Source organism: Oncorhynchus mykiss, chromosome 11 (assembly GCF_057628025.1).
Source record: "Oncorhynchus mykiss isolate SJ-2025 chromosome 11, ASM5762802v1, whole genome shotgun sequence".
NCBI classification, from domain to species: domain Eukaryota; kingdom Metazoa; phylum Chordata; class Actinopteri; order Salmoniformes; family Salmonidae; genus Oncorhynchus; species Oncorhynchus mykiss.
Window position 1 is genome coordinate 17454115 of NC_143032.1, and position 144179 is coordinate 17598293.

A 144179-nucleotide genomic window follows, 5' to 3' on the forward strand; every position below is an offset into this window, starting at 1 on the left:
TTTATTTTTTATTAATGGGAATAAGAAATGTTACATCTCACAATCTCCCCTCTCCCTCTCTCTCTAGAGATCTCAGTCTCCAACCTCCTCTCCCAGCTCTTCTCCTCCCTCTATCTCTCCGTCTTGCGTCCCTCTCCAGAGGGGTTGGAGGTCAGCCTGGTCCAGGGGCAAGGGGGTACCCCCTCCTGCCTGCCCTACCCAGCCCAGGACACCCTATCCCGGGCTCTGGAGAAGGTCTACCTGGGTGATAGCCTCACCCTCCAGGCATATGTAGGAGCTGGAATCAGGGTGCAGTTCCACTGGAGATTCATCAGTGATAATGAAAAGGAAGAGGAAGAGGAGGGGAAGAGGAGGGATGTAAAGATAGACTGCCTTCCTGATTCTGATTGTCTGAGCAGCACTGTGGTGAGAGATTTACACCACATCTGACTTGGGCTTTTCTAGGGGTCAAAACTTTTCGTTCACTGTTATGATATCATGACAATTGGACTCTATTCCGTATTTTCAGAGCCAACTGTTTCAAACTGAGGGGATTCACACTGTCAAGGTCAATGCTTCCAATAAATATGGCTGGACTGAGAAAACCATCCATATTGTGAGTAGTCTGCCACTGTAAGCACTAACTTATAAACAGTCTGTTAACATTTTACAGGTGGATTGAGTAACACATTCAGTTTGATAGCTCTACCTGATTTCTTCAGACTCCACTTGTAATAGGGGTGCTCTTTCTCTGTGTACAGGCGGTGGTGAGGCGTGTTGTGTGTAATTTGACTCTGGAGAGTCGGTCTGGGTACCATCTGGCTGCTGGTCAGAACATTTCTGTGGACCTGCAGCTCTACACCACGCAGAGACAGAGCCTAATGCTCAACCTCACACTGACCTACCAGGGAAAACACAGCGTCAACCAAGACCATGTCCACAACCTCAACCAAACCTTCAATCATGACGATGCTGACCATGAAAACAATCAAAACCATGACCAAACAGAAGATCACAACCTCAATCAAAACCAAACCTACAGTCATGAACTTGACCACTTCTACAACTTTACCCTAGCGCTTGAACTCAACCACAACCAAACCCATGGTCATGACAATGACGATCACACCATGTCCCTCCAATTCACCCACACCCTCTCCCTGTCCTCCTACCCCCAGCTCTCTAGCCCCCTGCACCTCTGCTCCTCCTATGGCCAGACCAGCTGCCACCTCCAGTTCCACCTGCACTACCCCCTCCCCTCCACCGTGGGACAGTATACCCTATCAGCCACAGTCTTCTCCCTCTCTGATTCTGCTGTGCCGCTACTCTCCGCCTGTCTCCCTTGCCCCCTGGTGGTGTACGACCGCATACGCACCCTCTGGCCGGCTGGAACGTGGAGCGCTGTGGTTCCGTCACGGTCAGAACTCAACCTCACGGTCACCAGCCAGGCTGACCACATGGGTTCTAAGGTGCTTTGGACAGTTGCTAGGGGCAACACTACTGTGCTCAACAGGATCACTGAGGGCTGGACCGTGACCATGACATTCTCGATCGCAGGGACCTATCTGGTCACGGTCAAAGCCTTCAACCCAATCAGCTGGGTTGGCTTCCACACACACTTCCTGGTCCAAGATCCAGTCGGAGAATTTTTGTTGAACATTCCAAGAGTAGTCACGGTCAACTGTCCGACCGCAGCGTTGTTCACCATCACAACAGGGTCGAACATGTCTGTGGTGGTGTTAACGAACACATCCGTGCTGTACCAGAACAACAGCTACACAGCAGGGGAGGAGGTGACCGTGGGTTTGTTGTTTGACTGTACTGGGACCACTGAGGTTAAGGTCAGAGCTGAGAACCTAGTCTCCTCTAAGAACAGGTCCGTGAACGTGTGTGTTCAGCTGGTCAGAAAGTGGTCACACACGGTCACCATGGATATAACTCTACCACCTGTCACCTGGCCGAGCCTAGCCCTCAGTACCAAGGTAAATGGTAAGGAAAAATGTAATTCTCAAGTACTTTACTCTGATTCACGATAATATGTCTATGTTTGTGCGAATGTTTAAAGCTTTTCAACTGTTTTAAGATGGTGTGCCTGAACAGAAGGACACTGCCAAGACTTGGGCAGAGTAACATTAGAAATTGCCAAGACTGGGGCAGAGTAACATTAGAAACTGCTAAGACTGGGGCAGAGTAACATTAGAAACTGCCAAGACTGGGGCAGAGTAACATTAGAAACTGCCAAGACTTGGGCAGAGTAACATTAGAAACTGCTAAGACTGGGGCAGAGTAACATTAGAAACTGCTAAGGCTGGGGCAGAGTAACATTAGAAACTGCTAAGCCTTGGGCATAGTAACATTAGAAACTGCCAAGACTGGGGCAGAGTAACATTAGAAACTGCCAAGACTGGGGCAGAGTAACATTAGAAACTGCTAAGACTGGGGCATAGTAACATTAGAAACTGCCAAGACTGGGGCAGAGTAACATTAGAAACTGCCAAGACTGGGGCAGCGTAACATTAGAAACTGCCAAGACCTGGGCAGAGTAACATTAGAAACTGCTAAGACTGGGGCAGAGTAACATTAGAAACTGCCAAGACTGGGGCAGAGTAACATTAGAGACTGCCAAGACTGGGGCAGAGTAACATTAGAAACTGCCAAGACTGGGGCAGAGTAACATTAGAAACTGCTAATACTTGGGCAGAGTTACATTAGAAACTGCCATGACTGGGGCAGAGTAACATTAGAAACTGCTAATACTTGGGCAGAGTTACATTAGAAACTGCCATGACTGGGGCAGAGTAACATTAGAAACTGCCATGACTGGGGCAGAGTAACATTAGAAACTGCCAAGACTGGGGCAGAGTAACATTAGAAACTGTCAAGACTGGGGCAGAGTTACATTATACACTGCCATGACTGGGGCAGAGTAACATTAGAAACTGCCAAGACTGGGGCAGAGTAACATTAGAAACTGCTAAGCCTGGGGCAGAGTAACATTAGAAATTGCCAAGACTGGGGCAGAGTAACATTAGAAACTGCTAAGACTGGGGCAGAGTAACATTAGAAACTGCCAAGACTGGGGCAGAGTAACATTAGAAACTGCCAAGACTTGGGCAGAGTAACATTAGAAACTGCTAAGACTGGGGCAGAGTAACATTAGAAACTGCTAAGGCTGGGGCAGAGTAACATTAGAAACTGCTAAGCCTTGGGCATAGTAACATTAGAAACTGCCAAGACTGGGGCAGAGTAACATTAGAAACTGCCAAGACTGGGGCAGAGTAACATTAGAAACTGCTAAGACTGGGGCATAGTAACATTAGAAACTGCCAAGACTGGGGCAGAGTAACATTAGAAACTGCCAAGACTGGGGCAGCGTAACATTAGAAACTGCCAAGACTTGGGCAGAGTAACATTAGAAACTGCTAAGACTGGGGCAGAGTAACATTAGAAACTGCCAAGACTGGGGCAGAGTAACATTAGAGACTGCCAAGACTGGGGCAGAGTAACATTAGAAACTGCCAAGACTGGGGCAGAGTAACATTAGAAACTGCTAATACTTGGGCAGAGTTACATTAGAAACTGCCATGACTGGGGCAGAGTAACATTAGAAACTGCTAATACTTGGGCAGAGTTACATTAGAAACTGCCATGACTGGGGCAGAGTAACATTAGAAACTGCCATGACTGGGGCAGAGTAACATTAGAAACTGCCAAGACTGGGGCAGAGTAACATTAGAAACTGTCAAGACTGGGGCAGAGTTACATTATACACTGCCATGACTGGGGCAGAGTAACATTAGAAACTGCCAAGACTGGGGCAGAGTAACATTAGAAACTGCCAAGACTGGGGCAGAGTAACATTAGAAACTGCCAAGACTGGGGCAGAGTAACATTAGAAACTGCTAAGGCTGGGGCAGAGTAACATTAAAAAGTTCCTTACCTGGCTTTCCCCCTCCAATAATTCCTGCATTCTTGATTGCTGTTACTAAACCTGTATTTCAACATCAGAATTGTATAAGGTTTTAGTGGAATTCCTCTCAAGCACATCTGATAATCTGATCCTCGCTCCTTCTCACTACATGGAGAAACTACAGGGGACGGAAGCCAAGGGATTTTTACTACCCTGTCCTCTCTAACATGGTCATCTAGTAACTACCCTGTCCTCTCTAACATGGTCATCTAGTAACTACCCTGTCTTCCCTAACATGGTCATCTAGTAACTACCCTGTCCTCTCTAACATGGTCATCTAGTAACTATCCTGTCCTCTCTAACATGGCCATCTAGTAACTACCCTGTCCTCTCTAACATGGTCATCTAGTAACTACCCTGTCCTCTCTAACATGGTCATCTAGTAACTACCCTGTCCTCTCTAACATGGTCATCTAGTAACTACCCTCTAGCTGACTTTTACTTCCTCTAAATCAGGAGCTTTGATTTTAGCACATGAGGTAACCACGGAGGAGCCAATTGGTGACGTCCTCTTAGTGTTGGCCACACCTGCCGTGATCCGATTAGCTGACTTCATCAACGCAACAGCTTTAGTAGTCAGAGGCGGGGCCATGGTGTTTGAGTGGCAGGTGTCTCTCCCAGAATTCACCACTCACAGTCACACAGACAGGTAAGTCTATCCCCTGAAGATATTTACTGTCACAGTATTTACTGTCACAGAAAGTCGTTTTTTTTTACCTTGTTTTCTCCCTACTGTTTCTCTCTCTGTTTGGTTTTATGTTTTCCCTTTTCTGTCTGTCTGTCTGTATTTCTCTCTCTCTCTCTCTCTCTCGCTCCACACCACTCCCTCAATCTCTTCATCATCCGTCCATCTCTCCCTCTGTCCTAGGAACACCAGTGTGAGCTCCCTTCATCTCCAGGCAGTTGTTCCAGGGATGTATAACATTACCGTGACAACCTACTGTCCCCTGGGCCACACCTCAGTCAGCCGACACCTAGAGGTCAGGGTTCATGGCCCCGTGGGTCAAGTTCAGGTCCAGTACCCATTTGGGTCGGATAGGGCAGCGCTCCACCTGCAGGCTGTTGGGACCTACGCCACGTCCCTCCTCCTGTTCAGAGGACACTCCTTCTCCCACAGCGCCCATTTTGTTTTTGACTTCGGAGACGGGTTGCCAACTTCATATGTGAACGGTGTCTCTCATTCGCTGGGAAAGACTGCATCCACCTATCACCAGTTCACTAAAGGTAAACAAGTAATTATGTTTGCAAATGGAAATAAAAATAAAAACAATACCTTACATTCTCCTGAAATTCGGCATGAAGACATTTTGGACACAAAGTAATAGTTGATATTTGTCTAACTGTTGAATCTTTATTGCATTCCCAGAGGGAGTGTTCCAGATCAGAGTGTGGGCCTATAATGAGTTCTACAGAAGTATGGCTACGGAACGTGTGTTCTATGTAGAGAAGGTTCCAGCGGGTCTAGACCTCTCTGCACACTCAAGTGTGATTCATAAGAACCAGGTGGTTCTCTTTGAGGCTCTGTTAGAACAGGGAACTAACATCTCATACACCTGGAGTATGGGAGACCAGACCACCTATGTCAATGCAGGTATAAACCAGGCTTGGATGTGATAACAGGTTCTCATACTTACAGACCAGACTAAATGGATTATGGAAAATACTGAATAACATCACAATTCATCCATTTCCAAATCTGTCTCAAATCAGTTTAGAGTCTATGTGTGAATATAATTCTGAATGCTTTATCTGTGTGTGTGAATATAATTCTTTGTGCTTTATCTGTGTGTGTGTGTGTGTCTCCAGGTGCTGTAGTGTCCCACGTGTTCCTGTCTGTGGGTGCGTTTGAGGTGTGTGTGTTGGCTGAGAACAAAGTCGGGAGTGTGAGCCACTGTGTCCCCGTCTCTGTGCTGCACCGGATGCAATGTGCGTATGACATATGACGTCCTATCTATGTCAGAAACAGGTAGTGTACGTTCTGAAATCATTCATTCATGAAATGTAATATTTATTTCCCGTACGTCATTTGTCTTTCCCAGCTGTGAGTATCCACACAGAGAAACAGGCGTATGCCACAAACACTGATATAACATTCCGGGCCCGGACAGAAGAACCGGACCCTGTGGAATTCCTCTGGCACTTTGGAGATTCCCGACCCCTTCGGACCACGTCACGCTCCTTAAAAAAGACATACCACACACCTGACAGGTTCTCACTCATCTCTTTGATGAACACAATTAATCAGTAATTAGTCATAATCAGTAGGCACATGGTCACACACATGTTTGATATTTCCTGAACAAATACACCCTATAGAGTTGTCAGGTTTACAAATCTAGTCGACTCCTTCCTGTGCTCCCAGGTACAGTGTGGTGGTGGTAGCCTCCAACGGGCTGAGCTCCTTCACCTCCGAGGTGCATCCTGTCCTGGTCCAGAGAGCTGTGCGTCCTAACAGATTGCTCCTCCAGCCGTCTGTGGTTCTGAACCACACCGCCAGCTTCACCTGTAGGGTCAACTCTGGAACCAACCTTTCCTACTCCTGGAGCTTTGGAGACGGAACCTCCAGGACGGGAGGGAACACAGAACAGCATGTATTCCACAGGTCAGATGGAACCTTCTAGAAACGTATATTAAAGGTGCAGTCTATAATTGTCCTACCCAATCAATGGTGTTGCTCCTGCACTTGATTGTGAACTGATTGCAGTCTTGGTGAATGTGACAGAGGGTGACATAACATGGCAAAGTATGTGACTGTTCCCCATGCAGGACAGGAGAGTTCACGGTTGAGGTGACCGTGTCTAACCTGGTCAGCTCTGCCTCCCTGACCGCACAGATGTTTGTGGTCGACCGCCCCTGTAATCCTCCAGCTGTTAAAAACATGGGACCGCTCAAGATACAGGTAAGAGTGTTACTGAGAGACTGAAGGTTTGGACCTGTTGGCATAAGGATTTGGACTGACAGACACAGGGTCATATTCAGACTGACCCAATATTCCCACTCCTCTCCTCTCCAGGCACGGAGGTATGAGCCAGTGGGTCTGGGGGTGACGTATGAGGCAGAGGTCCAGTGTGATGTGTTCCAGGGTCTGGAGTACAACTGGTCTCTGTATAACTCTACAGGCCTGCCTGTACCTCTACCTCCTGTTCACACAGACAGACAGAGCATCACCCTACCCAGCCACTTCCTACACTATGGTATCTACACCGCTATAGCCAAGGTGAGTGGAGTCAAAACAGATTCTGTTTTTCTGTAATACTATATGTTGTCAATATGTATGTTGCTAGCCCTTTTCATTGAAAACCTGGCAAAATAGTATAGTTTTTATAATTATGTTATCATAACGTTGTCCTGTGGTTGTGTGTAGGTCCAGATCGTTGGCAGTGTGGTGTACAGTAATTACAGTGTATGTGTGGAGGTGGTGCCCAGTCCTCTGGTCTCCTTCATCCATGGAGGCACCAACATGTTCCTCAGCAGCAGAAACAGCAGCATTATCTCCCTAAACGGACAACTCTCCTATGACCCCGACTACCCCATGAACCACCTCAGGTAACTACAGCAGTAACACTGGCTGTCAGTCTGTCAGTAGCCTACAAAAGCCTACATACACACCCGTTCTCCAGGAGAAAGTTTGGCCAGCCCTATTGCTTTTAGAGGTTGTTTTGGGATTGGCCATTTAATGAAACGGACCCTTTCTACTGTTACTAAATCCCTCCCCCTTACAGCTATAGCTGGACCTGTAAGCCAATCAGTGCCATCGACAGCTCGTGTTTCGACCAACATGTGCCCACCTCCTTCTCTGTGATCGTGTTTCCAGTGGGGTTCCTGAAACGGGACTTTGACCAGTTCAGGTTCATGCTCACGGTCCAGAGTGGAGAACGCTCATCTACAGCTGACACCTTCATCACGGTCACACCCAGCCTGCTCAGGTGGGGAACACTTTGATGTTACTTTACTTTTTGTACACTCCCCTCCATATGTATTTGGACAGTGAAGTGCTTAGCTAGCATTTTAGATTTGAGATATAATGTTTGTCAGGAGGTGGCGGTACAGAATGTCAGCTTTTATTTGAGGGTGTTTTCATACATATCTGTTTTAATGTTTATCAATGAAAGAACTTCATGTATCTCATCAATTTATTGATTTCACTGATGCACACTGATAATCCATCTCTCTTCTCTTCTCTCCTCTCTTTCTCTCTTTCTCTCTTTCTCTCACTCTGTCTTCTCTCTCACTGTCTTCTCTCTCTCTCTCTCTCTCTCTGTCGCTCTAATTCAAATTCAAATTCAGATTGCTTTACTGGCATGAAATACAATTTGTAGATATTGCCAAAGCAGTATAGTGGTACAGCATTTCAGTAAATACAGTACAATGCAATAAGGATAATGAAATACAATTCATTTCAGTAGTAATAATAATACTAGTACATCTAATCATGTATACAGATACAACACCACAGCTGTTGTATTGTGTAATCTTCTGGTTCCACTATGTATTACCAGTAAGTTATATACAATGTAAATAGTTCAGCGAGTGGTGCAGAGATCTAAGGCACACTGCATCTCAGTGCTAGAGGCGTCACTACAGACCCTGAATCGATTCCAAGCTGTATCACAACCAGCTGATTGGGGGTCCCATAGGGTGGCGCACAATTGGCCCAGTGTCGTTAGGGTTTGGCCGGGGTAGGCCGTCATTGTAAATAACATTTTTTTCTTAACTGACTTGTCTAGTTAAAAAAAGGTCTCTCTATAGCAATCAGTAATATTTGCTGTTTCTCCCTCAACCAGAATAATTCCAAGTTTCATGTCATTAATAAATGCACAGAAGATGGGAATTGATTGAGATATTTTCTTTAAAAATATGATCTTATTTGGGAGTATTTCTCACAGTAGAGGAAAAGTGCATCTCTGTCTCTACCTCCCCTGTCGTGCAGTGACCACATAGACACTCCCCTTTAGGTAGCCATGTATTTTTGTGTTTCCCTTTTTCTGTAGCCAATTGGTGGTCGCTGGGCCTATATTTGGTCAGGATCTGTCTCTGTTTTGGATCTCTGACAGAGTACAGATATTCTGCCAATTTGTATTCTATTTTGAGAGCCAAATAGCAATTTAGTTTAGTCTGTACCAATTTTTCAAATAGGAGGTTTTCATTTCTGTAGCAACTTGATTGATTTCCCTGTGTGTTGAAGAATAGGGTTGTTTAGTGTTTTTAACAGATGACATAGGGGACTCTCTTCAGGGTTCAGCTCTTGGGTTTCAAGTGCTTTGAACTGTAAGGATGTTTTGTGGCTTATATTCAAATGGGGCCAAAATGTTAGTGTTATTTTCTACAGATTTACAATTAAGTTCCGCTCTGCATGCATTATTTGGTGCTTTCTTTTGGATATTACGGATAATCCTGCAGAATTCCGTATGTAGATTTTCTATTGGGTTTTTCTCCCAGTAAAATGCTTTGCAGGAATTTTCACCAAATCCACTGGCGGCACACATTTTTTATCCCAGGTAGTTGTACCGTTGGGCATGTTCAACCATGGTATTTCTTAATTTGGAGGAGTGTCTGCTGCTCTGATTCCTGGTCTTTTTCTGGAAAATCACGACTAGTTTTCTGAATGTTGATTGCCCAGTTGATGTTGTATTCCTAAAGAATGTGAAGTTGTTCCTGTAGACCTTGACCTTGACAGTAGGACAAAGTTACTTGCGTTGAGCTGGAATCTGACCTCTTCATCTTTGACGGTGTCCTGCAGATCGATATATATATATATATATATATATATATATATATATATATATATATATATATATATATATATACATACATACATACATACATACATACATACATATACCGCACCTATATATATCTATATATATACACACACCGCACCTATATATATGTATACATACAAACACCGCACCTATATATATATACATATATATATATATATATATACACATACACCGCACATATATATATATATATACATATATATATATATATATATATACACATATACCGCACCTATATATATCTATATATACATACACCGCACCTATATATATCTATATATACATACACCGCACCTATATATATATACATATATATATATATACACATATACCGCACCTATATATATCTATATATACATACACCGCACCTATATATATCTATATATACATACACCGTACCTATATATATATACATATATATATATATATACACATATACCGCACCCATATATATCTATATATACATACACCGCACCTATATATATCTATATATACATACACCGCACCTATATATATATACATATATATATATATATATATATATATATATATATATATATATATATATATATATATATATACACATATACCGCACCTATATATATATATACATACACCGCACCTATATATATATATATACATATATATATATATATATATATACACATATACCGCACCTATATATATCTATATATACATACACCGCACCTATATATATATATATATATATATATATATATATATATATATATATATATAGGTGCGGTGTATGTGTGTGTATACCCTTTTTGATCTGGCTCAGTGAGTCCCTGTCCTGTTTTATGTTTTAATGATAGCCTGAAGGACGTTGAGTATCTATATCACCATGACACCATGTTTCTGGAAGTATTATTATGTCTTGACCTTCTCCCTCTCTCTGTCTCTCTCTCTCTCTCTAGGAGAGTGTCAGTGTATTGTTACCAGTGCCAGGGGGACGTAGTGAACTGGGACCAGTCGTTCTCAGTCAGAGCAGTGTGTGACAGCTGTGGCCCCTCCCCCAGAACTATCAGCTACACCTGGACTCTCTACCTGGTCGACTCCTCCAGTAAGGTGGACACAGACGGTAAGACATAGATCCCTCACCGTACAGACTACAGCAGGATAGGTCTGTAGACCGTCCTTCTGATGTGTAGATCCAGCTAAGTGTATAATAAGAACTCGAAAGGCTTGAATTCCAAATGAATGGGAGTGACACAGGCTCTACACTACTCCTATACAGTAGAGTGTATCTGTGTGTAATAATGTGGTGAGAGGGATGAGTGGGGTGTTATAGTGTGTGTATGTTAACCTCTGTGTCCTCTCTTTCAAGTCCCCTTCTGCCACAGTGTGGATCTGAGTATTCCCTCCAACATCATTAGTGGCCCTACCTTTCCCCTGCCTCCAGCCCTGACTCTCACCCCTCCATCATCACCCCCGCACACACCCTCAACCACAGCCAGCGTGATGTCCTCATCCACAGAGATATCCTCAAATATGACATCAATCCCAGCCAGCTTGGTGACCGGTCTGATGTCATCAAACGTGACCAGCCATACTGAGATACAAACTACGACCCCCACAACTCCCGACCCAGTCCCCCTGCCTCCCTTCCCCCTCTCTTCTCCATCACCTGGTGGTCGCCCCCGGAAACAGAGGTCACAGGGTTCAGTAGAACTTCAGAAAATCAATAGCGCAGCTGGGAACAACCAAACACCAAACTACAGCCCTCCATTTCTCTCTTTACCAAACCACAGTGTTTTGGCCAACCCTTCACCAAACTCCTCCCCCGAGCCCATCTCTGCTCCAATCAGCTTCACTCCTGATACACCTGAGCCAGGTAAGGGTTAAGAGTCACACAATAAAACATATTATCTTCTGCCGACTGCTTTTCTTTGATAGGTTTCGTAGCTCTGAAATATGTTGGTGTAAATTTTAAAGTTTATTTTATTTCAGACTTGGGAGGGTTTGACCCCGGTGGGCCCCCTTACCTCATCTCAGAGTACCCTGTAGTTACCTTAGACGATGGCAGCATCCTTTACTCTGCCCCCCTTGGCCAGAGTGACATCATCGAGGAATTCCCCATCGATCCTGATTTTCCCAATGACTACGACTTCCCTTTCCCCGTCCTGGAGAGTGGAGATGTGAGTGGACGTCCTGGTAAGGAAGATAAAGGGAATAAATGAATAGATGGAGGGATATATTTACGTTTTTACACTTCTCTTAGTTCAGTCCTCTTTGTGTTGCAGTTGAGGGCTCCTTTCCTGGACAGTCAGTCAGTGGTGGAGTGTTAGGACCCTTCCCCGGATCAGGTCAGTTAAGAGTTACTGGTATTATTGACACACAGTAGATTAAAGTAGCAAACCATTTTACACCCACAACTAAGGGACATTGAAAAGTCCTAGATGAAACATGTTGCTTTTTTGTTTCAGATCCCTCCACAGCAGAGACAAGCTGGGACCCCAATGGAACACTAGAACCATCAGGCAATCAGACAGGCACATATAACTTCACTGGTAATCGAATCAAATGTATTTATAAAGCCCTTCTTACATCAGCTGATATCTCAAAGTGATATACAGAAACCCAGCCTAAAACCCCAAACAGCAAGCAATGCAGGTGTAGAAGCACAGTGGCTAGGAAAAACTCCCTAGAAAGCCCAGAACCTAGGAAGAAACCTAGAGAGGAACCAGGCTATGAGGGGTGGCCAGTCCTCTACTGGCTGTGCCGGGTGGAGATTATAACAGAACATGGCCAAGATGTTCAAATGTTCATAGATGACCAGCAGGGTCAAATAATAATAATCACAGTGGTTGTCGAGGGTGCAACAGCTCAGCACCTCAGGAGTAAATGTATCTGTAAATGTCAGTTGGCTTTTCATAGCCGATCATTCAGAGTATCTCTACCGCTCCTGCTGTCTCTAGAGAGTTGAAAACAGCAGGTCCGGGACAGGTAGCACGTTCGGTGAACAGGTCAGGGTTCCATAGCCGCAGGCAGAACAGTTGAAACTGGAGCAGCAGCACAGCCAGGTGGACTGGGGACAGCAAGGAGTCATCAGGCCAGGTAGTCCTGAGGCATGGTCCTAGGGCTCAGTACCTCCGAGAGAGAGAAAGAAAGAAAGAAAGAAAGAAAGAAAGAAAGAAAGAAAGAAAGAAAGAAAGAAAGAAAGAAAGAGAGAAAGAGTGAGATAATTAGAGAGAGCATACTTAAATTCACACAGGACACCGGATAAGACAGGAGAAATACTCCAGATATAACAAGACTGAACCTAGCCCCCCGACACATAAACTACTGCAGCATAAATACTGGAGGCTGAGACAGGAGGGGTAATGCCACGCATATTTATTTCAGTAGATGTACATATTGGATTGAATAACAGAAGTATTTTCTGTAGACTCATACTTTTACAGAGATTTAGTTGTGAATGTCTGTCCTACAGATTATAATGTTCCCTTCCTGGGGATAGAGGAGGGAGACCCGGGAGCGTCAGTGGGCAGACCAACAGGTAGGGCTCACCTGTGTTTGTGTGTGTCTGTGTGTGTTTGTGTGTGTGTGTGTTTACTGCTTGTGTTTATACTGTGTGTGCCTGTGTGTGTTCTTGTATGTCTATCGTCAGGTGTGGGTGGTGGGAGCTCAGAGGGGGACTCTCCTCCTGCTGTCCCAGGATCAGCTGAGGATGAGGGGAGTAACCTGATGGACTCCAGCCCCTCCCTGGTGGTCCTTGACCCCACACTACTAGACCTGCCCAGAGAACTGTTAGAGCAGGAGCTGTTTGAGTCCTACACATACACAGGTAAACATCCATCAGCACGCAATCCACTTAACTACTGCATTGTGCAAACTGTGTACGTGCACAGCAGTTTTCCAGTCTCAAATCAACTAATTCAAATATACATTGAATTGTTTTGATAGATTGACTGTACGTTGTTGTACCTGATCACCTGTTGTTTTTGCCTCTAGGAATCTCCTCTGCTCTCATCACATTCAGACCTTTCACACTGAGAGCAGGAAGCAGATACATGTTGGAGGTCACAGCTAGTGAGTAAGGTCCAGATGTCGTGTCTGCCCTCTGAATCTCAGATGCTGTACGATGATGAGAGATGGATGGATCAATTCACTACTGTATTGATTAACTGATTGCTTTTTAATAAATGTTTCACTCCCTTTATCTGTTAATCAAAGTGTGTGTCCGTGTTTCCTGTTACTGAACTCAGACTCCCACAATGCAGTAGTGGGGCGGACTCAGCTGTTCCTGTCCACTAGCCCCAGTCCCCAAGGGATAACCTGTCAGGTGCAGCCTAGCAGTGGCTTCGAGATACACACACACTTCAGCATCTTCTGCACCTCTGGGAAAGAGGTACACATACAGTCTAACCAGCAGCAGTAGTACTGTATTTATCTCCATCACCATCTTACTGATGTGTTTATTGTGTGGTTTAGGACCTGCTGTATGAGTACAGTTTCAGTATAGGAAACAGCCCTCCTAAGACCCTGTACCAAGGAAGAGACTTTCAGTACTTCTTCAACCTGCCATCTGGAGACCCTCAGGATGACTATAAAGGTATATTACAACTCTTTTCTCTAGTCAAATTACCTAGTGGCCTCATAGGTGGAATGTTATTCATATTTTTCATAATTAATAAACATTATTTTAAAAAGGTGCCGGAAATACAGTGTTTATATGTCAGATGGTTTTGTTGTATTTAAGTCTTCTGTGATGCATATAAAGTGTAATATTGGGATGCAAACTCAAAATGTAACACATTAACACATCCCAATAACATTTTTTAAGCCCATAACCATGTGTGTGAGGTGTATACTTTTGTTTCAAAGTAGATTTGTTTAAGACTACCAAGAAACACTCTGTGACCCTGATTTAGTCCACTGCAGAAACAGGTTAACTCTTATTTTATTATACTGTCCAGAGAGGAATACAGCAGACACTCACATTGTTTTGAATTTCATATCTTTATTGACACTGTGTCCCTGTTGATCCAGTCACTATCTATACAGAGGTCCGGAACAGGTTTGGAGCAGCAACTGCACCCTGTCCTGTAACCGTCACAGTCCACCCCAGCTTCATCAGGAACACCTCCTCTAACTACAACCCTGATAAGGAACTGTAAGACTGACTGACTGACTGACTGGTTGACTGACTGACTGCCTGACTGACTAGTTGACTGACTAACTGATTGATTGACTGACTAGTTGACTGCCTGACGGACTGACTAGTTGACTGACTAACTGATTCATTGGTTGATTGGTCATTGGTTTGATTGATTGATTTGAGGCCTCTCTCTCTCTCTCTTTCTCTCTCTCTCTGTGTAGTTTTGAGTCAGGTTTGAGGAACCTGTCTGATCTGGTCCAGTTGGGGAACAGTGTCGAGATCCGTAACTACATCATCCTCCTGTCCAACGTCCTCAACAGACTCAGCCAGGACCCCACAGCCAACACACACACTCAGACACACACACGCACCGCACTCATCAACGCTGTTTGTCAGCTCGACATCAATGACCAGGTACACACACACACGCACTCGCACGCACGCACACACAGACGCACACTCAAAGTGTCTAGTAACGATCAGTTCTTGTGTGTGTCCCTAGCGGTCCATGACAGACAACATCTACATGCTCAAAGACCTGATGCACCTCACCCACCAGGTAAGAGACCCTTTACATTGGGTCAGAGCTTTATATGGCTCTGCATAGAGATGTATGCAGGATAGATGTATAATACATGATGTATTAACAGTGTGTTGTTGTCCCAGGTATCGTTAGCCAGTATCAGTGTGGTGGTAGTGGTGGGTCATGTATAGGCTATAAGATGATTGATGTATATAATATGTATTAACAGTGTGTTGTTGTCCCAGGTATCGTTAGCCAGTGCCAGTGTGGTGGTGGGTCAAGTCCAGTCCATCTCAGACCTGTTCCACCAGCCCAGTTTTCCTGTTCCCTACCTATTGGACAGCTGGACGCTCAACACTCTGGTCACACTGCTGTCATACAGCCTGCAGGCCACCCCCACTACTAATGATGTCAGGCAAGACCAGGCCACTGCTGATGATGTCATACAGGCCACGCCTACCCTCAAAGAACAGGCCATACAACTCACGACTGACAGTCTGCAGACTACTGATCAATTACTACTGGTGAGATACACTCTCTCTCTCTCTCTCTCTCTCTCTCTCTCTCTCTCTCTCTCTCTCTCTCTCTCTCTCTCACATTTCTCTCTCTCACATTTCTCTCTCTCTCTCTCACATTTCTCTCTCTCTCTCTCTCTCTCTCTCTCTCTCTCTCTCTCTCTCTCACATTTCTCTCTCTCTCTCTCTCTCTCTCTCTCTCTCTCTCTCTCACATTTCTCTCTCTCTCTCTCTCTCTCTCTCTCTCTCTCTCTCACATTTCTCTCTCTCTCTCTCTCTCTCTCTCTCTCTCTCTCTCTCTCTCACATTTCTCTCTCTCACATTTCTCTCTCTCTCTCACATTTCTCTCTCTCTCTCTCACATTTCTCTCTCTCTCTCACATTTCTCTCTCTCTCTCTCTCTCTCTCTCTCACACATTTCTCTCTCTCTCCCTCTCATTTCTCTCTCTCTCTCTCTCTCTCTGACCCTCCTCTCTGTGTTTTAGAAATACATCCTGTTCAATAAGGTCGAGCAGCACAACGTGACCACCAGTGTCATGGACCTACAGACCACTCACCACGACCGTGGTCTAACCACAGTCATCAGCTCTGGCTCGGCCACCTTCTACCTGCCTGACTCCCTGGACCTGGTCCTGTACGGTCGTAGGAGGAGAGAAACCGCAGATGGAACACAGAGTCTCTGTGTCCTCAGCCAGCTGACCACGTTCACGCACAACCTCTACTTCTGGACCAAGACACCTGTACTGGTGAGATACACACACACACACACACTTGACATCGAGATGATGAAGATGATGATGGTGATGATGATGATGATGTGTGCGTGTGCGTGTCTTTCAGCTGAGTGGGCCAGTGATTGACCTGACTCTGTACAACTGCAGCACAAGGAGAGAGATTCCAGTACGTTCGCTCTCCCAACCAATCAACATCGAGTTCCCCAAAACACCTAGAAATGTAAGCAATCACCTTCTGTTTGGGATGATGGACAGATTGCCTGTGTATGTATGTGTGTATGTAACCTTTCATCTCCCCCACAGGTAAGTTCTTTATCGGTGTTCACTCTCCTGCGTAGCCAGGTGAACTACCATGGTTTGAACATTACCCAGCAGGCCTTGCAGGAGGCCATACTGGTCATTGTGGAATTCACACGGCCTCCCAACAAGACCTTTCCCATCATGCTCCTCTTCAGGTGTGCACAAACCTTTGAGTACAGCTTCAAACCTTCCATTTTAGAATAGACAATTTCCTCAATTCCCATATTATGTCAGTTAATTGTGTGTGTTCTCAGGATGTTTGAGAGGCCGACCCCCAGCTTGTATCACATCCACAGCATCTATCACTGGGACGGAAACACCACTTACATCACCCTGCCTCCATCATACCTCACTGGTTAGTCTCGTATCTCTCTTTCACTCTCCCCCACTTACTCTCTACCTGTCTCTGTCTCTGTCTTTCTCTCTCTCTCTCACCCCCACCAAACCCTTTGTTTCCCTCGCTCCCTTGTCTCATTTGCCATATCACATTATCTGTCTTTTGTTGTTTATAATTAAAATGACATTCCCTTTTGTTTCGTCACCGTGATTGCATGCTAATGCTAATGCTAATGCTAATGCTCCCTGTAACATGATGATGATAACGTATTTCATATGTTCTGTCCAGCTCCAGGGACAGGCTACCTGGCTCTACTCAACGCTGACTACAAAAAGACCCCCAGACACAAGTAAGTAGCAACATCATCATCATGTTATTATTATTTTACTTAAACAACCATAGGAAATGTTATCATTTCTACTTAACTTCTATTGTCCTCCAAGAGCAGCTGGATATCATCCACGAATCCATTTTGTTCCTCTGTGTTCTGTTTCCTCTATGTCAAATCAAATCCAATTTTATTGGTCACATACACATGCTTAGCAGATGTTAATGCGAGTGTAGTGAAATGCTTGTGCTTCTAGTTCCGACAGTGCAGTAATATCTAACAAGTAATCTAACAATTCCCCAACAACTACCTAATACACACAAATCTAAAGGGGTGAATGAGAATATGTACATACTGTATAAGTTTATGGACGAGCGATGGCCGAGGGGCATAGGCAAGGTGCAATAGATGGTATAAATACAGTATATACAGTGGGGCAAAAAAGTATTTAGTCAGCCACCAATTGTGCCAGTTCTCCCACTTAAAAAGATGAGAGGCCTGTAATTTTCATCATAGGTACACTTCAACTATGACAGATAAAATTAGAAAAAAAAATCCAGAAAATCACATTGTAGGATTTTTACTGAATTTATTTGCCAGTACATGTCCAGGCCCGTTTGAAGTTTGCTAGAGAGTTTTTGGATGATCCAGAAGAAGATTGGGAGAATGTCATATGGTCAGATGAAACCAAAAAAAAAAACTTAACTCGTCGTGTTTGGAGGACAAAGAATGCTGAGTTGCACCCAAAGAACACCATACCTACTGTGAAGCATGGGGGTGGAAACATCATGCTTTGGGGCTGTTTTTCTGCAAAGGGACCAGGACGACTGATCCGTGTAAAGGAAAGAATGAATGGGGCCATGGATCGTGAGATTTTGAGTGAAAACCTCCTTCCATCAGCAAGGGCATTGAAGATGAAACGTGGCTGGGTCTTTCAGCATGACAATGATCCCAAACACACCGCCCGGGCAACGAAGGAGTGGCTTCGTAAGAAGCATTTCAAGGTCCTGGAGTGGCCTAGCCAGTCTCCAGATCTCAACCCCATAGAAAATCTTTGGAGGGAGTTGAAAGTCCGTGTTGCCCAGCAACAGCCCCAAAACATCACTGCTTTAGAGGAGATCTGCATGGAGGAATGGGCCAAAATACCAGCAACAGTGTGTAAAAACCTTGTGAAGACTTACAGAAAACGTTTGACCTCTGTCATTGCCAACAAAGGGTATATAACAAAGTATTGAGGTAAACTTTTGTTAATGACCAAATACTTATTTTCCACCATAATTTGCAAATAAATTCATTAAAAATCCTACAATGTGATTTTCTGGAGAAAAAAAATCTAATTTTGTCTGTCATAGTTGAAGTGTACCTATGATGAAAATGACAGGCCTCTCTCATCTTTTTAAGTGGGAGAACTTGCAAAATTGGTGGCTGACTAAATACTTTTTTGCCCCACTATACATGTGATATGAGTAATGTAAGATATGTAAATATTATTAAAGTGGCATTATTTAAAGTGCCATTGTTTAAAGTGACTAGTGATCCATATATTAAAGTGTCCAGTGATTGGGTCTCAATGTAGGCAGCAGCCTCTCTGAGTTAGTGATTGCTGTTTAACAGTCTGATGGCCTTGAGATAGAAGCTGTTTTTCAGTCTCTCGGTCCCAGCTTTGATGCACCTGTACTGACCTCACCTTCTGGATGATAGCAGTGTGAACAGGCAGTGGCTCGGGTGGTTGATGTCCTTGATTATCTTTTTGGCCTTGCTGTGACATCGGGTGCTGTAGGTGTCATGGAGGGCAGGTAGTTTGCCCCCGGTGATGCGTTGTGCAGACCGCACCACCCTCTGGAGAGCCTTGCGGTTGAGGTAGGAGCAGTTGCCGTACCAGGCTGTGACACAGCCCGACAGGATGCTCTCGATTGTGCATCTGTAAAAGTTTGGCAGGGTTTTGGGCGACACGCCAAATGTCTTCAGCTTCCTGAGGTTGAAGAGGCGCTGTAGCGCCTTCTTCACCACACTGTCTGTGTGGGTGGACCACTTCAGTTTGTCAGTGATGTGTACGCCCAGGAACTTAAAACTTTCCACCTTCTCCACTGCTGTCCCTTTGATGTGGATAAGGGGGTGCTCCCTCTGCTGTTTCCTGAAGTCCACGATCATCTCCTTAGTTTTGTTGATGTTGAGTGTGAGATTGTTTTCCTGATACCACACTCCAAGTGCCCTCACCTCCTCTCTGTAGGCTGTCTCGTCGTTGTTGGTGATCAAGCCCACTACTGTTGTGTCGTCTGCAAACTTGATGATTGAGTTAGAGTGGTGCATGGCCACGCAGTCGTGGGTGAACAGGGAGTACAGGAGAGGGCTGAGCACACACCCTTGTGGGGCCCCAGTGTTGAGGGTCAGCGAAGTGGAGATGTTGTTTCCTACCTTCATCACCTGGGGGCGGCCCGTCAGAAAGTCCAGGACCCAGTTGCACAGGGCGGGGTCGAGACCCAGGGCCTCCAGCTTGATGATGAGCTTGGAGGGTACTATGATGTTGAATGCTGAGCTGAATGTTGAGCTGTAGTCAATGAATAGTATTCTTACATATGTAGGTACATGAGCAGACAAGTGAACTACACATTGAGACTTGAGACCAGCCAGTGTCTGTCCTGGGACCACCAGGAGGGCTGGACACACACCAGCTGCACACCTCAACTAGGACTGACCTCACACACCAGGGTCAACTGCAGGTAACACCCAGTCACACACACTCGCACACACACACACACACACATATATATATACACACGCACACACACACACACACACACACACACACACACACACACACACACACATATATACACACACACACACACATGTTATGTTCTTCTATCCTAGTGGGGACCTCAAATGAATTTCCATTCAAAATCCTATTTTCCCTAAACCTAACCCTAACCCCAAGCCTAATCCTTAACATTACCATAAACCTAACCTTAACCCATAACCCAAATCCAAACCCTAAACCTAACTCCTAACCCTAACCCCAAGCCTAATCCTTAACATTACCATAAACCTAACCTTAACCCATAACCCAAATCCAAACCCTAAACCTAACTCCTAACCCTATTCATAACCCCTAACCCCTTACCCTAACACTAATTGTAACCCTAACACTAAACCTAACCCCTAAGCATAAAATAGCCTTTGTCCTCATAGGTATGTGGGCAATGTATCCACAAGGATAGAAGAACAAACACACACACGTTTTGTTCTTCTATACTCGTGGGGACCCTAAATTCATTTCCATTCAAAATCCTATTTTCCCTAAACCTAACTCTCACCCTAACCCTACCCTCACCCTAATCATAACCCTACCCTCACCCTAATCATAACCCTAAACCTAATTATAACCCACGATGGAATGTTCCTTGTTTTACTGTCCTCACACACACATGCTGTATACACGGACGCAAACACGTGTGTGTTCCAGTTGTAGCCACTTGAGCCCATTGGCCGTGGTCCAGCAGCAGATCCAGAGCAGCCATGACGACTCAGCAGATCTGGCCCAGTTCATCAGGTCAGTCAGACCACAGGACAGCGGATTTGTCATTTCAATGTTCATAAAGAGGGAAGTATGAGTGTTCAACTTAATTATGGTATTTTGCCATAATATGTCTCTCTCTTTTCCCCTCATCAACCCCTCCCCCTTTCACTCTCTCTCTTTCTCCCTCTCCCTCCCCATCTCTCTTCCCTCAGTCTCCCCAGTGATGTGACGGTGGTGTGTGTGTGTGTGGTGTGTGTGTGTCTGTATGCTCTGGGCATGGTGGTGTGTAAGAGAGCTGACCTCATCTCAGAGAGGAACCAGGGAGTCTACTACCTGTCTGATAACGCTCCTTCAGACACACACCTCTACTCTGTTACTATACACACCGGCCTCCGCTCCTCACCCAGCATGACCGCCAAGGTATAGTACGCTTTCCCCCCATTTTCCAGAACTCTCCCTTCTTCCTCTCTCCCTCTCCCCATACTCTCCCCTTCCCTCTCTCCTGTCCCATTATCTTCTCTGTCATTCTACCATTGTCCTCCCCTATTCCTCTCTCACCCAATTGGTTTGACACAGATTCTGTAACTCTCTCCCTCTGCCCTCATTGACCCTCAGATCTCTGAGAGCATAGGATAGGTGGAAGCTGTATACTGTAGCTCCACATTTATCAAGGATGCAGCAGTTAGGATTGTTGTCACTTTACATCATTGATGATAAACTGTCAATGATGCGAAGAGACTCATCTGGCTTTTCTTTATTGGTTAGAGAGGAACATTGGGGTCTTTAACTCCAGAACGGTTCAGGAAATGTGAATTGTTATGTGGATTATAATTCATGGACATTTTTGCAGGGGTTAATACATTTTTCGTGAGGGAAAATGAAGTCTGAAATTTCAAAGTGGAAATGACAAACTTCAGATGCCTTTTTACACCTCAAATGCACTACAAGTTCAACATTTCCTGTACTCATTATACCCATCGTCCTAGTCATTATTATACCTCATTCTCTTGTGGTAAAAGTTGTGGTAAAAGTAAACAGCCATCTATTGGTCATTGTGGAGCTCGATGGCAGTGAATGTGATGTGGTAGACTCCTCTCACTGGTGCTGTAAAGATACCTGCATCAGAGGAGAAGCAGGGAGACATCAGCAAGGCACTGTTAGTAATACTGCCCTGTTGCTGGATTCAGTTTGTATAACTGAGCCTGTCTGGCGTGCCAAACAGGTGGGGTTTGCACTTTTGGGACTAACACAGGTCTGGTGGTCAGTACCTGTAGTTGGGTTGTTGGCCTTGCTGATCTTGGTGAAGACTTTACTGGAGGGCCAGTAGGAGGCACTCTTTCCTCTGGTAAATAAATATCCCAATGCCCCAGGGCAGTGATTGGGGACATTGCCCTGTGTAGGGTGCCGTCTTTCGGATGGGACGTTAAACGGATGTCCTGACTCTCTGTGATCACTAAAGATCCCATGGCACACTAAGAGTAGGGGGGTTAATCCCGGTGTCCTGGCTAAATTCCAAATCTGGCCCTAATACCATCATGGACACCTAATCATCTCCAGCTTCCAATTGGCTCATTCATCCCCCCTCCTCTCCCATGTTACTTTTCCCCTGGTCATTGCTGTAAATGAGAATGTGTTCTCAGTCAACTTACCTGGTAAAATAAGGGTAGAAAACCCTGAACAAAACCTCTAGACCAGTGGGGTGTCAGTATTGAAGGGTCCTACAGCGTTTGAATCTGTCAAACCAGCAGAGAAGGCCACCTTTGGTCTGTCTGTGAACACAGGAGAGTCAACGCACTCATCATTTTCTATCACGTACATTTGTTTTATTTGTAGGGTTGTTGCTGGTACTTCTTTTGGATGAACCAAATACATCTTCATGTTCATACATAGCGGTGCTTTACCTGTATTGTCTTTCTCCAGCTCCTCCACCTTGTTCTTCTGGAGCTGCTGTTGAGTAGTGGTGATGCTCAGCTCCTCTCTAAGAGCCGTCACCTCCTTTTTCTGCTCCTCCACCTTGTTCTCACTGGCTGTCACTCTGGCCCCCATGGCTGACAGTTCAGCTGCTACAGTTGGAATTAAGGGAGTTAATGGAACAAGTAAATTATTTCACATCATAATGAACAACATTAGCTTTTACATGTCTGCTCCTACCTGCATTCTTACGTTCCATGCTGTTCAGCTCCGGCACGTTTCCCCAAAACGTTCTTCAACGTTCTTGAACAGACTTTGAGGTAGTCTACATTTGCTCCGCTTGGTGGGTGTGACGGGTTATGGCTTGAAGCAATGTGACGTATTTGAAGGGCAGCGGTGCATTGTGAACCCACAACCTAACCCCTCCCCGTTTTTCAACTGGTCGTTCTGAAAAGCACTGTTTCCGTTTAATTGAACGTTGCATTATGTTTTTTTGCACTGAACGCAGCTCTGGGGACTTTTCTTCTCCAAAATGTAGGAAAAGAAAAGGATGGTGACACCATTCAAATCTAATTTTTCCCTCCAAAAATGAGCCTAACAACATATTGGTCCATATTATCATGCTGGTGTGTTATTTAGCAATAAGCATTATCACCTGTAGCCCAAATGATGCAGCATAGTGGCAATAAATAAATAGTATGGGATTGCACATTTGTATTTTTGCTTATCTTAGCTAGATCAGTGCTTCCCTAACGTTTTCTGTCATGGTCCCCTTTGATCATGGAGGAATATCATTATTCAGAAATGGTACATCTTCAGATATTATGTAGTCTGAGGCTCAGTGCCCTTCGTCATACACTCACAACATAGTGAGCCAATGGATTAGAATTTAACATACAGTAAGTCTCTTACGTAAGTTGGAAAACCAAAGCCAAGTATTCTGATGAGGTGAAAAGCTGGGTGAGTTAACCTCATAGAAGGTCTTCAGAATCTGATTCTGGAATACACTGTGGGAAGTTAAATGGGTGTCCTGGGACGTTAAACGGGTGTCCTGGGACGTTAAACGCGTGTCCTGACTCTCTGTGATCCCATTAACGGGAGCGATATGACAACAGCCAGTCAAAGTGTAGTACGCCAATATCAAAACATCAAACATCTCATAATTAAAATTCCTCAAACATACATGTAATCTCATAGCATTTTAAAGCTATTCTCGTTGTTAATCCCACCACAGTGTCCGATTTCAAATATGCTTTACAGCAAAAGCACCACAAACAATTATGTTAGGTCACCACCTAGCCACTTCCACCGAAGTTGTTCCCTCTCCTTGTTCGGGCGGCGTTCGGCGGTCGATGTCACCGGCTTTCTAGCTGCCACTAGCTGTTTTATCTGTTTTACACACCTAGTTCCCATCTCATGATTATTTTCCTTATTTAACCCTCTGGTTTCCCTTTCTGTTTTGTGCGTGATTGTCTTTCGTGTGTTGGAGTTCGTATCCTGTTTTGTATTTGGTTTATAACGGGATTTTTGTTCCGTTCTCGGATGGAGTAAATACAGTGATTTTACTCTTACCTGTGTCCTGCGCCTGACTCCTTCGCAATACTCTAGATAGACTCTGACAGCCACAGAAAAACACAGCCATTTGTTTTCCTTACAGCCAAAGAGAGGAGTTTCAAAAAGCACAAATAGAGATAAAATGAATCACTAACCTTTGATGATCTTCATCAGATGACACTCATAGGACTTCATGTTACACAATACATGTATGTTTTGTTTGATAAAGTTCATATTTATCAAAATATGAGTTTACATTGGCGCATTACATTCACTAGTTCCAAAAACATCCAGTGATTTTGCATAGCCACATCATTCAACAGAAATACAAGTTATACACATTGAATTATAGATATACCTCTCCTTAATGCAACCGATGTGTCTGATTTCAAAAAAACTTTACGAAAAAAGAAACCCATGCAATAATTTTAGACGGCGCTCAGAAGTAAATAATCACAATAGCCGCAACGATGGTGTCAACATAAACAAGAAATTACATGATAAATATTCCCTTACCTTTGATGATCTACATCAGAAAGCACTCCAGGAATCCCAGGTCCCCAATAAATGTTTGTTTTGTTCGATAATATCCGTTATTTATGTCCAAATACCTTCTTTTGTTAGCGCGTTCGGTATACATATCCAAACACTTATTCTGGTCAGCGTTACATCGGACAAAAACTTCAAAAAGTTATATTACAGGTCGAAGAAACATTTAAAACTAAGTACAGAATCAATCATTAGGATGTTTTTTGTAACAGTATTTTTATTGGAATTTCACAATTTTCACCCATATTAAGAGATACAACAACAGAGACAAAGCACACAGAAAAAAACAAGAAAAACAGCACCCACTTACACATATCTATGCGTATATATATATATATATATACACACACACACCCAAACATATACATACATACACTCATGCATATACACACATATACGCGTACGCACACACACACATACACACCCATACATACGTACACCATTTTCCTCTTCCCGCTCGGTGCTTCTCTCACCCCATCCCCATCATTGCGTCTCTCAATACATACATTTTAAACAAACAAACAAAACAAAGAAATTAAACAAAAAAGCTCAGTTTAAACCAAGAGGTTAGGTTCCACACATGGAACGTACAGTGTAGTTCTGAAATACATAGATCCCCACCATTCTACGAGAATCCTTGCAGCATAATAGCTGATACCTCAGGTTCTAGGTAATTTAGATAAGGTTATTAGGATGTTTTTAACATATAGCTTCAATAAAGTTCCAACCGGAGTATTCCTTCTTGTCTTCATGAGCAATGGAACGCAAATGGGTACCATGAGGAATAAGCGTGATCAGAAAATGGCTGCTTGATGGACACCTGAATCAGTTTGCTCTCATTCACTCCCACAACACCATAGAAGTCTCATTAGAATGTATATTATTGGTTGACATCTAGTGGAACCCCTAGGCAGTGCAACATCATTAATATCTCAAGGGGATTTCATTGGGGACTCTGGTGAATACATACAAAGCTCAGATTTCTCACTTCCTGTTTTGATTTAAACTTTTTGCCTGCCAAATGAGTTCTGTTATACTCACATACATCATTCAAACAGTTTTAGAAACTTTAGAGTGTTTTCTATCTTTGGGCAACTTATTCATCCAAGCTACTCAATACTGCCCCCCAGCCATAAGAAGTTAACAGTAGGGGGGTTAACTCCATAAAGTTCATAGTTACATGTTTTTGTTTAGTAATGAGACCTGTCCTTTCATCCTTATGTTTTGGTGTGTCAGTCTCTGTGTATATGTGCCACCTGAATGTGTAATACTGTCCTTTACCCTCATTCAGACACAGGCACAGACAGACATACACACACTGCAAATACACACTGCAAATACACACACTGCAAATACACACAAAACCTGTATTTATCAAGTTACAATTACAACATGTTCACCTCATTACATACCTTTATTTTCCTGAGCAAACCTAGCAGAATTGTCTGATGTGTGTGTTTGTGTGTGTGTCAGGTCCATATCGTGCTGTATGGGGAGGATGGGGTGTCACAGACCAGACAACTACATGACCCAGAATGCCTTCTGTTCAGAAGGAACTCCAGGAACACCTTTATACTGAGGTACGAAACAACATTACAGCTACAGTATCCGCCTTTACAATGCACTACTATACATCTCTGTTTTTGTTTACTATGAGAACTGTTGTGTCATCAGTCAGCCCAGCCAGGCCAGCCAGCATGTGAAACCCTCCATCCCTAGCAGCTGTAGCCACAGAGACAGAGACACCCCTGTACTAATCCCATGTCACTGTTTGTGTGTCTTTCTGTAGTACTGTAGACAGTCTAGGCCCTCTGTGGGGGCTGCACCTGTGGCATGATAACACTGGCCCCTCCCCCACCTGGTACCTCAGACAGGTGGAGGTGTGTGAGGTGAAGGGCAAGGGGCGGAGCTGGCTGTTCCTAGGCCAGTGCTGGTTGGCTGTTGACGAGGGTGACAGACAGGTGGAGAGGAGACTCAGGGTCTGTGATCAGGGGCCAGGATTTACCAAGGTAACACACCTGGATGCACACGTGTACACACATGCCACACGCACGCATACGCACACACACACGCGTGTGCGCACGTACACACACCACACACACACACTCACACCAACAGTTGATTCCCATTCAAAATTCTATTTTCCCTCTACCCTAAACCTAACCCTTACTTCTAAACCTAACAACCCCTAACCCTAATTCTAACCCTTACTTCTAACCCTAAACCTAACAACCCCTAACCCTAATTCTAACCCTAATTCTAACCCTAAACCTAACAACCCCTAACCCTAATTCTAACCCTTACTTCTAACCCTAAACCTAACAACCCCTAACCTTAATTCTAACCCTAATTCTCACCATAAACCTAACAACCCCTAACCCTAATTCTAACCCTAAACCTTACAACCCCTAACCCTAATTCTAACCCTAAACCTAACAACCCCTAACCCTAATTCTAACCCTAATTCTAACTAAGAATGAAATAGAGTTTTTACAAATGTGGACCGGCAGGCAGAATATCTTCACTTTTCATAATTATTAGTTGATTTACTATTCTAGTGAAGACTTCTGGTACTCACAAGCATAGTAAAACGTGAACACACACACACACACACACACACACACACACACAAACTCATTGTCTAATGATGTTCTTATGTCATCTGCTCTTAATCTGTTATTTTGTCATGTCTTGTTATGTCATCAGCTCTTAATATGTTATTTTGTCATGTGTCGTTGTGTCATCTGCTCTTAATATGTTATTTTGTCATGTGTCGTTGTGTCATCTGCTCTTAATATGTTATTTTGTCATGTGTCGTTATGTCATCTGCTCTTAATATGTTATTTTGTCATGTGTTGGTATGTCATCTGCTCTTAATATGTTATTTTGTCATGTGTCGTTGTGTCATCTGCTCTTAATATGTTATTCTGTCATGTGTCGTTGTGTCATCTGCTCTTAATATGTTATTCTGTCATGTGTCGTTGTGTCATCTGCTCTTAATGTTATTTTGTCATGTGTTGGTATGTCATCTGCTCTTAATATGTTATTTTGTCATGTGTCGTTGTGTCATCTGCTCTTAATATGTTATTTTGTCATGTGTCGTTGTGTCATCTGCTCTTAATATGTTATTCTGTCATGTGTCGTTGTGTCATCTGCTCTTAATATGTTATTCTGTCATGTGTTGTTATGTCATCTGCTCTTAATATGTTATTTTGTCATGTGTTGGTATGTCATGTGTTTGTGTAGCTGCTGTATCTGAAGCTGTCAGAGTACCTGTCAGACTTCCACCTGTGGTTGTCTGTGTACAGTGGTCCCTCCCCTAGCGTGTTCACTCACACACAGCGCCTCAGTGTGTGTCTGCTGCTGCTGCTGGGGTACATGTGTGTCAACACGTTACTCCTATCTGGCCTCGATGACCAAGTGAGTCAATCAATCAATCAATCAATCAATCAATCAATCAATCTGTCATTATGGGCAACTACACTATCCATAATGCTGTGTGTTGTTCCAGTACACCTCAGAGCTGGGCATCATCGACGTGTCTACCGTTTCCCTAACGACGGGGTTGCTCAGCGCGCTGGCTGTGTTGCCCGTAGCGTCCGCGCTGTCCTTCCTGTTCCGTCTGCGTGAGGTCAGAGTAAAGAGGTCAGAGGTCAAACAGGACATGGTCAGACTGCCAGACATCTACTCTATAGAAGGTAGAACACACACACACACATACACACACACACACATGCACTCACTATGGCCTGCTATGGTTCTTTCTTGTGGGTGGTTGAGAACAGGTGAAAGTGAGGGAGTCAAGTGATAGATCTCTGCTCTCTCTCTATCTCTAATCTCTCTCTTTCCCCCAAGCTGATGCGCTGATTGTGAGTGACTGTGTGTTTGACTCTCTCTCCTGGAACAATCTGCAGCAGTGTGCACAGGAGGCCTGGAGGAAGAAATATGAGGTGACACCCTCTTCCTGTTCTTACACACATTTGGGAAAATATGTGTTTGGCTTCTATTAGATTTCCATTTGACCTCTTAGATATTATATTTGTTTACTTAATATTAGCTATCATGTTCCTCTCTCTATCTCTCATGTCTCAGGGCTCAGTGCCGAATAGGGATCTGGTAACTCAAAGAGGAGATCTGGTAATACGGGGCAGTCAGGATCTGGTAAGGGATCTGCTGACCCAGGATAAAGTCTCCTCAGATTGCAACTCCAGTGGTTTTGACAGCTTGCTTGGCAGGTTGCTAGGCAACAGTGTCCCAGACAACAACAGCATTAGCAAGGAGAGGGATCGTAACCTCAACGATAGCTCCAAACTGCTAGGCAACAACCAAGTGGGCAACAGTACCAGCAGATGCTTAGGGGGCAGGCTCAGCCCTCTACCCCGCTGGAGTCACCTCCTAGCCTGGGTACTGTGTTTGGCCCTGGGCCTCTCCTCTCTAGTGGTCACTATCGTCTTGGGGATCAGGTTAGTACATAAGACAAGGTAGCTATCATACTGTATTATAGAGTGATACAAATTATTACAAGTGATACATTTGGTACAAGTTATTTACCAGGGCGTTATTGTTTTTGTGTGCGTGCGTGTGAATGCGTGTGTATGTGTGTGTGTGCGTATGTTAGGTTCAGCAGCAGTAAGACTTTACTGTGGATCCATTCTGTTATCTTCTCCCTGCTCTCCTGTGTCTTCCTCATCCAGCCAGCCGTGGTAAACCAAACCCCAACGAACAAAACACAAACCCAACCTAGCAAGAACCCCAACTTAACCCAAACCCAGCCAAACACAAATATAAAGCTAACCTTTGCAAACCAAAAGTGGTTGCCGTCAATAATTTACTATTGACTTACTCAGAAAAACATTGATGGAATTGGTCTGTTTGATTTTCTTTTCTAGATCCTTGCCGTGGCTGTGGTGGTCTCCTTCTGGCGCAGGAAGCGTCCAGACTTCTCAAGTTTCTCAGCAGTTCCTGGGTTTCAGGCAGAAACTCTGAAACTGTGGACCCAAGATGGCTCCTGTGTCCCAGAGCTCTTCCTGCTCAGCCCTCCTCATCCGCCCCAGGAGAGATGCTCACACTTTGACAGGGTAACAACATAATCCTACTCTAACTGCTCTGGTTTTATTCCATATTATTTAAGAAGATATTAAGACAAGTCTTTGCTGTGTTATTGACAGGTGCTGGCGGCCCGTCAGAGGGCTCGGTATCTGCGTCTGGTACGCCCACCCACTTCTGGGGAGCTGAGGAGGACAGGGGGGAGGAAGAGGAGAGAAACACTCATTCGCAAAACACTCAGGTGTGTGTATGTGTGTGTGTTTCTGACCCAGTCTGGTCCCTCCATAGGGAGAGGACAGCGTGTTTCTGACCCAGTCTGTCCCCTCAATAGGGAGATGACAGTGTGTTTCTGACCCAGTCTGGTCCCTCCATAGGGAGAGGACAGTGTGTTTCTGACCCAGTCTGGTCCCTCCATAGGGAGATGGCAGTGTGTTTCTGACCCAGTCTGGTCCCTCCATAGGGAGAGGACAGTGTGTTTCTGACCCAGTCTGTCCCCTCCATAGGGAGATGACCGTGTGTTTCTGACCCAGTCTGGTCCCTCCATTGGGAGAGGACAGTGTGTTTCTGACCCAGTCTGATCCCTCCATAGGGAGAGGACAGTGTGTTTCTGACCCAGTCTGATCCCTCCATAGGGAGAGGACAGTGTGTTTCTGACCCAGTCTGATCCCTCCATAGGGAGAGGACAGTGTGTTTCTGACCCAGTCTGGTCCCTCCATAGGGAGATGGCCGTGTGTTTCTGACCCAGTCTGTTCCCTCCATAGGGAGATGGCAGTGTGTGTCTCCATGCTGTTCCTCCTACTGTGTGTAACCTATGGCAGCTCCTTTAGAGACCAGTATCATCTAAACCATGCCGTCCGAACACAGTTCACCAGGTAGGAGGGAAACAGGAATATTATCCCTTGTATCTGCAGTTTGTTGCTTATTGTTAGCATATTCATATGTATACATTTTCACGATCAGTATGAAACTTTTTTTTCAACAAAATTTAGGAGCCCACATAACCCCTTCCTGTCCATCCAAACGCATGAGGAGTGGTGGAACTGGACCTTAACCAGTGTACTGGATGGTCTGGACTGGGACACCTGGTATAACAACATATCAGCAACTGGGAAGGTGTGTGTGTGTGTGTGTGTGTGCCTGGCCGCGTGCGTGTGTGTGTGTGTGTGTGTGTGTGTGTGCCTGTGCGCGCATGTGTTTCACACCCTCTTTATCTCCCCTCATGACAGGCAGGTGCTGTCCAGGGAACATGTATTCTGATAGGAGAGCCCATCTTGAGGAAGATTGATGTTTCCAACGCATCCCAATGCCAGGTAAACCAGGGGGAATGGACACATCTCATTTAACTGATCGGAAAAACACTGGGGACTGTTAAATGTTGACGTTTATCCTCTGTAAAACTGCAGGTTCACTTGTCCACCAGCAGGGGGTAGTGTAGTCAACATGGAGTGTATTTGAGGAATTCAAATCAAAGGAAATTACATTTTCACATGCGCCAAATACAACTGGTGTAGACTTCACCGTGAAATGCGTATATGAGCCCATTCCCAACAATGCATATTTAAAAAGTAAGAACTTTTTCAAAAAATACAAAAGGAAATAGTAGCACAATAAAATAATAACGAGACTATATACAAGGAGTACTGGTACTGAGTCAATTAGCAGGGGTTAGAGGTAGTTGAGGTAATATATACATGTAGGTAGAGGTAGAACGTGACTAAGCAATCAGGATATACAATAAACAGAGTAGCAGCAGTGTATGAAAAGAGTGTGAAAGAGTGTGAAAGTGTCTATGTGTGAGTGTGTGTGTGTGTTTTGTGTGTGTGAGCGTATGTATGTGTGTGTGTTGGAGTGTCAGTGTAGTATGTGTGGGTAGAGTCCAGTGAGTGTGCATAGAGCCAGTGCAAATAAAAAGTTGGTCAATATAAATAGTCACTACAGTCTGTAGCGCCATACATTCAGATGCCAAGCAGTTTCCATACAAGCGGTGTTGTAGCCAGTCAGGATGCTCTCAATGGTGCAGCTGTAGAACTTTTTGAGGATTTGAGGGCCCATGTCAAATCTTTTCAGCCTCCTGAGGGGGAAGAGGCTTTGTCATGCCCTCTTCACAACTGTGTTGGTGTGTTCGGACCATGATAGGTCCTTAGTGATGTGGACACCGAGGAACTTGATGCTCTCGACCCGCTCCACTACAGCCCCTTCGATGTGAATGGGGGCGGGCTCTGCCCTCCGTTTCCTGTAGTTCACGATCAGCTCCTTTGTCTTGCTGACGTTGAGGGAGAGGCTGTTGTCCTGGCAGCACACTGCCAGGTCTCTGACCTCCTTCATATAGTCTATAGTCTCATCGTTGTTGGTGATCAGGCCTACCACCTTTGTGTCGTCGGCAAACTTAATGTTGTTGGAGTCGTGTGCAGCCACGCAGTCATGGGTGAACAGGGAGTACATGACTAAATCTGCACCCCTGAAGGGCCCCCGTGTTGAGGGTCAGCATGGCGGATGTGTTGTTGCCTACCCTCACCACCTGGGGCCCGTCAGGAAGTCCAGGATCCAGTTGCAGAGGGAGACGTTCAGTCTCAGGGTCCTTTGCTTAGTGATGAGCTTGGAGGACACTATGGTGTTGAACGCTGAGCTGTAGTCAATGAACAGCGTTCCCACGTAGGTGTTCCTCTTGTCCAGGTGGAAAAGGGTAGTGTGAAGTGCAGTAGAGATTGCATCATCTGTGGATCTGTTGTGGTGGTATGTGAATTGGAGTGGGTCCAGGGTGTCTGGGATGATGGTGTTGATGTGAGCCATGACCAGCCTTTCAAATTATTTCATGGCTACAGATGTGAGTGCTACGGGGCGGTAGTCATTTAGCAGCCAGGTCACCCATGATACAAGTCAGTATTCGACGACCATCCATGTCTGAGGACGTCGGGAGATGACTTGGTAACTGGCCACTAGGGGCAACAGTGAGCGCTCTTACCTTCAAGTAGGTTTCAGTATTGCCTTTGGTGCCAATGGTTGCATGTTCAAATACAGCGATAGAAAGTTGTTTTTGGCCTATCCAAAACCTTATCCCTTACCTTCACTATTCAGAGTTAATACCAAACCTTATCCCTTACCTTCACTATTCAGAGTTAATACCAAACCTTATCCCTTACTTTCACTATTCAGAGTTAATACCTAACCTTAACCCTTACCTTCACTATTCAGAGTTAATACCAAACCTTATCCCTTACCTTCACTATTCAGAGTTAGTACCTAACCTTAACCCTTACCTTCACCATTCAGAGTTAATACCTAACCTTAACCCTTACCTTCACTATTCAGAGTTAATACCAAACCTTATCCCTTACCTTCACTATTCAGAGTTAATACCTAACCTTAACCCTTACCTTCACTATTCAGAGTTAATACCAAACCTTAACCCTTACCTTCACCATTCAGAGTTAATACATACCCTTAACCCTTACCTTCACCATTCAGAGTTAATACATAACCTTAACCCTTACCTTCACCATTCAGAGTTAATACCAAACCTTATCCCTTACCTTCACTATTCAGAGTTAATACCTAACCTTAACCCTTACCTTCACTATTCAGAGTTAATACCTAACCTTATCCCTTACCTTCACCATTCAGAGTTAATACCTAACCTTAACCCTTACCTTCACTATTCAGAGTTAATACCTAACCTTAACCCTTACCTTCACCATTCAGAGTTAATACCTAACCTTAACCCTTACCTTCACCATTCAGAGTTAATACCTAACCTTAACCCTTATCTTCACTATTCAGAGTTAATACCTAACCTTAACCCTTACCTTCACTATTCAGAGTTAATACCTAACCTTAACCCTTACCTTCACTATTCAGAGTTAATACCTAACCTTATCCCTTACCTTCACTATTCAGAGTTAATACCTAACCTTAACCCTTACCTTCACTATTCAGAGTTAATACCAAACCTTATCCCTTACCTTCACTATTCAGAGTTAATACCTAACCTTAACCCTTACCTTCACTATTCAGAGTTAATACCTAACCTTAACCCTTACCTTCACCATTCAGAGTTAATACCTAACCTTAACCCTTACCTTCACCATTCAGAGTTAATACCAAACCTTAACCCTTACCTTTACCATTCAGAGTTAATACTTAACCTTAACCCTTACCTTCACCATTCAGAGTTAATACCTAACCTTAACCCTTACCTTCACCATTCAGAGTTAATACCAAACCTTATCCCTTACCTTCACCATTCAGAGTTAATACCTAACCTTAACCCTTACCTTCACCATTCAGAGTTAATACCAAACCTTAACCCTTACCTTTACCATTCAGAGTTAATACCTAACCTTAACCCTTACCTTCACCATTCAGAGTTAATACCTAACCTTAACCCTTACCTTCACCATTCAGAGTTAATACCTAACCTTAACCCTTACCTTCACTATTCAGAGTTAATACCTAACCTTATCCCTTACCTTCACCATTCAGAGTTAATACCTAACCTTAACCCTTACCTTCACTATTCAGAGTTAATACCTAACCTTAACCCTTACCTTCACTATTCAGAGTTAATACCTAACCTTAACCCTTACCTTCACCATTCAGAGTTAATACATACCCTTAAACCCTTACCTTCACCATTCAGAGTTAATACCTAACCTTAAGAATTCGGAGTTGATGCCTAAACTTATCCTTAAACACTTCGATATTTTACGTTTGGAACAACTTCAAATTTGGCATTTCAGAAACGCAGATGAATGTCAAATTCTGATGTGAGACTGTGAGAGCTTGTTGAATTTAGACAGGTTAACTTGGCGTTCTTGGGCACAGGGACTATGGTGGTCTGCTTGAAACATGTAGGTGTTACATACACAGTATTGCAGTACAGCTCAGATATTACTGTCTGTGCAATGTGGAATCATAATGTCTATGTATTCTACATTTAATTTTGCTGTGAGTGGTCTACTTTCTTTAGAAACTAGAAAATTAAGTTATTGTCTGTGTGTTTGATAGCTAAATGTATCCTGCTGGGTGAACCCATAACGAACCTCTGACCTCCCCTCAGGTGCCTCCTGTAATGGCGACCTTGTTCCCAGAATGCCTCACGGAAAGAGTCTCTGGGATGGCGTTACCCATGGAGGTCGGACTTCGTCTCTGCGGTCAACTCCAGTGTTACACAGGAACTGGGACCACAGTACGACTGGGTCTAACACGGTCAGAACACAACACAACCACTCAGCACCATTATCTCAAAGAAACTACCATGTACATGAGTAAACAGACTTGAACTTTTTTCACATCATGTATGTATCACCAGGCTGTATCATAACCGGCCGTGATTGGGAGTCCAATAGGACGGCGCACAATTGGCCCAGCGTCGTACTGGTTTGGCCGTTGTAGGCCGTCATTGTAAATAAGAATTTGTTGTTAACTGACTTGCCTAGGTAAATAAAGGTTAAATAGCTTTTTTAAATGTCTGTTCACCTATTCTACAACACACACCTGAGCTTAGTCTATGATAACAGAAACCATGTTGCTGATGTCACCCTGTCCTCTCTTCTCTAATTAACGCCCAGGTCAGAGTTTGTGTCCAGGCTAGAATCCCTGAGGTCCGCTGGCTGGCTGGACAGACTAACGGTAGCCATGTCAACCCAGTTCACCCTCTACAGCCCCCCCACCAACCTGTTCAACAGTGTGAACCTGATGGCCGAGAGATTACCTGGTGGAGCTTTGCACACCTCCGCCCGTGTCCAGTCAGCTAGGGTCTACCATTCACCTACTGTATGGGACTACTTCAGTATGGCATGTCAGGTAACACCATAACACTCCTAGTCCCTAGTCCCTAGCCCCATCCTCTAACGCTCCAACTCATCCCAAACCATCGCAATTGGGTTGAGGTTGGGTGATTGTGTAGGCCAGGTCATCAGATGCAGCACTCCATCACTCTCCTTCTTGATTAAATCGCCCTTACACAGCCTGGAGGTGTGTTGGGTCATTATCCTGTTGAAAAACAAACAGGATTGCATATCCATAGTAGTGGTTTCTTTGCAGCCATTCAGCCATGAAGGCCTGATTCCCACAGTCTCCTCTGAACAGTTGATGTTGAGATGTGTCTGTTACTTGAACTCTGTGAGGCATTTATTTGGGGTGCAATCTAAGGTGCACTTAACTCAATGAACTTATCCTCTGCAGCAGAGGTAACTCTGGGTCTACCTTTCCTGTGACGGTCCTCATGAGAGCCAGTTTCATCATCGTGCTCGATGGTTTTTGCTACTGCACTCGAAGAAACTTTAAAAGTTCTTGAAATGTTCCGCATTGACTGACATTCATGCCTTAAAGTAAAGATGGACTGTTGTTTCTCTTTGCTTATTGGAGCTGTTTTTGCCATAACATGGACTTGGTCTTTTACCAAATAGGGCTATCTTCTGTGTACCACCCCTACCTTGTCACAACACAACTGATTGGCTCAAACGCATTAAGAAGGAAAGAAAGTCCGTATATTAACTTTTAACAAGGCACACCTGTTAATTGAAATGCGTTCCAACACCTCATGAGTGTGCAAAGCTGTCATCAAGGCAAAGGGTGGCTACTTGGAATCATCTCAAATATGAAATATATTTTGAATTGTTTAACACTTCTTTGGTTACTACATGATTCCATATGTGTTATTTCATCATTTTGATGTCTTCATTATTATTCTATAATGTAGAAAATACTAAAAATAAATAAAAATCCTTGAATGAGTAGGGTTGTCCAAACTTTTGACTGGTACTGTATATTATGTGTTTACTCAAACCTCCTGCGGCCCAGATTGAGTGGGCTCACACGCAGGAGTTTTCCCACCCCTGATCTATTCCCTCCACGACAACCCCCCACATTCAGTCAGATAGGGTCTGGTCTTCCATCCGCTGTCACACAGGACTACTAGCAACAAGCAGTGAGAAGTGAACTGTGAGCAGTGAATTGTGAGCTGAGCTAGAACAAAGGCCCATTCTATTAGTCTTATCTCAGACATGAAGGCCAATGATACAGTGCCTTGCGAAAGTATTCGGCCCCCTTGAACTTTGCGACCTTTTGCCACATTTCAGGCTTCAAACATAAAGATATAAAACTGTATTTTTTTGTGAAGAATCAACAACAAGTGGGACACAATCATGAAGTGGAACAACATTTATTGGATATTTCAAACTTTTTTAACAAATCAAAACCTGAAAAATTGGGCGTGCAAAATTATTCAGCCCCCTTAAGTTAATACTTTGTAGCGCCACCTTTTGCTGCGATTACAGCTGTAAGTCGCTTGGGGTATGCCTCTATCAGTTTTGCACATCGAGAGACAGACATTTTTTCCCATTCCTCCTTGCAAAACAGCTCGAGCTCAGTGAGGTTGGATGGAGAGCATTTGTGAACAGCAGTTTTCAGTTCTTTCCACAGATTCTCGATTGGATTCAGGTCTGGACTTTGACTTGGCCATTCTAACACCTGGATATGTTTATTTTTGAACCATTCCATTGTAGATTTTGCTTTATGTTTTGGATCATTGTCTTGTTGGAAGACAAATCTCCGTCCTAGTCTCAGGTCTTTTGCAGACTCCATCAGGTTTTCTTCCAGAATGGTCCTGTATTTGGCTCCATCCATCTTCCCATCAATTTTAACCATCTTCCCTGTCCCTGCTGAAGAAAAGCAGGCCCAAACCATGATGCTGCCACCCCCATGTTTGACAGTGTGGATGGTGTGTTCAGGGTGATGAGCTGTGTTGCTTTTACACCAAACATAACGTTTTGCATTGTTGCCAAAAAGTTAAATTTTGGTTTCATCTGACCAGAGCACCTTCTTCCACATGTTTGGTGTGTCTCCCAGGTGGCTTGTGGCAAACTTTAAACAACATTTTTTATGGATATCTTTAAGAAATGGCTTTCTTCTTGCCACTCTTCCATAAAGGCCATATTTGTGCAATATACGACTGATTGTTGTCCTATGGACAGAGTCTCCCACCTCAGCTGTAGATCTCTGCAGTTCATCCAGAGTGATCATGGGCCTCTTGGCTGCATCTCTGATCAGTCTTCTCCTTGTATGAGCTGAAAGTTTAGAGGGACGGCCAGGTCTTGGTAGATTTGCAGTGGTCTGATACTCCTTCCATTTCAATATTATCGCTTGCACAGTGCTCCTTGGGATGTTTAAAGCTTGGGAAATATTTTTGTATCCAAATCCGGCTTTAAACTTCTTCACAACAGTATCTCGGACCTGCCTGGTGTGTTCCTTGTTCTTCATGATGCTCTCTGCGCTTTTAACGGACCTCTGAGACTATCACAGTGCAGGTGCATTTATATGGAGACTTGATTACACACAGGTGGATTGTATTTATCATCATTAGTCATTTAGGTCAACATTGGATCATTCAGAGATCCTCACTGAACTTCTGGAGAGTTTGCTGCACTGAAAGTAAAGGGGCTGAATAATTTTGCACGCCCAATTTTTCAGTTTTTGATTTGTTAAAAAAGTTTGAAATATCCAATAAATGTTGTTCCACTTCATGATTGTGTCCCACTTGTTGTTGATTCTTCACAAAAAAATACAGTTTTATATCTTTATGTTTGAAGCCTGAAATGTGGCAAAAGGTCGCAAAGTTCAAGGGGGCCGAATACTTTCGCAAGGCACTGTATCTGAAGGTGAATATGAGCTGTAGCTTTGTTTGCCTTCATCTCTCCAGCTCCTTTTCCTCCTCGTCTCTCTGGTCCAGCTCGCCCTCCAGATCTGTTCTGCTGGAGAAAAAGGCATGCTGGCATACTTGAGAGACCCCCAGAGTTGGCTCCAGGTGAGAGAGAACCCCCTCCCTTCTCTCATACAATATATACAGCAATACATTCTCTGTAAATGTGGGTTTGCTCACTGTAGTTGTCTGAGTTCTCTAGCTCAAGCTAGCCTCTTCATACTCAGTACTAAGCAAACCACACTGAACTTTATACCCTACAAACATTTCTCTCAGTAGGAATTTTCTTTCTGTTTGTTTAGCAATAATAGGTCAGTTTGCCCTTCTCTCTGTCTCCCTCCAGGTCAGTATACTCCTGGTAACCCTTCTCTCTGTCTCCCTCCAGGTCAGTATACTCCTGGTAACACCTCTCTGTCTCCCTCCAGGCCAGTATACTCCTGGTAACACCTCTGTCTCCCTCCAGGCCATTATACTCCTGGTAACACCTCTCTGTCTCCCTCCAGGCCATTATACTCCTGGTAACACCTCTGTCTCCCTCCAGGCCATTATACTCCTGGTAACACTTCTCTCTGTCTCCCTCCAGGTCAGTATACTCATGGTAACACCTCTCTGTCTCCCTCCAGGTCAGTATACTCATGGTAACACCTCTCTGTCTCCCTCCAGGTCAGTATACTCCTGGTAACACTTCTCTCTGTCTCCCTCCAGGTCAGTATACTCCTGGTAACCCTTCTCTCTGTCTCCCTCCAGGTCAGTATACTCCTGGTAACCCTTCTCTCTGTCTCCCTCCAGGTCAGTATACTTCTGGTAACAATTCTCTCTGTTTCCCTCCAGGTCAGTATACTCCTGGTAACACCTCTCTGTCTCCCTCCAGGCTAATATACTCCTAGTAACACTTATCTGTCTCCCTCCAGGTCAGTATACTTCTGGTAACAATTCTCTCTGTTTCCCTCCAGGTCAGTATACTCCTGGTAACACCTCTCTGTCTCCCTCTAGGCTAGTATACTCCTGGTAACACCTCTCTGTCTCCCTCCAGGCTAGTATACTCCTGGTAACACCTCTCTGTCTCCCTCCAGGCTAGTATACTCCTGGTAACACCTCTCTGTCTCCCTCCAGGCTAGTATACTCCTGGTAACACCTCTCTGTCTCCCTCCAGGCTAGTATACTCCTGGTAACACCTCTCTGTCTCCCTCCAGGCTAGTATATTCCTGGTAACACCTCTCTGTCTCCCTCCAGGCTAGTATACTCCTGGCAACCCTGGTGTACTACATCTACTACATCTATCAGTCCATTCTGACTCTGGAGGTCATTGACCTGTTGCAGCGACACGACTTCAGGATGCATGTGGATGTCAGCTTACTGTCTACCTCGGAACAGGTGAGAATGGGAGAGAGTGAGGTGTATGTGTGTATGATGATGATGAGGATGATGATGATGATGATGATGATGAGTCCTCTGTATCTCCAGCACACCCATACACTGCGTGGCATACTGCTCTTCCTCCTGGTGGTGCGGTGTATGTGTTTGTCGGGGGTTAACAGAACCATGGCCGCCTCAGTGACTCTACTCAGACTCACCTTCTCCAGACTTCTCTGGCCAATGGTAAACAACCCACAGACACTGCAACCTTTCACCTTCTACCTTAACTACAAACAGTCCGCATGGAAACTATTTAAAATATAATAATCCTATTTTAAATGTTTTTTAAAGAAGTTTCAAGTAACAGTTCAGTACTTCAGGTAAAAGTTAATTGGTTAAAATTCACACTTTGTTTCTAGAGTGTGTCCTGATGCCATTTCTATTCTGTCCCCAGCTGTCAGGAGTTTTCCTGTTGGTGGCCCTGTCCTCTGTGGGAAACCTGCTGCTCCTGAGGAGGTCCTGGGGGTCCAGCTCACTGCCCCACTCCGTCTTCACACTCCTGTCTCTCTCCAGGGGCCAACTGGGCTCCCGGGCCCACTCCCTGCCCGTGGCCTCTCAGCCCCAACAGCTCCACAGCCCCAACAGCGTGTCTTTGTCTTTCTACCATGGAGCTCTCTGTCTCACCCTCACTGTGGCCTGGACAGCAGTGGTACTCATTAAACTTTTTGAAACACTTTTTATAATACTGTTTTTGTAAGGTGTGTGTGCGTACTGGTAGCGAAGTCCGATGCAGGAGAGCAGAGATTTGTGAGCAAAAGTGCAAAACGCGCAAAAACAGTCACAATAATTATGTTTAACAATTAACATCTTCGTGAAATACCACGGGAAAAACAAACCAGTCTGGCGCATCAACAACAAACACGTAACACAAACAATCTTACACAAAAACATGAGGGGGAACAGAGGAATAAATACGCCGAACGCCGCCCGAACAAGGAGAGGAGCTGACTTCGGCGGAAGTCGTGACAGTTTTTAAACACTTTTTATAATACTGTTTTTAAACACTTTTTATAACACTGTTTTTAAACACTTTTTATAATACTGTTTTTAAACACTTTTTATAATACTGTTTTTAAACACTTTTTATAACACTGTTTTTAAAAACTTTTTATAATACTGTTTTTAAACATTTGTGTTTGATAAAATCCTTGACATAAATCAACTAGTTTCCAAGGCGATCCAGAGACAACAAACATACACGTAGTCTACCCTACAGTACTGTACTTTGTTGTTGCTTTATCCAGCCCTAGCAAGCTACATCTGTCTGCTGTAAACCCTCTGCTCCTGTCTGTCTGTCTGTCTGTCTGTCTGTCTGTCTGTCTGTCTGTCTGTCTGTGTCTCTAGTTGACTGGAATCGTCTCCTCGTTAGTGAGAGCTGCTAAACTAGCTGGTAGGAGGAGGAGCCTACTGACTCTCTGTGACGTGGTTGGCTACGTCAGGGGTCGGGCAGCTGTGCTCATTGGCCAACGCAGACAGAGATGGACAGATAGCCATGCCCACAGGAGAGTGAGTGACCTTTGACCTCCATGCTAATGTCCGAAAGATAGTTTTGAAGATAGGACTGCCTTGCTTTGACTGTCAATGAAAGCAGAGAACAACCTTGTGGTTTAGATTGAGGTATGGAAGGGGTTAACTGGCTGATATATATTTTTTTCTCCTCAGAGTTTTTACCTGGAGGAATTTGAGAGCCTGGTGGATGAGCTGCAGTTTAGACTAAATGCCTTCTCTAACAGTCTGCACCACACCCTACATCCTAAAGATATCTTCTCCCCCACCCAGAGCCCTTCCAGCCTGGCCTCACAGGTGGGCACACCCACACTGTCTGAACCAACCTGCCAGTGTATATATGATTTAGGCATAACCTTTGAATATGTAAGCCTCTGTGAAGCAATCTAGGTGGAGTTACTTAGACATGTCCCACTTTCAATTTGAACTGACCACCATCTCATGAGCTGTCCCTGATTCCAGCACAGTTTTAAGGGTGTGCGTTTCTTTTGTAGCGCTCTGCTGCCAGTGAAACAGCACACGTGACTGAAGAAGCACTTCTCAATGATCCCCCTGACATCACCAACCTCCCACTGACCTCCAGGGAACACTCACCTGACGCACACCACTACAGGTAAAACCACAACTAAATATAATTCACATCAAAAACAGCATAAGCCTGCCATAGAATGGCAGAGATGATTCACTATGTTTGCCCAGTGACTACTTGATTATTTGAGTTTATGTTTAGGCTTTAGCTCAGTTAGCTAGCATAGCCCTAAGTCACTCAGATGGCCTGGGTTGTTAACCAGTCGTTTTTATTTCCATCCCAGGTCTCAGCTTGAGTTGGAGACCCTCCACCATCTGCAGCAGTCAGGCCAGAGGAGGCAGACCCCGGCCCCAGCTGGAGGACTCTCAAGAAGGGTTGGGCCATCCGTCAGTCCCCTGCATAGTGGAGCACCAGGGTGGATCTCCCGAGAGCACCCATCAGACAGAAACCTCCAGATCTCCACCTCCATAGGGGGGCCAAGCTACCTCTCCTCCCCAGATTCGGTGCACCTAGCTGAGGCTCGGACATGGGACAACATGCCTCAGATCCAGAGCCTAACAGGCTGGATAGATAATCAGCTGGTTAAGACTGTGGTTCTGGAGAATCAGATCAGCCACTGGACCACTGTCGGTCGGTCTGGTAAGAAGAGCCACAGAAGTCCCAGAAACACCCAATGGGCTACAGTAGAGGGGCCCAGCTCCAGATATACCACTGCTTCTGGGGTGATGGAGGGCCATGGAGGGCCACACAGGGCTGTGGTGGAGGTTATGGTCCATGGGAGCCCGGAGACTGAGCCAGAAGAGGAGGGATTCCTAGGGACAGTCAGACAGTGCTGGGGTTGACACTGTATGTCGAGTCTAATGAATGAATGGATGAAATAATGAATTATCTTCATCAATATGCTATTCAAGAGGGATATTGTGAAAAAAATATGTTTAAATACTCTGTGTGGAGAGAATCAAGCTTAATTACAAGTATTCAGTAAGCCACTGCTTGTGTCACCATGTCTATTTTCAAAAACATTAAATAAACAATGTGCCCTGGTTGTAAAACAAATAAATAAATGGTGTGTAAAATACATTCTCAAATAAATGGTGTGCAGGATAGGGTGAGGGGAGCGCACACTGTTTCTTGAAAGAATGAACATTACAACATGGCTCACTGACTAACCAATATGTTTACAGGACAGTTGCATTGTTGCAGCAATCCAGAGACGTCCTTGCACAATAAATAAATAAACCTCTTCATGATCCTGTTGATATCAAAAGTACTAGTACAACTTTTTCTTGTTTTACTGTTCACTCACTGTTGAAAAACAGTAGTCTATTCAGTCCAATGACATTACAATAATTGGTAAACTATCCAATGGCACCCTCGAACGTCAGGATCCAGGAATTAAGTGGCGGTACGCAATTGGAGGAAAACCGACGATGACAGCCAATTAGAACGCGGCAAGTCAGACAAATTCAATTTCGGGAGGTGGGGAGCGTGATTTCTGAAGTCTTTCTAGTTTGTATGAAGCCACAAGCCAAAGATCAGTTTAACTTCACTTCAGGAATGATCAAGCGCTACGGAGATTTCTAATAATAGACCCATGTGATTATATTCATCAGTTACTAGCTTAAAGGGAGAAGTCTCACTCGTTACACGGTTAGCATCCCATTGGAAAACCTGACAATGAGAAAGATAGCGCTGCTGCTAATTGTCTTGCTTGGCGTTGCCCACTTTGCCACTGTTATCCAATGTGAAGAAGATGGTAAGTAGTTAGCTAACGTTAACTAGTAATGAATTAAGTTTGCCAGTTCGTGTACACGCTAGCTAGCTGGCTTCTTCTGTCGTTATAATTAGCCAGTCAGCTCGTATTCGCGAGCTAGTTGGGTGACTAGCTAGCTAATTATTAACTGCTGGCTAGCTTTTATAGAATGTTGTGCATACTCCGTAACGTTACAGCGTGGTTTTGTTTAGCTCTTATCATGACTAATTGCATAACATTGGGTCATTGGACATCCCATTTATTTAACCTTGTGAGGAAAGTGCCCCGACGCTGCACAAATGCTCAGTTTAAACGCAAATACACCCTGCACGCGATACAGTTTTGGAAAGATTAGGAACTTAACTGCTATAGGAATGACAAACATTTCTAATACTAAAGATACAATTACTGTACTCAGTGTAATCCATCCACCGGACAGGTGTGGTATATCAATACCAATACACAGGTGCACCTTGTGCTGGGGAAAATAAAAGGCCACTCTAAAATGTGCAGTTTTGTCACACAACACAATGCCACAGATGTCTCAAGTTGAGGGAGTGTGCGATTTGGCATGCTGACTGCAGGAATTTCACGAGAGCTGTTGCCAGATAATTTAATGTTAATTTCGCTTCAATAAGCCGCTTCCAACATTTTAGAGAATTTGGCAGTATGTCCAAACTGCAGAACATGTGTAACCATGCCAGCCCAGGACTACAGCTGGCTTCTTCATGTGTGGGATCGTCTGGCAAGCAACCCGGACAGCTGATACAACTGTGGGTTTGCACAACCAAAGAATTTCTGCACAAACTGTCAAACAGTCTCAGGGAAGCTCATCTACGTGCTCGTCGTCCTCACCTAACTGACTTCAGTGGGCAAATGCTCACCTTCGATGGCCAATGGCATGCTGGAGAAGTGTGCTTTTCACAGATGAATCACGGTTTCAACTGTAATGGGCAGAATGCAGACGGCGTGTATGGTGTTGTGTGGGTGAGAAGGTTGCTGATGTTGTGAACAGAGTGTCCCACGGTGGGGTTATGGTATGGGCAGGCATAAGCAATGGACAACAAACAGTTGCATTTTATCAATGGAAATTTGAGTGCACAGATACTGTGAGATCCTGAAATGGTCACACCAGATACTGACTGGTTTTATGATCCACCATACAATTTTTTAAAGGGATCTGTGACCAACAGATCTGTGAAATCCATAGATTGGGGCCTAATGAATTTATTTCAATTTGCAGTTCATACAGTAGAAGGAACTCAAACTCAAAATCTTAGAAATTGTTGCATGTTGCATTTATTTTTGTTCATTGTATGTTCCATGCTTTCAGCTGAGAACCCAAATGGTGGGCCTGCTGTAAGCTCCCCTGGGTTTGAGAACTAGGTTTTGTTGCAACGCAAACCCAACTGCGCTGTCCTGACTTGTTGCTAGATGTTCTGTTGATTTCAGTGTTATCAATGATGTTTGCAGATGTAGCAGAAGTCGATGAGGTTGATGACAGTGACGATGAAGAGGATGAAGATGATGGAACAGAGGTGAAGGATGAGAACGGAGTGTTGGTCCTGACCGACAACAACTTTGACACGTTCATGGAGGGCAAGGACACTGTGCTGGTAGAGTTCTATGCCCCATGGTAAGTTTGCGTAAAGGGAGAGTTGACAATAAGAAGTCAATATTTGTCAGTCATTGGCGACGTGTCCATCCACATCTGTTGTGCAGCTCTTGGTAGCCGAAAATGAGGTGTGAAAACCGGAAGGCCTTCATCTCAAATGCATGGGATATATGCACCATTGAAATCATTTCCCCCTTGATTGGCACTTCTCTAATCTGTTCTCCTCCCCTCTCCCAGGTGTGGCCACTGTAAGCAGTTTGCTTCTGAGTATGAGAAGATCGCCCAGAGTCTGAAAGAGAATGACCCCCCTATCCCTGTGGCCAAGGTGGATGCGACGAAGTCCAGTTCCTTAGCAAGTAGATTTGAGGTGTCGGGATATCCCACCTTCAAGATCATGAAGAAGGGGGAGCCTGTGGAGTATGATGGTGCCAAGAATGAGCAGGGTAGGACAACCACTAACAAGACTGAGCTGGTAGCCTGGCTGTCTCTGTTTCAATATTTGACTACGCTAGTACATCTTGGCCTTGTTTGACTAAAGCGGAAACAGACTGGTACACAGGCTACTATCTTAGTTTCATTTTTAGTAGCATTGGTAATGTTATAACTGTGGTTGTGTTTCAGCCATTGTGGCTCAAGTGAAGGAGGTGGCCCAGCCAGACTGGAAGCCCCCTCCTGAGGCAACCCTGGTGCTGACCAAGGACAGCTTTGACGATGTGGTCAACAACGCTGACATCATCCTGGTGGAGTTCTACGCCCCATGGTCAGTCAATCCACCTCCAGACAACGTTTAGGATGCATCTCAATGATCTAGTCACTTCATGTCCTTGTCTCCTCTTCACCTGCACTGGTCTGACGCATGAAATATATCACTTTGTGTTTTCTGTCTAGTAAAGGAGTGGAGGTGATAAAATAGCTTTATATGAAGCTTCATGACTGTTCCTGCCTAACGAAGCGTTATGGTGCTGTTTTAACTGTCCCTCCAGGTGTGGCCACTGTAAGCAGCTGGCTCCAGAGTATGAGAAGGCAGCCAAGGACCTGAGCCAGCGCTCTCCTCCCATCCCCCTGGCCAAGGTAGACGCCACCCAGGAGAAGGACATTGCCATCCGTTTCGGGGTGTCGGGGTACCCCACCCTCAAGATCTTCAGGAAGGGGAAGGCCTTCGACTACAACGGACCCAGAGAGAAGAGTGGTATGTCCACACTTCAGACTTTCAGACACTCCCCAATAACTAAATATATCTGCTAACATTATGGATTTTAGGACGTGTACCATTGTAATGATATAGCCAAGTGTTCTAACTATTCTGTGTTCTCTCTGTGTAGGAATTGTTGACTATATGAGCGAGCAGGCAGGGCCTCCCTCCAAGCAGGTGCAGATGGTGAAACAGGTGTCAGAGTTTATCAAAGATGGTGACGATGCTGTCATAGTGGGTGTGTTTTCCTCGGAGCAGGATACGACCTACGACCTCTACCTAGAGGCCTGTAAGTATTCAATAATTTTTATTAACAATGCTTTGGTGTACAGTGCAGGGTGCACACAAGGTGCGTCAAGTACTTGAATTTGGTACTGGAACACCTTGAAAATCTGACATTGTCATGCTCTGATCCGGTGGAAAAGTAATAGAATAGGCCTACCTGATCACTTCTTATCCCTTGCACAAATAGCCTACAGCTATGTCAGTCCAGAGCTCACTGGTACAGGAAACTCTGAGGGCCCAGAATATTCTATACAATATTGCAAGTTTGCTAGCACCAGCTTCACGCTGGACCTAGTTGATACAATGTTTAAAGTTCCTTGTAGACAGGCCATGCGTAGCCAATGTGATTCATAGGATATTTATTTTTATCAGGATATTTTCTACCGGCAGGCTACACTGTTTATATTTGTTGGCTTTCTGGAGGCTATTTTTACAATAGTTACTTTTAGAATTTTGATTAACCACATGATGATTTTCAGATACGAAGACGGTATTACACACTGCTCAAAAAAATAAAGGGAACACTAAAATAACACATCCTAGATCTGAATGAATGAAATATTCTTATTAAATACTTTTTTCTTTACAAAGTTGAATGTGCTGACAACAAAATCACACAAATTATCAATGGAAATCAAATTTATCGACCCATGGAGGTCTGGATTTGGAGTCTCACTCAAAATTAGTGGAAAACCACACTACAGGCTGATCCAACTTTAATGTAATGTCCTTAAAACAAGTCAAAATGAGGCTCAGTAGTGTGTGTGGCCTCCACGTGCCTGTATGACCTCCCTACAACGCCTGGGCATGTTCCTGATGAGGTGGCGGATGGTCTCCTGAGGGATCTCCTCCCAGACCTGGACTAAAGCTTCCGCCAACTCCTGGACAAAAGCATCTGCCAACTCCTGGACAGTCTGTGGTGCAACGTGGCGTTGGTGGATGGAGCGAGACATGATGTCCCAGATGTGCTCAATTGGATTCAGGTCTGGGGAACGGGCGGGACAGTCCATAGCATCGATGCCTTCCTCTTGCAGGAACTGCTGACACACTCCAGCCATATGAGGTCTAGCATTGTCTTGCATTAGGAGGAACCCAGAGCCAACCGCACCAGCATATGGTCTCACAAGGGGTCTGAGGATCTCATTTCGGTACCTAATGGCAGTCAGGCTACCTCTGGCAAGCACATGGAGGGCTGTGCGGCCCCCCAAAGAAATGCCACTCCACAACTGACCCACCGCCAAACCGGTCATGCTGGAGGATGTTGCAGGCAGCAGAACGTTCTCCACAGCGTCTCCAGACTCTGTCACATCTGTCACATGTGCTCAGTGTGAACCTGCTTTCATCTGTGAAGAGCATAGGGTGCCAGTTGCGAATTTGCCAATCTTGGTGTTCTCTGGCAAATGCCAAACGTCCTGCATGGTGTTGGGCTGTAAGCACAACCCCCACCTGTGGACGTCGGGCCCTCATACCACCCTCATGGAGTCTGTTTCTGACCGTTTGAGCAGACACATGCACATTTGTGGCCTGCTGGAGGTCATTTTGCAGGTCTCTGGCAGTGCTCCTCCTGCTCCTCCTTGCACAAAGGCGGAGGTAGCGGTCCTGCTGCTGGGTTGTTGGCCTGTCTCCTGGTAGCGCCTCCATGCTCTGGACACTACGCTGACAGACACAGCAAACCTTCTTGCCACAGCTCGCATTGATGTGCCATCCTGGATGAGCTGCACTACCTGAGCCACTTGTGTGGGTTGTAGACTCCGTCTCATGCTACCACTAGAGTGAAAGCACCACCAGCATTCAAAAGTGACCAAAACATCAGCCAGGAAGCATAGGATCTGAGAAGTGGTCTGTGGTCACCACTTGCAGAACCACTCCTTTATTGGGGGTGTCTTGCTAATTGCCTATAATTTCCATCTGTTGTGTCTTCCATTTGCACAACAGCATGTGAAATTTATTGTCAATTAGTGTTGCTTCCTAAGTGGACAGTTTGATTTCACAGAAGTGTGATTGACTTGGAGTTGCATTGTGTTTAAGTGTTCCCTTTATTTTTTTGAGCATTGTATATGAAATGTAACTGTTACATGGGAATGTGCATATGACAATCATAACTGGCATGCAGTTTGGTAGAAATGGTAAGATAAATTGGTGTTCTAAATTGAAAAATTTGATGACCCCTGTAGCCATTACCTACTGGTAACTTCAGGAGCTTACTGGCAGAATCTGCCAAGGCCAGCTGGACGAGGTTCGGGGACAGTTATTTTTGTGTGTATATGTATGTATATATATATACACACATACATACAGTGCCTTGCGAAAGTATTCGGCCCCCTTGAACTTTGCGACCTTTTGCCACATTTCAGGCTTCAAACATAAAGAAATAAAACTGTATTTTTTTTGTGAAGAATCAACAACAAGTGGGACACAATCATGAAGTGGAACGACATTTATTGGATATTTCAAACCTTTTTAACAAATCAAAAACTAAAAAATTGGGCGTGCAAAATTATTCAGCCCCCTTAAGTTAATACTTTGTAGCGCCACCTTTTGCTGCGATTACAGCTGTAAGTCGCTTGGGGTATGTCTCTATCAGTTTTGCACATCGAGAGACTGACATTTTTTCCCCATTCCTCCTTGCAAAACAGCTCGAGCTCAGTGAGGTTGGATGGAGAGCATTTGTGAACAGCAGTTTTCAGTTCTTTCCACAGATTCTCAATTGGATTCAGGTCTGGACTTTGACTTGGCCATTCTAACACCTGGATATGTTTAATTTTTGAACCATTCCATTGTAGATTTTGGATCATTGTCTTGTTGGAAGACAAATCTCCGTCCCAGTCTCAGGTCTTTTGCAGACTCCATCAGGTTCTTCCAGAATGGTCCTGTATTTGGCTCCATCTTCCCATCAATTTTAACCATCTTCCCTGTCCCTGAAAAGCAGGCCCAAACCATGATGCTGCCACCACCATGTTTGACAGTGGGGATGGTGTGTTCAGCTGTGTTGCTTTTACGCCAAACATAACGTTTTGCATTGTTGCCAAAAAGTTCAATTTTGGTTTCATCTGACCAGAGCACCTTCTACATGTTTGGTGTGTCTCCCAGGTGGCTTGTGGCAAACTTTAAACGACATATTTTATGGATATCTTTAAGAAATGGCTTTCTTCTTGCCACTCTTCCATAAAGGCCAGATTTGTGCAATATACGACTGATTGTTGTCCTATGGACAGAGTCTCCCACCTCAGCTGTAGATCTCTGCAGTTCATCCAGAGTGATCATGGGCCTCTTGGCTGCATCTCTGATCAGTCTTCTCCTTGTATGAGCTGAAAGTTTAGAGGGACGGCCAGGTCTTGGTAGATTTGCAGTGGTTTGATACTCCTTCCATTTCAATATTATCGCTTGCACAGTGCTCCTTGGGATGTTTAAAGCTTGGGAAATCTTTTTGTATCCAAATCCGGCTTTAAACTTCTTCACAACAGTATCTCGGACCTGCCTGGTGTGTTCCTTGTTCTTCATGATGCTCTCTGCGCTTTTAACGGACCTCTGAGACTATCACAGTGCAGGTGCATTTATACGGAGACTTGATTACACACAGGTGGATTGTATTTATCATCATTAGTCATTTAGGTCAACATTGGATCATTCAGAGATCCTCACTGAACTTCTGGAGAGTTTGCTGCACTGAAAGTAAAGGGGCTGAATAATTTTGCACGCCCAATTTTTCAGTTTTTGATTTGTTAAAAAAGTTTGAAATATCCAATAAATGTCGTTCCACTTCATGATTGTGTCCCACTTGTTGTTGATTCTTCACAAAAAAATAGTTTTATATCTTTGTTTGAAGCCTGAAATGTGGCAAAAGGTCGCAAAGTTCAAGGGGGCCAAATACTTCGCAAGGCACTGTATATACACCATTCTTCTGTTTAGGCTATCTTGATCTCTTGCTCCCTGTCATTTGTCTTGATTATTTAATCAGTGTGCTTAAAGCATAAGATGAGCTCAGTAGCCTACCTACAGTATAGATTTTCTTCAAACGTAGGGTGTGTCTATATAGGGAACTCCACATTTTAATATTTGTTTATTTATGTTTTTGTCTGGGACAGCCCTACAAAACAACATTGAGTAGAACTTGTAAGGTTCCCCAGAAGGTTGTGGCGATGAACTTTTAAAAATTGATGGTCCTTGAAAATAAATACTTGCCACGGTCTGTACAAACCCTTAGTGACTACACATAGCATGCTATATGTTTAGTATTGAGGGTGTATAAGAAATTCCTGCGCTCCTGGTGAGGCTTTCTAAAGGGGATCAATAGTGATTGTACTGTGTTCCCCTCCTATCTGTCCTCCCAGGTCATGTTCTTAGAGAGGACTTCAAGTTCCTCCATACCTTCAGTTCAGACTTGGCCAAGCTCCTCAATGCCTCCCCCGGCCAGGTCGTTATGGTGCAGCCTGAGAAGTTCAGGTCCAAGTATGAGAAAGCTTCACACACGCTCACCATCAAAGTAAGTCTGTCCACAAGGTGTGTTTGTCTAACCTCAAGTAGACTTCAATGAAGCATGCTCTCCTGACCTAAGAAAATGCTGAAATTATTTGTGCATGTTTTAATGTATGATCTCATAACCTGGCCTCTCTCCTTTTCAGGACTCCACAGAGGTGTCTGAGGTGCAGGACTTTTTTAAGAAACACATCCTGCCACTGGTGGGTCACAGGAAACAGAGCAACGATGCTAAACGCTACACTAAGAGACCGCTGGTCGTTGTCTACTACGGTGTGGACTTCGGCTTCGACTTCAGGAAAGGCAAGTGTCGTCAACCCCTTATTTCCTAGATTGTGAATATTGTCTAAAGCTGCATAGCTTCCATAATACCTTTCTTGACATGCTGAAGAGCTGGAACAAAAGCCTGCACTACCAGTAGCTCTCCTCCAGGACTGGCGGTTGGACGACCTTGGCGGTGTTAATTGCAGCTCATCTCATGCATCGTGTCTGATAACTCCTATTTCTGTTCTAGCCACCCAATTCTGGAGGAGCAAGGTTCTGGAGGTGGCCAAGGATTTCCCGGAATACACCTTTGCAATCGCTGACGAGGAGGACTATTCAGATGAGCTGAAGAGCCTGGGGCTCAGCGACAGCGGGGAGGAAGTCAATGTGGGGATTCTGGCAGATGGTGGCAAGAAGTTTGCCATGGAGCCTGAGGAGTTTGACTCTGAGGTGCTGAGGGAATTCATCATGGCCTTTAAGAAAGGTGAGCTTTACAGCAATTGTTATAAAATGTCACGACTTTAAACCACAAGATGTTGTATTGAGTTACATATTAACCTTGAGTACCTTGTCTGCAGCCAGCCAAATATCATCCGTATGTGACAGGTCTTTGCCAATGTTGTGTAATGGACTATACATTAGTGTCCATTGGTCACCATGTGTGTCCATTCTTGTCTCTCCCTCTCTGTAGGCAAACTGAAGCCCGTCATCAAATCCCAGCCGGTGCCCAAGAACAACAAAGGCCCTGTGAAGGTAGTGGTTGGAAAGACCTTTGACGACATTGTCATGGATACCAAGAAAGACGTCCTGATCGAGTTCTACGCCCCGTGGTGCGGTCACTGCAAGAAGCTGGACCCTGACTACACCGCCCTGGGCAAAAAATACAAGAACGAGAAGAACCTGGTCATTGCCAAAATGGATGCCACGGCTAATGACGTGCCTCACGACAGCTATAAAACAGAGGGCTTCCCTACCATCTACTTTGCACCTAGCAACAGCAAGCAGAGCCCAATCAAATTTGAGGGTGGGGATAGAACCATAGAAGGATTTAGTAAGTTCTTGGAACAGCACGCCACACAGTTATCACAGAGCAAAGATGAACTTTAATCTCTTTCTGAGTAGCTAAGAACTTTAACCATGCCAGTGTAGAGACTACACATTCCAGGTGCCCTGGAGGAGCCGAGGGCAGACTGTCAATTCCAAATCAACCCTTCCTAGCCCCTACACCCTAGCCACCTATGTGCAAGATGGCGCTACCACCATATGTATCCAACCATCTCAGATCTCCACTAGGGCCTAGTGTTTAGGGGGTCGGAGTTCATTTTAGTGTCCCCACAGAGGGCTGTTACTGAGTTTCTCTAATGTACCACATGTAAAATCTTTCTGTTCAAATCAAGAGATTCTGCTTTTGTTTTCCATGTCTGAAAGCATGTAAGCACTGAGTTCTAAGCGTTTTCAAATAAAACATGAACTGTGTTGTGTGGGGTGCATAATTATTCTCCTTGTCAGCTGTACTGAGGATGGGTGAAAGCAAAATGAAGGAATGTCTGTCCTTTTATATAGGATGGGAGTATTCAACTCTACCCTACAAGGCCTTGAGCCTGCTGGTTTTCTGATCTACCTGAATTAATTGCACCCCTTCTAAATCATTCCCTGATTAGAGGTTATTATACTATTAAGATGAATTGTTTTTAGATCCACTTTACTACATTTTATTTCAAGTTTTATAAAAAAAAGCATTGTTTTCTATTTAGCTTTACTGTTGGACAGATGTGTGGGAGGCTAGGCTCCATGTATGTGTTGTATCAATTTTTGGGGATGTCCATTCCTGTAACTGGGGCATTTAATGCGTAAGGTGATGGGTCAGGTCATAGGTCAGGTTTAAAGGTAGACTGCGAGAATACCTAGATGCACGACAAACTAGTGAGTCAATCTCTGCAACAACCAGGAGGGTTGAGCTGTTTTGGTATCATAGTTGCTGTGTGGCACTTGCACATGTGCAGATACTCTGTGTGGCAGAGTGCAGTCTTGCATGTTCTCATCTCAATGGCTGCTTTCGACTGGATCACTTTGAAAGGTGGTGACCACCTATTTTGGGGATAAAATTGTCCAGGTTAACTGCATTAACCTTACAAAAATTGTGATAAAAAATTACGTTTTGACTGCAGTTGTCTACAGTTGCTCATCCTGCAGGGATTTCCTGCATTGTGTGAGGCTCCATTGTCAACCAATTTGTTTGACCCACACGAATGTGACCAAAGACATGACAAACAACCAATTTGCACGGTGTACAGTAGCTATATATTCATGTAATACGAGGTTCTCACTGATTGTACAATGTCCACATATTATGGTTTCAGATTGAGTATGTGTGATGAATGGTAACACTCATGTTTCCTTTAGGGAGTGGATGAAATTTACACAATAGTTACCTGATGGAAAATGGGGGAGGGTCATGTAATCCGTTAATCCCCGACCATAAATTACATGTAATCTGTAACATGTAAGGGATTACAAAAAAATGAACTAATCTGTTACGTTACCAGCAAAACTATTGTAATCCGATTAGATACTTTCAAAGAACAAGATTACTTTGAGGATTACTTTTAAATTCGGAACGCATGTGAGGAAAAAAATATCTTTGACTCTTCTGTTTTTTTCAATGACATTGAGAAAGGCAGAGCCCCACCTGTTTTGAGACCCACATTTTTTGCAAAAACATATAAATATATATTTTGGGGGGGTCTTGCCTGTTTTGCATGTTATTTTGGCATTAATACATGTCACATATCGGAAATGTTTGTGAACAATGTAAAAAATATATAATTGAGTTAATAACGCGGCATATAAACATGGTCTCTTTTTTTTGTTTTCTTGAGTAAGGAAGCGTGATAGGTTAATTGATCATTTGAGTCAATTGGAGGTGTACCTGTGGATGTACAGTGGGGCAAAAAAGTATTTAGTCAGCCACCAATTGTGCAAGTTCTCCCTCTTAAAAAGATGAGAGAGGCCTGTAATTTTTATCATAGGTACACTTCAACTATGACAGACAAAATGAGAAAAAAAATCCAGAAAATCACATTGTAGGATTTCTAATGAATTTATTTGCAAATTATGGTGGAAAATATGTATTTGCTCAATAACAAAAGTTTATCTCAATACTTTGTTATATACCCTTTGTTGGCAATGACAGAGGTCAAACGTTTTCTGTAAGTCTTCACAAGGTTTTCACACTCTGTTGCTGGTATTTTGGCCCATTCCTTGGCCCATGGATGTAAACTTCTGACCCACTAGGAATGTGATGAAAGAAATCCAATCTAAAATAAATCATTATCTCTACTATTATTCTGACATTTCACATTCTTAAAATACAGTGGTGATCCTAACTGACCTAAGACAGGGAATTTTTAGAGTTTAAATGTATTTGGTTAACGTGTATGTAAACTTCAACTGTACACTGCTCAAAAAAATAAAGGGAACACTTAAACAACACAATGTAACTCCAAGTCAATCACACTTCTGTGAAATCAAACTGTCCACTTAGGAAGCAACACTGATTGACAATAAATTTCACATGCTGTTGTGCAAATGGAATAGACAACAGGTGGAAATTATAGGCAATTAGCAAGACACCCCCAATAAAGGAGTGGTTCTGCAGGTGGTGACCACAGACCACTTCTCAGTTCCTATGCTTCCTGGCTGATGTTTTGGTCACTTTTGAATGCTGGCACTGCTTTCACTCTATTGGTAGCATGAGACGGAGTCTACAACCCACACAAGTGGCTCAGGTAGTGCAGCTCATCCAGGATGGCACATCAATGCGAGCTGTGGCAAGAAGGTTTGCTGTGTCTGTCAGCGTAGTGTCCAGAGCATGGAGGCGCTACCAGGAGACAGGCCAGTACATCAGGAGACATGGAGGAGGCCGTAGGAGGGCAACAACCCAGCAGCAGGACCGCTACCTCCACCTTTGTGCAAGGAGGAGCAGGAGGAGCACTGCCAGAGCCCTGCAAAATGACCTCCAGCAGGCCACAAATGTGCATGTGTCTGCTCAAACGGTCAGAAACAGACTCCATTAGGGTGGTATGAGGGCGGGACGTCTACAGGTGGGGGTTGTGCTTACAGCCCAACACCGTGCAGGACGTTTGGCATTTGCCAGAGAACACCAAGATTGGCAAATTCGCCACTGGCGCCCTGTGCTCTTCACAGATGAAAGCAGGTTCACACTGAGCACATGTGACAGACGTGACAGAGTCTGGAGACGCCGTGGAGAACGTTCTGCTGCCTGCAACATCCTCCAGCATGACCGGTTTGGCGGTGGGTCAGTCATGGTGTGGGGTGGCATTTCTTTGGGGGGCTGCACAGCCCTCCATGTGCTCGCCAGAGGTAGCCTGACTGCCATTAGGTACCGAGATGAGATCCTCAGACCCCTTGTGATACCATATGCTCATGCTCTAGACCTCATGTGACCTCATTGTCAGCAGTTCCTGCAAGAGGAAGGCATTGATGCTATGGACTGGCCCGCCCGTTCCCCAGACCTGAATCCAATTGAGCACATCTGGGACATCATGTCTCGCACCATCCACCAACGTCCCGTTGCACCACAGACTGTCCAGAAGTTGGCGGATGCTTTAGTCCAGATCTGGGAGGAGATCCCTCAGGAGACCATCCTCCACCTCATCAGGAGCATGCCCAGGCATTGTAGGGAGGTCATACAGGCACGTGGAGGCCACACACACACTACTGAGCCTCATTTTGACTTGTTTTAAGGACATTACATCAAAGTTGTAGTAGTGGCAACTCCAACATTCAGACATAATTTACAAAGGAAGCATTCATGTTTAGTGAGTCTCTTGATAAGTGTGTGAATTTGATATTTTTCCTGCACTGCTAAGCATTCAAATTGTAACTTAGTACTTTTGGATGTCAGGGAAAATGTATGGAGTAAAAAGTTACAATCCTTTTCTTTTGGAATATAGTGAAGTAAAAGCAGAGAAAAATATAAATAGTAAAGTACAGACACCCCCAAAAACGACTTATGTGGTACATTAAACTATTTTTTTTAACTTAAGTACGTTACATGGCTGGCAGTGGGAGAAGATGCAATGAGATGGATTTTGGCCGATTTTCTGCTTATCTTCTTATCGATGAAACAATTGATCTCAATACAGTTCTGTTCCCAAAACTAAAATATGCTATGAACAGAGTGGACAAAATTTTGTAGACTTTACATTTTGCTAAAGTTTTTTTTTTAAGTGCATTGTTTAGGAGTGCAAATGCGATTTTAGTTCATGCGCACACCCACTTCACAGTTAAATAAAGGTTAAATATATTTTTATAAAATGCACACGCGCACTTCAAACTAGGCGTTCCCTAACGGAAATATGAGCCAATAGGATCTCGCTAGCTCGTGCTTGGCTCTGCCCACCTCCTTGCTAGTTCTGACTCATTCCTTCCCATTTGAAACGATGGGTTTTGGTCAATCTTGGTTTAGTTATAACAATCTTTGCTATTACTGTATGAGCAAACTGAACTGTTCTGAACGAGGCCGATTCGTATCCCGGGCCATCTACCAATGAGCGTATGAGAAGGGCGGGACTTAGTAAACTGGATAACCCTAGCGGAGAGGAGGGCTCCTTCTCAATAATCTAAAGTGGCTCCCTCTCCTTTTCGACCTCCCTACATGATTACAAGTCAGTAAACTCAGCCTAGCTGTAAAGTATGTACAAGAGGATGAACAATAATTCGTTTTTACTGTCATGGGTAAGATGTCAATTGAATACTCAGGAAAGAGCTGGGGAGAATAATTGCTTACTCCTCGCGTCCTCTCTCCTTCCCAAAATCAATTTGATGAGAGCCACTTCTCCTTCAATGAGTTTTGAGAAGGAGGAGAGGGAAGTTAACGCAATGAGTAAGCAATTATCCTCCCTAGCTCTTTGCTGTCAGTGCATATAGAGAAAATGTGATGACAGAAAGCGACTTTAGACTGTTGAGGCTATACCCGACCATAACAAGGTTACATGCCATGACCAGAATAAAAATAAAGAAGATATTTACTTTATACACCTTTCTACAATATAAAACACATAGTACATTGCTTTGTACTAAACGGTTTTGCTACCAATATTTACTCATATCTACTGAAATTGTACATTCACATTTTCTCATGGATTATTAAATATGATATTACCATGATGAGGAGTCGTAATTGTAAATAGTTGCACATACATGTGGCACCAGGTAATAGAGTAAACACTTCGCATCTACATCTTTGCTAGGCATTTGTATCGTTGATAACCAAGAGAACAAAGGAAACTTCCCCACATGTCCCCCATTCCGGGGCCCCGTTGTAGCGCGGCCTATCATTGGCCAGCTCCCTGATACAATCCGACCCATCGCAATGCACCGTAGTGAGAATCTTGAATATCGGCGGCGGTGATTGGCCCGTATGTTTGGCGCTCGTTGAAGCTGCAGTGGCCCGAGTGGGCGGCGAATGTGAGTGAAAGAGACGGAGAGAGACGTTTGAATAGTTGCTGAGGCGGAAATATAGAAATTGAGAAACTGTTCAGTAAAACATAATATTTTACAAGAAGTTAATTCCGCATCAAACTATCCGTGTTATTTCCATTGGGAAGTACATACCAGAAAGAAGCGTAGCAAGCCGGTGTTCGCTAGCTAGAGGACGCGCGAGGTGAATCGACTCCCCCTTTCTCTCGGTGCTAACGAGCTAGCCAACAAAACATAGTAACGTTAGTAATCCAATCCCGATCAACGAAAGATTCTCGCTTGGTGCGTATCGGATAGATCCCGAGTCACTTCATTGAATGAGGACGGACCCCCCTCTGCAGGTAGGAAATGCTGTCAAAATATACAATTCTTCTTTCCTCTGAAAAAATAAATAATAGCCACATATGTAACGTTAGCTAGCTATCTATGTCTTGGTCGCTAGTTAGCTTGCTAGCTAACCGGCTAGCCAGGTATGGAAGGTTAATGTTAGAATTGATACATTTATTCACTTGTTTGATCTGGAAGTTATATTTGTAAATTATGCCAATAAGTTAGCCAGCCAATGAATGTGGCAAGATGACAGTTGTGTAACGTTACTTCACTTTGCAAATTAACTGGTGTTTGTCTGCGGTGGAGGCGCGGAAGGGTTTTCCTTTCTTCACTTCAAATCGTACCAGGTTTACACGTTTACTCCCAACATTGAACTTTATTGAACTGTGTAGCGGTGTCATCCTTTTAAATTAGTTAGCTAGCTAAATCGAATTATTTGTCAGGATGGTTTGAAATGGACATTTAGCTAGCTAACATCTGAATTGGGAAATGTGCACGATACTAACGTCAGCTACCTCGAGAACCGCTAGCTAGTGTTCGCTACAATTCTATCAAAAAATTAGTCACATTTGACATGACAACAATGACAGAATTAGGGTCCAATGTGTGTCACTCGAGGCAGTTGAGAGCGAAAGGTGAAAGCCTTCCCGACTCTGATATACTTGTTGTTCTTCATATTTCCAATAGGGGCGCTATTCAGCCACTTGCCACTACATACCAGTAATATGGCACTAGTCTAGTACAGAATAGAACTCGCCAGCTTGTAGTCCTAAAAACCGGAAATGATTTACCTCTGGTTCGTTTAGACATTTCTATGAGGAAGGAATAGGGTTTTTGAATAAACGCCGATAATAAGGTCTGACATTAACACGGGTTTATGAGATCTTATACGTTTAGTTCTATAATGGTAATATCAATCAGTTAACATTACCTTTATAAAGTCTTTATTTGCGTTATATATATTTTTTTAAGTATTACATAAATGCTTCAAAAATCACAAAGTGATGTTAGCTGATGAAGATTGTCTCATAGAACAAAACGTATAAGATCTCCTAACCTGTGTTTACCACAGACACAGGCCTTATTTTGGGCGTTTATCCAAAAACCTTGTTTAAAAAAAAATAGCTGAAAGACTTTGTTCAACGAACCATGGAGGAGTTAGTGCCTTCAAAAAGAGACGCATTTACTATTGTTCTCTATTACCTTTTAATTATAATACTGTTAATTGTCCCCTCCATCTTTGAGTATTGAGCCCTTCAATCTAACATATGAACATGTTTGTATTGAACTGTTGAACACAAAAATTTGACAAATAATTTTCAGTGATGTGTAATTCTACAGTAAGTCTTACTCCTTTCCTCTATGCGTGGCAAAGCCCTAAACATGAGCATCCAGTGTGGTGACTGTGATAAGATAACAGATTTTCATGGCAGCACAGGATACTGTATTTCCTTAAGGTAGGGGATCCATTGGGTTAGACCCACCCAGGCAGGACAGATGCACAATATCAATGCAGATTAAGAAAAGGATACATTATAGTTCCTCTAGTCAGAGCTATAGGCAGTGTTCTTTCTAGCAGTATGTGATCAGTAAGTTGTTTTGAACAATCACAGACAATGCAATGTTTTTATTATGTTTAGTCTGCAGGGTTTTTCTGGTTGAAAATGGTGGTGGGGGTAGGACCATGGGCTTGGCCAATGGTGCAGTCACTGACTTAAAATGTTAGAGGCCCTCCTGTTGGCTAGTGACAAAATGTAGTGTTTTAAAGCTCATGTCCTGCAATTCTACACATTTTGCTAAGAGGAAAAAGGTGCTGTTTTAAAGCTAATTTCGTGCCATGGGGCTGAGAACATGTTGCCATTTCAAAGTTGATTTCCTTAAATTCTACACATTTCACCATGGCTTATGCTATCTGAGTGACTCAAACATTATAACAAATCAATGGGTGCCCCATGCCATGACAAAAATACTTCTGAATGCATCATTTGGGGAATTTGACTGACTAGTGTTTATTTTGGTGATTGTTAGATCTCAAAGATGATCTTGTAAAAAATATATAGGTCCATTATCTTTTCTATGTACTTTATTTTTTACATTTTATTTTTATTTAACCTTTATTTAAGCAGGTAGGCAAGTTGAGAACATGTTCTCTTTTACAATTGTAATTATATCTGGTTTTAGTCATTTTAATTTTACACTAAAACATTTTTCCATTCCCCAAATTATAAAATATATATAATTGTACTGTTTGGACATAGGAGGCTGGAAAAAACACTATGCAGAAAAAAAACCTGAGTGTATAATGTACAGTGTCGATTTTGTATACGGCAGTACTCTGTTGGTAAGACAATTTCCCCTTGGGGACATTAAAGTTCATCCTATTCTAGACAGCAGTCACGTAGCAGACGCACAACTCTAATTTGATTTCTGTTGCCAATGACTTCGAACTAGGGCCCTCTCCAGCATCCGTTTCTCCAGGCCTTATCGAGCAGAGAGACGCGGATGTTATTATGGAGGCTTCAATACTGTGTTTAGTTGGGACTGAGCATGTGTAATGGAAGCCAGCAAAGACTGATTTATGTTTTACCCCAAGTAAATGGACAATGAATTTGAAACATGCAACCAGAAATTAGTTTGGGGGTGTTTCCCCTTATTTGCATAACTATGAACTGGCCTGGCATGACTGTCTCATTGCAGCTGTAGAAAGGGAGTAGAGGTGGGAATTGAAACTGAAACAGCCGTTGACTCTGAAGAGACTGTCATGCACCCTTATCAACATGTTCCATGACCAGCTATGGGGTCCAAAGCTCAGTTGTGTGTTTTCATGTCAACTCTTAGCCGTTAGTCCAGAACCATAGCTATTTGTCTTTACTCTTGTACTGTGCATGGTTCTAAAGCTGTGTATGTGTGTTCCAGGTTGACCATGGTGCTGACAGGGAAGCGGTCTGAGAAGGGACCAGTGTGTTGGAGGAGACGGGTGAAGTCTGAGTACATGAGGCTACGCCAACTCAAACGTTTCAGACGGGCTGATGAGGTCAAGGTACATATACACAAACAAACATTACAGATATATCTCACACACACACACAGGTTTCTGACAGTGTCTCTCCCCCCAGAGTATGTTTAACTCTAACCGTCAGAGGATCCTGGAGCGGACAGACATCCTGAACGCTGAGTGGAAGACCAGAAGGATCCAGCCCGTTCACATCATGACATCTGTTAGCTCCTTACGAGGGACCAGAGAGGTCAGCGCATGTTTCACAAACACACACCTTTCCAGAGATATTGAAAATCTACGTTACCAGTTTACTGTTTTTCACCATTTAGGACTTTTTACACTTCACTTTCCAGTGGAGGCTTGTCTGAGTCCTCTAGTGTGTGTGTGTGTGTGGTCTTGTCTCCTACAGTGCACAGTGGACAGTGGTTTCTCTGAGTTCTCCAAACAGGTGATACCTCTGAAGACGCTCAACGCTGTAGCCTCTGTCCCTGTCATGTACTCCTGGTCCCCGCTACAGCAGAACTTCATGGTAAACACGCACACACTGCTACAGCAGAACTTCATGGTAAACACACTGCTACAGCAGAACTTCATGGTAAACACGCTGCTACAGCAGAACTTCATGGTAAACACACTGCTACAGCAGAACTTCATGGTATACACACTGCTACAGCAGAACTTCATGGTAAACACACTGCTACAGCAGAACTTCATGGTAAACACACTGCTACAGCAGAACTTCATGGTAAACACACTGCTACAGCAGAACTTCATGGTAAACACACTGCTACAGCAGAACTTCATGGTAAACACGCTGCTACAGCAGAACTTCATGGTAAACACACTGCTACAGCAGAACTTCATGGTAAACACGCTGCTACAGCAGAACTTCATGGTATACACACTGCTACAGCAGAACTTCATGGTAAACACACTGCTACAGCAGAACTTCATGGTATACACACTGCTACAGCAGAACTTCATGGTATACACACTGCTACAGCAGAACTTCATGGTAAACATACTGCTACAGCAGAACTTCATGGTAAACACGCTGCTACAGCAGAACTCCATGGTAAACACACTGCTACAGCAGAACTTCATGGTATACACACTGCTACAGCAGAACTTCATGGTAAACACACTGCTACAGCAGAACTTCATGGTATACACACTGCTACAGCAGAACTTCATGGTAAACATACTGCTACAGCAGAACTTCATGGTAAACACACTGCTACAGCAGAACTCCATGGTAAACACGCTGCTACAGCAGAACTTCATGGTATACACACTGCTACAACAGAACTTCATGGTAAACACGCTGCTACAGCAGAACTTCATGGTATACACACTGCTACAGCAGAACTTCATGGTATACACACTGCTACAGCAGAACTTCATGGTAAACACACTGCTACAGCAGAACTTCATGGTAAACACACTGCTACAGCAGAACTCCATGGTAAACACGCTGCTACAGCAGAACTTCATGGTAAACACACTGCTACAGCAGAACTTCATGGTATACACACTGCTACAGCAGAACTTCATGGTATACACACTGCTACAGCAGAACTTCATGGTAAACATACTGCTACAGCAGAACTTCATGGTAAACACACTGCTACAGCAGAACTCCATGGTAAACATACTGCTACAGCAGAACTTCATGGTAAACACACTGCTACAGCAGAACTCCATGGTAAACACACTGCTACAGCAGAACTCCATGGTAAACACGCTGCTACAGCAGAACTTCATGGTATACACGCTGCTACAGCAGAACTTCATGGTAAACACGCTGCTACAGCAGAACTTCATGGTAAACACACTGCTACAGCAGAACTTCATGGTAAACACACTGCTACAGCAGAACTTCATGGTAAACACACTGCTACAGCAGAACTTCATGGTAAACACACTGCTACAGCAGAACTTCATGGTAAACACACTGCTACAGCAGAACTTCATGGTAAACACACTGCTACAGCAGAACTTCATGGTAAACACACTGCTACAGCAGAACTTCATGGTAAACACACTGCTACAGCAGAACTTCATGGTAAACACACTGCTACAGCAGAACTTCATGGTAAACACACTGCTACAGCAGAACTTCATGGTAAACACACTGCTACAGCAGAACTTCATGGTAAACACACTGCTACAGCAGAATTTCATGGTAAACACACTGCTACAGCAGAACTTCATGGTAAACACGCTGCTACAGCAGAACTTCATGGTAAACACACTGCTACAGCAGACATTCATTGTAAACACGCAATACTAAGCTTGTTCTGACACGTGCACTAGAACCACAGTTATCCAACCCGATGGCGTAGTCTAGTACCGACTTGATGATAGTGACGTCACAGACTATAATGGAGTTGTCCTGACACACCTGGTCTGCCTTGTAGGTAGAAGACGAAACGGTTCTCCACAACATCCCTTACATGGGAGACGAGATTCTGGACCAAGACGGAACCTTCATAGAAGAACTCATCAAGAACTACGATGGCAAAGTTCACGGAGACAGGGGTAAGACATGCACGCTTGCGCACACACACACAAATATTTGATATTATCAAGTCTTGTGTTTTTGGATGTGTTGTGTGTGTTCATGTTAAATGACTGTCTGTGTTTCCAGAGTGCGGCTTCATCAACGATGAGATCTTTGTGGAGCTGGTGGGTGCCCTGACCCAGTACAGTGACAACGATGATGAGGATGATGATGAAGAAGAGCAGGAGTTTAAGCTTGAGAAGATGGAGCTCTGTGAGGCGAAGGACCACCTGGCCGAGGACCCCCGAAAGGAACCCCTGATCAACACTGACAGTAAGACAGACGGCCACTGCTATCATCCAACTGAGAATAGATATGGGCCCTATCCCAAAACCATTCCCTTAAACCTTTATCTCACAGATCTCTCCCCTATTTCCCTTCCCTAGGTCCTTGTCCTTTCAAATTTCTATCTCCTTACACCCTCCTGTGTGGGCTGACGCAGTGACTGTTGGTAGAAATTGTGTGTGTAACCCCTTTGTCCTCTGCTTGCAGGCCAAGGCAGCAGTGACAGCTCTAAGAAGTTTCCGTCTGATAAGATCTTTGAAGCCATCTCCTCAATGTTCCCTGATAAGGGCTCAACAGAGGAACTTCGAGAAAAGTAACTACCCCTCTGTGTGTCATATAAAGTGTGTGTGTATTAGGGCAGTGATGATGGAGTTTGGAGTAACAATTAATTGTCATTGTAATGATAGATTTTTATTTCTGAGCGTGTACTGTACATAGTTGCAAATGAGGTTTGTCATACCTAATGAATACAACACAGCTTTGGTGGTACCCTGTCTCTCAAACTAATGTTTGGCGCTTTTGGAAATGAACCTTCTCTCAACTGTGCCATTCTGGTTGTAAAACCATTTCCAACTTTACCCTCTTGATGTAAACAATAAAAACTGCTATTGGGTCAACTATATCTACTTGAAAATATAGTTGAATACCCCCATTACTAAAATTAATCTATGAAAATTATTATGATGATCATTCGTTTAGCTCAGTTATTGTCCATAATTGTTGGTTACACGATAATACGATTATTGTATCAGCCCGTGTGTGTCAGTAGAACATATTCCTGTCCTGCCTCAGATCTAATGGCGTGTGTGTGATCAGGTACAAGGAGCTGACAGAGCCCCAGTTGCCTGGTGCGTTGCCTCCAGAGTGTACTCCTAACATGGACGGTCCCAACGCTCGCTCCGTTCAGAGGGAACAGAGTCTACACTCCTTCCACACACTCTTCTGCCGACGCTGCTTCAAATACGACTGCTTCCTGCACCGTGAGTGTACGGACACAGACACACACACTCTCTCTCACCACATTTGGACTGTTCTGCACCAACACTCTGACTTCACTATGACCCCTCATCTCTCTCGTCTTTGTATCTCTCACTCCAGCCTTCCATGCGACTCCTAACACCTATAAGCGTAAGAACATGGAGAATCTGGTAGACAGTAAACCCTGTGGTGACGAGTGCTACATGTACCTGGTGAAGGCAAGTACACTCAGACACACACTCAGACACACTCAGACACCTTCAGTTCTGACTGTTGTTCTGTGGTGGTTGTTTAGGATGGATTGGTGAGGGAGTATCCTGACGGCATGGCAACCGAGAGGTCCAAGACCCCTTCCAAACGCCCAGTGAGCCGTCGCCGGGGACGACCCATCGGCAACAGCCGGCCTAGTACACCAACAGTCTCCACCGACACCAAAGACACGGACAGCGAGCAGGAGGGGAAAGACGACGACGATAATGATAATGATGATGATGATGATGATGATGATGACAAGAAGGACGAGACCACCAGCAGTTCAGGTACATACACACGTGCGCCAGCCAAACACCATACCCAGTCCTATGCACACACCCACACACTAACCATTGCCTTTTATGTAATCCAGAGGGTAACTCACGGTGCCAGACTCCAGTGAAGTTGAAGCTGACGTGTGACCCTCAGGTTGTTGATTGGAGCGGAGCCGAGGCTTCACTCTTTAGGGTTCTCATCGGAACCTACTACGACAACTACTGCGCTATAGCACGGCTCATAGGAACCAAGACCTGCAGACAGGTCTGTTTTTATCACCACAGCACCTATGCATTTCTCTGGCTTTCTCTCCCATGACTTTTATGGAAAGACATTTTGTATATTGTCTGGTAATTGGTGTGTCTCTAGGTATATGAGTTCAGAGTGAAGGAGTCTAGTATCATCGCTCGCGCTCCGGCCGAGGACGAAGACACGCCCCCTCGCAAGAAGAAGAGGAAACACAGGTACGCCATGCCCAAATATGGACAGACTACTTCAGGGTGCAGTAATGGGCTGACTGCAGGACATAGTCAGCTCTGGTTGTCAACTTCCACAGAAAAGACTACTCACAATCTCCTTTTTTAGGTTGTGGGCCACTCACTGCAGGAAGATCCAACTGAAGAAAGGTGACGATTGTCTCTAGAACTCTCCTGACATTACAGCCTCACTCAATCTTAGAATGTGATTGAATGTGTTTTTTTTAATCATTGTGATTCATTTATCAGTTTTTATCTTTGTGTGACAGCGCTGACCTGTGCTTGACCCCTACCCCTGTAGATGGTTCGTCCAACCACGTGTATAACTACCAGCCATGTGACCACCCCCGCCAGCCCTGTGACTCCTCCTGTCCCTGTGTCACTGCTCAGAACTTCTGTGAGAAGTTCTGCCAGTGCAGCTCAGAGTGTGAGGAAATGTTTTAATAGTTTATTTTGATCCATAATTACAGTGCAAACCAGTCCACACTCTCGAATCGTCTCTCTCTCTCTCTGTGTGGGTAGGTCAGAACCGTTTCCCAGGCTGCAGGTGTAAGGCCCAGTGTAACACTAAACAGTGTCCGTGTTACCTGGCGGTCAGAGAGTGTGACCCTGACCTGTGTCTGACCTGCGGAGCCGCTGAACACTGGGACAGCAAGAACGTCTCCTGTAAAAACTGCTCCATACAGAGGGGAGCCAAGAAGGTAACACACACACACACACACACACACACACACACACACTTGATATCAGTAGCTCACTCTTGTGATTTCCCCCCCCCCCCCCCCCCCTCTCAGCACCTGCTCCTAGCTCCGTCTGATGTAGCAGGCTGGGGCATCTTCATCAAAGAGCCAGTTCAGAAGAATGAGTTCATCTCTGAGTACTGTGGGGAGGTGAGGCTTGGCCCTGTGTCTGTCAGGGTGATGGTTTTGTTTGACTTGTGTGTAATGTACAAGCCTGTGGAAAATAATTGTTTTGTTCTCCGTGTTGTGTTTTTCTCTCCCCTCCTTGTAGATAATCTCCCAAGATGAGGCGGATCGCAGAGGGAAGGTCTACGACAAATACATGTGTAGCTTCCTCTTCAACCTCAACAACGGTAACACACACACGCATACAGAAGTATTGAAATACTGTTTTTGATAAGCTAAGTGGGAGGGAAAGCTAATTATTTCTCTCTCCACCCCAGATTTTGTAGTGGATGCTACTAGGAAAGGAAACAAGATTCGTTTCGCCAACCATTCCGTCCACCCCAACTGCTATGCAAAAGGTCAGACAATACCATAATCCCTTTCATTAGTTGATTTTGGGTGACTGTTTCCAGAGAGGATCAGACTAGGTGTGCTACGGTACTGTTTAAACCACTAGATGTATAGTATGTCAGCTGATCCAGCCAGTTGTGTATAACCTAATACACCGGCAGATGGGACCAACAGACGTTACTGATGTAGAGTTTCACCGATAAGACCTCTGTGTTGTGCTAACAGTCTCTTATCTCTGCAGTGATGATGGTGAATGGGGACCACAGGATAGGGATCTTTGCTAAGAGAACCATCCAGACTGGAGAAGAGCTCTTCTTTGACTACCGGTCAGTATATACGGGTTACTAACCAGCCTGTCTGCAGCCATTTCAATCTGAATACCCCGTGAGGAGGGTGTCTAAAACTTGCTCCCTGTTTGGTCTCATTGACACACTTATACGTACGCATACTCACACACTTTGTGGTTGATTTGATGTCTGTAGCTAACTTGTCTTATCTCTCAGGTACAGTCAAGCAGATGCTCTGAAGTACGTCGGCATCGAGCGGGAATCGGAGATGCCATGATCCCCTCTTCTACCTCTAGATCAAAGGCCTTACGCACGCACGCTCTTCTCTTCAGGAAACGCAAACGACTCATTGTCGGAATCCTGGGGTGCTTCAAGAATTCTGGGAAGTTTAGACCTTTTTTTTCCCCACTTTGAATAGTTTTTCTACCAACAAATCTTCCTGTTCCGAGTTATGTAGGACTCATTGCTATGGTCACTAGAACGGTCTTTCCTCCATTTACAGCTAACTAACACATAAACAGGTTTTAATAAATCCACTGCAGGGATCTCTTTAGCTCTGTTACGCTTTTTATACTTGATCCAAATCCATGGACACATTGACTCAATCATAACAAGTGGTTGTTGAACATTTTACTTAGCCCCTGACCACCAGCTAGACTAAATGCAGGTTAAAAACATCTGTGACTGACTTTTCCCCCTCCACTAGCCAGTGTCCAAACCCCTTAGTCTCAGACCCACTCTTGAACGCCCGAACATTGTTTTGAGACTAGCCTGATATCTGAGGTGACAGTGTACGATGCATGTTGACCAGCAGCACTACCTGTTTTTTTTTCTTTCCTCTGACTTCTGGTTTATTCCTAAAACTATATTGTCTTTAATTTCTTCAAGTTTTGAACATTTGATGACCATTGACCACCTGAGGCATGCTTTGATACAATCTCTATTCTAGATGGTGCTAACTAAGACGGTGTGATGTTTTGTAAATGCCCCCAGGTATCCACTTCTGCTGTGCCTTGAATCTCGTCGTTAGAACACTGAATAGTCACTTGATTAGACCCCTTAAGTGTTGATTTATTGATAAAGATGTATCCTCAATCTGGTTAATGCATGATGATGAAAGCTTCCATGTTTGTAGTCCCGGGAAGACCTCACTGCTACTATAATCTAGTGATGCCTGGTGCTTGTGAATACTGCAGACTTGAACCAATACAACCAGCCTTGAATAATGTTAAGTAATGTTCACGTCTTCACCTGCAGTGGGACGAACTGCTCTGATTTATCTCCTGTTTTTACAACTAACTTTGTCAACTTTTACCAGCAACTGAAAGAGGGCTCTGTAAAGACCTACAGACAGATCTAGATGACTGACGGTTGTGTTTAGATGGAAGTCAGGAGCCGATCTCCTTTAAGTAGTTTGTTGCTAATGTTAGTACAGGGTTGGGGAACTCTGGTTCTTGGGAGATCCATTGATTCAATGTCACAGCTTACACCAGGTCTGACTGGAAAACCAGCAGATACAGCAGCTCGAGGACAAGTATCTCACCCATCTGTTTAGGATGTATACTTCCTGAGTTGTAGAGCCAGCTGGCGTCCAGTGGGATTGGACATTACAGAATGTTCATAGAAATATAGGCCTACTACATAGAACAGTGGTGCTTCTGTCATGGAATAGGGAAACCGCTCTATACAAATTATATATTGACTGTTGTGTAACGTTTCCTCCAGTTGTCTAGCCGGGACCACTACTGTCTGATTTCCAAGGTGCTGATTTTTACTGTCTTTACAGGGAGTATTGTTCAAAGTGATCCAGAATAAAATGAGAAAATGAAGGTGTCCAATTGTTTTTTTTGAACCACTGAACCACAAACCTTATGCATTTTAAAACCACTTCAGTAATGAGTAATTTTGCACAAACAACTTTTCAGAGTCGCGTTAAACGAGCGGTATAGACTACAGTGCTATATAATTAAGCAATAAGCCACGAGGGGGTGTAGTGTATATGGGAGTTAATAAGCAGGACAGCCCTTAGCCGTGGTATATTGGCCATATACAAACTCCCGACATGCCTCATTGCTAGTATAAACTGGTTACCAACGTAATTAGAGCAGTAGAAATGTTTTGTCATACCCGTGTATACGGCTGCCAGCCAATCAGCATTCAGAGCTCAAACCACCCAGTTTATAATGAAAATTCACACCACATCTTGGTGTAAGTAACAACCCAGCCAGTGACAAGACCACTAGAGAAACCTTGACTTTATTTAGCACACATTTGTAAAATTAACCACACTATACAAATGGTTTCCTCAATGCAGTAACGATACAGGGGTTACAGGTCCAATCCCCTATGAAACCCTGACCCCATACCAGGGATTTTACAAGACCCCGTGGGGGAAGAGGCTAGGGGTGGGGCACTAGTTCAGTGGATCCAACACTTCAGCGCTCTACGCGATAGAAATTAAAAGGTAGTTTGAGGCAATATGTAGCGTTAACCGTGAATGCAGTCTCCGCTGAACTTCAGCGATACAGATTGAATAAAGCCCCCCGACAGATCTAAATTGCAGGGGCGTCTCCATTTTATCCAGACAACTGATTTCCTTCGTCCGGACCGGTGGTAAAACCAGTCATCTCTACTCCTCTGGCTATATGGAGGTAGCGTACTGGTCCAGTTCTGTGTGCTTCAGCCAACTCCTCCTAGTGCATGTGTCATGTTTGTCTGGGAGGATAACGATAGTTAGCTACACCTGAGTATCCTACGAAGCAAGCTGGATCTACTCTGAGTTTTCTAAAACTAACCAGCTTCATCCTTACACCACAACGGTCAAAATGTCTTGTCTGCGGCTAACTCCAGCAGGCTTGTAACTGCGCGTGCATGTCACACGGCGAACTCAAATGAGACAAAAATCAATCCATGGGCGACTCAGTTTAACATTTTAATTTGTGTCGAAATCAGAATGCATGAAAATGTATCTTGCAAATTCAGCAGACTGCGGTGTGAAATGCTTTCAGAAGGGCTGTCTTTAATTAATTAATGCCTGCTTTGGTGTGCTTATCAATGCACAAGCACCCCCTCCCTCCCTCTTATATACACACACTTATTTTGTATTAAGTCATACAAAAGTTACATTGCGTTAAGTTTAAAATGCATTCTGACATGACTAAAATATGTAATGTGATTTTAACATAACACATTTGATTCATCAAATATCAGTCATCTTCCTGAAATGTAGGGGTTGGTGAGGGAATCTGATTTCATTGGTTCTCAACTCAAGGCCCAGTCATTTAATTCAAGGTAAGTTGAGTTAGCCTGCCTCAGAGCAGGGTAGTTCTTGAAGGATTCATTGCCATATAAATGTACCTAGCTAAAAGGTGAGCCCCTTTCGTATGACCGCTTAGCCTGAGTTGAACTCAGTTGACCAAAGTTACCTCGCTAACTCCTCAAACCTGCTTCGTAGGATATCAATCTGAGACCAGGCTAGCAGGGAGGCAGTTGCATGCAGTAACTATGGACACAGCTCTCTGGTTGGAGGGGGGGGGGGGTCTGATCATATTTGCATATCAAAACAAGATAGTGTGTCCATGTGTATATGTCCCACTGAGCACACACACATCTGCCAGTCAGAAGAACCACACTTTATTACTCGGACATAAAAAAAAAAGAGACAAAAATAAGAGGGAAGGGAGCTGGTTAAGCCAGGTAGCTGTACGTGTCTTTCTCTCCATCCACTCTCTCCAGATACTCCTTCTCTATCAGGATGTCTATACACTTCTACAGAGGAGAGACAAGGGTAGCAGAGAAAAAGGGGGCAGAGAGGGAAAGGGGGTGAAAAATATGTACTTTAAGACAAAAATATTACAGTTGGTGCAATGTGTGGGAGTCCTTTGAAAATGTATTGCGACAGGTAAGAGTGTGTGTTACCTTAATGACTGGGACAGGTGAGTGTGTGTTACCTTAATGACAGGGACTCTGGGTTTGAAGCGGGACGAGAGCTGGTTTAGGACTTCAGCCAGGAGCTGCTGGTGTTTCAGAACCTTCCTCATCTTCATTATCCTCACTATGGCAGCCTACACAGTTCATAATACTTAGTGATACACACTGAAAGAGAAATTCAGTACAGGAGTTTCAACAAACATGTATATGCGGTCGGGAACACACCTGTATGAGGAGCTTGCGGTCCTCCTCTATGTTCTTGTGTGTGGTCTCCTGCTCCTGTTTCTGTTCAGTCTTCATAGGAACGTTAATGTTCACACGCAGCTTCTTACTGGAGACATGAACAACAAACATTTTTGTAAGGATTAAACCTATGCTTAGACAGAAAACGCACAAGAACCAGACAACACAAAAGGAGAAACAGAGAGCGGACTTACTTCTTGTATCCCAGGAAGAGTTTGATCAGGGTTTCTGGTTTGAACTCCACTTCGTCTATGTTAGCATTCTCATCCTCCAGGACCTGACACACAGACCGCGAGACTGAAAAACAGCTTCCATCTCAAGACTGTTAAACAGCCATCACTAACAGAGAGGCTGCTACCAACAGACTCAAATCACTGGCCACTTTAATAATGGTATCACTAGTCACTTTAATAATGTTTACATATCCTACATTACTCATCTCGTATGTATATACTGTATTTTATACCATCTTGCCTATGCCGCACGGCCATCCATATATTTATATGTACATATTCCATCCCCTTACATTTGTGTATAAGGTAGTCGTTGTGAATTTGTTAGATATTACTACACTGTCGGAACTAGAAGCACAAGCATTTCGGTACACTCACATTATCATCTGCTAACCATGCGTATGTGACCAATAACATTTGATTTGAGTCACTACTTTCCATCAGCGTGTAGGCTTTTATACTGCAGAGTCCAGAGCCCTCTAGTGAACGGACTATCATTGTATACAACACGTTCTACTTGACTTGCACTTACCAGCAATTTGGATTTCAACAAGATCTGCAACACTTGAACCAGAATGTCCTAAAAACAACAAAATGGTAAAAACAATATTCACAGCCAGTGAAATACAAAATGTGCTAATCTCATCAGGGGTCATTTAAAAACATTTAATACATTTAGAGCACAGTACCAGCATAACTCACGGTTTTGATCTGTGTGCTGTCAGTGAGTTGTTGTACGGAGTACAGGTCCTCTGTGTTGTACTGCAGCAGGATAGCCATCTGGAAGGTAGAGGCCTGCAGTGTGTACCTGGAACATACATTGAATTAAATATGTGATGACATACATCTCCAGATTCTAGTGAGAAGTGACCTTGTACCAACTCTGTACCTGTTTTTAAAGCAGTTGGTAACCAGCTCTCCTTTAGATAGGTGGTAGAGCCAGGTGAGTTTCCGACCGCTGTGTCTGCTGCCGTAGAATGCTGTGAACCGCTGGTAGCTACGTTCCAACTGGAGGATGAGAGGTTCATGCATTAGGTCTACTCTCCCTTACGCATTTGGTCAGTGAAGCTAAAACTTTTAATTGGTTTCTATATACTCTATCATTTGGATATGAGATCAAGTGTTTTATATGACGTGACGCTACAGAATGTCATTTTATTTATGGACATTTTTTTTTAATACAATGTTTTACCGTTTTGAAATGAAAGCACTTCATGCATCTAGTTCATCCATTTGAAGGAGTCATAAGCATTTGGAGTGAGAAAGCTAGAGGCATAAATATCATACCCCCCAAAAACATTTACCACCCCTGTTATTGGTTATGGTGAGAGGTTAGCGTGTTTTGAGGACATGATGTTTATGCATCTGTAACTTTCTCACTCATTATTCACGATATATTCATGATCATCCGTAATCATGGTAGCATCCATATTCATTTAGAAGTGTTCAGAAACATTATATTATTATTTACAATAAAAGTGATTGTGTGCTAGGAATATGGGAGCAAATACCAAACTTTAGACTAAATGTAATACACAAGTGAATTTGTCCAAATAAACTCAGCAAAAAAAGAAAACGTCCCTTTTTCAGGACCCTGTCTTTCAAAGATATTTGGATTTTTACGAATTAACTTCACAGATCTTCACTGTAAAGGGTTTAAACACTGTTTCCCATGCTTGTTCAATGAACCATAAACAATTAATGAACATTCAACTGAGGAACGGTCATTAAGACACTAACAGCTTACAGACGGTAGTCATTTAAGGTCACAGTTATGAAAACATAGGACACTAAGAGAGGCCTTTCTACTGTCTCTGAAAAACACCAAAAGAAAGATGCCCAGGGTCCCTGCTCATCTGCGTGAACGTGCCTTAGGCATGCTGCAAGGAGGCATGAGGACTGCAGATGTGGCTAGGGCAATAAATTGCTATGTCCGTACTGTGGGACGCCTAAGACAGCGCTACAGGGAGACAGGACGGACAGCTGATCATCCAGAAACCCACCATGGCCAGAAACCCACCATCGCAGGACAAGACAGGACTGGCAAAAAGTGCTCTTCAACAACGAGTCGCGGTTTTGTCTCACCAGGGGTGATGGTCGGATTCGGCGTTTATCGTCAAAGGAATGAGCGTTACGCCGAGGCCTGTACTCTGGAGCAGGATCGATTTGGAGGTGGAGGGTCCGTCACGGTCTGGGGTGGTGTGTCACAGCATCATTGGACTGAGCATGTTGTCATTGCAGGCAATCTCAACACTGTGCATTACAGGGAAGACATCCTCCTTCCTCATGTGGTACCCTCCCTGCAGGCTCATCCTGACATGACAATGACACCAGCTATATTGCTCGTTCTGTGCATGATTCTGTGCATGATTATTGCTCGTTCTGTGCAAGACAGGAATGTCAGTGTTCTGCCATAGCCAGCAAAGAGCACGGATCTCAATCCCATTGAGCACGTCTGAGACCTGTTGAATCGGAGGGTGAGGACTAGGGCCATTCCCCCCAGAAATCTACGGGAACTTGCAGGTGCCTTGGTGGAAGAGTGGGGTAACATCTCACAGCAAGATCTGGTGCAGTCCATGAGGAGGAGATGCACTGCAGTACTTAATGCAGCTGGTGGCCACACCAGATACTGACCCCCCCCCCTGTTCAGGGACACATTATTCCATTTATGTTAGTCACATGTTTGTGTAACTTGTTCAGTTCATGTCTCAGTTGTTGAATCTTGTTAGTCATATGAAAAAGTTTGGGCAATTTCCCTGTCAATTTCCATTTATAAATAATTGGGTGTTTGGATCAGCTATTTCATTTCGATCTATCAAATAACTGATGGACACAGTAATATCTCAGTAGTGAAATGAGGTTTATTGGATTAATAGAAAATGTGCAATATGCATCAAAACAAAATTAGACCGGTGCAGAAATTTGGGCACCCCAATAGAAAAATCACATCCATATTTAGTAGAGCCTCCTTTTGCTAAAATAACAGCCTCTAGACGCTTCCCATAAGCCTCTAATGAGTGTCTGGATTCTGGATGAAGGTATTTTGGACCATTCCTCCTTACAAAACATCTCCAGTTCAGTTAGGTTTGATGGTTGCCGAGCATGGACAGCCCGCTTCAAATCATCCCACAGATTCTCAACGATATTCAGGTCTGGGGACTGGGATGGCCATTCCAGAACATTGTACTTGTTCCTCTGCATAAATGCCCAGGTAGAATTTGAGCAGTGTTTTGGGTCGTTGTCTTGTTGAAATATCCAGCCCCGGCATAACATTATTCCCAAGAATCTGCTGATATTGAGTGGAATCCATGAGACCCTCAACTTAACAAGATTCCCAGTACCGGCACTGGCCACACAGCCCCACAGCATGATGGAACCCCCACCAAATTGTACTGTGGGTAGCAAGTGTTTTTCTTGGAACGCTGTGTTCTTTTGCCGCCATACATAACGTCCCTTGTTATGACCAAATAGCTCAATCTTTGTTTCATCAGTCCACAGCACCTTATTCCAAAATGAAGCTGGCTTGTCCAAATGTGCGTTTGCATACCTCAAACGACTCTGTGGCGTGTGTGCAGAAAAGGCTTCTTCCGCATCACTCTCCCATACAGCTTCTCCTTGTGCAAAGTGCTCTGAATTGTTGAACGATGCACAGTGACACCATCTGCAGCAAGATGATGTTGTAGGTCTTTGGAGGTGGTCTGTGGGCTGTTTTTGACCGTTCTCACCATCCTTCGCTTTTGCCTCTCCGATATTTTATGTGGCCTGCCACTTCTGGCCTTAACAAGAACTGTGCCTATGGCCTTCCATTTCTTCCTCACAGTGGACACTGACAGCTTAAATCTCTCCAATAGCTTTTTGTAGCCTTCCTCTAAACCATAATGTTGAACAATCTTTGTTTTCAGGTCATTTGAGAGTTGTTTTGAGGCCCCCATGTTGCCACTCTTCAGAGGAGAGTCAAAGAGAACAACAACTTGCAATTGGCCACCTTAAATACCTTTTCTCATGATTGGATGCACTTGTCTATGAAGTCCAAGGCTTAATGAGCTCACCAAACCAATTGTGTGTTCCAATTAATCAGTGCTAAGTAGTTACAGGTATTCAAATCAACAGAATGACAAGGGTGCCCACATTTTTGCATAGCCTATTTTTCACATCTGATTTAATTTCATACAACTTAATATTGCTACACTAAAAATCTTTGTCTGGACAATACCCCAGTACTCAGCTTTTATTAGAAAATGAATGGCATGCCACTATGATCATTTTCTGTGACGACAGAGTAAATTATTATGCAGCCTCAGAGGGGTGTCCAAACTTTTTCATAAGACTATGTTCATACAAATAGTTACACATGTTTAGTTTGCTGAAAATAAACAGTTGACATTTATTTTTTTGCTGAATTTACTTGTCACTTTCAAATGGTGGGACTAGATGACGTCCTTTCATTTCTAAAACAGATACGTATGGAAATACCCTCAGAATAAAAGGCGACATTCAGTACTATCGCCTCATAAAACATTTGATCTCAAATCCAAAATGCTGGAGTATAGAGCCAAATTAAAAGTTCACTTCACTGTCCATAAATGTGTTGGGGAGTGTATTTTTTGTTGTATTGAGTTGTGTTGGAGTTACAGGAGGGATGTGTGTATTGTTACAAGGTTGAATTGGTATTGAGTTGAGTCTCACCTCGGAGGGCAGAGCGAAGGTGCATGATTGCTGGAACGGCCAGGACCCGGAACTCAACACTTGGATACTGAAGTCCACTGTAACACACCTTATTATTTAGCATTGCAAACACATTTACAACAAATACCAGTAAACAGAAGTATTAGGTTTATTAGACAAACCAACAGGTGCTTACAGTCGAGAGGTTCAGAGTTGGTCAGGTGTTTCTTGAACTGTTCGTTGAGGTCTTTGCTGACTCCGATGTCCTGGAACATCCTCTGTAGTTTAGATGTGTACTCAAAGCCACACGCTTGCTAAGGGAGAGAGAAAGTCACAATACTTTCAAAATTACATATTTTCTTTTACATTCCTTGGGGTGATCAGTCTGTGTGAGATTGGATAAATGCGTATATATATATATGTATATATATATATATATATGGTACAGACCTTGAGTTTGGAGATCATGCTAGCCTCTGCGTCGTCGCTAGCACTGTTCTGGTGGACGAGGCGTTTAGCCAGCATCTTAGCATAGAACTTCTGGAACACATCCTTGTCCTCTATATACTTAAACACCACCATCTGAGGGATGAGCAACATATGAAAGGTTTATTGAGATAGGAGGTTGAAACAGTTGGTAACTTAAATTAGTTTTGAAGAGAAAGTCAAAAGGTTTATGAACAAAGAGAAGGTCCTCACCACTTGGTTGAGTGTGTCCTCCAACTCTGCCTCTTCTGGGTTCTTAGAACTGGAGAACAACAGAACACAGTGAATGTTTAGATACATCAGAGACAGACAATAGCCCCAGCGCCATACAGTAGATTACCCACCTCTTCTTGAGCAGAGAGTCACAGTATCTAGCCAGTAGTTCAGGTGATTTGCTGGAGGACTGGGCCATCTTAGTGACCGTGTTGTTGTTGATGAAACGACCACACGCCTGGAGAGAGAAGGCGCTACAACATCAGTTCTGGGCATTTATATAGGAATCCTTACCACATTGTTTTTTTTCCAAGGAGAAAAAAAGTTGTTTAGAAAAAAACTAGAGTGCACCTTGTCTAGAGCAGCTACGAAGCCAGCGTCATTGTTGAAGGCAGACATGACCAGAGCGTTGTACTTCTTATGGACGTTCAGTGTGGTCTGGACATACACCTTAGGGTCCTAGGAGGGACAAACACACACACATATATACATACAAATAAAGAAATATATTTATATAAATAAAAAATAAATATGTACAGTGCCTTGCGAAAGTATTCGGCCCCCTTGAACTTTGCGACCTTTTGCCACATTTCAGGCTTCAAACATAAAGATATAAAACTGTATTTTTTTGTGAAGAATCAACAACAAGTGGGACACAATCATGAAGTGGAACGACATTTATTGGATATTTCAAACTTTTTTAACAAATCAAAAACTGAAAAATTGGGCGTGCAAAATTATTCAGCCCCTTTACTTTCAGTGCAGCAAACTCTCTCCAGAAGTTCAGTGAGGATCTCTGAATGATCCAATGTTGACCTAAATGACTAATGATGATAAATACAATCCACCTGTGTGTAATCAAGTCTCCATACCTGCACTGTGATAGTCTCAGAGGTCTGTTAAAAGCGCAGAGAGCATCATGAAGAACAAGGAACACACCAGGCAGGTCCGAGATACTGTTGTGAAGAAGTTTAAAGCCGGATTTGGATACAAAAATATTTCCCAAGCTTTAAACATCCCAAGGAGCACTGTGCAAGCGATAATATTGAAATGGAAGGAGTATCAGACCACTGCAAATCTACCAAGACCTGGCCGTCCCTCTAAACTTTCAGCTCATACAAGGAGAAGACTGATCAGAGATGCAGCCAAGAGGCCCATGATCACTCTGGATGAACTGCAGAGATCTACAGCTGAGGTGGGAGACTCTGTCCATAGGACAACAATCAGTCGTATATTGCACAAATCTGGCCTTTATGGAAGAGTGGCAAGAAGAAAGCCATTTCTTAAAGATATCCATAAAAAGTGTTGTTTAAAGTTTGCCAAAAGCCACCTGGGAGACACACCAAACATGTGGAAGAAGGTGCTCTGGTCAGATGAAACCAAAATTGAACTTTTTGGCAACAATGCAAAACGTTATGTTTGGCGTAAAAGCAACACAGCTGAACACACCATCCCCACTGTCAAACATGGTAGTGGCAGCATCATGGTTTGGGCCTGCTTTTCTTCAGCAGGGACAGGGAAGATGGTTAAAATTGATGGGAAGATGGATGGAGCCAAATACAGGACCATTCTGGAAGAAAACCTGATGGAGTCTGCAAAAGACCTGAGACTGGGACGGAGATTTGTCTTCCAACAAGACAATGATCCAAAACATAAAGCAAAATCTTCAATGGAATGGTTCAAAACATATCCAGGTGTTAGAATGGCCAAGTCAAAGTCCAGACCTGAATCCAATCGAGAATCTGTGGAAAGAACTGAAAACTGCTGTTCACAAATGCTCTCCATCCAACCTCACTGAGCTCGAGCTGTTTTGCAAGGAGGAATGGGAAAAAAATTCAGTCTCTCGATGTGCAAAACTGATAGAGACATACCCCAAGCGACTTACAGCTGTAATCGCAGCAAAAGGTGGCGCTACAAAGTATTAACTTAAGGGGGCTGAATAATTTTGCACGCCCAATTTTTCAGTTTTTGATTTGTTAAAAAAGTTTGAAATATCCAATAAATGTCGTTCCACTTCATGATTGTGTCCCAATTGTTGTTGATTCTTCACAAAAAAATACAGTTTTATATCTTTATGTTTGAAGCCTGAAATGTGGCAAAAGGTCGCAAAGTTCAAGGGGGCCGAATACTTTCGCAAGGCACTGTATATATATAAATAAATATATAAATAAATAAATGTGTGTGTGTGTGTACATACGTTGAGAGCGGCCTCTCCACATTTCTCTATAGCGGCCAGGCCCTGGTTGTGGATGTGTGTTTCTAGGAGTTTCTTTAGCTCTCCTAGGCCATCCGTTATACGAGACACCAAGTTATACATCCGACCTAGATCTGAGGGAGGGAGGAAAAGAGAAAGAGGAGAGAGAATGAGACTGAGTACACACAACTTTTGTCTAAGAACACAGGCACTCATAACAGCAAGGCATATATAACTCCTTATACTTATTCTCTATTGTATTTTCCATTTTGTGGGTTGAGCAGCTGAAAACCCCCCTACATCATTCCCTACCTTGGTTCTTGTCAGCATCCAGTAGATTCTGGAACTCTGTGTGGAAGATCTCCAGGTGTTTCTCTATGAGCACCTGTTCACACCGCCTGGCCAGCTCATCCTGAGTGGACTCATGGAGGTACACCTGTACACGCCTCTGTTCCTCTAGCAGACGGGCCTCGGCCTACACACACAGAAACACAAGGTTAACTTCCTGGTGCTTTCATGGAGCTAACGCCTCTGTTTCTGTAGCAGAAGGGCCTCGGCCTACTCACAAGGTTAACTTCCTGGTGCTTTCATGGAGCTACACCCGTCACTGCTGTTACCCCCACCCTCTTTTTCATCCCCTCCATCCTCACCTTCTTCATGTACTCGGTAACAGGGTTCTGTTGGAGGAACTCGGTGCTCTCTCGTGTGTAGAAGCGTTCGGTGTCCGTGAGGAACTGGCACTCAAAGTATTCTTTATACACTGACAGCGTAGGACCCTTAGCAAACGCATCCTCCTCATTCAGCCCCAGCTCCACTATAGGAGACAACACACACACAGTCAAGTCTGAGACTTCTGAATTCTATAAGAGAGAATTCAGTGATGTGCTGGAATGTGATGATATTTTATAAATGCGTGTCTAAGTGAAAACTTGAAGTGGATTGGTTTGAGGTGTGTTGTACCGTAGGACTGCACCACACCACTGATGAGTCTGGTGTTGATGGTCTCCCCATTCCTCTCCTTCTCGATCAGCTTCAGGACCGCATTCGTTACCTGAGAGAGAGAGAGAGCGAGCGATGTAAAGTCAATGAATGTATGAATTACGTTGTTTGCCGTATTAGAATAAGATGCCAGCTCTTTCCATCGCTACACCAGTTACACATAGAACGACACAGTGAAACACACTGAACTGACGTGGTTGGTGATTCTATTTACCGTGCGTGTGTTGTGTCAGTCAGATGTGACATCATCATCATACCCACCTGTTTGTTTAGGGGTCTGAATAGACACTCCCTCCACGTTACCAACGCCAACTACAGAAGAGGGCATGAGGGATAAATGGAGGAGAGAGGATAAACTAATGTCATAATTCACTCATCTTTTACAGTTGAACATTGACACAAAGACACCCCCCCCCTTCCTTCCTTCCTCTCACCGAGTAGATCTCGTAGATGCCCTTGCGTCCCTCGTCACATTCACGTCTGACCCAGTGCCTGTTGAGGTAAGCACAGATCCCATTCAGCACCTTACTGGAGAACCGGTAGTCCTCCCACTGCTGTGTGTAGAACTTCAACACACACTCATCCATCAGGTCCTCACCATCCTGGGAGAGAGAGTAGAGGGGGAGATGGAAGATGCATTGGTCAAACAAAATAAGGTACAGTTCAAGAAAAATAGTAAAAAATGATAGGTGGAATTGGCACCATATTTTCCTTGTATCCAAACACACATTAGACCTGTGAATGGTCATCAAAGTGCCAGCGGGTCAGGAGAGGATGGAATCCTCATGTCACTATACCACTCACCATGAGCAGACTGGTCAGGTAGTTCTTGAGGAACTCCTTGAGTCTCTTGTAGAGTTCCAGGCCTACGAACTGGGCCCCCCCAGGAGTACTGCTCTTCTTGGAGGGCTTGTTGGGGACGGCAGATCCCCGGCCTTGACTGGACTGGTGCACGCTGGTACAGTAGTTATACACATGGCTGACAGGCAGGGGAGTTAAGACAGAAACACTGTGGTGGTATCAGGTCTATGGCAGCAGGACTCTGACCTCTACATGTGATGTGACCTAGCCCATCAGTAAGTATTGCACCACTAGGACACACCCATGAACACAACACCATAATGACACTGCAATATACACTGCATACTGCTGTGAGCTTCCACTTTGGGAAGTAGGCCATATAAACCTTAAACACCCTTCAAAAGGGAAATCACAGCAGCCTTACCAACCTAATAACCCCTTAAATTCCACCCCCCCCCCCCCACTTGGCGTGTGGGATACGTGTAGAGCTCCATGTAGCGTGACTTTGCCATGCTCTGCCGTGTGTACACCTGGTGGATGCCAGCCCTCAGGTCATCCCAGATCTGGTCCAGCCCGATCTGCTTCAACCCATGTGGGTTCTGGCCCCTGTTGGACGACATCGTCACGTCCCCCCTGCTCTCCTCAGCTCCTTCTTCTCTCCTCTGCTCCCACTCCTGTTGTTTCTCTCCTCTCAAGTGTTGTCTCAGAGTGTGCCGTCCATGGGAGGCTGGTGAGTGCGTGTCAGTAAGTTTGGCTCTGTCGTCAGTTGCTCCTCCTCACAGCCTTATGCCAGCAACACCTCACCACAAGACCTGGAGGAATAAGAGAGAGAAAACAGTGGTTACTAACGATGGTTGCTGTTCTTTCTAGCAGCTGAACTATGAACTACGTGATTACAGCTAGCTAATGACAGATTAGTCCACTTTAGGGCCAGGCTACTTCCTTCCCAGTCCTCTGCCAGGCAGACTGGCCTCGAATACTGTGACAGAAACCGCAGTACATTCAACATGAGAGGAGCTCTCCACAGTCCAAAGACATTGATTACAGTCAGATACATCGCTATGTAATATAAACCCTGATTAGCCAGGAGACCAGGAAATGGCAACATCAACAATGTCCCTCTCAAATTTACAAAGATATGAAGAGAGAGAAGGGAAGTGAGGCTCATTGTTGTTGACAGCCAGGCAGAGGGTCTATATATAGCAGAGGACAGCCAGCCTTGTCTCCATCTCTGGTCATTTACCATCATTTAGGCCCAAGGCTGAGGATGTTTGTTTGTGTTGCAACCTGAACACTATTTACTTCCTGACACTGTTGACAAGCAGTTTGTGTGTGTTTGTGCTTATGACCAGCACTAGATTGGTGGATAGGCCTAGTTCTCCCATGTTATATTTAGACACACCAGTAGCAGTGGTCACTTGTTTACGGTGTGTGTGTGTAAGTATCTGTGTGTGTACACATGATGGCAGGAGTCTTAAAAACTTCAATAAAGACAGAAGGGGGGTGAGTGAGTAATTTACAGGATGTCCATGCTGTGAACATGGAGGCCATGACAGTGATTTCCTCACAGTTAGTTGTGAAACCTGAAACTCTGGCACATCAACGTCATCATGTTCCTCTACTGCAAATTTCATGACCCCATCATGTGCTGTTTCTAGGAAAGACCCCAGGGGGTATACTACAAAGGAGGTTAAATGAGTTAGGCAGCTAACTTTGATAAACAACCAAAATACCTATTGCTTTTTTGGTTCATTAAGAAAGCTAAACTCAGATATGTGTTTTTGGTTGTTGAGTCAGTGACCATGCCCATTTCAAGTGCATCTATAAAAAATAAAATACTAAGTTGTTTCAGAACATTTAGAGAAGTTAGCTGGCTAACTCACTGAACTGTTATTGTAGTATACCCCTCAGGGCTGATTGCTAATAGGAACTAACATCTGTGCTAGACTAGCGTGTCAACACATGACAAGAACAGTAACGTAACTTTTCTAATGGCGTCAGCTAATGGTGATCCGAATAAGGTTCACCAACCCTACAACTGCTTACACTAACAGTAAGGCTAATGTTTAAATATCTAGCTAATCCAATTGGGCCTTTCTGCAGGAAATTATACACTAACAACACAATGCAACCGTGAGAAACCATGAGTCAGGGAAGAGAGAGCTGTGGTCGTGGGAAAGCAGTCCAGTAAATCTCATTAGGCTACCTCAGTCACTGTGTCCTGGCCAGAGTCACTGAACCTTACTAGGGCCCGGGACGATACCAGTATCGCGATACTCGTTAGTATCATGGCACGGAAACAAAACAAAGCAGATTTAACTTCTATAGAAAACAACCCTAATGTTGGTAACAAACATCATCCAGAGTCACATGTATTATAGCACACAATATTTTACATACAGCAGGTTTTTAAAGGACCAAATAGTTTGTTCTGCTTCATGTTTTCATTTTTGCCAAAAGATAGTGATACCGATATCTTCCTGGCCCTACCTAATAGCCTACATATACATTAACACACACCAACAATGTAATAAAACAGAAAGAGCTAAACCACCTCGCTAGCCTTCGACCCAATCAGGCCTTCTCAGCGAGAGAAGATGACCCTACTTCCTTATTGACTACAGATTTAACAAACCCAATGCCTAGAGGTCCCGTGTGGCTGAGTTGGTAGAACATGGCGCTTGCAACGCCAGGGTTGTGGGTTTGACTCCTGCAGGGGGACCAGTATGAAAATGTATGCACTCACTACTTACTGTAAATCGCTCTTGATAAGAGCGTCTGCTAAATGACACATTTAAAAAAAATGAAAATGTAAAAAGGTAAACCTTAGGTGTCATCTGCCACAAGCAAAAAAAAATGTATGAATAAATGTTTCATTGCCACATACACCGGATAGGTGCAGTGAAATGAGTTGTTTTATAGGTTCAGCCATAATAGTACGGCACCCTTGAAGCAAATTAGGGCCATGTGCCTTGCTCATGGGCACATTTTCACCTTGTCGGCTCGGGTATTCGAAGCAGCAACTTTTTGGTTACTGGCCCAATGCTCTAACCATGAAAGAGTGATTCATTCACAGAACAGAGATGCTGTGTATCAGATAACGCAAAAGCTATGCCTCGGGAACATGCAATCCTGTAGTCAAATCATAGTGTATTGGGAACCATTTATTTGCTTTCTAGCTTGGAGTGCAAGGTGTGTTTTGGGGCAATAAGGCAGGCCATTTCATTAGTGTATACAGCTTTTGATTCTCACTCAGCTCAGCATTTGAAAGGCTAGTGCGCACGCACACCAGGATTGATTTTATAGTCACAGCTCTCAGCAGTCAGCACGCCTCTCACATGTTAAACAGACACAGGTCATCTAAGGTAAAGGCGGGGAGGGGGTGTTCAGCCTTGCACACACACGTCTAGCGTCCAGGTTTCCTCAGGCTGTATCAAACAGGCACTTTGCTGACTGACTCAGAGGAACAGAACGGGGCTGCAGGTAGCCTAGTGATTAGAGTGTTGGGCCAGTAACCAAAAGGTTGCTGGATTGAATCCCAGAGCTGACAAGGTAAACAAACATCTGTCGTTCTGCCCCTGAACAAGGCAGTTAACCCACTGTTCCCCGGTAGGCCTTCATTGTAAATAACAATGTGTTCTTAACTGACTTGCCTAGTTAAATAAAGGTAAAACAAGAGATGTCAAGCTGCTCTATTTCCTACAAGAGTAGAGCAGAGCAGTTCTGCCTCAGAGGAAGTCAGGGAAGCACAGAGCCTGTAGGAAGAGGTTGTTTCCTACTAACCACCATGGGGTAGTTAGTGATTGGTGGGGGAAGCCATTACTGGGGTGGTGAGTGTGAGGCAGGCAGGGTCAGATTTCTGTCCCACTTGAAACCAAACACTAACTAGGCCTACATGACCTAAAAGACGACTGTTCCATTGACACACTGTCTTTCCCTCACTTACCACTCTGCCTTGACAGAGCAGAAATAATTGTTTGTTGTGATACTCAGACCAAATGAGTGTAGTTTAGTGACAGAGCCAGAAGAGGCTAAAGACTGCAGTACTTCGGTTGGACAGAGTATTTATGGCTAAATAAATAACGTTAGTTTTAATTTGCTCAAAGTACATTAGCGGGCAATATCGTCAATATTACAGAGGCCCAAAAGCAGCTTGCCTTCGATCTCATCTGTATTGTCATAACTAAATACAGACCAAATTACAGACATGTTTGCCAACAGCATTTAGCCAGACTAGTTTGTGTCATGAACTGTTGTTGGCCAGCAAACTAACTTAACGTTAACTCACTAACGTTATTTAATGGCAAAACATTTGAGCACATATGGTAACACGGTGACTTTTTCAAGTTTGCTAGTTATTGTTGGTATAAGTTACTTGTTCGCTAAATCAACACATTCATGGGCTAGCTAAAGTAACATCACCATTGCTAGGTTAGGATAACGTATCTAACGTTAGCTGACGCAGCTAAGTCAGCCGTTAGCTAGCTAGGTTAGTTTTCTAAACAGCGTAGCTCCCATTGTTGGACCCAATAGCTAGCCGTCACCGGGCGTCGGTCTAATTCATGTTTTTTCACTATTTTGATAATGTTATGACGAGCCAGACAATATTTTCTTAACTAAATATGAGGTTAAAACCATAATTTCCGATAAATTAAAATGGCACCCTGTTCAATGAGTCAGGATTATTCGCCAAAACATCTCCTGCTTGCGCGGCTACCCACAACGAGCTAGCTAGAGGATAGCTAATTAACTAGCTCAAATAAAAGCTTCATGGCACTTAGACAATAGAATAATAAGCTATTCTTACCATTTCTGAACCGTTTATTTGCCCCAGCAATAGAGAAATACAGGTTCAGGAATCTAGCTATCGGCGCCTCCTTTACTCGGTTCTTGACTGAGATGGATTTCCTTCGTTTCGCAGTTGTCTCAAGATGATGTAGCAGCGCTAAGATCTCCTAGTGAAATGAAATGATGATGATGATGATGACACGGTGAGTGGGTTACCACAGCGTCAACGTCAAAATGGCCTATATCGTAAAAATGTCTAAAAACAAAAATACGATTTTTGGTCTTAATTTAATGTTCGGGTTAGGCATAAGGTTAGTAATGTGGTTAGGTTTCAATTGGTAGAAATAGGCGGGGTTTATTACACTGTGGCTGTGGTAACTGGTGACAACTAAAATGGCAAAATCCAAACACATGCGCATCAGACAAATATAAAATAAATTAAATTGTGGATATTTGTTTGAAGAAGAAACACAACCAACCAATGAGTCACACTTTTATTTAATTGACACAACCGGATTTATTACAATTACGTTAGTTTATAAACTAAGCCAAGAAATCAAATGGTAAACAAATAAGCTTTATATACCATAACTCAATTATGGTAAATACTGTAGAGCCACCCAACACCCCAAACATACAGCATTTAACCATTTTAAACACTCCACTTAACCAGCTGTGCTTTTTCACTGTTACAGAAAGAGGCTCCAACTGTGCTGTTCCACTACAGAGGTCTTCATTGGTAAGATTCTCATTAGGGTATTTATTCTTCCATTGTTTAGATGTGTAAAGACTCTCAATGAAAGTCTATATGAAGATGTGTTGTTGTTAACAGGCCATGGTCAGAGAATGACAGCGCCTGATCCTCTGGGATGTATGTGACACTGTGAGGTCAGGGGATGACCCCAGTGGGGACTGTGCTACATGTTTATCTTCAGAATGATATACAATAATCAGAGGAGGCTAGTGGGAGGGGCTGTAGGAGGACGGGCTCATTGTAATGGCTTAAATGGAACAGTATCCAACACATCAAACTAATGGAAGCCACATGTTTGACCCCCTTCCATTAATTCCATTCCAGCCATTACAATGAGCCCATCTTGTGTAGCTCAGTTGGTAGAGCATGCGCTTTCAATGCCAGGGTTGTGGGTAGGATTCCCGCCGAGGACCAGTACAAAAACAGTATGAAAATATATGCACTCACTACTGTAAGTTGCTCTGGGTAAGAGTGTCTGCTAAATGACTAAAATGTAAATGTAAGCTCCTCTTCTGACAATAAAATATATCTACTCAATTATTTCCTTCCTCTGATGTTTCTAGAAAAAATATCTCTCTCATCGTCACTCAATGCATAGGTTTACCTCCACTGTATTCACATCCTACCATACCTTTGTCTGTACATTATGCCTTGAATCTATTCTACCGTGCCCAGAAATGTGCTCCTTTTACTCTCTGTTCCGAGCGTACTAGACGGCCTAGAAGGCTTCTAGCCTTTAGCCGTACCCTTATCCTACTCCTCCTCTGTTCCTCTGGTGATGTAGAGGCTAATCCAGGCCCTGCAGTGCCTAGCTTCACTCCCATTCCCCAGGCGCTCTCATTTGTTGACTTCTGTAACCGTAAAAGCCTTGGTTTCATGCATGTTAACATTAGAAGCCTCCTGCCTAAGTTTGTTTTATTCACTGCTTTAGCACACTCTGCCAACCCGGATGTCCTAGCCGTGTCTGAATCCTGGCTTAGGAAGACCACCAAAACCCCTGAAATTTCCATCCCTAACTATAACATTTTCCGACAAGATAGAACTGCCAACGGGGGAGGGTTGCAATCTACTGCAGAGATATCCTGCAGAATTCTGTCTTACTCTCCAGGTCTGTGCCCAAACAATTTGAGCTTCTACTTTAAAAAATCCACCTTTCCAAAAACAAGTCTCTCACCATTGCCGCTTTGTAGACCACCTTCTGCACCCAGCTATGCTCTGGACACCATATGTGAATTGATTGCCCCCCATCTATCTTCAGAGCTTGTGCTGTCCTACAATCTAAGCTTGATGCCCTCAATCTCACATGAACCTACCAGATACAACGCCAAATCCGTAAACACGGGTACCCTCATAGATATCATCCTAACCAACCTGCCCTCCAAATACACCTCTGCTGTCTTCAACCAGGATCTCAGCGATCACTGCCTCATTGCCTGCGTCCGTAATGGGTCTACGGTCAAACGACCACCCCTCATCACTGTCAAACTCTCCCTAAAACACTTCAGCGAACAAGCCTTTCTAATCGACCTGGCCCAGGGATTCTGGAAGGATATTGACCTCATTCCGTCAGTAGAGGATGCCTGGTTATTCTTTAAAAATGCTTTCCTCACCATCTTAAATAAGCAAGCCCCATTCAAAAAATGTAGAACCAGGAACAGATATAGCCCTTGGTTCACTCCAGACCTGACTGCCCTTGACCAGCACAAAAACATCCTTTGGCGTACTGCATTAGCATCGAATAGCCGCCGCGATATGCAACTTTTCAGGGAATTTAGGAACCAATATACACAGGCAGTTAGGAAAGCAAAGGCTAGCTTTTTCAAACAGAAATTTGCATCTTGTAGCACAAACTCCAAACAGTTCTGGGACACTAAAGTCCATGGAGAATAAGAGCACCTCCTCCCAGCTGCCCACTGCACTGAGGCTAGGAAACAGTGTCACCACCGATAAATCCACGATAATTGAGAATTTCAATAAGCATTTTTCTACAGCTGGCCATGCTTTCCACCTGGCTACCCCTACTCTGGTCAACAGCCCTGCACCCCCCACAGCAACTTGCCCAAAACTCCCCCATTTCTCCTTCACCCAAATCCAGATAGCTGATGTTCTGAAAGAGCTGCAAAATCTGGACCAGAAACAGAACACCAACCATTTCGAATCCCACCGTACCTTCTCTACTATGCAATCTTGTTTCCGAGCTGGTCATGGGTGCATCTCAGCCACGCTCAAGGTCCTAAATGATATCATATCCGCCATTGATAAGAGACAATACTGTGCAGCTGTATTCATCAACCTGTCCAAGGCTTTCGACTCTGTCAATCACCACGTTCTTATTGGCAGACTCAACAGCCTTGGTTTCTCAAATGACTGCCTCGCCTGGTTCACCAACTACTTCTCAGACAGAGTTCAGTGTGTCAAATCGGAGGGCCTGTCCGGACCTCTGGCAGTCTCTATGGTGACGTATGCCACAGGGTTTAATCCTCGGGTCGACTCTTTTCTCTGTATACATCAATGATGTCGCTCTTGCTGCTGGTGATTCTCTGATCCACCTCTATGCAGACGACACCATTTTGTATTCTTCTGGCCCTTCTTTGGACACTGTGTTAACTAACCTCCAGACGAGCTTCAATGCCATACCGCTCTCCTTCCGTGGCCTCCAACTGCTCTTAAATGCAAATACAACTAAATGCATGCTCTTCAACCGATCGCTGCCCACACCTGCCCGCCCGTCCAGCATCACTACTCTGGACGGTTCTGACTTAGAATATGTGGACAACTACAAATACCTAGGTGTCGGGTTAGACTGTAAACTCTCCTTCCAGACTCACATTAAGCATCTCCAATCCAAAATTAAATCTAGAATCGGCATCCTATTTTGCAACAAAGCATCCTTCACTCATGCTGCCAAACATACCCTCGTAAAACTGACTATCCTACCGATCCGATCGTGCTTCTTCACCTGCATTGCTTGCTGTTTGGGGTTTTAGGCTGGGTTTCTGTACAGCACTTTGAGATATCAGCTGATGTACGAAGGGCTATATAAAATAAATTTGATTGATTGATTGATTGATCCTCGACTTCGGCAATGTCATTTACACAATTGGATGCAGTCTATCACAGTGCCATCCGTTTTGTCACCAAAGCCCCATATACTACCCACCACTGCGACCTGTATTCACTCGTTGGCTGGCCCTCGCTTCATATTTGTCGCCAAACCCACTGGCTCCAGGTCATCTATAAGTCTTTGCTAGGTAAAGCCCCGCCTTATCTCAGCTCACTGGTCATCATAGCAGCACCCACCCGTAGCACGCGCACCAGCAGGTATATTTCACTGGTCACCCCCAAAGCCAATTCCTACTTCGGCTGCCTTTCCTTACAGTTCTCTGCTGCCAATGACTGGAACAAACTGAAAAAATCACTGATGCTGGAGACTCATATCTCCCTCACTAGTTTTAAGCACCAGCTGTCAGAGCAGCTCACAGATCACTGCACCTGTACATAGCCCTGCTGTAAATAGCCCATCCAACTACTTCATCCCCATACTGTTATTTATTTGATTTATTTTGCTCCTTTGCACCCCAGTATCTCTACTTGCACACTCATCTTCTTCTCACTCCAGTGTTTAATTGCTATATTGTAATTATTTCGCCACTATGGCCCATTTATTGCCTTACCTCCCTTATCCTACCTTATTTGCACACACTGTATATAGACTTTTTCTATTGTATTATTGACTGTATGTTTCTTTATTCCATGTGTAACTCTGTGTTCTTGTTTGTCGCACTGCTTTGCTTTATCTTGGCCAGGTCGCAGTTGTAAATGAGTACTTGTTCTCAACTAGCTTACCTGGATAAATAAAGGTGAAATAAACAATTGTAAAAAGACTCACTCCCATGTCCCATTCTGGAAATATTGCACAGAAAAAGCATTTTGTTGACACAGATTTTAAATGGAGAATTATGTCAAGCATTTCATTAACTGCAAAACCGCTCATGTCATCTACAGATTGAAATGTCCACAGTGCAAGGTTTTCTACATTGGACAGATAAAGAGATGCCTTCAAGAGCACTTAGAGGAACACAAGTACACCATACGGGTAGGCTATGAAGACTACCCCATGGCAAGGCACTACAAGTCCTTACACCATGGCAACCCTACAAGCTATGGATGTTGATCATGTTTTGGCTTCAATTAGAAAAGGGGACCGTCTTAAACAGTTAAACCAAAGGGAATGTTTTTCGATTTACAAACTACAGGCCACTAAGTACCCTGGTTTAAATGAAGATATGGATTTACAAACTACAGGCCACTAAATACCCTGGTTTAAATGAAGATATGGATTTACAAACTACAGGCCACTAAGTACCCTGGTTTAAATGAAGATATGGATTTACAAACTACAGGTCACTAAGTACCCTGGTTTAAATGAAGATATGGATTTACAAACTACAGACCGCTAAGTACCCTGGTTTAAATGAAGATATGGATTTACAAACTACAGGCCACTAAGTACCCTGGTTTAAATGAAGATATGGATTTACAAACTACAGGCCACTAAGTACCCTGGTTTAAATGAAGATATGGATTTACAAACTACAGGCCACTAAGTACCCTGGTTTAAATGAAGAAATGGATTTACAAACTACAGGCCACTAAGTACCCTGGTTTAAATGAAGATATGGATTTACAAACTACAGACCACTAAGTACCCTGGTTTAAATGAAGATATGGATTTACAAACTACAGACCGCTAAGTACCCTGGTTTAAATGAAGATACGGATTTCTCACCCTTCCTGTAGGGTTGTGATAGGTCCATTTGCTGTCATCTAGTGGACATTTTGCTCTAATGCACTCAGCTATGATTAGACTGCTGTGGTCCATGTTTGCTGTGTTCTAGTGTACTATAAAATAGATGGCTCTCCTATTCTTAGCACTTTGCCCTGTCATATTCAAGGTTAACTACCTTTCTATGGGTTCTGATGCTTCTAGCCTTCAGTTGCATTTTTGATAACATATCTACAGTATTTCACTTTTGAATGTGTATAGTATTGCTTACTAGGTGTTGTTTAATTCATTATGTAACCACTCCCTCTTCAAATCAGGGTTGATTGGAAAAAGATGTTCAAAAGAGGACCATTATCATATCTTTGTACTCCCTGACGGCCATGCAGCCAAAACACGTCTTAGTTTATAAACTTTGTTTCCTTTGAGCATGCCATACAAATAAAGTAATTTTAATTCATTATATGAAGAGAGCCTTGGTCCTCCTTTCTCAATCTGTATTGTTGAAACTTGTGTTTCAATGCTGTCTAGCCACAGTCTTTTATTGAACCTTTATTTTGATCATGCTGAGAACAAGGTTTTTCATAAGAGCCCTGTAATTACAAAAATATACACATTAATACACTATGAAAACTAGAGCAATACAACACAATCATAAAGAACAACAGTCAGTAAAAGGCCAACAATCAGCCATCTGAATTTCCCTAGCCTAGTAAGGGGCAACAAAACTAAAATCAGTATTATCTGTATGCCTGTACAAAACAATTATCTGTAGGCTTATACAAAACAATTATTTGTAGTACAAAACAATCTGTTGGTCTATACAAAACAATAATCTCTACAACAATCATATAAAACAATAATATCATTGGTTATTTTCTCTGCAGAATTGATTATGGAAACAGTGCTTGTAGGCTTACTTGTACTTGCAAACAACAGATTACAGCTCATCCAAAACAGTTCCACAAGGATTTTAACAAGTCCTCACCACTCAGAGAACAGGCCTAATAATACATGGCAGTGCAAGGAGCAGTTAAAAATAAATAAATGGAACATTGCTGACAAATTCAAAATAAAAATACCGAAGCATTGTGGAGTGTTTACCTCAGCTGTATTTGGCTGTGAGTAAATATCATTGCAGGGTTATTCCACTGTTAAAAAGGCCTCCTCTGCCAAGATGCTTATACACTGGTGTTTGCCGTAATCACCAATTAATGGAAAGACTCTCTCAGTGAAAGTGTGTGTGAAAGTGTGTATGTGTGTGTTGTTAACAGGGTCAGAGAAGGACATCATTCCTTTGTCCCAGTCCAGGAGCACTCTGATCCTCTGGGGCTTCTGTGCTACGGTCAGATCAAAGGATGGTCCTGGTGGCAACTGTGCTGTGTATTTTGCATCAAACTGCTTCAATGACCAGTACCCACTCTTAACTACTCCCTTCATTCAGACACCCTCCTGTATCACACCCAGTGACAATAACTGTCCCCAACCTCAATGACCCAGCTGTGTGTGCCTGAGTGAAAGCCCTCAGAGCCCAGGAGCCATTTGTAGCTATCAAACCTCTCTGGGTTGTCAGGAAGCTGCTGTGTCTCACTGACTTTGACACTGGTCAGATCCTCAGACAGGATGAGATCTGGGTGGGCAGTGTCTAGAATCACAGGAGCTTAACAGAGAGAACAGAGCACTGTATTCAAATTATAAGTGATCGGCGTGGCTAAACTCAAACGTATGACATCAGACAGGGAAACTTGGTAACTGTCTGTAAAGTGACTATAGAAAATATATAACTCCTTGCACAATTTAAACATATCGTTGCCCTACAGACTGACAACCATCAGGAAAAAACTGTTTAAACCGTCTATCCATGTTTTGCTTGTTTTATGAATAGTAAATACAAATAATCTTTATTGAATTTAATCAATGTTTTCCTAAACCTTATAAACCTGTGAAGCTTCATCTATGGATCTGATCCAGTGTTTATGTTTTATTGAGGTCTGGTATTTCACACAGATTGGCTGTTTATCCTCCTGACAGAAGAGCTTGAATTTCTCCCTGTGCAGACTGCATAGCACGTTTGGAGTTTGTTGAAGCTCTCTCCTGTAAGAAGGCCTCACATATGTCCTTTAGAGCCAGGTGAAGGAAAAGCTCTGTTGAAGATTTTCTCTTGCATTCAGGACATTCCTTTTCTTCCTCCTCTCCCCAGTGTTTCTGCAGACAGGGTTTACAGAAGCTGTGGCTACACAATAAAGTAGGACTGGATTCTTGAAGATGTCATGCCACAATGGACAGGAGATATGCGCAACAATTTGGAAGCCATTTTCTCTCATAGTCACATTCCTTTCTCTGGAATGGCTTCTGGAGGCAACAGTTCACTTCCAAGACTCACCCTTGTTTGGTTAGCAGGGCCTGAAAGTTACAGTTTACGTGGAATATTCAATGGTTCAGTTTAAACTTGCTTTTTGTAGAAGTCCTGTTTTATGTCCTAAGAGAGCTGAGAGGGTTGTACATTACCGTGAGCAGGTGTGTAATCATGGACTTGGTGTGTGAGGGGTGGATCTTTAAGTTTTATGGGATTGTACAGTATATTACCATGAGCAGGTGAATGTCAGGTGAGGGGCTGATGGATACTGCTATGGAACCCTGACCTGTTCACCAGACGTGTTACCTTGTCCCGGACCGGCTGTTTTTGACTCTCTCTCTCTCTCTCTACCGCACCTGCTGTCTCTAACTCTGAATGCTCAGCAATGAAAAGCCAACTGACATTTACTCATGAAGTGCTGACCTGTTGCACCCTCTACAACCACTGTGATTATTATTATTTGACCCTGCTGGTCATCTACGGACGTTTGAACATCTTGGCCATATACTGTTATAATCTCAACCCGGCATAGCCAGAAGTGGACTGGCCACCCCTCAGAGCCTGGTTCCTCTCCAGGTTTATTCCTAGGTTCCTGCCTTTCTAGGGAATTTTTCCTAGCCACCGTACTTATACATCTGCATTGCTTGCTGGTTGTCGTTTTAGGCTGGGTTTCTCTGTAGCACTTTGTAACATCGGCTGATGTAAGAAGGGCTTTATAAATACATTTAATTGATAGATTGATTAGGGGTGGATATTTGAGTCAACTGGAACTCTGCACATATTGTTATTGCTCTCCTCAGTGTTCTAAACCTAGCCTGGACCCAGATCTGTGCTCATGCTCTTGCCAACCCCATTGCTCATTTTCAAGCCATTGGCATGGCAATGAGGGACAGGACTTGGCATGATAGCGCAAACAGACTGGCGCTCAGGCTATTCTAAACGCTCATACTAAGAACACCATGTTTTTGTCAGACTTAATTATATAGAACTACTGGTAATAAAAAAAAAAACGTACAACAGGCGTTTAAACAATTTTACAATTCATTTATAATACTGAGGGTGGATAGAATACCTCTTGCTAAGTACAACAACTCCCCCCCAGCCTGCTCTGCTGAGGTTCAAACCCTACAAGGCAATTGGTCTTCCATAGACTCTGAACAGGTCAGACCACCAGGAGCCGTGGCAGCCAAAGGGACTCCAGGACACTTTATACATGTCCTGTCCTTACTGACCAGGCATTGGGGTTACCTCACTCTCCCATCAACGCTCTGGGTTGAAGTTTGCCCTAGGTATAGATCTAGGATCAACTTCCCCTTCCACAATCCTAACCTTAACTATTAGGTTGGAAAATGCTAAACTGACTCAAAATCAGCATCTCTAGGGGCAACTTCACCCTACTCCCTCATCAACACTCTGTAACCCATCCCACCGACCAATAGATCGACAGAACCTAGGACCTGGGTCAGGTGTTGTAAATCAGACACCTCTCACCTCTGAATGGCGCTATTCTATTCTTCATGGTTCTTTGTCCCGCATTACCCTGTACTAATGACGTGTTCAAAACAACTAGGAATTTGGAAATCTCAGACTTCAGTGCATTCAAGACAACTGGGAACTCGGGCATAAAAACTAGCTCCAACTGGTTAAAACAGTTTTGAATGGTCATCCAACTCTGAATTACTCTGGTATCTTTCTAGAGCTCTGACTTTCTGACCCGAAGATCACTAATTTCAATATTTGACCTTGTTTTTTTTCAAAGTTCCCAGTTGTCTTGAAAGCGCCAATAATTTAACATAGCCTGAGTGGCGTTTCTTTATTTTTTGCCCTAATGTGAAAACAATCTACCTGTCAGAGGAGGTTCTAGTCTGCAGTGTTGAACCAATTCAGTAAATGTGGAGGAGTTCAGTAAATGTGGAAGTTGCGTCACAGGCTCCCTTTCCATTTCCCCTGAACACTGGTTGCATCTGGCGCCGCTGAGGGTGCCCTGGACAAAACATGACCCCAGTCTGCCTAATTAGAAGCCTCCAATGACTCAGCTTCCCAAATAATTGTACAATTACTTTACAGAAATATGTTGGGGTAGGGAAATGGTAGTACACTGTGACAAGGTTGATCAAGAAAAAGAGTTTCACACTCATACAGCGCAATGACCTTAAACATGCAATACAAAATATTTCACTGTAAAAAACAACAACAATTTATTTACGTTATAGTACTAAGTATCATTCAGTTGATTTCAAAGATGCCTTTTTAAAACTTTATTAAGACAATTGGTTTTCCCCTAAAATCCACTAACACACTCAACAGTACCGTCTTGTTCCCGGGATAAAACCTTGACATACTGTACCATAATTACAACATCACCACCAGGGCTGTCCCATTACAGCCAGACTAACTAACTATTTTGTCCTTTTACAGAGACCATCCCTGGAAAGATTCTCAGAGGGGAGAGCTTGCAATAACTAGCAAGAATATGGAAAGACTTTCTCAGTGAAGGTGTGTGCAATAGTGTGTAAACATGTGTTCTTATCAGGGTCAGAGAATGACAGCTTTCCTTTGTCCCAGTCTAGCTGCACTCTGATCGTCTGGGGTTTCTTTGCCACTGGGAGTACACTGGTTGATTCTGGTGGGGAAAATACACTGTATTTATGTTTGAAGTGCCAGAATTGCCAGTGTCCACTCTTAACTGCTGCCTTCCTCTGGACAGACTTTTCTATCACACCCAGTTGACATAATTTATTGTTCCCAACCTCAACGTCCCAGCTGTGTTCCTGAGTTAAAGCCCTCAGAACCCAAGATCCAGATCCATACATAGTCATCAAACCTCTTTGGGTTATCAGGAAGCTACAATGTCTCATTCCTGCGTTTCACACTGGTCAGATCCTCAGACATCCAGAGATCTGGGTAGGCAGTGTCTGGGTCCAGAGTGACAGGAGCTGAGTGTTGGTCCCATGTTTTATGATCTGAAATAAAATATCCTACAAATTTTCCATACGGACAAAAACATTATTTCTCTCAAGGCCCATTGTCGTAGCATTCATCTGCCGCCATCACCTCATGTTTTAGCATGATAATGCTCTGCCCCATGTCTTAAGGATCTGTACACAATTCCTGGAAGCTGAACATGTCTTCCAGTTCTTCCATTGACTGCATATTCACCAGACATGTCACCCATTGAGCATTGGGATGCTCTGGATCGACGTGTATGACAGCGTGTTCCATTTCCTGCCCATATCCAGCAACTACGCAGTCATTTGAAGAGGAGTGTGACAACATTCCACAGGCCACAATCAACAACCTGATCAACTCTATGTGAAGGAAATGTGTTGCGCTGCATGAGGCAAATGGTCAAACCAGATACTGACTAAAGGTACAGTATCTGTGACCAGCAAATGCTTATCTGTATTTCAATTGACGGATTTCCTTATTTGAACTATAACTCAGTAAAATCTTTGAAATTGTTGCACGTTCCATTTATATTTTTGTTCAGTCTAGATTAGAACTGTGGGTGATTTCTAGTTGGTGATGTTTTTTGGAAGCCAAGAAGAACATGTTAAGTTAATAATAGTTGTGTACAACTGTCATTGATACTGCTAAAATTGTACTGCACAGTTGATGCTCAAATCAAATTTTATTTGTCACATGCACCGAATACAACAGGTGTAGACCTTCCAGCGAAATGCTTACTTAGCCCTTAATCAACAATGCAGTTAAGAAAAAAAACTGCCGGATCTTATGAAACGCTTTTTTAATCATTATCTTTGTGTGCTGGGTCTGGAGACAGTGAGAAACTAAATTATGTTCATTGAATTGTCACAGTTTACCCACAAAAATACAGTGATCCAAATACATACAATTCTCTGTTCTCTTATTACTAGTCATCCTCACGTTAATGTGCTTAACTGTTTGGTTACAGGTTTGTTTAACTTTATTAAAGACCGCCTGTTTTTCCTGTAAGGGCTTCAGGAAAGTCTATAGGTCCTCCTGGAATGAGAGGATGTTTTATCGAAATGTTCCTTCCTTTTTTAATGAGAGTTTATCTACATGGAAGAAAGGTGAATAGACTGCTCTCCTCTGTGTTTAAGTCAGGTTATGTGAGTGTACAGTAGGTGCGTCACGTGTGTGTGGTTAGATCCGGATAGATCTGTTTTACAGGAATGAGGAAATTATTCTCCACTGAGAAAAGTACTTGAAAAATATCAGCAGTACACTGCTCTGAAGGATAAACGCAAGTAAACAAAGTTTACACTTTTTTTTGCTCAACAGTTCAACCACCTTTTGCAGAAAAATGCATTGAATGTATAAGGAGTGTTACTTCATTCATAGACGCAGGTGCAGGAGCAGGAGCAGGAGAAACGTTTAATAAAACAACAAACATGAAACGAGACAACACAACAGTGGTGTTTACACATGAACATAGGAACAATACTGACTGAGGAAGTACCCAAGGGAGGGACAGATATAGGGGAGGTATTCAGGAAGGTAATGGAGTCCAGGTGGGTATAATGATGATCTGCAGGTGTGCGTAATGATGGAAGCCATGTATTTGTAATGATGGATCCCAGGCCCGGTGGCTAGTATACCGGCGACGTTGAACGCTGGAGGGGAGGAACGGGAGTAGACGTGACAAATCTACATCCCAGACCACAGGAGCTATGACTCGGGAGGATGGGAATATAGGCGCATTCTGGAATGGACCCTCTCTCGAATCGTAGAGACGTGACAGGGCATCGGCCTTGCTGTTCTTAGAACCTGGGCGACAGTGTGAAGTCAAACCTTGTGAAGGGCCCACCTTTCTTGGCGAGGATTCAGCCTCCTCGCTGTCCGTATGTACTCCAGGTTCTGATGGTTGGTGAGAATGACGAATGGTTCCTTGGTGCTCTCCAGCCAGTGTCTCCACTCCACTAATGCCAACTAAACTGTCAGGAGCTCACGATCACCGACGTCATAATTCCTCTCTGCAGGGGACAGTTTCTTATAGTAAAACACACGTGTTTGAGCAATGGGGCGGAGGTAAAATGTCCCTTGAGTAGACAGAAGGCCAGTCGGCTGTTGGGCTCCAAAACAACATACAGGGCCCTCCCTTAAGGTGAGAGGTGAGCTGAGCAGAAGTTCCTGATGAAACGGCGGTAGAAATTGGCAAACTCAAATACCATTGTAACCCATTTATGGTGGTTGGGACTGGCCATGACCTGACTGCACCTACATTCTTGTTGTCCATTTTCACTCCCTGCGGAATGATTTAGTAGCCTAAGAAGGCTAAGAAGGAGACTGCCCTCTGATAAAATTGCCACTTCTCAGCCTTGACGAACAGGTGGTTAGCCAGGAGGCGTTCCAGGATTGCTTGAACGTGAGTGATGTGATCCTCCAAGGTAGCCGAGTAGATCATGAGGTCATCGATATACACAACCACCTGGCATCCGAGCAACGAATGCCTGGAACACTGACGAAGCATTGGCTAAGCCAAATGGCATCACCAAGTACTCGTAGTGATCAGACATCGTGCTAAACTCAGTCTTCCACTCATCCCCCTCCCGGATGCAGATGAGATTGTAAGCACTCCTCAGGTCCAATTTGGTAAAGAACCGGGCCCCGCGCAGCTGTTCGATGGCTGCCGGCACAAAACGGGAGAGGGTACCGATACTTTGTGGTAATCTCATTGAGTCCTCTGTAGTCAATGCATGGACGTAACCCTCCATCCTTCTTGGTCACGAAGAAGAACCCAGCTAATGCAGGAGAAGTGGACGTGCAGATGAACCCTTGTTGGAGTGCCTCTTGGATGTAATCCTCCATGGCCTGGGTCTCAGCCACTGACAGAGGATAGATGCATTTGTGCGGAGGTGCTGAACCTGCAAGCAGGTTGATGACATAGTCCCAGGGGCGGTGAGGAGCAAGACAGGTGGCATGGGTCTTGGAGAATACCTCCTGCAGGTCCTGGTATACCTCCAGGATGTTGGGCTGAAGGGCAACCGCAGGACTCTCAACCAATGTGGAACCACAGGGGATGGGGAAGCAGGTCTTCCGGCATTCGGGTGACCAGTCTGTGATTCTCATCCTCAACCATGAGATGGTAGGGTTATGACATTGAAGCCAAGGGAAGCCGAGGATGATCTGTGAACTGGTGCATTGGTAATGAAGAAGCGGATGTTCTCCTGATGAATGGACTTCACTGTGAGGGTGAGTGGTTGGGTGATGTGGGTGATGGTTCTGGACACTAAAGGCCAACTATCAATGGCTTGTGTCACACCCTGATCTGTTTCACCTGTCTTGTCATCAACAAACAACGCATACAAAGTAGGATGATCAATTCACCTAGCTAACTAGCTGCAGAATAGGCATCAACTCACCACGTATCTTATTCTTAATGTTTGTCGATAGGCTACCAGAGTGAGGACAGACATTTTTCGACGTGAAAAATGTAATTAAATAGCCCACTCCCTGCCCTGTATCTTATTCTGCCACTATACAACTTTGTATGCGTTGTTTGTTGGCAACCTTGTTATTTACTAAGTTTTTGGAACTGTTGGAACGTTCCACAAATTATACCCACCCCTGCTACAGTAAGTGTATATTTTTTTGAAAGATTATTTCTCGCTGACATGAAAGATAAAGGGCATATCAGTATAAGTTTCGAAAGCCATTTGAAAGCGAAGATTATTGACGTTGTAACGACTGTTGGTGGAAGAAGGTGAGGACCAAGGTGCAGCGTGGTAAGTGTCCATGTAAATTAATATAACTGAACACGAAATACAAAATAACAAAGTGAAACAACGAAAATCGAAACAGTCGTGAAAGGTACCACAAAACAGGAAACAACTACCCACAAACACAGGTGAGAACAGGCTACCTAAGTATGGTTCTCAATCAGAGACAACGATTGACAGCTGCCTGTGATTGGGAACCATACCAGGCCAAACACATAGAAATACAACACACAGAACAAAACAGAATGAAAAACATAGAATGCCCACCCCAACTCACGCCCTGTGTTTTCTGGAGGCCTGGCACACCACACAGATGGGCTGTTTATCCTCTAGACAGAAGAGCTTGAGTTTCTCCCTGTGTAGACTGCAGAGCTCCTCAAACTCCCCTGAATCTCTTTGACTCCTCTCCTGTAAGAAAGACTCACATATGTTCTTTAAGAATTTGAGTTGCTTCTCTTCCTGCACACTGGACATTCCCGATGTAGCCTTTGTTTCCAGTGTTACTGCAGACAAGTGTTACAGACACTGTGCCTACACAACAGGACAACAGAATCTTTGAAGAGATCATGGCAAATAGAACAGGAGAGATCCTCCTCTGGGAGATCTGGGATCTTTTATTCTTTGGATATATACAAGGATTCAGCACCCGATCTAAGTTAATATAAGATGGAGTCGAGCAAGTTGTTAATCTTTTCAACAGCTTATCTGGTAGCCATGCTATGTCCTAGTCACATCAGTGTCTCATCAATACTAAAACAAGTTATTTCGGGGGCGGTGCTAGCATGTTGGAGTGAAAGGCTGTTTGAGAGAGGCTCCCGCAACTTTTTACAAAACATACTTAACCTACTTTACCGCACTTTTTGCACCATAAGTCTTTAATACAATAGCGTGAATTTTTATGTCAACATGTTGAGTAATAGGTGACTAAAGGACAAGAAATCGTCATCGGAGGCCTCCTCCCCACCAAACAGCGAGGCAGCCATGGCGGAAGGCACATGTCATAACGTGACACTTTCAGAACTTACCCTGGCTCTGGGAGAATTACGTGTTGCTATAGCTGAGGATTTCAAGGCTGCTATTGCTGAACTGGACACCGAAATTGAGAGCACAAATCAAATGGTTGCTTCGCAGGGCCAGAGTATTGTGGACTTTGAGAAGGCTTCTAAATTCAACGCTGGTAGGATCAATGAGTTAGAGAAGCTATGTACATCCTTGCAGGAGAGTGTGCAGAGGCTTTCCGTGAAAATGGTTGACTTAAAAGGCCGGTCCAGACGTCATAACCTTCGCATTGCAGGTCTGGCAGAGGGGGTGGAGGCTGGCTCTCGTCCCACCGACTTCTTCACTAAGCTACTGAGGGATACAATGCGGTCGAAAGTTTTGGCTTCTGAGCCGCAGCTGGACCGTGCACATCGCAAACTCATCCCCATGCCTGGACCGAGCCAACGTCCTCGCCCAGGAATTATCTGTTGTCACAGTTTCAAGACCAAGGATCTTATGCTGCGTTACGTTCGAATGAGGGGGTAACCTGTTGTCTTGTTTTGCACAATTTGTACAAAATAATAAAATGCAGTACGACAGGATATTTCTTAACTTAGCTCTTTAGCTAGCTATAACTGGCATGTTCACGTGTCTCATACCATGATCAACTGACCATGACCTCTCCACCTGGGTGGGCATAACCAATCATAGCGCAGTATGATACAGCGGTAAAATGCATCCAATTACAATTGTTTACACATGAATATTACATCCCCCTTTTTTAGAACAAAAATGTTTTACATATTCTGAGTGTTTATTTAGAATACATGTTCTGTAGTTTGAACTCAAGGTAACCATTTATACTGCATACTGCACCAACTGAATCAACACAACAGACTCTGAATCAATGATTCAGCATACGGTTCCTTTTAGAACAAATGATTCTCAGCAACTCAGCTCTCACTGTAGCAATGACATCTTCACGTTTCAAACAAATACCAAAGCATTTCAAGTCAACTTTTCAATAACAAGTTTACAGTCTGGAGTCTTTCAGGGCAGCGATCCGCCTACACCCTTTGACATTTCACAGGTCTAGGACAGCTCTGGGCTTGACCTCTCTTCCTGACCTTGTGTGATATGATGCTGAGCATGCTTCTGTGTCAGTCATCAGTTCTTGTGGTGTTGCAGGTAAGTATGGTGTATGTTGTGCAATGTGTGTGTTTAGTCCATCACGTTCGCTTTCAGGGGAACAGTTCTTCTCGTCAGTGTCTTGTTCTTTTGTGTTCAGTAGGTGACGACGATTGTGGCGGTACACAGCTCCTTCTGCGGTGCGGACGTGATACGAACGTTCAGTGTCAGCTGGCTGGATGACGACTGCTGGCTTCCAGTGGCCATGCTCCTGGATTCTAACTGACTCTCCGTCGTTCAGTGGTGGCAGTAGTCTAGCTGACCCGTTGAAGTATCACTTTTGTTGTTGTCTCTGTTCATGTTTTTCATGCATTTCCTTGTAGCTGACGACCTCAGGTTGAAGCTGCTGGTTGGTGCTGGGAAGGATTGAGCAGCTCATCAACAGCTGGGCTGGTGATTTGAAGTTGTCAACTGGAGTGTTGCGGTATTCAAGGAGACTGAGGTAGGGGTCTCTCGTCTGCTTTTGCTTTGTCCATGAGTGATTTAGCAATCTGCACAGATTTTTCAGCAAGGCCATTACTTTGAGTGTAACAGGGGCCATTGTCAGAAATTAAAGTCTCTACAATGCCATGCCTGGCAAAGATTGCTTTCAGCTTGTGTATTCCAGATGTGGTGCTGTGAAGCTTGTCAAGTTCGTAGAATCTGCTGTAATAGTCCACTGTTACGATGTAGTCCTTGTTGTTCCAGGTGAACAGAACGGTTGCCACGACCTTCCAGGGTCGGTCTGGGATACAGTGCGATAACATTGGCTCTTTGGTGTTTGAGGGGCGTCGTTCAAGACAGGTGGTGCATTTAGCAACAATATCCTCTATTTGTTTGCACATTCCATGCCAAAACAAAATGTCCCGTGCTCCCTGATTTCACTTTTCCATGCCCATGTGTCCAGCATGGATCTTTGTCAAAATCTCTTCTCTGAGACTGGTAGGAATTATGATTCTTTCCTTTGAAAATAATTATGTTGATCTGTGATAGTTCATTATGCTGGTTCCAGAACTTTGAGACGCTCTGAGGGCATTTTCTCCTATCCTCAGGCCATCCATCCTGTATGACTTTCCTCAGCTGTGTGAGCTGGGAGTCCTTTTCTGCTTCTGCTCAGATCTCCTTCAGTTTTGTGTCCCTAACTGGTAAGTTGCTGTACACAGTGTGCACTTGCATGTCCATGCCTTCGCTGAGGCTGAGGCTGCTAAGAAACTTCCCAGAGAGTGTGTCTGCGACAGGGATGTCTTTGCCTGGATGGTGAGTGATTGTGAAGTTGTATTTTTCTCTGTAGCCTTGGTGGGGCTGCGGCTAACGGTTTCCTCATGATTGACTCGAGGGGCTTTTGGTCGGATTCCACAATGGCTTGTCGTCCATATACGTACTGAAGGAAATGCTTACATCCGAACAGAATGGCGTAGAGCTCCTTTTCGATTCGAGTGTAGTTGATTTCACAGTCTGAGATTTGGAAGCATAGCCGATGGGCTTTCCTTCTTGCAGTAGTTCTGCACCTAGTCCATACTTCCACTCTCTGGAAAGCAATGTTGTGTTGCTTGTCCCAGAGAAACTCACTGGACTGCTTTATCAGCTGACGCAGGGATGCATTAGCATTGGAGAGGCTGGGTCCGAACTTGGCTAAGTAGTTGAACATGCCAAGCACTGTTTTCAGCTTTGCACAGTTCTTTGGTGGTTCCATTTCTGAAATGGCTGAGATCTTCTGTGGATCTGGATTGATACCATTTGCTGTGAGAAGATGTCCGAAGTAGCTGACCTCTGTAGCGCCGGACTCCTCTCTCGCGGGACCTTTGCAGCATCGCGCAGAGATTTCTGTCGTGTTCCTCTTTGGTTCGACCATTTCCACAACCCCGTCAAGGCCTTTGGACAATTTTTCGATCTTTCGCTGAAATTCGTCTTGGACAAAAGGCAGGCAACGAAACCTGTAGCTTCCAAACAGTGTGTTGAACGTTGTGAGTAGCCTGATCTGGCGTCCATGACAACGAAGGAGCGTGCTCCTGCTAGCATGTGTGTGATGCCCTCTAGCGTCGGTAAAGGGTAATGGGGGCGTTTGATAGCGTTGTTCAAGTCTCTTGGGTTGAGACATACTCTGAGCTTGCCTGTGCGTGGTTTCTCCACCCCCACTAACGTGTTTACCCAGTCAGTCGGTTCTGTAACCTTGGTGACTATGTCAGATTGCTTCATGGTCTCCAACACTTTCTTCAGACGGGCACAGGGGATGCGTCTGGGTCAAGGTGAATGGTACATTCTCCTGGGAATAGTCCTATTCCTGTAAAAACATCAGCATCAACTCCTCCATTAAATGTTCTGTCTCTACTGGTGCTGTCACTGATAAAACTATCTTGATGAGGTCCATGTCTAAACATGCTTTAAGACCTAGCACTGCAAGTGCTCTAGTGTCTACAACGTAAAAGTACAACATCATGTCACTTTCCTTTCCAAACGTACATTTGAAAGTGCATGTGCCTTTTACTGGGGGCTGTTCCCCACCATAACCAGTCAGTCTCTATGTGGTGGGCTGTAGCTCAGACGTCAAGCTGCAGTACTTATTCAGAGGAATGTTTACTTGTGCACCAGTGTCTAGTTTGAAGTTTAGCTCTGTGCCTTTTGTTCCTATCTCAATGTCAGCAAAGGCTCTTTGCTCTGTCTCTGATTTGACTTTTCTGTGTCACTGAATCAAATCAAATGTATTTATATAGCCCTTCGTACATTAGCTGATATCTCAAAGTGCTGTACAGAAACCCAGCCTAAAACCCCAAACAATGCAGGTGTAGAAGCACGGTGGCTAGGAAAAACTCCCTAGAAAGGCCAAAACCTAGGAAGAAACCTAGAGAGGAACCAGGCTATGTGGGGTGGCCAGTCCTCTTCTGAATCAAACAGTTCATCAGCATTTGACTCTTTGATTGACATTTCATCTTCACTCACTGCTTGTCCTGTTTTTCAACGGTAGGCTCTGCACACTTTTGCAAAGTGATTCCATTTTCCACATTTAGTACACTGTTTGCCTTTAGCTGGGCAATTTCCCTGTTCACCATGCACTTTCTATCCACAATGTCCACATGTTTTGGGGCGTTTTGAGTCTGTGTCACTCTGTTTTGGAGTTGTGTCTTTTCGGTTCTGAAGCACGCTCTCTGGGCACTGGAGGTGTGCTTTGATGTCTTCCTGTCTGTGTGCACTGCTTGTTCAGTGTTGCGCTCGTGCTGCCGCCTGAAATGGTTTTCATCTGAACCTGTGCTAGCTCGATAGTTTTGTCAGGTGCTAGCTCAGACCCAACATTCATAAGTTTCTCTCACTCGCGGTGAGTGTATTCCAAATACAATACGGTCCCTGACCATCCCATCCTTGTTTGCATAATCAGTGTTTCACAAGCAGACACAGTTTAGTCACAAACTGTTCAAATAATTTGCTAGCTCCCTGTACTTTCTCATGGAATTTGTACCTGGCGAAAATCGTATTGGTTTTCGGCCCAACATTTGATTCAAAACGATCGTAGTATGTTTTCAGTACCTTTGATTCAGCCTCGGTAAGTGTCCATGTAAATATCTCTCCCTTTTTCACCGATCCAGAGGAGCAAGTAGCTGCATTTTTCCTCTTCTCCTCTGTCCATCAGAGGACCCGTGAACATTAGCTCCACATGCTTTTTGAACTTATGCCATGCATTGGGTAAGTTTGTAGACTTCCAGTCCATTTCAGGTGAAGGAACTCCAGCAAAATCCACGTTTTAGTCCTTTCACTCTGACACTCAAATGAGGGGTAACCTGTTGTCTTGTTTTGCACGCTTTGTACAAAATAATAAAATGCAGTAAGACAGGATATTTCTTAACGCAGCTCTTTATTAGCTAGCTATAACTGGCATGTCCACGTGTCTCATACCATGATCAACTGACCATGACCTCACCACCTGGGTGGTCTTAACCAATCATAGCGCAGAATGATACGGTGGTAAAATGCATCCAATTACAATTCAGTATGTGTACACATATGAATATTACATGTCTATGATGATGATTACCCGATGTGGCAAAGTGTGCCCGCTACAGGGATGTCATGACCAAACGCTACAAACTCCATCTTCGTCCAGCTTTGCTCTACATTGCCAGACTCAGAATTACCCCTCCTTCTGGTGAGAAGATGTGTCTCTCCTCGGTTTTGGATGCAGTTAAGTTTATCTGGGAATACACACCAGTCCCCAGTACAGGGTTAGAGCACTTTTTCCTTGTGTGTTAGGGTCTGCTCATGGACTCGAATCCATACTGTGCTATAGCGGTGGAAATGTTATCAAACTGTTCTCGCAAGGGCTGCCGATTGAAGTTTCGTTGGTGTTCCCGGACATGTACGACGCACTGAAGGGCGAACGGACCTTATAGTTCACTTTCATTTCACTCTCATGACTGACCTGTCTTTGGATTTTTGTGTTTAGAGCGATGCCTGTTTTATTGGCTTGCCAGGTTTGATCATTAACACTTTCGGATGGATGGCCTTATATTCCCCCATTTTTTGTTTTGTTTCGTTATTCATTTATTTCTCTATTATTACTATCATACTTTTTTTGGTTGGAGATCCGGGTATGTATGTGTTTATGTACAGTTGAAGTCGGAAGTTTACATGCACCTTAGCCAAATTTACATACACTTAGGTTGGAGTCATAAAACTTATTTTTCAACAACTCCACAAATTTCTTTTAACAAACTATAGTTTTGGCAAGTCGTTTAGGACATCTACTTTGTGCATGACACAAGTAATTTTTCCAACAATTGTTTACAATTTATTTCACTGTATCACAATTCCAGTCGGTCAGAAGTTTACACACACTAAGTTGACTGTGCCTTTTAAACAGCTTGGAAAATTCCAGAAAATTATGTCATGGCTTTAGAAGCTCCTGATAGGCTAATTGACATAATTTGAGTCAATTAGAGGTGTACCTGAGGATGTATTTCAAGGCCTACCTTCAAACTCACTGCCTCTTTGCTTGACATCATGGGAAAATCCATTTCCAAACGCCTGAAGGTACCACATTTATCTGTACAAACAATAGTACGCAAGTATAAACACCATGGGACCACGCAGCCGCCATACCACTCAGGAAGGAGACGTGTTCTGTCTCCTAGAGATTAACGTACTTTGGTGCGAAAAGTGCAAATCAATCCCAGAACAACAGCAAAGGACCTTGTGAAGATGCTGGAGGAAACAGGTACAAAAGTATCTGTATCCACAGTTAATCGAGTCCTATATTGACATAACCTGAAAGGCCGCTCAGCAAGGAAGAAGCCACTGCTCCAAAACCGCCATAAAAAAAGCCAGACTACAGTTTGCAACTGTACATGGGGAATAATATCATACTTTTTGGAGAAATGTCCTCTGGTCTGATTTAAAAAAAGAGTTGTTTGGCCATAATGACCATCGTTATGTTTGGAGGGAAAAGGGGAGGCTTGCAAGCCAAAGAACACAATCCCAACCGTGAAGCACGGGGGTGGCAGCATCATGTTGTGGGGGTGCTTTGCTGCAGGACGGACTGGTGCACTTCACAAAATAGATGGCATCATGAGGCGGGAAAATTATGTGGATATATTGAAGCAACATCAAGACATCTGTCAGGAAGTTAAAACTTGGTCGCAAATGGGTCTTCCAAATGGACAACAACCCCAAGCATACTTCCAAAGTTGTAGCAAAATGGCTTAAGGACAACAAAGTCAAGGTATTGGAGTGGCCATCCCAAAGCCCTGACCTCAATCCTATAAAAAATGTGTGGGCAGATCTGAAAAAGCTTGTGCGAGCAAGGAGGCCTATAAACCTGATTCAGTTGCACCAGCTCTGTTAGGAGGAATGGGACAAAATTCACCCAACTTATTGTGGGATACTTGTGGAAGGCTACTCAAAACGTTTGACCCAAGTTAAACAATTTAACGGCATTGCTACCAAATACTAATTGAGTGTATGTAAACTTCTGACCCACTGGGGATGTGATGAATGAAATAAAAGCTGAAATAAATCCTTCTCTCTACTATTATTCTGGCATTTCACATTCTTAAAATAAAGTGGTGATCTTAACTGACCTAAGACAGGGAATTTTTACTATAATTAAATGTCAGGAATGGGGAAAAACTGAGTTTAAATGTATTTAGCTAAGGTGTATGTAAACTTCCTACTTCAACTGTAAATATATGAATATGTAATTTGTACAGTGCCTTCGGAAAGTATTCCAACCTTTGACTTTTCACATTTTGTTAGGTTACAGCCTTACTCAAATGATCAGCAATCTACACACAATACCCCATAATGACAAAGCAAAAAGAGGTTTAGAAATTGTAGCAAATGTATTGCAAATAAAAAACAGAAATATCATATTTATATAAGTATTCAGACCCTTTACTCAGTACTTTGTTGAAGCACCTTTGGCAGCGATTACAGCCTTGAGTCTTCTTGGGTGTGGCGCTACAAGCTTGGCACACCTTTATTTCGGGAGTTTCTCCCATTGTTCTCTGCAGATCCTCTCAAGCTTTTTAAGGTTGGATGGGGAGCATTGCTGCACAGCTATTTTCAGGTCTCTCCAGAGATGTTCGATCAGGTTCAAGTGACTCAAGGACATTCAGAGACTTGTCCCAAAGCTACTCCCGCATTGTCTTAGCTGTATGCTTAAGGTCGTTGTCCTGTTGGAAGATGAACCTTCCCCCCTGTCTGAGGTCCTGAGCAGGTTTTCCTCAATGATCTCTCTGTACTTTGCTCCGTTCATCTTTCCTTCGATCCTGACTGCTCTCCCAGTCCTTGCCACTGAAAAACATCCCCACAACATGATGCCGCCGCCACCACCATGCTTCACCATAGGGATGGTGCCAGGTTTCCTCCAGACGTGACACTTGGCATTCAGGCGAAGGAGCTCAATCTTGGTTTCATCAGACCAGAGAATCTTGTTTCTCATGGTCTGAGAGTCTTTTGGCAAACTCCAAGTGGGCTGTCATGTGCCTTTTACTGAAGAGTGGCTTCCATCTGGCCACTCTACCATAAAGGCCTGATTGGTGGAGTGCTGCAGAGATGGTTGTCCTTCTGGAAGGTTCTCCCATCTCCACAGAGGAACTCTAGAGCTCTGTCAGAGTGACCATCGGGTTCCCTGACCAAGGCCCTTCTCCCCCGATTGCGCAGTCTGAACGGGCGGCCAGCTCTAGGAAAAGTCTGGGTTGTTCAATGCTGCAGAATTGTTTTGGTGCCCTTCCCCAGATCTGTGTCTCAACACAATCCTGTCTCTGAGCTCAATTCCTTCAACCTCATGGCTTGGTTTTTGCTCTGACGTACAATGTCAGCTGTGGGACCTTATATAGACAGGTGTGTGCCTTTCCAAATCATGTCCAATCAATTGAATTTACCACAGGTGGACTCCAATCAAGTTGCAAGAACATCTCAAGGATGATCAATGGAAACAGGATGCACTTGAGCTCAATTTTGTGTCTCATAGCAAAGAGTCTGAATACTTATGTAAAGAAGTTCTCCATTTTCAAAATGTTAATACATTTGCAAAATGTCTAAACCTGTTTTCGCTTTGTCATTATGGGGTATTGTGTGTAGATGGCTGAGGATTTTTATTTATTTAAATCAATTTTAGAATAAATCTGCAATGTAACAAAATGTGGAAAAAGTCAAGGTCTGAATAGTTTCCGAAGGCACTTTATGTATGTGTGTGTGTGTGTGTATGTATATTATTATGTAAATATACACACACGTATCTATATATTTATTATTATTGTTGTTGGGGTATGTGTGTGTGTGTGTGTGTAACTCAGTGGAGGCTGCTGGGGGGGGGGCTCGTGGTGATGGTTGGGGCGGAGCAGGTGGGGTGTACACCTGGAAATCATGTTGGTGTTGGTGTTTGTGCCAATTTGGAGACGTTTGGAGACGTCACTTTATAGTAACAATCATATTATCTGCAATGACGTGATCAAGTGGAATAACCTGCACATGCACAATGGTTCTCAGCTTGTTTGGTGTATTCCAGGTGCTGATATCCTGAACCCTGATCTTACATATAAAGACATCCAGGAAATACATACATATCAGACGGTGTCTGAGGAAGGACAAAATACTCCAGCCACCCCAGTTATGGACTGTTCGCTCTGCTAGGGTCTGGCAGGCGGCACTGGAGCATCTGGTCTCAGACCAACAGGCTCCAAAGCAGCTTCTATCCCCAGTTCCTGAGACTGTTGAACAGCCAGAAACTCCAGTTACTGAGACTGTTGAACAGTCAGAAACTCCAGGCACTGAGACTGTTGAACAGCTAGGCAATGGCTGCCCACCCTAACCCACAGTATCTGCACTGACATTCCACTGACTATATGCCACACAAGCTTACGCTGGCACTACTGCACACACACAGACTCACACCAATACACACACCAGTCATGCTGCTGCTATATTGATGATTATTTATCCTGCTACCAGTCACACTCTCCTTACACCTGCCTACATGTACATACAGTATCTGCCGTAACTACTCCAGTATCCCTGCATATTGTACTACATTTGGTATTTAGCTTACTTTTGTGTTTTTCTTATTTCATGTGTGTTAAATGATTATAATCGACTTTATACTATTTGATATTGAATACTGCATTGTTGGTAAAGAGTTAGCAAGTAAGCATTTCACTGTACTTGTGCATGTGACAAAACTTGAAACATCTGTGTCACCGTTGATCAATTAACTTCATTGTGGTATTTGTTATGAATAAAGTTTGCTTTTTTAAACCAAATTTACCTGCATATCTCGAGTTTTTGAATAAACATATTGTATGTTGTATTTTTTTCCCAAAGTGTTCACCAGAAGGAATATTATAATATATTTGTCTTATATTTGTCTATATTTGACAATATGTGAGAAAGCTACCTTTGTGCTTCCTAACTAGTCCCACTTCACAGTATACAGGGTGATATAATTGCTTGGTCACCTCACCAAATATTAATTTTGTTTGAGTGTTACCTATTTCAGATCTATTCTAATTCAGATCTAAACATTGAATATACATTACAGAAGACATGAGAAGTAAACCAGAAAGTGTGTTGCTAGTCTAAAGCAGTTCTATTTGCCAGTCTCAAGAAGTGCTCACAAAAAAGTAAGTGGGATAAATGTCTTGTAGCATGTGGAGGGGCGTGGCCACCAAGTACACTCACAGTTAGGGGGAGTGATGAGCTCCACAGCAGTCCACACAGTCCACACTCCACACAGCACAATCGCTGGTTGAAAACGGTTTTCTGCCCCTCCCAAAAGGGGAGGGAGACGTCACTTTATACACTCTGCGTATTCCTCCGAAGCTCAGTTGTCCTGAGTCTGCACAACTCTGCCAGGACCTAGGATCAAGGGAGACGCTCAATTTTTTTAGTACTATATCTCTTGACACGTTGATGAAAATAATCATGGCCTCAACCTTCAAGCTGCATACTGGATTCTATTCCAACTAAACTACTGAAAGAGCTGCTTCCTGTGCTTGGCCCGCCTATGTTGAACATAATAAACAGCTCTCTATCCACCGGATGTGTACCAAACTCACTAAAAGTGGAAGTAATAAAGTCGCTTTTGAAAAAGCCAAACCTTGACCCAGAAAATATTTAAACAACTTTTGGCCTAATATTGAATCTCCCATTCCTCTCAAAAAAAAATGAAAAGCTGTGCGCAGCAACTCACTGAAGGTGGTAAATTGCCTTTTAATGGCATCGGACCGAGGCTCTGCATCTGTCCTCGTGCTCCTAGACCTTAGTGCTGCTTTTGATTACCATCGATCACCACACTCTTTTGGAGAGATTGGAAACCCAAATTGGTCTACACGGTCAAGTTCTGGCCGGGTTTAGATCTTATCTGTCAGAAAGATATCAATTTGTCTCTGTGGATGGCTTGTCCTCTGACAAATCAACTGTACATTTTGGTGTTCCTCCAGGCTCCATTTTAGGACCACTATTGTTTTCACTATATATTTTACCTCTTGGTGATGTCATTCGGAACCATAATGTTAATTTTCACTGCTATGCAGCTGACACACAGCTGTACATTTGGATGAAACATGGTATATATTAGTATTTTCCACCTCACTTTTGCTGAGACAGGTAGAAAACCTTTCCCTCTACAGTCCAATATGTATTCCATATGCAGGGAAGTGCATTGGCAGCTATGTCATGTTGCAGGGCAAAATAGTCAAACTCTGAAATACCAAATAATTAGTATTTATTAGCAAAAGATTGTAAGACAACTGCTGGCTTCAGCACATAGTGTTATGGTTTCACAGAACTAGGATAAGATACATGATACATGATTAGAGGGTGCTACTGGGATAAGATACATAAGGCTATGAACCACTAGAGGGTGCTACTAGGAAAAGATACATGAGACTATAAACCATGATTAGAAGGTGCTGCTAGGATAAGATACATGAAACTATAAACCATGATTAGAGGGTGCTCCTAGGATAAGATACATGAGACTATAAACTATGATACATGAGGCTATCAGCCACTAGAGGGTGCTACTAGGATAAGATACATGAGGCTATCAGCTATTAGAGGGGTCTACTAGGATAAGATACATGAGGCTATCAGCCACTGGAGGGTGTTACTAGGATAATATACTTGAGGTAAAGGAAAGGGGGATACCTAGTCAGTAATCCAACTGAATGTATTCAACTTAATGTGTCTTCTGCATTTAACCCAACCCCTCTGAATCAGAAGTTATAAGCCATGAGGGTGTTACTAGGATAAGATACATGAGTCAATAAGCCACTAGAGGGTGCTACTAGGAGAAGATACATGAGTCTATAAGCCTCTAGTCTAGAGGGTGCTACTAGGACAAATCTTCTTACGGCAACCCTCGACAACATTCCGCTGAAAAGGCAGCTTGCAAAATTCCAAAATATTTTTTTGAAACATGTAACTTTCATACATTAACAAGTGCAATACACCAAATGAAAGATAAACTTCTTGTTAATCTACCCTTCGTGTCCGTTTTCAAAAAGGCTTTACAGCGAAAGCACAACATATGATTATGTTAGGTCAGAGCAAAGTCACAAAAACACACAGACATTTTTCCAGCCAAAGAGAGGAGTCACAAAAAGCAGAAATATAGATTAAATGAATCACTTACCTTTGATGATCTTCATCAGATGACACTCATAGGACATCATAGTGCATATTTATATCCAAAAATCTCAGTTTACATTGGCGTGTTACATTCAGTAATGTTTTGCATCCAAAACATCCGGTGATTTTGCAGAGAGCCACATCAATTTATAGAAATACTCATAATAAACATTGGAAAAAGATACAACTGTTATTCACAGAATTAAAGATATATTTCTCCTTAATGCAACCTCTGTGTGAGATTTCAAAAAAACTTTACGGAAAAAGCAAACCATGCAATAATCTTAGTACGGCGCTCAGACGAATCAAGCCAAACAGATATCTGCCATGTTGGAGTCAACAGAAGTCTAGAGGGTTCTACTTGGATAAGATACATGAGGCTATACGCCACAAGAGGGTGTTACTAGGAGAAGATACATGAGGCTATGAGCCACTAGAGGGTATTACTAGGAGAAGATACATGAGGCTATGAGCCACTAGAGGGTGTTACTAGGAGAAGATACATGAGGCTATAAGCCACTAGAGGGTTACTAGGATAAGATACACAAGGCTATCAGCCACTAGTGGGTGTTACTAGGATAAGATACTTACTTTTGATTTTGACCTCCCCTTTGTTCAGGGACACATTATTCCATTTATGTTAGTCACATGTCTGTGTAACTTGTTCAGTTTATGTCTCAGTTGTTGAATCTTATGTTCATACAAATATTTACACGTGAAGTTTGCTGAAAATAAATGCATTTGACAGTGAGAGGACGTTTCTTTTTTTGCTGAGTTTAGTTGTAAATTTGTAAATGTTTTTACATTATGCACTATGACTATGCAAAGCTACAAAAACATATTGATTTCATGTCATACACATAGCATTTTACCGCATACCTTTATTTTGAAGGCAAAATAAGAAAACCGGAAGTCTTAATGTTGCTGCTGTGACGTTAATCCTAATCACACCCATCCCTGGAATGACTAGTACTATTGGTGCTTTCAAGAGCACTGGGAACTGGGGAAAAAACAAGGTCAAATCAGGACATCAGTGATCTTCAAGGTCGGAAAGTCGGAGCTCTATAAAGATGCCCTAGCTTGTAATTCAGAGTTGGATGACTGTTCAAAACTATTTTTTCCAGTCGGAGCTTCCAGTTGTATTGAACGCACAATAATGTTCAGTTGTGGATGTCGATTAAGGCATCCCCCAGCACCTCTGATTCAAAAGGGTTGGGTTAAATGTGGAAGACACATTTCAGTTGAATGCATTCAATTGTACAACTATGGTAACTAGGTATCCCCCTTTCCCTTTAAATTCTGTAGAAAGGTAACTGTGATTTTAGCGAACAGCAGCTTGATGTCATTGTTTGGCTTGTACCCTTCCTCCTTCGGTGTGGTTTAACGGAGGATGGTAATATTAATGGTGCATTACCCGCACCAACAGGACTGGAGTATAAATCCATTATTTTTTGACACAAAAATGGGAAAAGGAAAATTACTGCCAACTAACCCTGCACTCTTTAAAAACCCACCACCCCATTCCACTATTTTGATCATATCTAATCCTCCACTCATTAAAAACCCACCACCCCATTCCACTATTTTGATCATATCTAATCCTCCACTCATTAAAAACCCACCACCCCATTCCACTATTTTGATCATATCTAATCCTCCACTCATTAAAAACCCACCAACCCATTCCACTCTTTTGATCACATCTAATCCTCCACTCATTAAAAACCCACCACCCCATTCCACTATTTTGATCATATCTAATCCTCCACTCATTCCACTATTTTGACCCAATCTAATCCTACACCAGGCTGACTGCCTTGGAGGACGGGACACTACCATTCAACACACTCTTACTCTTCTGCAGTAAAATCTCGCAATCCCAAGTAATTCTCTGCAGCTGTCACCACAACACCTATTTTCTGTGACTTCCATTCCATTCCTGCGTTATAGCTGATAACCATGGCAATGAACGCTAAAAAGCCAACCTTACTGAAGCACATCTCAGTAGTCCTCTCATGCTGTACTGGCAAACGTCTACTACTCACCGGGAGCCTCTTAGGATCCCTCACCCCTCTTCCTCTACTTTCTTCACTGCCTCGAGACAGGACACCTTTTGTAAAACTCTGACCCTGGTAACATCAACCTGCCTCTTGCTCCGGACACCTCTGATCCCCAGCAACATGGGCACCCCTACAGTTAACACATAAAATCAAATGTTATTTGTCATGTGGTTCGTAAACAACAGGTGTAGACTAAGAGAAAAATACTTACTTATGGGCCCTTCCCAACAATGTAGATTTTTGTTGCTGTTGTTGAAATAGTAGAAAAATGGTAACACAAGGAATAAATACACCAGGAGTAATGATAAGGAGGCTATATACACAGGGTACCCCTGTACAAGCTAATTGAGATATATGTACATATAGGTAGGGATAAAGTAACTAGGCAATGGGATAGATAATTAACAGTAACAGCAGCATATGTGATCAGTCAAAGCAGTTAGAGCAAAAAGGGTCAATGTAGATATTCCTGGTAGCTATTGGTTAACTATTTAGCAGTCTTATAGCTTGGGGGTAGAAGTTGTTCAGGGTCTTGCTGGTTCCAGACCTGGTGCATTGGTACCGCTTGCCATGCTGTAGCAGAGAACATTCTGACTTGGTATTCGTTCACCGATACTACACATTCCTTTGTCCCATGCCCTCCTGCACACATCTCACATCTAGGAATCTCCCTCCTACATGCTGCTGCAACATGACTACAAGCTTGGCACCTGAAACATGGTAGTGCATTTGGCACAATAGCTCTGACGGGATAACTGATATATCCTAACATTTTCTTTATCAGGTAACGACTCAGCCGCAAAACTCAAAGGACAGGGACTCTGTTTCATCCCGCTCACCATCAGGTCTGTGTCGCACCAAACAGCAGGCATCACAGACACCGGGAATCTTCAACTTCAGTTGATCCACCTCCACCCTTACCGCTACCCCAGTAATCACTCCTTTCAATGGTGCCCCATTCCTGAGAGCAGAAACACAAAAAAGTCAACTTCGGGTTACCTTAACTCCTTTTTCACCCAACCTGAAACCACATATGGGTCAGCCAAAAGGCAGGGCTCCACTTTCTCCAAAAATGTCACGCCTACTGGACCAGATGAATCTTTTTTCATGACCATCGAGGTCTTCACCACACCTCCCAACTCAGGTAATTCATCCTCACTCTCTTCCAATTCACCTCCAGAACTACTGGAGTATAGCACATTCTGTCTGTACTCGACGCCACTCTACCTCAACACACTATCTCCCTTGTTGTCACTAGCTTCATCAGGTTCTAACTTGTAACCTACTTTCCTTCTCCTCATTGACCCCAAGCCTGGAAATATACTTCCATTAGAATCCTTATCACTTTCACTATCGGATTCCATGTTTCCATCCTTTTCCACTACTACATTTTGTTTGAGTCCACTACTAATTTTCAAGACTGCTACCACGCTTCCCACCACATGGAACCCCGGCTTCACCCCATCTTCTGAAAGAATGACCTAACGCCTTGCACCCGTAATCCTTCCTGTGTTTCAGTCACGTCTGCTCCTCCCCTAAGACACTGAGTGTGTTTCAGTCACGTCTGCTCCTCCCCTAAGAGACTGAGTGTGTTTCAGTCACGTCTGCTCCTCCCCTAAGACACTGAGTGTGTTTCAGTCACGTCTGCTCCTCCCCTAAGACACTGAGTGTGTTTCAAAGTGAAGGATATCACTCAGCTGATTTCCTCAATCATCTGTTCATAATCTGACTTTACTGGTCCTCTCTCAGAGAAGCTATCCTGACCCCCTCGTCCTCTCGTAGAAGCAGCTGCTTCTGCTTCTCAAGCTCCTCCTGTTTCTGTGTGCTGGGCCTGTCTCTGGAGACAGAATCATGCCTCAGAAATTCATACAGGGTCAAAGACATTTGCTCAAAACGGTTGCATTCTCCGATTGATACTGAAGTATTGTTCTTACCTTAATGTGCTCCGTTTGATCAAATGATAGTTTAACGCTGTTTAAGTCCCGTAAGTCCCAGCTCTTCCTATTGGAGGGACATTTCTGATACCGGATAGTCACGGGATTAACACGTCAAATAGAACAGGGCTTGTTTTAACTCTTGTTCTCTTTGATACAATCATCTATTTGACATGTCTATACATTTTAATGGAATAACAAAGGTTTATATAAAATAAATAAATTAATTGCGTACCTTGTGAAGCTGTAGATCAGGGGTGTCAACTCACTCCATGGAGGGCTTACTGTCTGCTGGTTTTAGTTTTTTCCTATCAATTAAGACCTAGGCAACCAGGTGAGAGGAGTTCCTTACTAATTAGTGACCTTAATTCATCAATCAAGTACATGGTTGAGCAAAAACCGCAGACACTCGGCCCTCCGTGGAATACGTTCAGAGCCTGCTAGTTTTCTTTTCAACCTGATAATTAATTCAACCAACCTTGTGTGCCAGGCCTAAACCATTCTCTGATTAGAAGGGAACCATGAAAACAAGCAGTGGACATGGCTTTGAGGTCCAGAGTTGAGTTTGAGGACTGTAGAGCTTAATCTATGGAGCAGTAGTCAAGGTTTTTGTGGTGTTTGGAGGTCTGACACATCAAAAAGTGGGGGTGTTTATCCTCCAGACAGAAGCGTTGGAGTTTCTCCCTGTGCAGACAGCAAAACACCCCAGACTCTGAGAGATGCTCTGGAAGTCACCTTGTCCTAGAGAGATTTACATGGTAATCATGAAACACAGACCTTATTTTAGGTGTTTCTAAAAACCCCTATGGGAAAAATGAATGGTGGAAAAATTATGTTTGACTGCTAGGTCTTATGGGTATTATGACTCATACATACTGTGGTACTCTATGAAGTGTTTGTTGTCATTCAACGAGAAAGGACTAGTTTTCATGCACATTTTTCCAATTGGGAAATACTGCACCAAACATCTTAATTAGGTGTAAAATTGTGTGACTAAGACATCCCCTGCAAAATTGTCAAAATTATTACAGATTTCTTGATTTATCTAGATCAGGTATTCCCAAACTAGGGGGGGTACGCGTAATGCTGTCGGGGGTACGCCAAATAAAAATGTAATTCACAATGTCTTTTTTTTCTTCACGTTTTCAAACAGCTCATTTATATTTTCCAACAGGGCTATACATTTGGGTGAGGTTGTTTTCTCGCCTGAGTGGCCTCGTTTCACTGCCAAAAAACAAATTAAACCATCTAGCGAAATAACAACACAATGTCAAATACAGGTAGCCTAGTCAAATAATTAACATCTAATCACATTACAGTTTTTCTCAGTCACTTTGGTGCATTTCTTAGATCAAAAGTGCAATTCTTGATACTACTTGTACAAATTCCAAATCATCTAGTCACTTGTGCACATCATTAAAGCAATTTCTTATTCCTTTGAACAAATTGCAATTGATAATGTACAAGTGTCAGCTTTTTTCCACATTATCAATTGCTCATGTCATGTTGATCAAAATATAGTAGATGGTTCTCTGTTGAATAGTCTTACCCCTCAAAACATCTAGGCAGTAGTTCCTTGCATAAGCCATTACATGCAAAATTGTTGAACTATTTGTCATAAACTGTCAAGCATAGTTTTACACATTTCTATTAGACCTTTTGTACAAAAAATGTGAATTGATGAATCGTGCAGGTGAAATTGACCCCCACTCATGAAGGAATGTAAAGTGTTAGTTCAACCAACAATCAACCAGTTGTCTAAATTGCTCAAAGGTGCATCTCATGAAGAATCAATTGGCAAGCATATATAGACAGACCACAACACAGAGTTGCAATTTTCCAATAATGGATGGACCAGGAAACGAACAGGGTCAACAGCCAAGAGGAGGAAGAAGAGGAGCAAGGATGCGTGGTGGAAGGCAAAACAGAGGAAGAGGCAGAAGAGGACATAGGCGCATATCTGATGACATAAGGTCCACTATTGTAGACCATGTTGTCAATCATGCCCTTACAATGGCGGAGGCGGGTCGAAGGGTGCAGCCGAATATTGGGAGATCAACTGTGTCCTCAATAGTTCAAACGTTTCGAAGAGAGAACAGGTATATCCACCAGTGCACTGTTACTGTATATAAGCAGTATACTGTATACTTCCTACAATGCTTCATGCTTTACTGTAGTCCACTTGTATTTCACAGCATACAGAAATGTACTCTATACAGATACATACTGCACCTTACATGCACCCACCTGTATGTTTTACAGTAAAATGTGTGTTCGCATAGTTTTTGTCTATGTGAAAGTGTGCGGTGCATCACTGCATTTTTCCCCACATAGGACTGCAAGATTACCTCAAACCGGTGGCAGAGGACGCCTTTTCACACCTCAACAGGAGGAGGCTATTTGCACCATGGTCCGAGCAAACAATGCCATGAGACTCAGGGAAATACAAAGGACCATTATAGAAGACAACGATGTCTTTGAAAACATCCATACGGTTAGCATCTCAACCATCGACAGGGTGCTGCATAGAAACCAGATGAGTATGAAACAGCTGTACCGTGTACCATTCCAAAGGATTGAGGACAGAGTTAAGGAGCTACGGTACCAGTATGTACAGGTAAAACAAATATCTATGTAACTTTACTTTACTTTACAGCAACATTTTATAGTGATACATAGTACGGTAAGCATAAACTGCACACATTTCCATTGTTGTGGAAGGAACATGCAATATATGTAAATTTTATGTCACTCTTCCTTACCAAAACAAATTCAACTGTGTGTTCTGGGATATAGCGTATAATGGAGTTGGAATCAAGTGAACCCTCTCACAACTTTGTATACGTGGATGAGGCTGGCTTCAACCTGACCAAATGCAGAAGGCGGGGTCGGAATATCATCGGTCACAGAGCTACTGTGGATTTGCCAGGCCAACAGGGAGGAAATATCACCATGTGTGCTGCTATTTCGGAGCATGGTGTCCTAACCCATATCCCCCTTATAGGGCCATACAACACCCAGCATCTACTCAACTTTTTAGAGACTCTCTACAGGGCTCTCATCCCTGATGATGAGAGGGGTCTGTTTAGAGAGGATTTGCCAAAGTATGTGGTCATTTGTGATAATGTGAGTTTCCATCAATCAAACATCATAAGGCAAGGGTTTGTGACCCACCTGAGGATGCTCATAGAATTCCTCCCACCTTATTCACCATTCCTTAACCCAATTGAGGAGTTATTTTCAGCATGGAGGTGGAAGGTGTACGATCGTCAGCCACACACACAGATGACCCTGCTGGCTGCAATGGATGCAGCATGTGAGGACATCACAGTAGACGCCTGCAGAGGATGGATAAGGCATTCCAAAATATTCTTTCCACGTTGCATTGGAAGGGAAAATATCCGGTGTGATGTTGATAAGAATATGTGACAGGAACGTCTGGATGTGTAGAGACAGCACAGCAGTGCTGCGGGCAAAGTTGTGCCTTAGGGGAGGTTTCCTGTGTTTCTTTCTAATTTAGTTTTTTTTCCTTTGTGCCCCTTGGGTTGTCCAGTCTCTTTCAATCAATAACCCACATACAGTAATATGTAAATAGTACTGTTGAAATTGATATATGCCATAGAAGTGCAGCCTTGTGCATTTTCAATACAGTAACTGTCATCCAAACTGTAGCCTAAGTTTACATCAGGTAATACTGTCAAAGTACACAGTTACATTGACAACATGCCTAAACATTTTCACGACCTTGTTCGTGAACATTGACTCAATGACTTATCATTCTGATGACACTGACATGATCATTGGCATGCATATTTACTTTTGAGAGATGTACTAAGGATTTTTAGTGACTGACTAGCTTTATAAACATGTATATTGTATGTTGCAGTTTGTACAAATTGTTCTGAGAAATGCACTTATTATTTTGCACATGTTAGGAATGATGTGAAAAATGCACCAAAGCGACTGAGAAACTGTAACTGTGGGAAATCCACTAACTCACTAAATCCATTACTCTCTCGTGGGAAATCCACTAACTCACTAAATCCATTACTCTCTCGTGGGAAATCCACTAACTCACTAAATCCATTACTCTCTCGTGGGAAATCCACTAACTCACTAAATCCATTACTCTCTCGTGGGAAATCCACTAACTCACTAAATCCATTACTCTCTCGTGGGAAATCCACTAACTCACTAAATCCATTACTCTCTCGTGGGAAATCCACTAACTCACTAAATCCATTACTCTCTCGTGGGAAATCCACTAACTCACTAAATCCATTACTCTCTCGTGGGAAATCCACTAACTCACTAAATCCATTACTCTCTCGTGGGAAATCCACTAACTCACTAAATCCATTACTCTCTCGTGGGAAATCCACTAACTCACTAAATCCATTACTCTCTCGTGGGAAATCCACTAACTCACTAAATCCATTACTCTCTCGTGGGAAATCCACTAACTCACTAAATCCATTACTCTCTCGTGGGAAATCCACTAACTCACTAAATCCATTACTCTCTCGTGGGAAATCCACTAACTCACTAAATCCATTACTCTCTCGTGGGAAATCCACTAACTCACTAAATCCATTACTCTCTCGTGGGAAATCCACTAACTCACTAAATCCACTACTCTCTCGTGGGAAATCCACTAACTCACTAAATCCATTACTCTCTCGTGGGAAATCCACTAACTCACTAAATCCATTACTCTCTCGTGGGAAATCCACTAACTCACTAAATCCACTACTCTCTCGTGGGAAATCCACTAACTCACTAAATCCATTACTCTCTCGTGGGAAATCCACTAACTCACTAAATCCACTACTCTCTCGTGGGAAATCCACTAACTCACTAAATCCACTACTCTCTCGTGGGAAATCCACTAACTCACTAAATCCATTACTCTCTCGTGGGAAATCCACTAACTCACTAAATCCATTACTCTCTCGTGGGAAATCCACTAACTCACTAAATCCACTACTCTCTCGTGGGAAATCCACTAACTCACTAAATCCACTACTCTCTCGTGGGAAATCCACTAACTCACTAAATCCATTACTCTCTCGTGGGAAATCCACTAACTCACTAAATCCACTACTCTCTCGTTGGAAATCCACTAACTCACTAAATCCACTACTCTCTCGTGGGAAATCCACTAACTCACTAAATCCACTACTCTCTCGTGGGAAATCCACTAACTCACTAAATCCACTACTCTCTCGTGGGAAATCCACTAACTCACTAAATCCACTACTCTCTCGTGGGAAATCCACTAACTCACTAAATCCACTACTCTCTCGTGGGAAATCCACTAACTCACTAAATCCACTACTCTCTCGTGAGAAACCCGCTAATGGTCCATATGTAGCCAAATGTAGCGTTTTCTGCATTATACAATGATATGGGCAGCGACCATGTAACGCTTTCACAACATACAGAAGAAGTGCACTGGTTATCAAGGGGCAACGTATTGACATGTTTCACACTGATGCCCTTTGCAACCACGTACCTACGTGAGAGTGGATTCTCAGCCCTCACTAGCATGACAACTAAATACAGGCACAGATTGTGTGTGGAAAAAGACTGAGACTCTCCAATACAACCCAACACTGTAGAGTTATGTGCATCCTTTCAAGCACACCCTTCTCACCTGTGGTGAGTTATTCACAATTTTTGATGAACAAATAAGGTTTTATATGTAAGATGGCAAAATAAAGAGCAAAATTATTGATTATAATTGTATATTATTATTTGTGCCCTGGTCCTATAAGAGCTTTTTGTCACTTCCCACAAGTGCCCCCGCACATTTGCTAACCGAGCTATCTGCATTGTGTCCCGCCACCCACCACCCCCTCTTTTACGCTACTGCTACTCTCTGTTTATCATATATGCATCGTCACTTTAACCATATCTACATGTACATACTACCTCAATCAGCCCGACTAACCAGTGTCTGTATATAGCCTCGCTACTGTTATAGCCTCGCTACTGTATATAGCCTCGCTACTGTATATAGCCTCGCTACTGTATATAGCCTCGCTACTGTTATAGCCTCGCTACTGTTTATAGCCTCGCTACTGTTATAGCCTCGCTACTGTATATAGCCTCGCTACTGTATATAGCCTCGCTACTGTATATAGCCTCGCTACTGTTATAGCCTCGCTACTGTATATAGCCTCGCTACTGTTATAGCCTCGCTACTGTATATAGCCTCGCTACTGTATATAGCCTCGCTAATGTTATAGCCTCGCTACTGTATATAGCCTCGCTACTGTTATAGCCTCGCTACTCTTATAGCCTCGCTACTGTTATAACCTCGCTACTGTATATAGCCTCGCTATTGTATATAGCCTCGCTACTGTATATAGCCTCGCTACTGTTATAGCCTCGCTACTGTATATAGCCTCGCTACTCTTATAGCCTCGCTACTGTATATCTCCTCGCTACTGTATATAGCCTCGCTACTGTATATAGCCTCGCTACTGTATATAGCCTCGCTACTGTATATAGCCTCGCTACTGTTATAACCTTGCTACTGTATATAGCCTCGCTACTGTTATAGCCTCGCTACTCTTATAGCCTCGCTACTGTTATAACCTCGCTACTGTATATAGCCTCGCTATTGTATATAGCCTCGCTACTGTATATAGCCTCGCTACTGTATATAGCCTCGCTACTCTTATAGCCTCGCTACTGTATATCTCCTCGCTACTGTATATAGCCTCGCTACTGTTATAGCCTCGCTACTGTATATAGCCTCGCTACTGTATATAGCCTCGCTACTGTTATAACCTCGCTACTGCATATAGCCTCGCTACTGTTATAGCCTCGCTACTCTTATAGCCTCGCTACTGTATATCTCCTCACTACTGTATATAGCCTCGCTACTGTTATAGCCTCGCTACTGTATATAGCCTCGCTACTGTTATAGCCTCGCTACTGTATATAGCCTCGCTACTGTTATAGCCTCGCTACTGTATATAGCCTCGCTACTGTATATAGCCTCGCTACTGTATATAGCCTCGCTACTGTATATAGCCTCGCTACTGTTATAACCTCGCTACTGTATATAGCCTCGCTACTGTATATAGCCTCGCTACTGTTGTAGCCTCGCTACTGTATATAGCCTCGCTACTGTTATAGCCTCGCTACTCTTATAGCCTCGCTACTGTATATCTCCTCGCTACTGTATATAGCCTCGCTACTGTTATAGCCTCGCTACTGTTATAGCCTCGCTACTGTTATAGCCTCGCTACTGTATATAGCCTCGCTACTGTATATAGCCTCGCTACTGTATATAGCCTCGCTACTGTATATAGCCTCGCTACTGTATATAGCCTTGCTACTGTTATAGCCTCGCTACTGTATATCTCCTCGCTACTGTTATAGCCTCACTACTGTATATAGCCTCGCTACTGTTATAGCCTCGCTACTGTATATAGCCTCGCTACTGTTATAGTCTCGCTACTGTATATAGCCTCGCTACTGTTATAGCCTCGCTACTGTTATTTTTCACTGTGTTTTTACTGTTTTATTTATTTACCTACCGATTGTTCACCTAATACCTTTTTTTGCACTATTGGTTAGGGCATTTAAGTAAGCATTTCACTGTAAGGTACCTATTGTACTTGTATTTGGCGCACGTGACAAATAAACTTTGATTTGATTTGTGACAAACTCACACTAATTCTTATGTTTAATAAATGTATCGTATAGTGTTTGTGTGGCAGGCTTACAATGACGGCAAAAAACAACATTTGAGAGTGCGCTGACCCTGGTGCTAGAGGGGGTACGCAGCTGGAGGTTGAATGTTTGAAGGGGTACGGAACTATAAACGGTTTTGGAACCACGGATCTAGACGAATTCGGACTATTTTGAGGAAATGTGTTCTGGAAATGTGGTTGCTACGGTGTCTCAAGAGAGAGAAACAGTGATATTGACATTTTTTTTCTAGTTTTTCAAGCAATGGTCTTTAAGGGAGTATGCGAGGCACAAACGTTCGCTTCCCCTAGCTGGGTTCTGCAAACCGAACCTAATATGCGGCAACTTTAGAGCTGTCAAATGCACAAGCAGCTTCTGTCATTAGGCCTGTACCTAAATTGGACATTGCCATTGGCAGCACGGAGTCGCATTAAGAGAAATCCCATGCAGATAGAAATCCAAATGATTTTGTTTAATGAATGTCAATTTGAGTGTCATTATTTCCATATAACACATGAGTGGGATGGGTGTGGCTTTGTAACAATGATTAAGAGCAGCTGCTCATCAACTTGACAGCTCCAACTTAGTTAATATGGAGGACATGATCTGAATAACGTTGCCTACTTAACTGCAGATGAAGTCAGGAGAAAAAATGTTGTTTCATATCTGACCTACTTTACTTATTAACAAACCTGTAAAATGACGACTCAGCATTCTCTCTCTCACCCCTCTCCCTCCCTCAAACATGTTCTCTCTGACAAACACACATACCCAACATTGTGCCATCCTTGACTAGGTCCCCACCAGATGAATACACGGTAGCCCTGGATGTAAATACGGTCTTTATTGTACTGTACAGAGCTGAAAGCAAGACTGAGATGACTGACAGTAGCCTGGTGGCTAGATGTGGCATGACAACGAACATTAGATGGCTAAACTCACCAACAGACATTGGTGACGGCTGACGGCCTTGTCTTGGTGCTTTTAGTCTCCGTCTTCTCTGTGTGGGTTATGGTGTCCTTAGTGTGGAATTTTCCGAGACGATATACAAACATTTCACAACATTTTATAAAGCAATATAGAAAAAAAGAACAAAGAAAAATGAACCATGACAACAAGCTACAAAAATGGCAGTCATGACATCATCACACTGTATCCGGGTAACACCGGTATGAAGTAAACATTTGGAACGACTGATAGACATGATAAATAAATATGAATATCAAAAATATGTACATGTCTAAAAAAAGAAAGAAGGAAAATGACTGGCGCTGACATGGGTCTGTCTCTACCACTACGGTGCTGTGTAACCGCGTTGTGTCGCCAAGAGGAAGGATAGTGGCTGACTCCTGAAGGCACGGTGGGTTAAACCATTAAACACTGTACGACCAAGCCTCGAACCCTCACGCTCTACCACAAAGCCTTGTCCTATGGAACGCAGGCTACACCCCTCTATGCCACCGACCCTGTCTACACGCAAAAACAACACTTTCAACATAAGGTAAGATGTCTAGCCTTCTCTCGTTCTCATTGTGTCTCACGAGACAAACTCTCGGGATTAGAAGTTTCATGAGCGATCGAATTGATCAATCTTGGAAAACAAACACGAGAACATAAGACTGAAGTGTTTGGCAACAGAATACACACTGAAAGTTCACTCACAGGAAGGAAAGAAAGCCATCTGCCATGCAGAGTGTTTATCTATGTTTTCCCCATCATGCTTTGAGACATTCCTCTCCAGTCATCGATGAGGAGGAATTCTCGTTGATACAATCTAATGTCATAATTAAATTAAAGTAAACTTCTCTCTCATACATGTGCTGTGCTTAGAATTATTACATATACTATGTGAAATGTCTTGTAAATGTAGAGTACCAATGTCGCTGAATAAATAAACATATTCAAATATAAATAAAATATATTTATAAATAAAATCTATTTACAGCATGACTTTTGACATCCATGTTTCTGTAATAACTGGTTTGTGGGGTGTATATGGAAAATGAACATGTAAGCGTGACCAACAGAAATGTTAAACTTAGAAACAGATGATTTAACATAACCTGTCAGATCTCAGTTTAAAGTGGCAATCAGTTTGTGTCCCCTGCCCGTTTCCGTAAAAAGCTGAGGGATGGGGCTGGAGAAACTCTCAAATTCATAGACAGAGCTATGAATGCAAGGACTGACCATCCATGATATCAACATTATAGTTATAATCATGTTTTGAGGCTATATAGTGTTTGTTTACATTTACTTTGCTTTCAAACATTGGAGTAAAACAAGCTTATATTTCAGGTTCTGATGGGGTACGACTGTTGAACTAAGCTCATGAGACATTTATAAGTTACATTCTTCAAGAATCAATGGGTACATATAATGAATTTATAAGTCCAATAGTGGATGTGGCAACTCCTGATTGCCCCTTTAAAAAACAAACAAGTCTGTGCTAGTGTATGATCCAGTGGTTATTATTATTATTCATATACAGAGGTCAAATACATAAGTCAAATAACTTGAGCCGTGGTAATTGAGTTTGATTTAGTTTGGTACAATGGAGACAAGAGAATAGTCCCAAAAGTGCAAACTCCAAGCTGAATCAATGACATTTTGATGTACTTGAGATATGTATTTGCTCCAGATTTGTTATTATATATCTATTATGTATTCAAAGGACTCCTGACAACTCCCAAATACAATACAAAGAAGGACTCATCAGTTACTATGTACAGATTTAGTCTCTCAACGCAACGTTCCAATAGACTCTCTTCTCTCTTCTGCTTTTATGAAAAAAAAATCAGATTTCTGTACACCATTCTTTACCCACTTCTGCCCCCTCCTCCATTCAGTAGGGACACTATTGGATGACATCTCTCTCCATCTCTCCTGCGATTGGTCAATAGATGAAACTCCCACTCTCCAATTCTCATGTGATTGTTGGTTAGATACACAGCCACCCCTTCTCTCTCTCTGTCTTTCTATTGGCAGTTAGATGAACCACTCTTTCTTTGATTCGTCGATGGTCTCTGGGTTGGGGTCGGTGCCGATGATGGTGGTGTCAGCTGATTCGCCACTGGCTGGCTCCGCCACTTTCGACTCATTGGTGTGGTAGGAGCCCTTGTGACGGAACATGTAGCGAATCAGGAACGCCAGCGTGCACAGGATGGTGAAGATCACCACGGCAATGATACCTGGGGGCGGAGGTATAGAAGTACTTTTAGAAGTACATGTCATTTTATGAGAAAGAATATTGATATGGCCAGTTGAGGTTAGAGAACCAATTTATAGAGGAACATTTGTAATACATTTGTTGACATCATGTATGGGAGACACATTTGGAGACACTTATCTGCAGCGGAGGCGACTGAATGCCAAGAGATCAAGATCACATCTGGACCTGGCACAGAGTCATGTCTCTGTGGTACGCCTCTTTAAAGATAACAGATATGTGAATATGCTGAACATACCTCCTATAATAGCTGAGTTCCTGTTGACTCCATCTGGGATCACTCTCTCTTCATTAAATGGGAACTCTGCACCTGGAGACACACAGAGACAGGAAATACAGATCACATCAGCCATACAGACACACATACACACGCTCGGACATGCACACACGTGCACGTGCACACACCACTGTCATTCAACTTTAATGAATCCACACCAGGCCAAGCTGTCCAGTCTCCCACTAATTGGCTTTTATCCCTCCCGATGGAGAAATCTGTCAGGTAGACGAGTGGAGAGAGAGAGCGAGAGAGAGAAGAGAGAGAGAAAGAAAGAGAAAGAGGTGACAGGGATTGGAGAAAGGCAAGAGAGAGTTGGTTGATGATAGACGATAGAGAGAGAGAGAGAGAGAGAGAGAGAGAGAGAGAGAGAGAGAGAGAGAGAAGAAGAGGAGTAAGAAGAGACCGTGAGACTGATGAATCTGCTCTGTCAGTTTTGCTTCTGGCTCCTGGATCAATAGATGTGATCGACCAGAAACAGAGACAGAGACAGACAAGTAGAGACAACCATTCCACTGGATCACAAGGAAGACTGCAGCACCCACAATATGATAATGTGTGTGTGTGCCTGCTTTTCCTGCAGAAATGTTTGTATGTGTGTGTGGGTATCGTACCTGAGTCCAGGCGCCAAGGATCGGTTGCAGCAGACATTGGTGGGATGGTGAGAGGCGAGGCTCCACAGTTAGATTCTACCAGCTTACCCTGGTAGGACACTGGCACAGACTGTCTGTCTGTCGGTTTGTCTGGATGTCTGTCTATCGGTCTATCTGCTACAAGGTTTCTTAGGGCTGTTTTCAGGGGTGTGACTCCGTTGAACTGGACGCGTGACAGACAGCCTATGAACCCTGGAGTGTTATAACGCTCTATAAGCGCTGGGTCTATCACGCCGGTCTCTGAGGAGAGAAAGAGAGAGAGAAACAGAGCGAGGCAGATAGTGGTTTGAGTTTTAACAAGATTGTATTTTACGATACAAAACTTTAAGGCAGCACCCAGTATTAATAGTCCAAAGCAGAAGGCTGAGAAATGAGGAGAGGAAGGAAATGTACATAATCAGCACTTATATTTCCAGCAAACCAACTGCAGCAGAGTGTACAGTAAGCCACTGGCCACAGCACTTTCTTCCTACCAGCTATCAGACACCTGCATCAGCACATTTACAGGGAAATCATCAAGACATCACCACCATGGGATACAACACACACGCACACACACACGCACACACACACGCACACACACACACGCACACACACACACACGCACACACACACGCACACACACACGCACACACACGCACACACACACACGCGCGCACGCATGCACACACACACGCACGCACGCACGCACGCACACGCACACACACGCACACACAAACAACGTCATTAGAATGTGTGAGCAGGTTTTTAAATCAGTTGCAATGACTAATCTTCCGTGCTGTTAGAGACAGGAAAGAAGGGGAGGAAGAGAGAGACAGACAGACAGACAGACAGAAGAGCTGGTTTGCAGTACCTTTTTTGGAAAGTAGTACCTATTCAGTATGTTAATTGGGACAGAAGAGCCCGTACACTAAAGATTCTCAGAAGGAGACATAAGACTTAAGAGCTAGTGTAGCCTGAACCTTTAAACACACCTTCTTCAAGGAAAGAAGAAGACACGTTATTTCCAAAAAACAGAGCAACAAGGGACACAAGCAACAAGGAGTAGTCCAAGGAACCACCCAACTCAGAGGATAGGAAAAGAGCAACAAGAAAGGACACACAGCCATCAGCAGGCAACAAGATCAAGGAATCCACTCAGGACCAGAGAATACAAGGCCATCTCTTCTCCTTTGTTCTGCTCGATGTGGCCTAGCCAATGGTCAAAGACTTTGCCCACAAACTGAGTATAACACTCTTAATATTTACACACACCGAGGTCTCTCTTCTCGTCTTTCATTCTATTTCATTCTACATGATCACTCTCATTATGTTTGCAAATATTTTGATGAGCGTTATTAAGTGTTGATTGTATAAAGAACTTGTGTTTGTCTTGTTATTCTGGTAAAAAGCTCCAATTGATTCTCAAAGAATTAAGAATTATTACTAAAATAAAGTCAGTTCTTAGAGGACCATTTCGTCCAATAACTGGACTGGGACTCATTAATAATATCATAGTAAGAAGTGTATACACTACCTTACATGGGCTTATACTGTGTGTATGTACTGTTGGGCCCTTTGGCCACACACCCTGAACAGGAAAAACACAGGACCCAAGTTAGAGTCTGTAGAATAGGGCCAGGAGGTTTTACGGTCAGTCAGGGAAAACAGATAACATTACAATAACACACAAACTCCCTTCACTCGTTCTCCACTATCTTTCTCCACCTCCCTGCTCCTTTCACCTTCTCTGTCTCTCTCTCTTCTCTGTCTCTCTCTTCTCTGTCTCTCTCTTCTCTGTCTCTCTCTTCTCTGTCTCTCTCTTCTCTGTCTCTCTCCCGTCTCTGTCTCTCTCTCTTCTCTGTCTCTCTCTTCTCTGTCTCTCTCTTCTCTGTCTCTCTCTTCTCTGTCTCTCTCTTCTCTGTCTCTCTCCCGTCTCTGTCTCTCTCTCTTCTCTGTCTCTCTCTTCTCTGTCTCTCTCTTCTCTGTCTCTCTCACGTCTCTGTCTCTCTCACGTCTCTGTCTCTCTCCCGTCTCTGTCTCTCTCCCGTCTCTGTCTCTCTCCCGTCTCTGTCTGTCTCTTTTCTGTCTCTCTCCCGTCTCTGTCTCTCTCCCTTCTCTGTCTCTCTCACGTCTCTGTCTCTCTCCCGTCTCTGTCTCTCTCCCGTCTCTGTCTCTCTCCCGTCTCTGTCTCTCTCCCGTCTCTGTCTGTCTCTTCTCTGTCTCTCTCCCGTCTCTGTCTCTCTCCCTTCTCTGTCTCTCTCCCGTCTCTGTCTCTCTCTTCTCTGTCTCTCTCTTCTCTGTCTCTCTCACGTCTCTGTCTCTCTCACGTCTCTGTCTCTCTCCCGTCTCTGTCTCTCTCCCGTCTCTGTCTCTCTCCCGTCTCTGTCTGTCTCTTCTCTGTCTCTCTCCCGTCTCTGTCTCTCTCCCTTCTCTGTCTCTCTCCCGTCTCTGTCTCTCCCGTCTCTGTCTCTCCCTTCTCTGTCTCTCTCTTCTCTGTCTCTCTCACGTCTCTGTCTCTCTCACATCTCTGTCTCTCTCCCGTCTCTGTCTGTCTCTTCTCTGTCTCTCTCCCGTCTCTGTCTCTCTCTCTTCTCTGTCTCTCTCCCGTCTCTGTCTCTCTCTCTTCTCTGTCTCTCTCTTCTCTGTCTCTCTCTTCTCTGTCTCTCTCACGTCTCTGTCTCTCTCCCGTCTCTGTCTCTCTCCCGTCTCTGTCTCTCTCCCGTCTCTGTCTGTCTCTTCTCTGTCTCTCTCCCGTCTCTGTCTCTCTCCCTTCTCTGTCTCTCTCCCGTCTCTGTCTCTCTCCCGTCTCTGTCTCTCTCCCGTCTCTGTCTCTCTCCCGTCTCTGTCTCTCTCCCTTCTCTGTCTCTCTCCCGTCTCTGTCTATCTCCCATCTCTGTCTGTCTCTTCTCTGTCTCTCTCCCGTCTCTGTCTCTCTCCCGTCTCTGTCTCGCTCACATCTCTGTCTCTCTCCCGTCTCTGTCTCTCTCCCGTCTCTGTCTCTCTCCCGTCTCTGTCTCTCTCCCGTCTCTGTCTCTCTCCCTTCTCTGTCTCTCTCCCGTCTCTGTCTCTCTCCCGTCTCTGTCTCTCTCCCGTCTCTGTCTCTCTCCCGTCTCTGTCTCTCTCCCTTCTCTGTGTCTCTCCCGTCTCTGTCTCTCTCCCGTCTCTGTCTCTCTCCCGTCTCTGTCTCTCTCCCGTCTCTGTCTCTCTCCCTTCTCTGTCTCTTTCCCGTCTCTGTCTCTCTCCCGTCTCTGTCTCTCTCTCGTCGCTGTCTCTCTCCCGTCTCTGTCTCTCTCCCGTCTCTGTCGCTCTCTCGTCTCTGTCTCTCTCCCTTCTCTGTCTCTCTCCCGTCTCTGTCTCTCTCTCGTCTCTGTCTCTCTCCCTTCTCTTCTCTGTCTCTCTCTTCTCTGTCTCTCTCCCGTCTCTGTCTCTCTCCCGTCTCTGTCTCTCTCCCGTCTCTGTCTCTCTCCCTTCTCTGTCTCTCTCCCGTCTCTGTCTCTCTCTTCTCTGTCTCTCTCCCGTCTCTGTCTCTCTCCCGTCTTTGTCTCTCTCTCGTCTCTGTCTCTCTCCCGTCTCTGTCTCTCTCTTCTCTGTCTCTCCCTTCTCCTCTCTGTCTCTCTCCCGTCTCTGTCTCTCTCTCGTCTCTGTCTCTCTCCCGTCTCTGTCACTCTCCCGTCTCTGTCTCTCTCCCGTCTCTGTCTCTCTCTTCTCTGTCTCTCCCTTCTCTTCTCTGTCTCTCCCTTCTCTTCTCTGTCTCTCTCTTCTCTGTCTCTCCCTTCTCTTCTCTGTCTCTCTCTTCTCTGTCTCTCTCTTCTCTGTCTTTCCCTTCTCTTCTCTGTCTCTCTCCATCTCTGTCTCTCTCCCGTCTCTGTCTCTCTCTTCTCTGTCTCTCTTCCGTCTCTGTCTCGTCTCTGTCTCTCTCCCGTCTCTGTCTCTCTCTTCTCTGTCTCTCTCCCTTCTCTTCTCTGTCTCTCTCTTCTCTGTCTCTCTCGTCTCTGTCTCTCTCCCGTCTCTGTCTCTCTCCCGTCTCTGTCTCTCTCCCTTCTCTGTCTCTCTCCCATCTCTGTCTCTCTCCCGTCTCTGTCTCTCTCTTCTCTGTCTCTCTCCCGTCTCTGTCTCTCTCTTCTCTGTCTCTCTCCCGTCTCTGTCTCTCTCTCGTCTCTCTCCCGTCTCTGTCTCTCTCTTCTCTGTCTCTCCCTTCTCTTCTCTGTCTCTCTCCCGTCTCTGTCTCTCTCTCGTCTCTGTCTCTCTCCCGTCTCTGTCTCTCTCCTGTCTCTGTCCCTCTCCCGTCTCTGTCTCTCTCTTCTCTGTCTCTCCCTTCTCTTCTCTGTCTCTCTCTTCTCTGTCTCTCCCTTCTCTTCTCTGTCTCTCTCTTCTCTGTCTCTCTCTTCTCTGTCTCTCTCTTCTCTGTCTCTCCCTTCTCTTCTCTGTCTCTCTCCCGTCTCTGTCTCTCTCCCGTCTCTGTCTCTCTCTTCTCTGTCTCTCCCTTCTCTTCTCTGTCTCTCTCCCGTCTCTGTCTCTCTCTCGTCTCTGTCTCTCTCTTCTCTGTCTCTCTCTTCTCTGTCTCTCTCCCGTCTCTGTCTCTCTCTTCTCTGTCTCTCTCCCGTCTCTGTCTCTCTCTCGTCTCTGTCTCTCTCCCGTCTCTGTCTCTCTCTTCTCTGTCTCTCCCTTCTCTTCCTTTCTTTGTCTCGCTTTATATTTCTATTATTTTTGTTGTGTATCCGTCGGTGGAGAGCTTTGAGTGTTTTGAAAAGTATTCAAAAGATCAAATGTATTGTCATTACTCTTTCTCTCTCTGTGTCTCTCGTTCCACTCCTCCTCCTCAGGCTTCAAAGAATGGAGGAGGTTCAAACGCAACGTTAACACAGAGGGGGGGGGGGGGGATGCAGCAGAAAAACAGACTAACAACCTCAAACACACAGAATATTGAGTGTGTGTGAGTGTGTGTGTGTGTGTCTGTGCTTGTGTGTGTGTGTCTGTGCTTGTGTGTGTGTGTGTAACTGGATCTCCTACAGACACAAGATACCAGATTTCTCTCTGCGGCGATAATGTTTGACAGATTCAGGCTAGGTATCAGAATGTGTTGTGTGTGTTTAGTGTGTGTGTGTGTAACTGGACCTCCTACAGACACGAGATATACAGATTCAGGCTATGTATCAGAGTGTGTGTGTGTGTGTTCAGATCTAAGGCACTGTCCAGAGCTGACAGATTAATGAGCCTTTGGTCATCCGTTCCAATCCCACAATGCAGTGCATGGCTGGAGAAACGCTTTGATATCAGGTCACTGCTGATGGCCCTGTCAAAGGAGCTACACACACACACACACACACACACCACACACACACACACACACACACACACACACACCACACACACACACACACACACACACCACACACACACACACACACACACACACACACCACACACACACAATACACACACACACACACACACACACACCACACACACACACACACCTTGTTTAGGAGAGATAACGTGCTGCTTGAGAGGAAGCTTATGGAGATACTGGCTGTCCAGGATGTGTGTGTGTGTTTTCGCTTGTGCCTGTGTTGCTTCACTGCCTCAGAATAAGCACTGATAACATTCTCATGAATATACAATGAATATGAGTATGATTCGCCTCTTTTCATGATCTGCTTGTATTACTAAACATGTGTTCTCCCTCTCTCTTCTGCCTCTCTCTTCTCCCTCTCTCAGCAATATTACTGAGCATATGCACATCTCTCAGAGAGTGGACTTGAATACTAATAAGATACTGATATAACACTTAAAGGCTCAGGCTGGTCCACTAATAGGCTGGTCCCAGGTATTAAGCTTTGCCATACAGGCTTGTCTTGGCATAATCAACAAGACAGACAATCAGACCGTCTCTGACAGAAATACTGACTGACGGACAGACGATCAGACCGACAGACAGACAGACAGACAGACTGACGGTCAGACAGACAGCCTGACAGACGGTCAGACGGACAGCCAGACAGACGGTCAGACAGACAGACAGACGGTCAGACAGACAGACAGACAGACAGACAGACGGACGGACAGATGGTCAGACAGACAGACAGACAGACAGACAGACGGACGGACGGACAGACAGACAGACGAACTGACAGACGGTCAGACAGACAGACAGACAGACGGTCAGACAGATGGACAGACAGACAGACGGATAGCCAGACAGACGGTCAGACGGACAGCCAGACAGACGGTCAGACGGACAGACAGACAGACGGACAGACAGACAGACGGTCAGACAGACAGACGGACGGACAGACAGATGGTCAGACAGACAGATGGTCAGACAGACAGACAGACAGACAGACAGACAGACAGACAGACAGACAGACAGACAGGAGTTGGCTGAGGCCCAAAAAGATTGAACCATGCTAATCATACTCTTCCAATGTGACACAAACATGATTGTGCCTGTGGACCAGCCTGTTCCTAACAGCCCTTCTAGGCTTAGCTCTCCAGTTCCCCACGACCTGTAACTCCTGTTACGGCTGAATGTAGATGACTGTTCTATTTCAGTAATGACACCAGCACAATGCATCAGATCTACGTCATACACACCAGTGGAGGCTGCTGAGGGGAGGACGGCTCATAATACTGTCTGGAACGGAGCCAATGGAATGGCATCAAACACATGGATACCATTCCAGTTATTCCGCTCCAGCCACTACCACGAGCTTGTTCTCCCCAATTAAGGTGCCACCAACCTCCTGTGATACACACCAGTTGGTTGGTCCCTTTGGTCCAATGAGAATTGATAAAAATGTATTGGGAGGAACTGCGAATACAAGAGCTGACCGGAGCTGTTATTGGGTGAGAAAAGCGGGATGATGGGGGAAAGGGGGGTAAGAGGGAGGGAGCGATTGGTTGAGGATGAGGAGAAGGACAGGTGGAGGGAGGACAAAGGTGGAGAGAAAGGGATGTGAGTGGTTGATAGAAAGGGGGGAGAGGGGACAGTGAGAGGGGAAAAGGGGTGATGAGAGAAGCACTTAAATGGAGGGACGACCAGAGGAGAGAAAGGGTGAAAGGATCAAACAGGGTTACCATGGCAACAAATGGAAGCTTAAGGCAGAACGAGAGAGTAAGAGAGAGCGAGAGAAAAAAGAAGAAGGGAAAAAAAGAAAGAAGGGCATGAGAGGGATGGAGAGAGAGAGAGAGACTAAAAGGAGGATTGGTAATAATGAGAAACAAAATGATCCTAGCTGTGTTCGTATACCCATACTAACCTACTGTATACTACATACTTAATGAGTATATACTACATAATATTTTCTATTAGTTCATTTTAGTATACTGAAAACAAACAGTATGTTTTCAGTTGAGTGTACTAGCTCTCAGCCTGTCTACCGGAACTTGATGCTGTTGTTATGTAACCTCTTGCTAGCTAGTTAGCATGACAAATGACTAGTTAGACATTTTACGACTTCGGGTGTGTTCTTAAATTCAATCTGGAGTGCCAGAGTACGCTCATACATTCAGAGCATTGTCAGATTGTCCGTTTGTAAATCAAGAGTGTTTCGCTCTCGTAGCACACACTGGACGCTCGGGCCAGGGAGTAGGGTTGATTTGAGCGTTCTAACGGCAGTCAAGCGCCCAAGCTAACATTAGCTAGCTTGCTAGCTAGCTTCTTCCAGACACAAATGAGAGAACACCTCTCATTTCTCTGGCGATTTGACTCGCCCTAGCAGAGCTGGTTAGGCAGTTTTCATGTTATCCAGAGCGTTGGTGACTGTAACTGTGCTGCTGGCAACAATTTAATTACGCTTTTTTGCCCATGTTTACTGACACCGGCCATATTCAAAGAGTGTTGAGCACTCATAAATTCATTATTCTGCGCTCTGGTACACAGACCAGAGTGCTCTGATATCGGAGTAGATAACCGGAGCGAATTTAGAAAGCACCCGAATGTCCATTGAGAACGCCCAACGACTATACCATTAGCTAAGCTAAGAATGACGGGCATAATCAAGTCAATAAATGCTGGGTAGTTACTGTAGTTAGATATCATATAGTTTATATACTGGCAAGTTTGATGTATAAGTAGCCAACTAACGTTAGGTAGCTAGCTAACAACATACCGGTACATACTGGATGTAATGATATGCTATGTGGTTCGTAAGGAAAGTGTAGTTAACAAATTGTTAGCCAATATAACATGTATCGTAACATATTTGAAAAGTCATTACTTTATTACATTGCTCAACATTTTCTTAACATTCGTCATAATTAGTTAAAGCAATGAATTTGTATCCGCTCTCGTTGTACTTTGACTGCATATTTTCCGCCATTTTCTTCAAATTTCGAAACGATGTGAAGCCACGCCCATTTCCTGAGGAATTGCATTGTGGGCCCTAATGTACAAAAATACTTCATATTTTGGTGAATTTAGTACGACATCCGGGAACTTTTGACTAACTATATCCATACTATGACCAATAAGCATGCTATATACTCAATTCACCTCACAAATTATATGGTTAGTGCAGTTAGCATGAGTAATCGAACACAGCTCCTTTCTATTCTAACCCTTGATGAGTAACACACACACACGCACGCACACAGCCAGTCACGCTCTCACACAATAGAGCGTAACAGACATACCACCGCCTCAAAGAGAACAGAGAGATGCTACTAAAGCACACTGATCAGGGAGAGAGAGAGAGAAACAGAAAGAAAGGGGAAAAGAGAGAAGGCTAAAGAGAGGATGGATGAATGTACTGTCTAGGAGGTGGTAACTGCACCTGTCCTTGTAATGCCCTCCTACTGCAGTCTACCTGCCTACACACACACACAACTTACACACCCCTGGGAATATGCAAGGACACACATGCACGCACGCACACGCAAACACGCGGACACACACACACACACACACACACACACACACACACACACACACACACACACACACACACACACACACGTCACCCATATACAACACACACAACGTCTTCTTCAATGTAGAAAGCCTACATGCTAGTCTCACTTCAACTTCCTTATAAATACACACATGGGCACACACTGCCAGTATAAGGCATACAAAACTCCCACCACAGAAGATCCTAACCCAGCCAGCCATACACTATACTGTACCATGACGAAAATAAATTGCAAACAATACCAACGAGGGAATTACCAGACAAATAAAATAAGATTCAAAAACACATTTCAATCAAACCCAATTGAAATTAAATTAATTTAATCAAATTAGAAAATGTCTCTCTCTCTCAAGCACGTATGTTCACACGTATGCGCGCGCGCACACACACACACACACACACACACACACACACACACACACACACACACACACACACACTTCTATTTTTCTTGTAGATGAAGGTAACATTACCTGTCAGACTTCTAGTCAGTGTATCTTTGTAGACCCGGTTTCTTTTGTTTAGTTTTTTCTCTCTGACCGAGATCACTGCTGCAGGCGAGTGGTTCTCCTAGCCTTGTTTCCCAGATGTACTTGTTTTCTCTCTCTGCAGTGTCTGTCGTGCTCTCACTGTGCAGCACAGTCCCACCCCCATTCACACACAGAGCCAAGGGAAAGCCTGGTGTCTGGATTATTGTAGATATGGATCAGGAATCCATAGTGTACTAGCCATAGACACATCCACAGAAGGATATGAGAAAAAAGGCAAAAAAGCAGATTGTGACCTCATCCACACACACACACACACACACACACACACACACACACACACACACACACACACACACACACACACACACACACACGCTGAGAGAGACCAGAGTGATATATAAAACAGATATATCAGTATTAGAGGACACAGAGATGATATAGACTACAGAACACACTGCCTCAGCAGACACACAGAGATTATATAGACTACAGAACACACTGCCTCAGCAGACACACAAAGATGATATAGACTACAGAACACACTGCCTCAGCAGACACACAGAGATTATATAGACTACAGAACACACTGCCTCAGCAGACACACAAAGATGATATAGACTACAGAACACACTGCCTCAGCAGACACACAGAGATTATATAGACTACAGAACACACTGCCTCAGCAGACACACAGAGATTATATAGACTACAGAACACACTGCCTCAGCAGACACGCAGAGATTATATAGACTACAGAACACACTGCCTCAGCAGACACACAGAGATTATATAGTCTACAGAACACACTGCCTCAGCAGACACACAGAGATGATATAGACTACAGAACACACTGCCTCAGCAGACACACAGAGATTATATAGACTACAGAACACACTGCATCAGCAGACACACAGAGATTATATAGACTACAGAATACACTGCCTCAGCAGACACACAGAGATTATACAGACTACAGACACACTGCCTCAGCAGACACACAGATATAAACATCACCATCCATTATCAAAATAATTACCTTTAAGAAAATGTCTATTTCAAGCACAGTCTATACAGTACCAGTCAAAAGTTTGGACACACTCATTCAAGGGTTTTTATTTATTTATACTATTTTCTACATTGTAGAATAATAGTGAAGACATCAACACAATGAAATAACACATATGGAATCATGTAGTAAACAAAAAAGTGTTAAACAAATCAAAATATATTTTAGATTCTTCAAAGAAGCCACCCTTTGCCTTGGTGACAGCTTTGAACACTTATGGCATTCTCTCAACCAGCTTCACCTGGAATGCTTTTCCAACAGTTTTGAAGGAGGCCAGGTCATCTGATGCAACACTCGATCACTCTCCTTCTTGGTCAAATAGCCCTTACACAGCCTGGAGGTGTGTTGGGTCATTGTCCTGTTGAAAAACAGATGATCGTCCCACTAAGCGCAAACCAGATGGGATGGCGTATCGCTGCAGAAAGCTGTGGTAGTCATGCTGGTTAAGTGTGCCTTGAACTCCAAAATAAATCACTGACAGTGTCACCAGCAAAGCACCCCACACCATCACACCTCCTCATCCATGCTTCACGGTGGGAAACACACATGCAGAGATCATCCGTTCACCTACTCTGAGTCTCACAAAGACACGACGGTTGGAACCAAAAATCTATAATTTGGACTCCTCAGACCAAAGAACATATTTCCACCGGTCTAATGTCCATTGCTTGCGTTTCTTGGCCCAAGCTTGTCTCTTATTCTTATTGGTGTCCTTTAGTAATGGTTTCTTTGCAGCAATTCGACCACGAATGCCTGATTCACGCAGTCTCCTCTGAACAGTTGAAGTTGAGATGTGTCTGTTACTGAACTCTGTGAAGCATTTATTTGGGCTGAAATTTCTGATGTGCCGTTAACTGTAAATAACCTATCCTGTGTCGGTCTTCAACAAAATCCAGTTTCATCATCGTGCTCGATGGTTTTTGCGACTACACTTGAAGAAACTTTCAAAGTCCTTGAAATGTTTTGTATTGACTGACCGACTGACTGATGTCTAAAAGTAATGATGGACTGTGGTTTCTCTATGCGTATTTTAGCTGTTCTTACCATAATATGGACTTGGTCCTTTACCAAATAGGGCTATCTTCTGTATACCCCCTACCTTGTAACAAAACAACTGATTGGCTCAAATGCATTAAGATGGAAAGAAATTCTACAAATTAACTTTTAACAAGGCACGCCTGTTGATTGAAATGCATTCCAGGTGACTACCTCATGAAGCTGGTTGAGAGAATGCCATGAGTGTGCAAAGCTGTCATCAAGGCAAAGGATGGTTACTTTGAAAAATCTATTTTTTTGGTTACTACATGATTCCATGATTGCTATTTCATAGTTTTGATGTAAAAATAAAAATAGTAAAATAAAGAAAAACCCTGGAATGAGGAGGTGTGTCCAAACTTTTGACTAGTAGTGTATATCAGAAGATATCCAACAGTTCTCTGTTTAAAAAAACGTATTATGGCTGTAGGGGCAGTATTGAGTAGCTTGGATGAAAGGTGCCCAGAGGTGCCCAGAGTAAACGGCCTGCTCCTCAGACCCAGTTGCTAATATATGCATAGTATTATTAGTATTGGGTAGAAAACACTCTGAAGTTTCTAAAACTGTTTGAATGATGTCTGTGAGTATAACAGAACTCATATGGCAGGCAAAAACCTGAGAAGAAATCCAAACAGGAAGTGAGAAATCTGAGGTTGGTCGATTTTCAACCCAGCCCCTATTGAATTCACAGTGGGATATGGATGAAGTTGCACTTCCTAGGGCTTCCACTCAACCGTCTTTAGAAACTTGAATTAGACGTCTACTGCTCAATGGGAGCTGAATGAGCCAGGTGTTTGGCAGAGAGCCAGGTCCTGGTCACGCGCAATTCACATGATAGCGACCTGCGTTCCTTGGCTTCTCTACACACAAAGTATTTCTCCGGTTGGAACTTTATTGAAGATTTATGAAAACAACACCTTAAAGATTGATTCCATACTTAGTTTGACAAGTTTCTTCGACCTGTAATATAACTTTTTGAAGTTTTCGTCCGACGTTCGGATGGACCTGCACGAGCGTCTGGATTTGTATACTAAATGCACTAACAAAAGTAGCTACTTGGACATAAATAATGGACATTATCGAACAAATCAAGCATTTATTGTGGAACTAGGATTCCTGGGAGTGCATTCTGATGAAGATCATCAAAGGTAAGGGAATATTTATAATGTGATTTCTGATTTCTGTTGACTCCAACATGGCGGATAATTGTATTTATTTTCTGAGCGCCGTCTCAGATTATTGCATGGTTTGCTTTTTCCGTAGTTTTTTTGAAATCTGACACAGCGGTTGCATTAAGGAGAGGTATATCTATAATTCCATGTGTATAACTTGTATTTTCATAAATATTTATGATGAGTATTTCTGTTGAATTGATGTGGCTATGCAAAATCACTGGATGTTTTTGGAATTAGTGAACTTAACACGCCAATGTAAACTCAGATTTTTTTATATAAATATGAACTTTATCAAACAAAACATACATGTATTGGGTAACATGAAGTCCTATGAGTGTCATCTGATGAAGATCATCAAAGGTTAGTGATTAATTTTATCTCTATTTGTGCTTGTGCTGCCATCCTGTTAGAAGGTAACAGATTATTTTATTACAATGGTTAAATTGGATTTTCATTGTGTTCAATGGTGTTATTTGCCCCCTAGTGGAGCTTTCTGGTACTTAGAAAGACTACGCAAACAGGAAGTAGAGAATTTGTTCTGCACGCATAGAAGCAGCTACAAACAACGCTACGGTGCAGGTCTTCAATGTAGTTATTTCTTGTCACGGTCACGCTTCAGCCTTGGAAAATATTTGTTTGTAAGTTCGATTCAAGCATTTAGCTAATGATGATAATCTTGTTATTGATAGAGTTGCTTACATGTCAATGTTGGTTGGTTGCATTTACTCACAAAATGCAATGCCTTTAATGTATGTCGTTAGCTGTATTACTTTGCTCGTGCGTCATGCAAACGAATTGTAAAATATACAATACTGTAGTTTTGTTATTGTTTCTAGTGTAATATGCTTTGTTATTCTACATAGATGGTTGTACATTATTAGAGTAATGAAAGGAGCCAATTACCATTTGAGTAACAATTAGCTATATGGTTTGGCATCATGCCAGATGCATGGTACTTTAGCGCGTGCTTTGTATTTATGCAACTTCAAATGTTTAATGTACAGCTACAGTATGTCGGTGTGAATTGAATACTAAAGTATATTATTTTCTGTATTTTGCAGTTTCACAACATAAACGTTTTCAATATATTCATTCAAGAAAAGCCACGCCTTGGGAGTTTTATTGAAGACTTAGTTGTTAGCTATC

At 43.6% G+C, this 144179-nt stretch overlaps 5 protein-coding genes, 1 long non-coding RNA gene and 1 pseudogene across 8 annotated transcripts in view; 4 read left to right on the top strand and 3 right to left on the bottom strand.

The window, feature by feature from the left end:
- The first annotated feature begins 5509 nt into the window (after positions 1-5509).
- On the top strand, positions 5510-43380 carry pkd1l1 (polycystin 1 like 1, transient receptor potential channel interacting). The gene is made up of 56 exons (XM_090189198.1): positions 5510-5540; positions 5756-5875; positions 5989-6157; positions 6312-6551; positions 6716-6848; positions 6963-7166; positions 7314-7495; positions 7672-7875; positions 10671-10834; positions 11081-11587; positions 11704-11907; positions 11997-12059; positions 12180-12263; positions 13187-13252; positions 13364-13540; positions 13708-13785; positions 13962-14104; positions 14188-14308; positions 14746-14869; positions 15076-15268; positions 15357-15413; positions 15623-15901; positions 16377-16637; positions 16732-16845; positions 16929-17080; positions 17180-17280; positions 17551-17611; positions 20173-20310; positions 21054-21140; positions 21320-21527; positions 26595-26701; positions 26911-27130; positions 28368-28541; positions 28633-28819; positions 28977-29071; positions 29214-29584; positions 29740-29824; positions 30011-30199; positions 30290-30408; positions 30929-31039; positions 31157-31280; positions 31394-31477; positions 35255-35352; positions 35735-35969; positions 38896-38970; positions 39251-39265; positions 39449-39463; positions 39613-39627; positions 39819-39833; positions 40084-40239; positions 40330-40464; positions 40676-40930; positions 41626-41787; positions 41944-42084; positions 42282-42400; positions 42600-43380. The coding sequence occupies exons 1-56, from the start codon at positions 5510-5512 to the stop codon at positions 43156-43158; spliced, it is 8526 nt and encodes a 2841-aa protein (XP_090045324.1). The 3' UTR covers positions 43159-43380.
- Positions 43381-43609: 229 nt separating this feature from the next.
- On the top strand, positions 43610-53377 carry pdia4 (protein disulfide isomerase family A, member 4). Its single transcript, XM_021620393.3, has 10 exons — positions 43610-44072; positions 45543-45705; positions 45922-46127; positions 46306-46444; positions 46668-46873; positions 47007-47165; positions 51493-51644; positions 51784-51940; positions 52152-52385; positions 52593-53377. Exons 1-10 carry the CDS (start codon positions 43994-43996, stop codon positions 53006-53008), a joined length of 1911 nt encoding a protein of 636 aa, XP_021476068.1. The 5' UTR covers positions 43610-43993; the 3' UTR covers positions 53009-53377.
- A 4843-nt stretch (positions 53378-58220) lies between these two features.
- ezh2 (enhancer of zeste 2 polycomb repressive complex 2 subunit) lies at positions 58221-69935 on the top strand. Of its 2 annotated transcripts, none has more exons than XM_090189630.1 (20): positions 58221-58746; positions 61652-61775; positions 61852-61980; positions 62143-62262; positions 64154-64274; positions 64384-64569; positions 64789-64894; positions 65398-65561; positions 65680-65777; positions 65855-66098; positions 66185-66351; positions 66457-66551; positions 66673-66713; positions 66865-66990; positions 67086-67264; positions 67358-67453; positions 67575-67656; positions 67747-67827; positions 68061-68145; positions 68323-69935. In XM_090189630.1, the coding sequence occupies exons 2-20, from the start codon at positions 61659-61661 to the stop codon at positions 68381-68383; spliced, it is 2298 nt and encodes a 765-aa protein (XP_090045756.1). In that variant the 5' UTR covers positions 58221-58746; positions 61652-61658; the 3' UTR covers positions 68384-69935. The 2 variants fall into 2 exon arrangements, with proteins under 2 accessions (XP_090045756.1, XP_036790985.2); XM_036935090.2 differs by having other exon boundaries at positions 58313-58746; positions 65398-65567.
- Positions 69936-71025: 1090 nt separating this feature from the next.
- On the bottom strand, positions 71026-87060 carry cul1b (cullin 1b). The gene is made up of 22 exons (XM_036935086.2): positions 86678-87060; positions 82351-82682; positions 81874-82048; positions 81504-81671; positions 81331-81381; positions 81031-81121; positions 80721-80884; positions 80383-80545; positions 80074-80204; positions 78228-78335; positions 78008-78114; positions 77877-77925; positions 77628-77759; positions 77374-77491; positions 77199-77275; positions 73402-73520; positions 73215-73320; positions 73045-73092; positions 72474-72556; positions 72262-72367; positions 72057-72170; positions 71026-71874 (listed from the first exon to the last, which is right to left on the bottom strand). The coding sequence occupies exons 2-22, from the start codon at positions 82488-82490 to the stop codon at positions 71794-71796; spliced, it is 2331 nt and encodes a 776-aa protein (XP_036790981.1). The 5' UTR covers positions 82491-82682; positions 86678-87060; the 3' UTR covers positions 71026-71793.
- A 292-nt stretch (positions 87061-87352) lies between these two features.
- Positions 87353-92658, top strand: LOC118937326 (uncharacterized). Its single transcript, XR_005034593.2, has 2 exons — positions 87353-87397; positions 91418-92658. It is a non-coding gene; the product is annotated as an uncharacterized LOC118937326 (long non-coding RNA).
- A 4288-nt stretch (positions 92659-96946) lies between these two features.
- LOC149979516 (zinc finger protein RFP-like) lies at positions 96947-101729 on the bottom strand (annotated as a pseudogene).
- A 25319-nt stretch (positions 101730-127048) lies between these two features.
- The window catches only part of cntnap2a (contactin associated protein 2a), a 262480-nt gene continuing 245349 nt past the window's right edge, over positions 127049-144179 (bottom strand). For both annotated transcript variants that reach the window (XM_036935092.2, XM_090189632.1), the window contains 3 exons: positions 130334-130612; positions 129684-129755; positions 127049-129407 (listed from right to left, as the gene is read on the bottom strand). In XM_036935092.2, coding sequence (XP_036790987.2) covers positions 129205-129407; positions 129684-129755; positions 130334-130612 — 554 coding nt within the window. In that variant the 3' untranslated portion in view covers positions 127049-129204. The remainder of the gene's footprint in view (positions 129408-129683; positions 129756-130333; positions 130613-144179) is intronic.

Coding starts and splice junctions, on each gene's coding strand:
- cul1b (XM_036935086.2), bottom strand. CDS start 82,490: ATGTCGTCCAACAGGGGCCAGAACCCACATGGGTTGAAGCAGATCGGG. Junction 81,122..81,330: donor TCAGACCCCTAAACAAACAG/GTGGGTATGATG, acceptor TCTCTCTCTCAG/GTAACGAATGCGGTCCTGAA. Junction 73,521..77,198: donor CCTTCGCTCTGCCCTCCGAG/GTGAGACTCAAC, acceptor CTCATCCTCCAG/TTGGAACGTAGCTACCAGCG.
- pdia4 (XM_021620393.3), top strand. CDS start 43,994: ATGAGAAAGATAGCGCTGCTGCTAATTGTCTTGCTTGGCGTTGCCCAC. Junction 45,706..45,921: donor GTAGAGTTCTATGCCCCATG/GTAAGTTTGCGT, acceptor CCCCTCTCCCAG/GTGTGGCCACTGTAAGCAGT. Junction 46,128..46,305: donor TGGTGCCAAGAATGAGCAGG/GTAGGACAACCA, acceptor GTTGTGTTTCAG/CCATTGTGGCTCAAGTGAAG.
- pkd1l1 (XM_090189198.1), top strand. CDS start 5,510: ATGGGAGACCAGACCACCTATGTCAATGCAG. Junction 7,496..7,671: donor TACCCCATGAACCACCTCAG/GTAACTACAGCA, acceptor TCCCCCTTACAG/CTATAGCTGGACCTGTAAGC. Junction 42,085..42,281: donor CTTCCAGCCTGGCCTCACAG/GTGGGCACACCC, acceptor TTTCTTTTGTAG/CGCTCTGCTGCCAGTGAAAC.
- ezh2 (XM_036935090.2), top strand. CDS start 61,659: ATGGTGCTGACAGGGAAGCGGTCTGAGAAGGGACCAGTGTGTTGGAGG. Junction 66,099..66,184: donor CGAGACCACCAGCAGTTCAG/GTACATACACAC, acceptor TATGTAATCCAG/AGGGTAACTCACGGTGCCAG. Junction 66,714..66,864: donor GAAGATCCAACTGAAGAAAG/GTGACGATTGTC, acceptor CTACCCCTGTAG/ATGGTTCGTCCAACCACGTG.